The sequence below is a fragment of the Glycine max genome, chromosome 7 (genome assembly GCF_000004515.6).
Source record: "Glycine max cultivar Williams 82 chromosome 7, Glycine_max_v4.0, whole genome shotgun sequence".
In the NCBI taxonomy this organism is placed as follows: Eukaryota; Viridiplantae; Streptophyta; class Magnoliopsida; order Fabales; family Fabaceae; genus Glycine; species Glycine max.
The window spans coordinates 8,692,596-8,822,470 of record NC_038243.2 but is presented as its reverse complement, the minus strand read 5'-3'; the positions used below and the strand labels follow the sequence as shown (position 1 = coordinate 8,822,470).

The window sequence follows — 129,875 nt, the reverse complement described above, 5'->3', positions numbered from 1 at the left end:
CGCGTGGGTTGTTGGTTACATATACTTTTCAGACCCAATAAGGTCTAAATATACTTTTTAACGTTTGAATGATCAAATTGAAAGGAAGCAGAATTTTCTCTCCAGCTGTAAACATGCCAAAGTGTGGGACCACACTCTAGCTATTTTCCAGGAAAGGTCAAGTCAACATAATTGACCCTGAAATCTCTAATCGAGTTGTTGAGTAAATTTTGGTTAGAAATATTTTTGTTAGTAATATGAATTATTTTAATTATCATATTTAATATTTTATTATATATGCCAACATTAACAAAGTTGTCTCGTGCAGATTGAAAATATATATCTTCTTAACAGACCAAATTATCTTTCTCTAATGCTCTATGTCAGTAAGTGTGAGTAAAATTTTCTTTTTTCCTTCATTGTATTATCTACACCTTTCTCCTGTTAGAAGCAATATTTTGATTGAAATTCATGGCTCCTTGACAAATCTTTTATTAATCATGCATGGAACCAAAATTATCAGGGTTGGACATGGTTCATCTCTAGACTCTAGGCTGCAACAAGGTGAGAGAAAGACACGTGACCTAGACTCCATGCCTTTCTCTTTCCTTGTTATTACACCGTGCAAATGGAGATTAGGGGTTCAATTAGTTTATTTTAGAGAATAAGTATCTTTTTCTTTTCCTAACTTTCTGATATTTGTATATACAATTTTATGATATATCTATACAAAATGAGAAAAGGCTTTGTAAATCCTAAATTAATAAAACTCAAAAATGGAAAAAAAAAAAAGAGACTAAAACTAGATAGTTGGACCACACTACAGAAGTGGTGTTACGACACATCATGTTGTTTCGTGATTGCTGAATTTTATAAAGCAAAGCAACACTGCATAAGTAAAGGCAGATTGTTGTTTCCACATGGGATAAACCTTGTCCCTCTTTCCCACTTAGCAGATAAGCCTAGCATCTTCAGTAATAAGCCCAATTTGATCCATCAATCCGTTATTTATTCGTATATAGTAGTATATACTCTTTTTATTTTATTTTATTGCCAATGTAGTACTTGCTAGAGACATAAATTATTCTCATCCAAAATTATACTTCATACGACTTAATAAATCAAAGCATAATGGTGGTCACTGAAAATGACAGTAAGATTTTAATAGATCAATGCAAAAACTTCATTCTCATTCATGTATATTATAAAATACACACAGGAGAAAGCTATTATGAAAGGAAAGAACAAATGCATAGGGGAAAATCAACATTCATAAGAGGGGAAAAGAGAAGAAATTCAGGAAGGAGATCTTCCAGAGGGAAATAGTTCTCAGCATTTCCCTAGTCTTTTCCTCCTTCTCGCACCATAGATCCTACTATTCGGTTCAGAGCCATCATTCTCAATCTACATGATCGGTATCACTTTTCAGCTATGTCTGCCATTTGTCTTGAGTTAAACTATTTTATCAGAGTCATCCACTAAAATTTAGCTTGTTACAAGAAAGTTATCATACAAAATTGGTCAAAAGCTTTTGAAAGCAATGTATTAATTGACAATTTAACACACATATGAGGTCCATTTGCTTTTCAGAACGATTGAGAAGTACTGAAGAAATATGTTGAGAGATCCGTTTCACAATATAAGTTGAAAGATATTACCAAAATGCAATGAAAATAATTTCAAGAGGAAGATTCTGTTTCTGATCTAGTAGGAGAAGAAAGCAAAGGTTTTGGTGGCATTTCCAAGGAATCCATGTTGCCTTCCAACATATCTACCACTCTACTCATAGTTGGTCTATCATTTGGAAATGTTTGAATGCACCATAAACCCACTATGGTCATTCTCTTTGCAATCTCATTTTCTTCTGCGGTCATTAGCTCATCTGGCCTTACATCATTGTCCAACTCAAGTCTCCCGTATACCAAATGCGGGAAGTATATCTCACTTGTATGACTAGCTTCAGCATTAATATTCTTCCTCCCTCCTACCATTTCTAGCAGCAGCATCCCATAGCTATAAACATCAGATTTGTGCGAAACACCACCAAAATGTCTATTGCACATTTCTGGAGCTACATACCCCAGTGTCCCTCTAGTATCTGACATAGATATAATGCTGTCTTTTCTGGGACAGAGCTTTGCTAGCCCAAAATCTGATATCTTGGGGCAAAAATTCTCATCCAAAAGAATATTATGTGGTTTTATGTCAAAATGTAGAATTCGAGTGTTGCATCCCCTATGCAAGTACTCCAATCCTCGCGCTATCCCTATTGAGATTTGATACAAATTCTGCCATCTCAAAGATGCAATGGTTTCTGGCCCTCTGTTGTAGATAAACTTGTCCAACGAACCATTGGCCATAAACTCATAGATGAGAGCTTTCTTGCGGCCTTTCAAACAAAATCCCAGAAGTGTGACAATATTAATGTGAGACGTTTTACTAATGCTAGAAACCTCATTGATAAAATCTTCACCATTTCCTTTGGATGCATTCAATAATTTTACAGCCACAGGGCAACCAGTGTGTAGCTTTCCTTGGTATACTGCACCAAAACCACCTTGACCAAGTTTAACTTTGAAGGAATTGGTCATCTTCTTGACTTCTGAAAATTTGTATCTTTGCAATGATACAACATGAATTTTTAAGAATGCTTCAATATCTAGTTTGCTCTTTGTGGTCAAACAAAATTTGAATAGTCCGGTTAATGACCTATATCTAAAACAATATACTATGATGCATATCATGAATCCTCCCACTACTGCACTTGCAACACCTGTTAACAAATATATTACGATGCTTAAGAGTTAAGAAACTGTTAAATAAATGACCTGTAAAACTTTCTAAAATGCTTCTTTGCTGTTGTAATAGGTTTGCTTATTCGGTGGTGATGTTATGTTAAGTAGGTATGGGTTTGGTTTGATTTTGGGAAAATTTGTATGGCTAATGAAAGTGGGTACATGTCCTTTTACTGAAAATGTATGGATATGATGATTGATATTCATTTGGCATGTATTTCACATAATATGAATGGAAATTATTTAGAACTGTATGGTTATGCAACAAAAAAAATTACTTTGTTTCTATTCTCCATTCTTCCTTTTCATGTTTTTCTTATCTATGGTTCTGTGTTATGGTTTATAGTATAGGATTTCTTCTTTTAACAGTGATATCAGTACAGTGTTCAGGGAGTAATGTTGTCTATGTTGTTCCACAATTTTCTAGGAAAAATTATCATATATGGATTGTCAAAATGAGACATGTTTAAAGTCTTTTAAAGTCTGTTTCTATTTTGCTCTCAATACAAACCCATTTTTTTTTTCATTCCTTTTAAATAAGATTAGCATATAATTGATTCGTCTTCGAGAAGTATGACCTAGGTTCATAAATGTAATTCAAAAAATAGTGAAATAGGAAATATAAGAGAATAATTGATTACCTATAATGACATTCCTTTTTCGAAATTTGTGGTTACCTGCATAAAGAAGTAGCAAGTGCAAAGAGGGAGTCGATCATTAAACTATCATGACTAAAGTCTTCTAGGAACGTCATTTAAGTTAGAGGAAAATATCCTATTTGATATATATAAATCATTTGACATTTAGAGGGGAATATGGGAAATAATGCATACATGATCGCATTTCGATTGTCATAGCTTATTCCACATTTTGGTCTTCCATATCATAAAACTTTATTTGAAAATAGCTAAAGAACTAGATCAAAGGGAGTCATTTAAGTTAATTTTAACCAAATAGCATTATGCATGTACCGGTTAATCAAACGTAGTTGCTCTTTTACCTATCAAAGTGAATGCAAGTTATTTGGCTTCTGAAAGAATATCCAATGTATGTTATCAATTTTAGAAAAAAATAATAAATACTTAAAGCATGATAAAACTGACCTGATACAGGTATCGTTGATGGTATTGATGGTGGCAAAGAATGACTTGGCGATTGTCCTGGTGGTTGTAATGAAACTGGATTACAAAGAATCGATATCACTGCTGATGTATTTTTTTTCCTACTAACAATTTTTGAAGATATACAGATAAATATATTTACAAAATATCATTTTTGTACCGGCAAATCAAACACGTCTAGGAAATGTAGTTGCTCTTTTACCTACCATATTGAATGTAAGTTATTTGGCTTTTGAAAGTATTTTAGAAAGTTGGTTTATGGCCTTACCAATGGCCCGCCAATGCTCATTCCTTCCAGGAGTGTGGCAAATGCATACGGTTCACCAAATAGATTTAAAATATAAGCTCTAATCATATCAGAAAATAAGTTTATAAACCTAATTCAATCTTACAAAATCAACTTATAAAAGAAGGATTATCCCTCTATATCCAATTTAGTCATATTACTAATAAATATAGAATCTCAATCACACCTACCCATGGCTACTTGCCACAACTTAAGGTTGGCTAGGGCTGGCCCTTCCTTTCACCCATGGCTACCGCCACAACTTAAGAGTGTTCATGAGTCGGATTGAGTAGAGTTTGACTAAATCCATTATTCAACCCGATCAAAATTTGTATAGATTGAGTTGGATTGGATTTTTGCAATCTTTTTTACATACGCAACTCAAACCAACCTCATCATGTTGGAATATTTAAAAAATGTTTTTTAGAATTTGGTTTTGTTAATATGATTAAATTCACTAAAAAAAACAAATTGTCGTAATATTTGACTAATATAATTAATGATTTCAATGTTAATATGATATTTTTATTTTAGATAGAAATAAAGTATAATATTAGCATGCGAAAACATAAACAAAATCAAGACAAAGATAAAAACAACTTGAAAAAGAAAAATCATAGGTGATTTAATTTAATAGTCCGTGTGAGCTAAAAATTAATAATGTATTTTGTATTTAATAATTAATTTATGTAATAATAAATTTAACTATATGGTATAGATTGGATCGGGTTCAAAAAACATAACCCGTTACCCAAGTAATTTATGATTGAATCTTAATTGGATTATATCAGATTCAATTCAAATACTTCAGGAACTCAATCCAATATAATTAAGTAAGAGATTGACTCATGAGTAGACTTGGACCCGTGAACACTCCTTCCACGGTTTAAAGTGGGCAAGGAGTGACCGCAAGATAGCTTTCCAACCAAAGTATATCAAATGTTATCACTATTAGAACTTAACCTAGATTTGAAGAAAGAAAAATAGGTAGTTGAAGCATGATAAAACTCACCTGGTGGTACTGGTTTTGGTGGTATTGATGATGGTGGTAATGATGATGGTACTTCTACTGGTGTTGGTGCCGATTCTAACAATAGATTATGATGATTTAAATTGTATAGTTTTAAGTAAAAATATATATGTACAAATATTTCTTCTACCAAGATATACAAATATATATATATATATATATATATATATATATATATATATATATATATAATAAATTTAATTATATGGTATAGATTGAATTGGGTTCCAAAAACATAACTAATTACTCAAGTCATTTATGATCAAATCTTAATTTGATTAGATCGGATTCAACTCAAATACTTTTGGAAGTCAACCCAATATAATTGAGTCAGAGATTGAATCATAAGTAGACTTGGACCTGTAAACCCTCCTTCTGCAACTTAAAGTAGGCAAGGAGTGACTACAAGATAACTTTCCAACCAAAGTATATCAAATGTTATCACTACTAAAACTTAATCTAGATTTGAAGAAAGAATAATATGCAGTCGAAGCATGATAAAACTGACCTGGTATTGATGATGGTACTTCTACTGATGGTGATGGTGGCGGTTCTGACAATGGATTACAATGATTTAAATAATATAGTTTTACATTTAAAATTATGATAAATGCTAATTCAGTATTTTAAGTACATTAATTAAAAAATTATAAGTAAAAATATATATGTATGAATATTTCTTCTTCCAAGATATAGAAATATATATATATATATATATATATATATATATATATTTAATTATATGGTATAGATTAGATTAGGTTAAAAAAACATAACTTGGATTAAATTAAATTCAACTCAAATATTTTATACTTTAGGAAGTCAACCCAATATAATTGAGTCAAAGATTGAATCATGAGTAGACTTGAACCCCTAAAACTTCAAATGTCATTTTCAAGTTTAAAATTTCTTCTACCAAGATATATATATATATATATATATATCTTATTAATTAAGTACAGACAAATCAAACACCGTCTGGGAAATGTAGTTGCTCTTTTATCTAGCTACCACATTGAATGCTATATTTGGCTTCTGAAAGTATATCTAATGCCATCAAAATTAGAACTTAATCTAAATTAGAAGAAAGAATAATAGATACTTGAAGCATGATAAAACTCACCTGATACTGGTTCTGGTGTTGGTATTGATGATGACAAAAAAGGACCAGGCGATGAAGTTGTCGGTACTTGTGCTAGTGGTTGTGGTCCATTGGTTGGTGGTGGTAGTATTGATAATTCTAACAATGAATTACATTGATGTAAATTATAATTTTTAAGTCATGTTTACTTTTTTAATTATTTTTTTTCATTCACAAGGATTCATGATTCAAGAAAACTTACCCAAATTTAGAAGGATACATGGCCAATTTAGTCATATAGTTTATACTTGTTGACAATTTCATCCTAGTACTATAAGAATTACCTAGTTAATCTACAAATGTCAAATGCCACGATAATTTTTTCCAACCATTAAAATCTTTCTGTCTCCATTAATGGTCATAGCCTACGTGATTCAAATTGGTCTATGTAGAAGTAAGTGTATAATACGCATAGACTAAATTGTCATTAAAATTAAAAAGTTTAAAACACTACAAAAGTCCTTTCTTGGAAGTTTTCTTTTCTAAAAGCCAACCACATCCACCAAACCATACTCCACTCCTTTCTCCTTGTTGTCGTGACGCATACCATTAATTCCCAGCATCGGTTGCTCTTCCTCCGGTAGCCACTTGTGAGAACGTGGAGGTATGTCATGTGATCAAAAGGTGATGTCATCCCCACTACCCAAGACCCAGAACACGAATGTGACGCACATCCTTCTCAGTTGATTGAGCTTTTGTCTAGTGGTCACTTGCGAGAATGCGGCCAGAAGCAACACAACTAAAGCAACGTGGCAAGAACAATAGTTTATGTTATGTGACATTGGGAACTTGGGTATGTTATGTGTAATGAAGAACAATTTTATGTTCTATGAATGCTTGTTTTAACTTTGTGGAGTACGTGCATTTTATCTTATTTTATAGATGATTATGCTAGTGAGTGCATGTTATCACTTATTTTAGGACTAGTTTGCAGTTAGTAATATTTGTTAGAGATTGATTTGTCCATAAATATATATGTTTTGGTGAAAATTGTTTAGAAGAAAAGTTCATTTGTGTATAGCCATTATATTTATTGCTTTAAAAATCAATACATTAAAAAAAAGTAACAATTTAGTCTACAATGACGAGAAAAGCTATTCTGTACACTTGCTTTGTCATGTGGATGAGTGTGAGTCGTGTAGGCTATGTGTGTTAAGGGAGATGGAAAGATCTTAACAGCTGTATTAAATTGTCATGATATTTGATTTGATATTTGTAGGTTAAATAAATAATTTTTATAATACAGAGATAAAATTGTCAATAAATGTAAACTACATGAACCAAATTGACCATTTATTCTTAGAAGAAAGAAAAATCCACACCTGTTGCATTAGTTTCCTCCAGTGATCGTAGCACGTTAGGAGAATCACCGCTATTACTTGCCGTTAAGCGTGTGTCATAGCTACTATTGCAATCTGTTTACAATTTTTTTGGGTTAACAATCAATTTTTATATATATTGAATTTAAGAATAAATAATATATGATGATAGTAGTGTAAATATATTTATATTATTATCTAATTACTAATTGTTTTGTATGATAATTTGTTGAATTTTAAAATAATTACATTAAAAGTATTTAAAAAATAATGTATAATTATTTAATAGTGTAAAATATGTTACATGGACACTACATGCTTTTTTAAACTTTAATTCTAAATATTTTTATGAGAGTGAAAATTTTAAGATTTATTCTTGTTTTATATTAAACATCTCATTTTTTTATTTCTTTCAACATTATTATTTAAATAGTAAAGTATATTTCTTCTCCTAAAGTATATTACACTTAAACATGCTTAATTTTTATTTATTATCATTGTAATAAAAATAAATTATATGGATATCTAATAAAAAATTATGATTGATATAATAAGATATTTATTAAAAAAAATTAACAACTTATTACAAACACAGATTAAATAACAAATTCATATAATATTTTCTCAAACAATAAACATTAAATGTGGGTATTTAGAATCAAGCAAATTAAAATCCTACAAAATAACGTACTTTTCCTATCATTGTTCGCCATGAAGACATAATCGAGTTTAGTGGGGCGCCCCTTACTCTCTTTGTCGACAATTTTTTCTCTTGTCTTGCTCCAGTTTGAGTGTTACGAGGGCCTTAGGGCCCATATATATATAAAGCTTAACTATGAGAAAACCAAATGTTAAAAAAGAAAAACTCAACTCAGCGAATGTACAATTCCTGCTGATATGTGGTTGCATGCATGTATATGTTAAGTTAGATAAACTTTTCTATAAACACTGAGAGAAGAGAAAAAATATATTTTTCTCATAAATTAGCATTAACTTATGTATAAGTTAATATGCAGAAGCTTGCTCTCATATTAACTATGATTTATATGCAAGAATTTCATTTCATTTGTTTATTTCTTATTTTCTTCTCGAGAAGTTTATTTAAAGAAGTTAAATTATATGTTATTACAAAGGAATACATACCCTTAAACACAGATGAAATGTTTAAATTGACATCACTGCTACTTGCAAGAAGAAGTGTGGCCGTTGGGCAGAAGAGGAAGAGAAGGAGAGTGCGGAACATGTGGAAAGACGACGAGTTTCAACGCATACAAAATGATAAAGTTGAGCTAAGTGTCGCAGGAAATCATATATATATATATATATAAATTGTAAAAAGAAATAAATAAAAAAATCATATAAAAATTATAATTATTTTTTCATTATAGTGCTTACTTATTTTGTTTTTATTTTAGGTTATAATGATAAGTCTAACTTAAACTTTGTCGTCCTCTGATGGTCCGTATAAGTCTCGGGTGTTGACTTGCGTACAGACTGTATCATCAGTTTTTTCTTTCTTTTTTGTTGCAGTCAATTCATTGTTACTACTCATTCACATTGGTTTATTGCTTGCAGAGTAATTAATGGCACAATAACCGATCCATTAATTGCTTCCTCCCCTCTTTTATCTGATTGAGCAAATTCCACATAATCGTGTCTTTATGGTAATTAGCTTCATCTCTACTACATTAGAGTATTGATTGGTGCCATGCATTGTTGCCTCCTTGAATTTCGGCCTCATCATCCTCAGTTGTCTGCTCTAAAGCTCAATTCCACCATTTGCGGATGCCATCATCCTCCTCCCTCTCAAAATGTTGTGGACTAAATTTATCTGAATCTCCCAAGTTTTTCCTACTTAAAATTTATCAAACCTGTTGCTTGATAAATATGAATTAATAAAAAATTGAGTCATAGTTACGTTTGTTGACCTGACTTGGAACATCTTCAACATTCTTTATCAAGTTGTTTATTTTTAGACATCCATTTTTTTTTTTTTACCATCAGAGGTAATCTATGTGTTATATTGAATTCCTTAAAATTAAGCACTGTTTGCTTATATAAGCAACAATTGCTTATGAATAAAAAATATTTTCTTATTATTTAAGAAAATAATTTAAGAGTACGTTTTACTTAAAACTATATCATTAAAACAAAATATATATGAACGTTTTAACTATGATGTGACATTAAAGGGATCAATTAAATAAGATAAAAGTATTAAAAAAAATTACTTAAATTACATCTATTGAAGATGCTCTAAGAGAAAAACTTGAGTTATTAGTCATTGACTACACATTTTTTCAACTCTTAATCAGGTGGTTTCTTCTTGATAGCTCATATCCAAGGTCTATCTTTGGTGGTGTCAATAAGCAAATTAATTAATAGGTTCTTTATAACATTTTATTTTTCGTAAAATAAATTAAAAATAATTTTTATTTTAAAATAAATAGAATTTTAGAAAAATGATTATGTTGTTCTAATTAAATAAATAGGAAGAATTAAATTTATTAATTAAAATAATAGTTTAAAAGAAAATATAAAAAAAAATTATTTATTCATTTGATAGAAAATAAAATATAATTCTTTTTTATAAAATAAATAGAGTAAATATAAAATAAGCTGAGAGTACTCTAGCTATAAATAAAGAGGTCATGTTTCAGATTGACGATACATTTATATGCTTTCTCTTCCTCACAAATTTCGTTTTTCTTTCTTTCTCTCTCAAAATCCTCTCTTTTTCCCGCATACACTTAAATATGTCTAAGTAAAATGACGATCTAAGACTCGTTAACTGTTAGACTGTCGTGAAATTTGAACACGAGGTTCAAAACTTATTTTCGCACACATCCATTGTTGGAATTTTCAAGATAATGTTTATGGTGGAAGAAATTTCCCTCACACTGAGTTTTCTCTTTTCCCGCATACACTCAAATTTGTACTAATAAAACTATGATCCCAAACTCCTTAATTGTTGGATCATTGTGAATTTTGAACATCACATTTGCAACTCATTTTCGCACAGTTTCACCGTTGAGATTTGTGAAATAATGTTTCTGCAGAGATAAATTAGTTTCGCACGTTGACAGCGAAATGGAGGCTAGGAAAAAGCTTGAGGAATCTTAGGGAACTATTAGAGACACTACTATCACTGTCGAATTGCACACATGAGTTGTTTTACAGGTAAGGGATGAATTCATTGCAATTGGGGTTAGGATGAACATGAATAGGGATCCTTAGAGGATTAAATTGAGGTTTATTTTAGGATGTTTATTGAATTATAATTTTCTTTTACAATTATAAATACAATATTTTTTTGTTTGACGGACCAATTGATGTCCTGATGCGAATCGGTTCATAAAATTGAATGTTCTTGTTGTTTCATATTTTTGACCTATGATTTTGATTCATTTATTTTAATATGATAGTGAGAAATTATTTGAGGGGTTTTACTCTCCATGTTGTGAAAAACGTTTTTGTATAACTTTTTATATTAAGATTATGGAATGATGATTCAAATTGTGAGTAAGTGACAAATTGAACTTGTGATGAATGGTGATATACATGTGTATTGAGATGTTATATGTATTGAGTTATGAGTTATGAACTCTATAACACAATTGTAAGACCCTTTAAGGGCAATGAGTTTTTGCGCGATGAGTATTGTGATGGAATCCACTATAGAAACCCGACGAGTTGAATTACTTTGAGGCTTGACGAGGTAAAATGATTTTAAAAATAATTGAGTAGTTGTGTGTATTACATAGTTCATAAGTGAAGTGTATATGATTCATGAGGTGTGATAACATGCTACTTTGGGATTATAACATTGTGATTGAGGCTGAGGTAAATTGAGTATGTATTAACTTGTAATATATGTATGCATTGAGTTGTGAGCTACAAATCATATAATCACACGAGTATAAGACCCTTTAAGGGCGACAAGTTAATATGCAATGAGTATTGTAATAGGAATCATTGTGGGGACCGGACGAGTTTAATCACAAGCGCGGTAAGATAAAATTATTTTGAAAACAATTGAAGAGTCGCGTGTTTTGTACAATTCATAGATAGAGTTTATGTGCTAAAATATTTTCTGGGTTGGACTTGAATTAAGAGGGAGAGGCCCTGACGGACTCTTCGGAGTTTAGGTCTTCGGGGTAAATACACCCGGTTTGAGTGCTCCTTTAAGTATGTGCCGATCTCACATGGTTGGAACATTCTCGCAAACCAGCATGAACCTGATTGGTCTCCCTATGATTTTACCTAGTAAAAGTGACCTGACTTACTAGTGTGTGTTTTGTCTTATCATGTACTCCTAGGTGTCTGATAACGGCTAAATATGAGCTATTTTTTATTATAAAAATATATTGAAATATCTTTAAAAATATTTATTTAACAATTATTTTTGGCTTAAATGATAGGAATTGATATTTTTATTATTTATGGCTTGCAAATATGAAAAGGATAGATTAAAACAGAAAAAAATCGAGAAAATATCAAAAAGTAAGATTTTTAGCATCAAGCCCAAGTCCATTACAACAAATATAAAAAGGGAGTCAAGCCAAGCAGAAACACAACAACCACAACACAGAACCCCCTCTGGTAGGGATTTCATTTACTTCCTTTCTTTTTTTCACCCCGCCATGAGTGGCTAAACCCCTAGTTAGGGACTAGCAGGCCTAAAAGCCAAAACGATGTATGATGTACTCTTCACTATTTATCAATGCAATACCAGGTGTTTTCTATTCTATTATATTTTTTGCTCTTATCTTGCATTATTCATCTTTATATTCTTTTAGGGGTTAGACGCTCGGGAGATGGTAACTTCTAAATAAGATTTAAAAATATGTATGCATTAGTTTTATGGATTAGACACTCGGAAGATGATAACTTCTAATAAAACAAAAAGAAATGATTTCATAAGAAAGTCATTACTAGACATAAAATGATTATTTTATGCTCATGCATTCTTGCAAACATCTAGAATTTGTACTTCATGCATTTTATTTGTTGAGTCTTTGCAAAGGAATTTGGGAGATAGATAAATAAAATATGTTTGTCATCGTGAGGAATCAGGGACAAGTAAATGAACATATGTGGGTAGAATAAAATCACCTAAATTGATAAAGAAAAATCATAAATTCATACATCTTAGGCAAACAAGGCAGGCCAGGTCCCAACATGATCATATCTTGAATTTATCTTTTTTTATCTTTATCTTAATCTTTTATCTTTCTTATCTTATCTTTTTTCTTTATCTTCTATTTTTATCTTTAAACCTTTTATCTTTTATTTTAAACCTTTACCTTATCTTCTATCTTTATTTTAAATTTATTATTTGTTCTAAAGTTATCTATTTTAAAGCTCAAAAACTTTGAACAGTAAACTAAATCAAAACTTTGAACAATAAACTAAGTTATCTATTCTAAAGCTCAAAAACTAAGAAAATAAAAACAAAGTTGAGAAAAATTACTTGGATTGTTGAGGTTGAAAGCAAATGGAAGCAGAGATGCAAACAAAGAAAATGGAAGTGCAATGTAGAGTGAAATGAGAGAAGGTGCAGGAATATGAAGGAATGCAGAAAAAGTAATTGCCCAAGGGAAGTAAAGCCTTTTGTTTTTTTGGCAGTTTCGAATGCCTCGCTTAGCGCATGGACTTGCTAAGTGAGCACTCGATGACGGTTGAGTTTTCAGATTCATGCGCTTACTGGGCATACTCGCTTAGCCCAATGCAAAAATTGAAATTTCTAGAGAAAGATTAGGGCTTAGCGCGAAGAGTTGCATTTAGCAAGTTCTACAGCTCTAATTGGTCTGCAACTCACGCTTAGCGGGCCATGGGCCGGCTTAGTGAATTAACTTGCTTCCAGATGCAGTAGATGGGCTCACTTAGCGAGAGTGTCTCGCTTAGCGCAATTCCAAACCAGAGAAATATTTGGGCTTAGCGGGCTGACCCGTTGGGCCAAATTCTCATATATGTTCAAACAAAGAGAGAATTGTGCTTAACGCATGTGAGCACTTAGCAAGATGAAGTTGTGCGCTTGGCGAGATGACTCGCTTAACTCGAGTCCAAAACATGAAATTCCAAAGAAATGTTTGGGCTTAGCGCACATGGCTCGCTTAGCAAGGGCCTTTCAGCCAATGAACACGGGTTGGTGCGCTTAGCATAAGCAATGGCTCGCTTAGCGCATGAAGAAAGATTCACTTAGCACGTAGGATGCGCTTAGCGAGTGGATGACTAAAAAAAATTTCTAAGTTATTTTTCATCCACAACTTCATAGAAGCTTAATCAACCCCTTATGTTAATGCAAAACATGCTGATAAATGGCTCATACAATCACAAACAAGCAAACTCTGACTAGATGCAATGAAAGAGAATTAAAAAAGGTTGGGTTGCCTCCCAGTAAGTGCTCATTTAACGTCATTGGCTTGACACATAGTTCTTCATGGGTCAGGGTCAAACTTGGTTCCAACCTCCAGAACCTCTTCCTCAAACTCCTTCACCTGCAAACAAACATTCTGGTCCAGCAATTGTTTTTCTTCATCAAATAGATCAAAGCTAATCTTCTGATCAGCAATTCCCATCTCAAGCTTTCTCTTCCTCATGTCTACCATGCAACTGGTGGTCAGCATGAAGGGACGTCCCAAGATTAAAGGAATCTCAGAGTCCTCTTCGATGTCCATAACAGTAAAATTAGCTGGGAAGGTGAAATGTTTTACTCGGACCAATACATCTTCTATCACTCCATAAGGCCTGGTGATGGAGCGGGCCACTAACTGCAGCGTCATTCTTGTTGGCATTATCTCCAGCTTTCCTATTCTCCGACACATGGAGAGTGGCATCAAATTAATGTTGGCTCCTAAGTCAATAAGAGCCTTCCCAACAGACACAACACCAATAGAGCATGGTATAGTGACACTTCTTGGATCTTTGTGCTTAGGTGGAAGGATGCGTTGAATCACTGCACTACAATTTCCCTCCACAACAATGGTGTCACTATGAATATACTTGTTTTTTCGCGCTAGCATGTCTTTCAAGAATTTAGAGTAGAGTGACATTTGTTGCAAGGCCTCTCCGAAGGGCAGTGTAATCTCCAATTTCTTGAAGATATCAAGGAACCGAGCTAGATGTCGTTCCTTGTCCTTCTTTGAGGGTACCAATGGGTATGACACCTCTTTCCCTTCAGTTAGAGCTGCCTTCTTTTTCTTCTCACGGGCACACTCACTCTTACTCTCCTTCTTCTCTTCATCCTCTTTCTCTTTTTCATTTTCTTCTTTTTGTTTTTGTTTTTGTTTTTCTTTCTTCTTCTCTTCACTTATTTCTTTCCTTTCATCAATTATTGGTCCCTCCTTCAGTTGGTCATCTTCCTCTTCCTTTTTTTCTTCTTTCTCTTATTTAGCAACTAATTTTGGGTTCTCATCAACTTATCTCCCCTCATCTTCATCAAGAATGACTCTCCTATCGCTGGTCATGATAGCCTTACACTCCTCCTTCAAATTCTTTTCTGTATTAGCTCCAAAACTGCTTGAATGATTGTCTGCCAGTTTCTTGGCCAACTATTCCACCTGGATCTAGGGATTTTTTATGACCGACTCTGTGTTCTTATGATTTGACATAGAAACCTACAAAAACTGAGCAAGAGTCTCTTCCAGCCTTGTGGTTCTCTCATATAGGTTAGGCCATTGTTGTTGTGGCCTATTGGAAGGTCCACCCTGGTCATTGTTGAACAGGTTACCAGGATGAGATCTCCACTGTCCTTGCTGCTGGTTGTAGTTTTGACCATGTTGAAATCCTGAGTATCTACCTACATTAAAATTTGGTCTTGGCTGATTCCCCATGTAATTTACTTCATGTGCAGTCTCATCAGTAGGAATACAACAACCAAACTCGTGAGCTCCACCACAAATAGTGAAACCTGCAACTTGCAAAACAACAGAGGGTGAAAGTTGACTAGCATTTAATTGAGTTGGCAACTTACTTAATGTCTCCATTAAGGTCTCAAGTTGCTTGGATAGAAACTTGTTCTGTGCCAACAAAGCATCCTGTGAGGAAAGCTTTAATAAACTTCTCTTGGTGGGATGATGTGTCCTGTCACGCAAGATAGCGTGATCACTAGTAGTCATGTTCTCAATTAATTCCATTGCCTCTTTTGGGGTCTTCAATTTAATTTTGCCCCCTATAGAAGTGTCAAGTAACTGCTTTGACTGTGGCCTTAACCCATCAATGAAGATATTAAGCTGGATAGGCTCGGAGAATCCGTGAGTGGGAGTTTTCCGTAGCAAGCTATAGAATCGTTCTAATGCTTCACTCAATGACTCATCGGGAAACTGATGAAATGAAGAAATTGCAGCCTTTCCCTCTGTAGTTTTTGACTTAGGAAAATACTTTTTCAGAAATTTCTCAACAACCTCATCCCAAGTCTTCAAACTGTTGCCCTTGAATGACTACAACCATCTCTTGGCTTTTCCAAATAATGAAAATGAGAACAAGCTCAACCTAATTGCATCTTCTGGCACACCGACAATCTTGATAGTGTTGTATATCTCAATATATGTTGCCAAATATGCATATGGGTCCTCATTGGGTAGATCATAAAATAAATTTCCTTGTATCAACTGAATTAAAGAATGAGGGTACGTGATGTTGTGTGCCTAAACTTCTAGTCATGTAATGCTTGTAAAGAATTATGGCATAGTAGAACTAGAATAGTCCTCAAGGGTGACTCTGCGAGGTTGATCTTCAGCCATCCTGTGAGCTTCAGATGCACCTGTATGAGATTCCCTCGTTTGTGGGAAAGTAGAAGATGACTCTGATGAACAAGGCTCCTCTAGAACTGGTACTGCCTTTTTCTGCAAAAAATTTCTTCACCTTTCTACATTGTTTCTTCTGCAAGCAGCTTCAATCTCCCAATCTAAATCAACCAAACCACCTATAGAAGATCTACGACGCATATAAAGCACTAACAAGAATAGTGGTTAACCAATTCAAGAGAAAAATAAATTATGTACTAACTAAATATTCACAAAAACAATGAATTAAAGAATAAAGAATTAATGCCTACAAACTGAACTAAACTTCCCAAATGGAAAGAAGTTCCCCGGCAATGGCGCCAAAATACTTGTTCACTCCCCTATACTACTTGTTATTATGGATGAAAAATCTAACTGGCAAGTGTACCGAACGCGTGTGATGTCTCACTGGGCGAGCTGATGACGTGCCGAGCACATGCTTGCATGGAAAATTCCCTTCAAGATTCCTCTTACTTGCTAAGCAGGCTAATGTCTCGCTTAGCGGACGATACTCGCTAAGCGCATGTCCTAGGCTTAGCGAGACACCAGCTGCAACACTTTCCAAATTTACACCTTTTTGCCTGAAAATGAAGTGAAATTTGCATTAATCCCATGTGGAGAGCATCTATTGAGCAAAGATTAAACTAAACAAGAAAATATTTACAATCCTACAAAAAGAACCATAAATTGGAAAAAATATATACATTTTGTAAAAATTTTCTATACAAAAGTTAGTCATAGATGACGACTAACAAGCGTCACAATCCAATCATGTGTCTTACCCAATCGCTTGGACACGACAGTGACACACGCATGGACGTAGTCACACGAGTGAGACATGAGGTTCAAGATCTCCCTAATGTACTTGTCACTGGCAGGGTTGTCGTCGTGGCTCATCGCCTTCAAAATCGTGACCTCCATCTTTCGCGCCATGTTGCTCGCGACCTTGGCTATTCCTATGTTGGTCTGGTCCTTCACTACCCTAATTGCCATCCGAATCATCGTCAGAGCCATCACAAACCCCAACCTTATTCACTTCGTGGAGGGTTACTTGAGGTCCTAGATCCGAGCGAAAACGGGTTGGATTGGTGGTAGATTATAGGTTCGGGTGTTCGGGGGAACGTCCAATGGAGAATAAAAGCGTTAATCCTATGATATCTATTTTAGATCTATGGTGGCCTTTTCCTCTTCCAATCCACCCCATTCGCTTTGGAGGAGGCATAGATTTTGGCTCTAAACTCAAATGACCAAGCTTAGTAAACATTGTTTGCTTTATTGGGCTTTATTAGGGAACAAATATGAAGATGGTTCTTTCATGAAACCCATCTTCGTTTAAGTTTTCAATAATTACAGAAATGTCACCATGTTACATTCTAAGACGATTTCCGTATAACCATCTTAGAATGTGCATCATAAAAAATAAGTTTTTTTAGTAGTGTGTGTTTAAAAACTTTTAATTAATTTTTAATTTCTTGTTCTTTTATTATTAGTACATATATGTGTGGGGTAAAAGATGTCATAGTATGCATAGCACATAGTTTGGTCTAGCATTTGAATTCAATTTGTTTGCTCATGTATGACATCCACTTTGTTTCAAAATTAATTAAAAGTACAACATAATCATGTTGAGTGATCTGTTTTACAAAATAATTTGAGAGATCTACCCAGATTGCAATGAACTAGTGGTAATTCGGGAACCGATCTAGCTGGAGAAAAAAGAACAGGTTTTGGGGGCATTTCTAGGGAATTCATGTTGCCTTCTAGCATATCTATTGCTTTGCTCATTGTAGGTCTATCTTGCGGAATTGGTTGAACACACCATAACCCCACTATAGTCATTTTCCTTGCTATCTCTTTTTTTTGTAAAATGCAATTGTTTATTACTTAAAATTCATGTGATTTTTTTATGATTCTATCATTTAATAAAAAAGACGAAACTCATGTTTAGTGACATTAACATATTGCCAAATAATTAATAAAGTATGATAAAAAAAAGTTCAGTGAATTTTATTTTATTGTTTAGATAGTCTTTAGGGAAATATGTACATATATGCTATGCTCGCTAAAATATTTTAATTAATTTTATTAGTTAAAAAACTTGTTTGATTACTTACTAAACAAACATTTTTATTAGGTTTTAGTATTTTTTTAAAATATTACTTGAAATAGTATTTTTAAAAATATTAGATTCTAGTTTTTTTTATTTTTTATTTTTAATATATTTATTTATTTATTCTTTTTAAATAAATTATAATTTATTATTTTCGATCATTTTATACTTTTCAATTACTCTAATAATTACTTTTATTGAATATTAATGCTAGGTTTTTGGTTTTCAACTTGTTTTGGTAAACCAACAATGGCTCAAAGCTATATATAAACTTAATTAAAGATGAAGTAAATTTTAAGAAGATTTTTAAATTAATTAACATAATTTATTGAAATTATTGTGTTCTTATTTACAATATATTTTTTACACTTTTAATGCATAAAATTACTTAATAAGTTAATGTAATAAATTTATTTAATATTCATTTTTAATTAATGAAAAATTCAATTTAATAGTCCAATTAGATGGGTTCAAAATTTAATAATGTGATAGCTGACCTGAATCAATTTGAGTTTGGAGGTTTGTCATTGAACTAATATGGGATTGGGTTAATTAGGCTTGTGGGTTAGTGAATTAATCATAATAATTATACTCAAACGTCAACCTTTTCCATCTCTTTCCACCCTTTTACTAAACTAGATCTATTAGCTACATTGATTTTTCTTTTTTTTCGTTACTCAATTTATTTATCAATTTAACTCTTATTTTTCATATTTATTTAATATTCATTTTTAATTAATGAAAAATTCAATTTAATAGTCAAACTGGATGGTTTCAAAATTTAATAATGTGATAGCTGACCTGAATCAATTTGAGTTTGGAGGTTTGTCATTGAACTAATATGGGATTGGGTTAATTAGGCTTGTGGGTTAGTGAATTAATCATAATAATTATACTCAAACGTCAACCTTTTCCATCTCTTTCCACCCTTTTACTAAACTAGATCTATTAGCTACATTGATTTTTCTTTTTTTTCCGTTACTCAATTTATTTATCAATTTAACTCTTATTTTTCATATTTATTTAATATTCATTTTTAATTAATGAAAAATTCAATTTAATAGTCAAACTGGATGGTTTCAAAATTTAATAATGTGATAGCTGACCTGAATCAATTTGAGTTTGGAGGTTTGTCATTGAACTACTATGGGATTGGGTTAATTAGGCTTGTGGGCTAGTGAATTAATAATAATAATTATACTCAAACGTCCACCTTTTCCATCTTTTTCTACCCTTTTACTAAACTAGATCTATTACCTACACTGACTTTTTTTTTTTCCATTACTCAATTTATTTATCAATTTAACTCTTATTTTTCATATTTATTTAATATTCATTTTTAATTAATGAAAAATTCGATTTAATAGTCAAACTGGATGGTTTCAAAATTTAATAATGTGATAGCTGACCTGAATCAATTTGACTTTGGAGGTTTGTCATTGAACTAATATGGGATTGGGTTAATTAGGCTTGTGGGTTAGTGAATTAATCATAATAATTATACTCAAACGTCAACCTTTTCCATCTCTTTCCACCCTTTTACTAAACTAGATCTATTAGCTACATTGATTTTTCTTTTTTTCCGTTACTCAATTTATTTATCAATTTAACTCTTATTTTTCATATTTATTTAATATTCATTTTTAATTAATGAAAAATTCAATTTAATAGTCAAACTGGATGGTTTCAAAATTTAATAATGTGATAGCTGACCTGAATCAATTTGAGTTTGGAGGTTTGTCATTGAACTACTATGGGATTGGGTTAATTAGGCTTGTGGGCTAGTGAATTAATAATAATAATTATACTCAAACGTCCACCTTTTCCATCTTTTTCTACCCTTTTACTAAACTAGATCTATTACCTACACTGACTTTTTTTTTTTCCATTACTCAATTTATTTGTCAATTTAACTCTTATTTTTCATATTTAAAATAGTTATTTTTTTATATATTTATTTAACTTCATCTATTAATTATTTTTTATATTATCTATTAATTGGACCAATAAATTGTAAATATGTATTTTTACATATCATAAAATCATTTAAAAAAAATTAGAAAAAAAATAGCAAAAGGGGAGAGAACCGAGAAAGACTAGAAAAAAAAAAAAACTGATCATGAATATAGCCGCCAGGGAAATTTCAGGAAAATTCAGAGACGTCTATTAATCACTAATGACTGATGTTCAAAGTGAAGCTATGAAGAAGGAACCTCTCATTACTCGCTGGGACAAGTAGAATAATACTCACAAATATTTTGAAGTTTGAAAAATACGCATTCAACAACGTACTTTAGCTTGCCTTCGTCAAAGCTGAGGTCAACAGTCATGTAATTGTCACTTAAACAGTTAAACCTCGAAGAGTTGTGTAAATTTGGGTTAGAAAATATGATTTTTATATCCGTTATTTATCACTTTCTACATCGGTTTGTTAATTGAAAAAATCGATGTTGAAATGACTAATATTAAAAATATAATGATTAACATAACATAAAATTGACAATTTTAATTATTTAAATAATCAATGTTATATAATAAGAATTACAAAAAAATATATATATGAATATTAATCGTTCACATCGATTTTTATACAAAATCGATGTTAACTTATATGTTAATATCAGTTTAAGTCAAAAACGGATGTTAACTTATACGTTAACATGGGTTTTCTTATCTAGGCAAACTGCAAGATGGGGGTTCTGTTGTAGTGAAGAGGTTGTATGAGAAAAACTTTAAGAGAGTTGCACAGTTCATGAATGAAATTAAAATCCTAGCAAATTTAGATCATCCAAATCTTGTGACATTATTTGGATGCACCTTTGGCCACACCCGTGAACTTCTGCTTGTATACGAGTACATTCCTAATGGAACCATTGCCGATCATCTTCATGGTCAACGATCCAAACCTGGAAAACTCCCTTGGCATATTAGAATGAATATTGTTGTGGAGACGGCAAGTGCATTGAAATTTCTTCATCAAAAAGACATCATCCACCGAGATGTGAAAACCAACAATATTCTTGACAATAACTTTTGTGTAAAAGTGGCCGATTTTGGAATCTCACTTCTTTTCCCAGATCATGTCACTCATGTTTCAACAGCTCCACAAGGGACTCCAGGTTATGTGGATCTCGAGTACCACCAGTGCTATCAGCTTACCAAACAAAGCGATGTCTATAGCTTTGGAGTGGTGCTGGTTGAGCTGATATCGTCCTTGCCTGCTGTAGATATTACAAGGCATAGACAAGAAATCAAATTGTCCGACATTGTCATCAACAAGATTCATAGTGAGGCACCTTCTTTCTCACTTCTTGATAACTGCTAAATAATTGTATTTTGATAATAGAAAATAAGACAAAATTGTCTTTAAAAATAATTATTTAGCAGTTATTTGCGCTTAAATATTAAAGAATTGATGTTTTGTTGAATTTTGGCTGCAGATATAAAAACTGGAGGTGTAACAAGCAAAAAGGCCAGAAAAATTGAAGAAAAGAAGAAAATCTGAAGCAAGCCCAGCTCAATACGCGCGCTGAGCGCGCGTCATATGCTAAGCGGGCCAGGAAGCACAGGCACTAAGCCTGCAACACACGCCATAAGCCCGCGATCCAACAGAAGCACGCGTTATGCCTGCAACACGCGCGCTAAGCCCGCGATCTAACAGAAGCACGCGCTAAGCCTGCAACATGCGCGCTAAGCACGCGATCTACATGCGCTTAGTGCGCCTACGAAGGCCCAAAGCTCACTTCACCAACTATAAATAGAGAGCCAGTTCAAGGGAGAATACAACAGAACACCACGACAGAACTCCCTCTCCTAGGGGTTTCATTTACTCCCTTTTTTTCTTTCACCCCCTTCTCATTGTAAAGCCCTCAATGGCTATGAGTGGCTAAACCCTTAGTTAGGGTTTGGCAGGCCTAGAAGCCAACGCGATGTATGATGTACTCTTCACTATTTATCAATGCAATATTAGGTTTTCTTTCCTATTTTCTTTTCTGTTTTTATCTTGCATATTCATCTTTATATCCTGTTAGGGGTTAGATGCTCGGGAGAGGATAACTTCTAAATATGCATGCATCAGTTTTAGGGGTTAGACGCTCGGAAGAGGATAACTTCTAATAGAAGAAGAAAAGATATCATAATAAAATCATTGCTAGGCATAGAGTGATTGCATTATGCCCATGCGTCAAAGCAAACATCTAGAATTAGAACTTCATGCATTTTATCTATTGAGTCTTTGCAAAGGCATTTGGGAGATAGATAGGTAAAATTGGCTTGTCATCGTGAGACATCAGGGGCAAGTAAATGAATAGATGTGGGTAGGATAGAATAACCTGAATTGGTAAAGAAATAATCATAAACTCATACATCCTAGGCAGACAAGGCAAGTCAGTTTCTAACACTATCTTATCTTGAATTTTTTTTATTATCTAAATCTTTTCTGATCTTTTATCTCTTTCTTTATCTTTTAATTTTATCTTTAATTCTTTTATCTTTTCTCTTATCTTCTAATTTTATCTTTAAATCTTTTATCTTTTCTTTACCTTATCTTCTATCTTTTTCTATTTGTTATTTTAAATGTCTTGCTTGTAAATTGGGTTTACATTAGTCTAAGTACAAAAAAGTCCATGTGGATTCGACACTCAGACTTTCGAGTACTTTACTACTTGTGACAATTTGGTGCACTTGCCAACGAGTTAACAAGTTTTTGGCGCCGCTGCCGGAGATTTATTTTTTCGTACTTGATTAATCGCATATTCCAATTTGTAAGCAATTAGTTTTCACTTTCTATTTTTTATTTTTATTTTAGTTTTTGTTTTTGTTTTTTTATCTATTATTTATTTTAGTTGCTTTATTTTATTTTTCAATTTTTTTCTCTTTACTCATTCTTACTTTATTTTTTTCTTTTTTTAAAAAAAAATTAAAAAAAATTATTTATTCTGTGTAACGTGCACGGTAGTTATTTCTTTTGTGAACAGTGCACACTCTTTCTTCAAAGAACGCATCATGGCAGAAAATCGTCCATAGAGGATGACGCTAGAGGATTACTCTAGTCCTATTATACCTCAGTACTTCACCAACTTAGCTAGACCAGAGATGCAGGCGACCAATTTCTCATATCCATATTCCTTGATCCAACTGATTCAAGGGAATCTATTTTACGGCCTACCAAGTGAAAATCCATACGCACACCTGGCCACATACATTGACATTTGCAACACGGTGAAGATAGTAGGAGTGCCTGAAGACACCATCCGCCGCGACTTATTTTGTTTCTCTTTGGCAGGTAAAGCAAAAATATGGCTTCGCTCATTTAAGGAGAATAGCCTACGGACATGGGACGAGGTGGTGGAGGAGTTCTTGAAGAAATATTTCCCAAAGTCAAAGACCGTTGAAGGGAAGATGAAAATTTCTTCATTCCATCAATTTCCAGATGAATCCCTCAGCGAGGCACTCGACCGTTTTCATGGGTTACTTTGGAAGACTCCTACACATGGGTTTAGCAAGCCAATCCAGCTCAACATCTTCATTGATGGCTTGCAACCCCATTCCAAGCAGCTCCTCGACGCCTCAGCCGGTGGGAAGATCAAGTTAAAGACTCCAGAAGAAGCTATGGAGCTAATAGAGAATATGGGGGAAATGATCATGTCATTCTACGTGACCAAGAGCCCAGCCCACAGGAAGAAACCACTAGGCTAGAAGAATTGCTGGTACCGTTCATGCAGGAAACAAGGTCACATCAGAAGAGCACTGATGCAGCAATCAGAAATCTGGAAGTACAACTAGCTAAGCTAGTTGCTGAAAGGCCTACCGAAACCTTTGCGGTCAATACTGAGATGAAGCCCAAAAAGGAGTGCAAGGTAATTTTAATTGAGGAAGATGTGGAAGAAGAAAAGAAGGAGGAGATAGAAAGAAATGAGGAGAAAACACAACAATGGGAGAAGTACTCACAAGTAGAAATTCAACAAGAAAGTATTCTCCAAATCAACAACCCTCCTCATCAACTGATCGTCAAGGAAGAAAGACATGAAAAACATGAGAAAGCCTTAAGTATCATTCCTTCCTTGATCACCAGCACTTCCCTTGCAACAATATGGAAGGTGTTTCCGACATACATGAGTTTCATGGTATCTCTAGCTAAGAGGCGAAAATGCAAGGAAGATGTGTGCTACGTGACCTTCATGCCACCTTGAAGACATTTGACTCGTCAAGCTAATGACATTAAAGAAGCGCTTACTGGGAGGCAACCCAAGATTTCTTACTTTATCTATCTTTTAGTTAATTGCAATTTGTTTTTTTAGGATAGTTGCGTTATTTCTTTTCTTTATTTTTATTTTGTGCATTTTAATTTCAGCAATTTAATTCCAGTAGTTTAAATTCAGTTATTGAATAAAAATTGCATGATATTTGTGAAGTCACTATTTAGGATTTTTCTGAAGGATTCAACACTTGAAATGCTGCATGAAAATTGTGAAAATACTGGTTTCCTAGAAGCAAGAGTCAGTCAAATAGTGGGACATGAATCACAAAGAGAGAAAAGGTTAGCTTGATGGAAAGAGATCGTGTTCCGATAAGCCGATAACTTTATCTTGTCCCGGTGAACTGTGGTAACTTAATTATGAGAGAACGTCTGTTTTTAAATTCCTAATTTTGCATCATTCTCATACTGTTAGATTATTTACATAAGGTGGATATGATCTAGGCCATGTTTCTTTTTTATTTTAGCCACTTAGCCAAAAAGCCAACCTGTGATGAAATTTATCCCTTGCACCCTTGTTGAGCCAAAATTAGTAATTATTTTTCTAAATAAAACCCCTGAGCCTAGTTGTGATATCTCTAACCATATTTTAGGGTTCTAAGAGAGCATAAAGGTTTTAGTCATAATAAACCCCTAATTTGGGGGATAGGTAGAATGAAGATGGTCTTGGGAATGTAAAAGTAGCACACAATAAGGCACCCAAAAAAAAAAGGAAGTTTGTAAGCCCAAAGTCTCTTTCCTAATAAAAAAATAAAAGAAAATAAGGGAAGAAAAAAAAAGAAAAAAAAAAGAGGTGCCATAAGTGCTAAGGTTGGAAATAAGAAAAATAGATTACATATGTGTTAAGGCTGAAAAACAAATAAAGCCTAGGCTAAGTATAAGTTTTTCTAGGATGAATGCTCTCTTATAATCCTAAGTTTTTGAAATCCCAGAAAAACCATGATTTCTTGTTTAGCCAGACCCTATTACAAGCCAATAAAAGTCTTTAGTGATCCACCAAATGTAAGTAATTAACTTTCATTGAGATGAAGTGCAAAATTTGGAAATCTTAATTGCAGGTCATATAAATTTTAAACACTCACCCCAGACACTTGTGCGCAGAGATAAACACTAACCATGTGAGGAAAGTGAGGCAAACCAATTTGATTGATTTCCGATACTAACCAATTTCATCTTAATGTAATTTATGCTTCCATTGTGAGATTATGACAAATGCGGAAAGGACCAATTGGAGGAATTTGAGAAATTGCAGCCATTGAAAGTGTTGAAGCATTTGGAGCCTGCTTTTTAATTTGATTTGCTTGGGGACAAACAAAGTTTTAATTTGGGGGATTTTGATAACTGTTAAATAATTGTATTTTGATAATAGAAAATAAGGCAAAATTGTCTTTAAAAATAATTATTTAGCAGTTATTTGTGCTTAAATATTAAAGAATTGATGTTTTGTTGAATTTTGGCTGTAGATATAAAAACTGGAGGTGTAACAAGCAAAAAGGCCAGAAAAATTGAAGAAAAAAAGAAAATCTGAAGCAGGCCCAGCCCAATACGCGCTAAGCGGGCCAGGAAGCACAGGCGCTAAGCCCGCGATCCAACAGAAGCACGCGCTAAGCCTGCAACACGTGCGCTAAGCCCGCGATCCAACAGAATCACGCGCTAAGCTTGCAACATGCGCGCTAAGCACGCGATCTACATGCGCTGAGCGAGGCGGTGTCGCGCTGAGCGCGCCTACGAAGGCCCAAAGCCCACTTCCGCAGCTATAAATAGAGAGCCAGTCCAAGGAAGAATACAACAGAACACCACGACAGAACTTCCTCTCCTAGGGGTTTCATTTACACCCTTTGTTTCTTTCACCCCCTTCTCATTACAAAGCCCTCAATGGCTATGAGTGGCTAAACCCTTAGTTAGGGCCTGGCAGGCCTAGAAGCCAACACGATGTATGATGTACTCTTCACTATTTATCAATGCAATACCAGGTTTTCTTTCCTATTTTCTTTTCTGTTTTTATCTTGCATATTCATCTATCTTTATATCCTGTTAGGAGTTAGATGCTCGGGAGAGGATAACTTCTAAATAAGATTTAAAGAAGGTATGCATGCATCAGTTTTAGGGGTTAGACGCTTGGGAGAAGATAACTTCTAATAAAACAAGAAGAAAAGATATCATAATAAAATCATTGCTAGGCATAGAGTGATTGCATTATGCCCATGCGTCAAAGCAAACATCTAGAATTAGAACTTCATGCATTTTATCTATTGAGTCTTTGCAAAGGCATTTGGGAGATAGATAGGTAAAATAAGCTTGTCATCGTGAGGCATCAGGGGCAAGTAAATGAATAGATGTGGGTAGGATAGAATAACCTGAATTGGTAAAGAAAAAATCATAAAGTCATACATCCTAGGCAGACAAGGCAAGTCAGTTCCTAACACTATCTTATCTTGAATTTATCTTTTTTTTATTATCTAAATCTTTTCTAATCTTTTATCTCTTTCTTTATCTTTTAATTTTATCTTGAATTCTTTTATCTTTTCCCTTATCTTCTAATTCTATCTTTAAATCTCTTATCTTTTCTTTATCTTATCTTCTATCTTTTTCTATTTGTTATTTTAAATCTCTTGCTTGTAAATTGAGTTTACATTAGTCTAGGTACAAACAAAGTCCCTGTGAATTCGACACTCGGATTTCCGAGTACTTTAGTACTTGTGACAATTTGGTGCACTTGTCAACTAGTCAACACTTCCATCAAATTAACCTTATCCAAATTTATGTAAGCAGAGCTAGTTAGCATCACACTGGTACCAGTATCCACCCAGTTACTGCCCGCATATCCTCATCTTCTTATGAGGATAAATTTTAAGATTGAGATGTATAGATAGATGATAAAGCTGTTTTGGTTATGAAATTCATCTTTAATATTTATATTTATAAATTATTTTATTTTTTTGGTTAAATTCAAAATTTATTCCCTACACCCAACAACATTTTTCACTTGAGTCTTTGTATGAAAACCTTACATTTTGGTCCCTACATGAAAAAAACGTTTACAACTTGATCTTTGTCGTTTGCCATAGTTATAACCAAGGTTGGTAATGAACCAAACCAAATAAATATTAGTTGAACAAGTCACATTTGAAGTGAGACGTCAAAAATTAAGCTATGTCACGAGCACCGTTGATTATAGGATATTTTACAGACAAGGCATGACATGTGAGGTTGCTGGATACTGCAAAACTGATTATGCTTATGGTCATAACATATGTCGTTCAACTAATATTAAGTAAAGGAAGTATATTAAAACTGAAGACCAGGTAACATATATATTTAGTAAAGGACTTAGTAGTCCGAAATTTGAAGAATTTAGAAAATAACTTAACGATGACCAGAAAATAATAATTTGAGTAGGAGTATTGAAATAATAACGAGAAAAAAGTTTAGACTGCAGAATCCTCTAGTTCTAATTGTTATTTTTGAATATTGGAGGAAAATACTTGATATCCTAATAAGACTATAATGTAAATCTATTTTCAGTATTATCTACTTTGGTTTGGCTTGTTACAAGAAATTGGTCTGATTTTTGCAATCAATGTAGTGGCAATTTATCACGTATGTGAGATCCATTTGATTTTCAGGACGATTAAAAAGTACAAAAAAAAAAAAAAAAGGTACAGTGATCCGTTTTACAATATAACTTGACAGACTTGCTCAAAATGCAATTCAACTAATTTCAAGAGGAGTTGCCGATCTAGTAGGAGAAGAAAACATAGGTTTTGGTGGCATTTCCAAAGAATTCATGCTGCCTTCCAACATTTCTATCACTCTACTCATTGTAGGTCGATTATTTGGAAATGTTTGAATGCACCATAAACCCACTATGGTTATTCTCTTTGCAATCTCATTTTCTTCCGTGGTCATAACCTCATCTGTTCTTAAATCATTGTCCAACTCAAGCCTCTTGTATGCCAAATGCGGGAAGTATATCTCACTTGTGTGACTGGCTTCAGCATCAATGTTCTTCCTCCCTCCTACCATTTCTAGCAACATCATCCCATAGCTATAAACATCAGACTTATGTGAAACTCCACCGAAACGTCTATTCCACATTTCTGGTGCTAAATACCCCATTGTCCCTCTAGTATCTGACATGGAAATAATACTCTCTTTTCTGGGACAGAGCTTTGCTAGCCCAAAATCTGATATCTTGGGGCAAAAATTCTCATCCAAAAGAATATTATGTGGTTTTATGTCAAAATGTAGAATTCGAGTGTTGCATCCCCTATGCAAGTACTCCAACCCTCGAGCAATCCCTATTGAGATTTGACACAAATTCTCCCAACTCAAAGATACAATGGTTTGTGACCCTTTTTTGTAAATAAACTTTTCAAGGGAACCATTGTCCATAAACTCATAGATGAGAGCTTTTTTGCGGCCTTCCAAACAAAATCCAAGAAGGGTCACAATGTTAACATGAGAGGTTCTACTGATGGTAGCAACCTCATTGATAAATTCTTCACCATTTCCTTTGGATGAGTTCAATAATTTTACAGCCACAGGACAACCACTGACTAGCTGTCCTTTGTATACGGCACCAAAACCCCCTTGACCCAGTTTAACTTTGAAGGAATTGGTCATTTTCTTGACTTCTGAAAATTTGTATCTTTTTTGTGCTACAGCTCCTTTATTTTTTAAGAATGCTTCAATGTCTTGATCACTCTTTGTGGTCGAACAAAGTTTGATTGGTTGGGTTAATAACTTGTATCTAAAGCAACAAATTATGATGCATATCATGAATCCTCCCATTACAGCACTTGCAACCCCTGTTAGCAGATATAATAGGAGAGTTAAGAGTTAAGAAACAATATATATCCTTTCATTTTGGAAAATTATTTTCATTAGTTTAATGTGTCCGGAAATCTAAACCTAAATATATAAGAGGTATAGCAAAACTTGAAAGTTATTGTTATGATAAAATCCCTTCTAAACCTCCACCAAATGCTCAGTTATGAATGCTTGGAAAAGTTGAATAACAAAACTGTTAGACATAAGTCATTTTAAGTACTGTCATTCAACAACTTAAATTTTTAAGATAGTTTAGGACATGCATATTGCATGGTAAATGCCAAGATATGTAAGCATGCAAGGCATTTATCAGTGTCTAACCGCTGGTCTAAATTTCAATCCTTGTAGCCCCTTCCTTCTAAATAAAAGTGAAAATTTATAAGGTAGGCTGAGTTTGTGCATTATGTGTCCATTTACACTATAAATCATCCATATGCTTTAGCCAGTTGCGTAAGCTTTCGGAATGGTTGGTTCAAAAAACAGACTTAATTTCATTGAAATTTCACTAATGATAATTTTAAAGGTTAGAATAAGCATCCAGTTCAGTGCATATTGTGCAACTCGGGAGAGTACAACAGGACTAAACCTGATACCAAGAAAAAATTTGAGACCTAACTCAACCTTAAAAGTTAACTCATAAGGTGAGGGTTATCCTCACCTTATATGCTCTTGACACTATCTTTAGTCAATGTGAGACTTGGGATTTTTTTTTTCCAATTATTTACATATATGTAAGTTTTTATTTTGGATTCATCAACAAAAGCAGATCAAGACATGGTTTAAGATGGCCTCTAATTGTTCTTTCATTGGAGACGGATTACAGATTTGTCATATATAAATGTAAAGCACAAAATTGTGAAACAGGAAATATAGAAAGGATGATAGATCTTTAATTTACCTATAACGACTTTCCTTTTCCAAAATTGGTGGTTACCTGCGACGACAGTAAGTAGTGAGAGCAAAGAGGAGTTGATAAAGTAAAGTGACTTAATTCTTTAAGGAAAGATAGGTAGAAAAAATCTTAATCGTAGCAATTGCTTGACATTGAAAGGGGAATGACAAATATTTCCTATATAATATCATTTCACTTATCATATCTCTTGCAACCTTCCAGCCTCTTGTATCATAAAATTTTAGTTGCGACTAAAGAAGTAGATGAAAGGGATTCATTTAACCACATAGAATTTTAATTTGTACAGGTCAAATACCATGTCTAGACAGTACTCTAGGAAATGGTGTTGCTCTTTTACCTACTAGTGTGGATGTAAATTATTTGGCTTTTCAAAAGTATATCCGATATTATCATTATGAGAACTTAATCAAAATTAGAGAAATAATAATAAATATTTGAAGAATGATAAAACTGACCTGATGCTCGTATTAGTATTGATTGTGTTGATGGTGATGAAAATGTTGGTACCCGTGCCGGTGATAGAGTTGGCGATAAAGAAGTTGATGGTGGTGGTGATAAAAATGTTGATGGTGTTGGTTGTATTGATATAGATGGCGGCGATGTTGATTGTCGTGGTCTTGATTGTGATGATGGTGAGACAACTGTTACATTTGCAGTTGCCGTTGCCGTTGCTGTTCCTGGTCCTGTTGTTGTTACTGTTGCTCTTGCTCTTGCTGTTGCTGGTGGTTGTATTAAAAAATTAGTAATACATGGGTAAATTTTCTTCTACAACGAATATTTTTTTAGTAAAATTATATTTTTGGTCTTTCAATTTTTCTCCAATTTCGATTTTGATCCCCCTTTAAAATTATTGTCGAATTTTGTTTTACTATTTTATCCAATCACACAATTTTAGTCCCCAATCCAGAATTGGATATTAACTGTCACAAAGAAATGTTGACTGTCACGTGTCATGTTCTTATTGGATGATAATTGTCACATGTCATGTTCTGATTGACCAATGACAACAACAATACATTTCATCTTCCATGGATTCGACATCCAATAAGAACATGACACATGATAGTCAACATTCTTTTGTAATAGTTAATATTCAATTCTAGATTGGGGGTTCAAGATTGTATGATTGGATAAAATAAGAGGATAAAATTTGTAAATAATTTTAAAGAGGGACCAAAATTAAAATTAGAGATAAATTGAGGATTAAAAATATAATTTAACTTTTTTTTTTATAACCCGGAGATGTAATCTCCCTCCTCCGGATCGGCCCATTTCTTGGAATAAAGTGAGACCTCCGGTTGTCACTCTACCCCAAATTGAAGATTGAATCCCAAACCTTGATTAAAGGGATAGCAAATTACCTGTGTTAATAACTTTTGATTTTACCACTAATTTTTAAAGATATACATATAAAATTATATTTACAAAATAATTAGAATTAAGTGAAATGTAGGATTTAATTTTAATGATATTAGATACTAGGGAATCACGAGTTTAATAAATTATTTAAATTTCAATTGTTCAATTAAAAATAATAAAATTTTATGCTAAATGCTAATCAGTTAATTAGAAATTTAGAATCTTACATGCATTAATTTACTGTGAAAAATTTAATCCCCATGACAATTTAATATGAAAGACTCAAAAACTTGAATGAATAATTTTTTATATTGTTTTTTTAATGGAAAAGGGACATTTTAAGGATTCAGATATCCAATCCATTACTTTGAATTACACTAAGCTTTCTACAATCAACTATATACTAATTTAGATTATAAAATTTGAACATATTATGTTGTTATATATGTAGATTTTAAATCAGATAGAATTAGTATAACCAAAGAGCTGTTTTGCTCAAGCAAGCCAAACAATTATATGCCTAGGAAAATGGGTTTGTTCTTTCACACCAGTGAACTTAAGAGAAATTTTTGGGTTGGCACTTTCTTTTTGCAAGTATCCTCATTAAAACTAAGCTAGAGTGGCAAGCGGGAAATGGGATAATTATTGAGTTTTGGCATGATAAATTGGTGTGTGAGAATTGGATTAATGTCTCCAAGACGTGGCTAATATATAAATTCCTTCCGTACTTGATCCTTAATAAAATTCATGTGTTGACTCATTTGTGTATAGCGGTTATGTTTATTGTTTTGAAAATTAATACATTAAAAAAAAGTAACAATTTAATTTAAAATGACGTGAAAACTACTTTACACACTTGTCTTATCACATGGATGAGTGTGAATAGTGTAGGCTATATTTGTTAACCGAGATGGAAAGATTTTAACCATTGTATCAAATTATCAAGGATATTTAATTTGATATTTGTAGATTAAATAAATAATTTTCATATTACAAAAGATGAAATTGCCAATAGACTACTACATGTACTAAAATGACCATTTATTCTTACAAGAAAGAAAAATCCATACCTGTTACATTTTCCTCAAGTGATCGTAGCACGTTGGGAGAATCATCGCTATTACTTGCTGTTAAGCGTGTGTCACAGCTACTATTGCAATCTGTTTACAATATTTTTTTGGTTAACAATCAATTTTTATATATACTGAATTTAAGAATAAATAATATATGATGATAGTAGTGTAAATATATTTATATTATTATCCAATTACTACTGTGTATGATAATTTATTCATTTTTAAAATAATTATGTTAAAAGTATTTAAAAAATAATGTATAATTATTTAATAGTGCAAAATATGTTACATGGACACTACATGCTCTTTTAAACTTTAAATCTAAATATTTTTTTTGAGAGTCAAAATTATAAGATTTATTCTTGTTTTATATTAAACATCTCCTTTTTATTTATTTTAACATTATTATTTAAATCGTAATGTATATTTCTTCTCCTAAAGTATAGTACATCTAAACATGCTTAATTTTTATTTATTATCATTGTAATAAAAAGAAATTATGTCGACATCTAATACAAAATAATGATTGATATAATAAGATATTTATTAAAAAAATTAACAATTTATTACAAACACAGATTGAATAACAAATTCATATAATATTTTCTCAAACAATAAACATTAAATGTGGGTAGTTAGAATCAAGCAAATTAAAATCAAACAAAATAGCATACTTTTCCTATCATTGTACGCCATGAAGACATAATCGAGTTTAGTGGGACGCCCCTTACTGTCTTTGTCGACAATTTTTTCTCTTGTCTTGCTCTAGTTTGAGTGTTACGAGGGCCTTAATATATATATATATATATATATATATATATATATATATATATATATATATATATAAAGCTTAACTATGAGAAAACCAAATATAAAAATAAAAACTTAACTGCATGTATATGTTAAGTTAGATAAACATTTCTATAAACACTTGAGAGAGAAGAAAATAATTTTTTTTTTTCATAAATTAGCATTAGTTAATATGCAGAAGCTTGCTCTCATATTAACTATGATTTATATGCAAGAAATTCATTTCATTTGTTTATTTATTATTTTCATCTCGAGAAGTTTATTTAAAAAAGTTAAATTATATGTTATTACAAAGGAATACGTACCCTTAAACACAGATGAAATGTTTAAATTGACATCACTGCTACTTGCAAGAAGAAGTGTGGCCGTTGGGCAGAAGAGGAAGAGAAGGAGAGTGCGGAACATGTGGAAAGACGACGAGTTTCAACGCATACAAAATGATAAAGTTGAGCTAAGTGTCGCAGGAAATATATATATATATATATATATATATATATATATATATATATATATATATATATATATATATATATATATATATATATATAAATTATAAAAAGAAATAAATAAAAAAATCATATAAAAATTATAATTATTTTTTCATTATAGTGCTTACTTATTTTGTTTTTATTTTAGGTTATAAAGATAAGTCTAACTTAAACTTTGTCCTCCTCTGATGGTCCGTATAAGTCTCGGGTGTTGACTTGCGTACATACTGTATCATCAGTTTTTTCTTTCTTTTTTGTTGCATTCAATTCATTGTTACTACTCATTCACATTGGATTATTGCTTGCAGGGTAATTAATGGCACAATAACCGATCCATTAATTGCTTCCTCCCCTCTTTTATCTGATTGAGCAAATTCCACATAATCGTGTCTTTATGGTAATTAGCTTCATCTCTACTACATTAGAGTATTGATTGGTGCCATGCATTGTTGCCTCCTTGAATTTCGGCCTCATCATTCTCAGTTGTCAGCTCTAAAGCTCAATTAATCCACCATTTGCGGATGCCATCATCCTCCTTCCTCTCAAAATGCTGTGGACTAAATTTATCTGAATCTCCCAAGTTTCTCTCCTATTTAAAATTTATCAAACCTGTTGCTTCATAAATATGAATTAATAAAAAATTGAGTCATAGTTACGTTTGTTAACCTGACTTGGAACATCTTCAACATTCTTTATCAAGTTGTTTATTTTTAGACACCCATGTTTGATTTTTTTTTTTTTTTTACCATCAGAAGTAATCTATGTGTTATATTGAATTCCTTAAAATTAAGCACTGTTTGCTTATATAAGTAGCTATTGCTTATGAATAAAAAATATTTTCTTATCATTTAAGAGAATAATTTAAGAGTTTTACTTAAAATTATACCATGCATTAAAACAAAATATATATGAAGTGACATTAAATTACTTAAATTACAGAAGATGCTCTAAGAGAAAAACTTGAGTCATTAGTCGTTGATTGCACATTTCAACTCTTAATTAGGTGGTTTCTTCTTGACAGCTCATACACAAGGTCTACATTTGGTGGTGTCAATAAGAAAATTAATTAAATATAAGCAAAAATTAATTTTATTAATTCAAATAATAGTTTGAAAGAAACTAAAAAAATATTTTATTTATTTATTTAATAGAAAATAAAATAGAATTCTTTTTTATAAAATAAATAAATAAATAGAGTAAATAATAGGCTTAGAATACCCTAATTATAAATAGAGAGCTCATGTTTCAGACGATACATCTCTATGCTTTCTCTTCCTCTCAAATTTTATTTTCCCTTCTTTCTCTCTCAAAACCCTCTCTTTTTTCCGCATACACTTAAATATGTCTCAGTGAAATGACGATCTAAGACTTGTTAACTGTTGGACTGACGTGAAATTTGAACACGAGGTTCAAAATTTATTTCCACACACATCCATTGTTGGCATTTTAAAGATAATGTCTACGGTGAAAGAAATTTCTCTCGCACTGAGTTTTCTCTTTTCTCGCATACACTCAAATTTGTACCAGTAAAACTACGATCCCAAACTTCTTAATCGTTGTGAATTTTGAACATCACCTTTGCAACTCATTTTTGCATAGTCTCACCATTGGGACTTGTGAAATAATGTTTCTGCAAAGATAAATTAGTCTCACAAATTGATAGTGAAATAGAGGCTACAATCTCTTCCCCTTCTTTCTAACACCTGAAACCCTAATAAAGCAAACTAGGGAAAAGCTTGAGGAATTTTAGGAAACTATTAGAGACACTGCTATCACTGTAGAACTACACACATAAACCCTCTTAGAGGTAATGGATGAATTCATCGCAATTGGGGATAGAATGAACATAAATAAGGATCCTTAGAAGATTAAATTAAGGCTTATTTTAGGATGTTTATTGAATTATAATTTTCCTTTACAATTATAAATACAATATTGTTTTGTTTGGCGGACTAATTGATGTCCTGATGCAAATTGGTTGATAAAATTGAGTGTTCTTGTTGTTTTCGTATTTTTGAACTATGATTTTGATTCATTTATTTTAATATGATAGTGAAAAATTGTTTGAGGGATTTTAGTCTCCATGTTGTGAAAAACATTTTTGTATAAATTTTTATATTGAGATTATGAAATGGTGATTCAAATTGTGAGTAAGTGACAAATTGAACTTGTGATGAATGGTGAGATACATGTGTATTGAAATTTTGTATGTATTGAGTTATGATTTATGAACTGTACAATCACACAATTATAAGACCCTCTAAGGGCGACGAGTTTTTGCGCGATGACTATTGTGATGGAATCCACTATAGGAATCTGATGAGTTGAATCACTTTGAGGCTCAACAAGTTAAAATGATTTTTGAAAACAATTGAGCAGTTGCGTGTATTGCATAATTCATACGTGAAGTGTATATCATTCATGAGGTGTGATAACATGCTACTTTGGGATTATACCATTGTGATTGAGGCTAAGGTAAATTGAGTATGTATTGACTTGTAATATATGTGTGCATTGAGTTGTGAGCTATGAATCATATAATCACACGAGTATAAGACCCTTTAAGGGCGACGAGTTAATGTGCAATGAATATTGTAATGGAAACTACTATGGGGACCCGACAAGTTTAATCACAAGCGCGACAAGATAAAATTATTTTGAAAACAATTGAGGAGTTGTGTATTTTGTACAATTCATAGATAGAGTTTATGTGCTAAAATATTTTCTGGGTTGGACCTGAATTAGGAGGGAGAGGCCTTGAAGGACTTTTCGGAGTTTATGTCTTCGGGGTAAATACACCCGGTTTGAGTGCTCCTTTAAGCATGTGTCGATCCCACATGATTGGAACATTCTCGTAAAACAGCGTGATCCTAATTGGTCTCCCTATGATTTTACCTAGTAAGAGTGACCTGCCTTACTAGTGTGTGCTTTGTCTTGTCATATACTTCTAGGTGCCCAACGAGGTTTTTCACTGACATGGTACCACATTGCATATAGGATTGAATCTTAGTGTATCTTTTGCATAACGCTTGTGCATTGATCGATATTGATTGATTTAGTGATATTGTGTTTTGATCCTTGAGTATGTGAATATCGTGAAAATGAATGAGACGTGTTGTGTTATGATGTGATGTTATGCGACAAAGTGGTGGAATGACGTGAACTATGTTTAAGTAAGTTGTATTTCGTTTATATGATATGTATTTCATTTATGTTTACATGTCTTATTTCTCTCTATTAATTAGGAATGTGATAACTCATTTCCTGTGTGTTGTTTGTGTTTGGATCCTGTGATGATCTCAAACTTTGTATTCGTGACAGATGACTAGGTGAATTACTTTAAGGAACCTTGTGTTAAAGGACGTCGGGATACAATGTTCTAATATGATATGACATTGGGGTATGAGTTTTGTTTAATTACATGATGTTTTGAGCAAAAATAATATTTCTGATAAATTTTATTTGGTAATAGTGAAATGAATGTGAGTCTTTTATCCTTTTGAAATGCTTTTATTTAAATGTGTTCTAAAATTTTATAATTAATCCTAATTTCTTGTTCCTTTTATTATTAGTACATATATGTGGGGGGTAAAAGGTATCACATTCTCTGAATTTTTTCTCCAGTTATTCATGATTTGGTGTTTCTGTTCTCAGGTGTCCCTATATATAAGGATGATTCATACCTCTGAATTCATACAACTGGCTAAAAAAATTTGAACATTGACTTTAGTTTTAGCAACGTTTCCTGAAATCTTCCTTTATAATCCTTTATATATTACTAAACATGTTCTATGAATTAATGTTGTTGTGCTTTGATGTGTCATTATTTTCTCCTATTTCTTAACTATTTTTGTCACCTTTTTAATTACTGATTAGCCTTAATTGTCAAATTAATAATGCAATTTTATCATTTGGGCCTAATTGACTAATTTTGTGTTTTTAATTTAATTTCAGGAGAATTATAAGAAATTGGGCTTGAATCCGGAATTGAGTTTGGACTTGAAGAGAGCAGACAATTTTATTTTTATCAAATCTTATCTTATCCAGATTTTATTTCATCTAGATTTTATTTCATCCAATCTTATCTTATCTTGTCCAGATTTTATTTTATGGGCTTGGACTTAAAACAAATTTGTAAGCTTTGGGGCTGAGGACCTATATAGCAGCACCATGGTTTTAGTTTAGAGAGTTTTTGAAGAGGAGAATAATTCTAGGATTTTAGAATTCTAGTTTTTACTGTTCATGCGCACTGTTCACGTAGAATAAAATTCATTTTTTGCAATTTCGTTTCTGCTTCAATCTACAATTTCATTTTCACTGATTAATGGAAGGCTAAGTCTCCAACATTGTTTTCTCTTGAGGATCAAGCACAACTCTCTTTGAGGTTTTGTTATTACTATTGAATTCTGATCAGTTTTTCCTCTTCACCAATTACTCTATATTTGTTGCTATTAATCCATGCATACTTAGTGTTTGATTAATTGTCTCTGCGCTTAATTTACGTTCATGCTTAATGATCAGTTTCGTTCATGATTAATTGGTGTATGTGTTGCTTAATCAGATAATGGCAACCTTATCTTAATTTTCGCTTAGTAATTTAATTTAGGGTTGGATTAAGTGGTTGAACTGGTTAGGGATAAATCCTCGTAATCTAGGATAAGAGACTTGCTTGTGAATCAAGAGGGAACAACATGTTTAAATTCTGTTATTTTCTAATTAAATTTTGCTTGTTGTTTAATTTACAAAAACAAACAACCCCCCCCCCCAATTCGTTACTTTTTTATCACTATCTGTTATGAACGTTTGGTTGATCATTGCTCGTTGGGAGACGACCTAGGATGACTTCCTAGATACTGCATTTTTAATGTTTATTTGATTCGGGTACGGCCTCGATCATGCTTCACTATAAATTATTTCTAAATTTGATATTAAGCAATGGATTTTGAACCAACAATTGAAGATGAATCATCTCTTTGTATCGGGACTTAACCAATCAACATTCTTCTTTGGTAAATTCAAAATGAGCACTAACTGAAAATGAAATAAGAGTGTGAGAGAATAGAACCAATGCTAAAGTCATTTGTGTCGTTCTGATCCAAACAATCAACCAATGAGACTCACAAGCCAATTTATGTCTAATCTTTTATTAGGAAAGACACAAATGCTTCCTCTGTCATAAATTTTAACAATTGCACGGATGAAACGATGTAGAAAAAGATATGATAACTGAAATATGATGGTGTCATATTTGTAATTCCTCTTCCAAAGTTAAGTTATTGAAAAAATTAGAATGTTTTCTTGTAAAGAGTGATTCATTTTACAGTATAATTTGGAAAGTTTACCAAAAACACAACAGATTGGAATTAATTTCAAGGAATGGAAGATTCTGGTACTGAGCTAGTGGGAGAAGAAATCAAAGGTTTTGGAAGAATTTCTAGGGAACTCATGTTCCCTTCCAACATATCTATCACTACTTATTGTAGGTCTACCATTTGGAAACATTTGAGTGAACAAAAAACCCACTATTTCCAATCTCTTTGCAATCTCATTTCTTCTATGGTCATCACCATGCCTGGTCTCAAATCATTGTCCAAGTCAAGTTTGTTGTATGCCCAGTGTGGGAAGTATATCTCACTTGTATGACTAGTTTCAAAATTAATGTTCTTCCTCCCTCAACCATTTCTAACAACATCATTTCATAGCTATAAACATCATATATATGTGAAACTCCTCCAATATGTCTACTCTATATTTTTGGAGCTACGTACCTCTTTGTTCCTCTAGCATTTGACATGGCTATAATGCTTTCATTCCTAGGACAGAGTTTAGCTAACTCAAAATCAAATATCTTGAGAAAGGAATTTTCATCCAAATGAATGTTGTGTGGTTTTATATCAAAGTGTAAAATTCAAGTGTTGGCCTATACAAGTATTCTAATCCTCGAACTATGCTCTTTGCAATTTGATATCACTACTAAAAAAAATCATTTTTTAAGACGCATATTCTAGAACTATCTTAGAATGTGACTCGATAACATTTTTGTAATTAACGCCAATACAACTATGACGGTCCATGACACCCGACTTTATAGGTAGGACGCGATGGCATTTTCATAATTTGAAGACTTCATTCTACGACGGGTGTCAGCAGAAAACCGTCTTTGTTAATTTAGAAAAAAAAGTTGTATGTATAATAAATGTTTTTTGTTTTTGACAAAAAATATTTTGTGTTTGTTAGCATTTGAACATAGCCTACGCGTTTTGAACCCAAAGACGAAGCTGACAACCTCAAAGCTGAGATTGTGTGTTGTGTCATCCCACCATGTGTCGTCAATGACATCCTGGCCATGCCACCCCGCTGAAGTCAGACCTAAACCCTAAACAAGCATCCCGTGCCACGTATGCCCCGTCGTGCCCTACCCCGCTGTTGAAGGTGTGTGCTCTTTTTAATTTTTGGCTTTAACCTTGTACCTTGATGAAGTGTGCACATGTTTGTTACTATTAGTATTGTTTGTTTGCTATAAGCAGTGAACTTAGTTAATGGTTGCTTGTATTTTCATACCCAACACCTATATAGTTAGATCGTTGGTAGGTTTTTCAAAGAAATTGATTTCTGACCAAGACTAATGGTGACATGTAGTTTAATCTCACCTAGTGAGATTAAATTATTTTTTTATAAAATGAAATGTAGAAAATAACAAGTATATAGCATGAAGAGTTCTTAACCAAATGGCAAACTTGTATAAAGGTAGGATACAAATACATTGATAAGAAATTGATTAGGTGAGAACCATGTCAGTAAGATAACAACACAGACTGCAAGGCTTTGATACAAGATATTGTGGTTTATCTCTTAGTCCATTCATGGATATGTTTTTTGCTTTTGGATGCATAAGAGATATTAGAGTTGATGGTTGTTGCATAGGTTTGTCCAAAAACTACATTCTAAGTGAAAGATACTCAGATTCATTCCCTTAAATTGAGTTTCAATATAGTGTCAGGCCTATCACATTTGCTTTTGGATATTCCATTTCCAATTACACAAAGACCACAACCATTTAGCAAGAACCTAAGAACTTTAGTTGAATAAACGATAAATAGTTCAACAAATATGTGATGGAGTTAAAATGATGGACCTCTAGGGCCTCGTTTTCATTGATAGTCTCCAGACACTCCTCAGCAAGCCTCCGGAGCCTCTGTTTGAGGTTGCAATCTTTTTAATAAGACTTTTATGTTTTTCACGTAGCTCTTTAATTTCTTTTTGCCAATAAATAAAAGATGAAAATGTCAGTTGTTTTTGGATAGAAGCCAAACCAAATTTACAAGAGATGTAATAAAATTCAGTAAGAAGCACGAGTAAAAATTGACAACTTGAGTATGAAATATATCATTTGGCTTTTAGGCAAGCCATATTTGTGTGTTACAAAACAAGGTATAGGTTGGTTTGAGAATATATTATAAGTTTATGACAATGAATTTATTAGCTTAGAAAAATTAGACCCTGCATTTTTGTTTACAAATTTTCATTGCTACAGTTAGAAGTAATAGCTTATCCTATGAGACAAATTATTAGGCAAACAAGTAGTAATGTGTCTTGCTATTTTAGGAAAAATAGTAATAATATTAAAATGACATGGGTTCCAAAGACCCAAGAAAGTTTGGGTACCTAAGTCATAAATATGATTATATAGGATTCTTTGAAGAAAAGTTGGTACATTGATAGCAGATGCTCTAAACACATGATGAGAGATGCATAAAAATTCACTCATATTTCTTCCAAGAATAGTGGACATGTGACTTATGGCGACAACAAAAAAGGTAGAATTTTTGGAGTAAGAAAAATAGGTATGAATTCATCTACTTCCATTGAAAATGTTTTACTTGTTGATGGTCTAAAACATAGTCCACTAAGTGTTAGTCAATTATGTGATAAAGACTTTCTAGTATCATTTGACTCTCATAATTGTGTTATTGAAAATAAACATGATAAAAATATAAAACATATAGGTTATAGAACTAATAATGTATACATGATAAATTTAGATAAAATATCAAATCATGCTCAATATTTTCTTAGTAAAAATGATGATTCTTGGTTATGGCATAGAACAATTGCTCATATAAACATGGAACATTTAAATAAAATATTTTCTAAGGATTTAGTTATTGGTTTACCAAAACTCAAATTTTTAAAAAATAGATTATGTGATGCATGTCAAAAAGGAAAACAACTAAGGGTTTCCTTCAAATCAAAGAATATTATTTCTACAACTCAACCCCTACAACTTTTACATATGGATCTTTTTGGTCCCTCTAGAACTATGAGTTTTGGAGGAAATTACTACACTCTGGTTATAGTTTATGATTATTAAAGATTCACATGGACATTATTTCTCACTCATAATAGAGATACTTTTCATGCTTTTAAGAAACTTGCTAAAATCATTCAAAATAAGAAAAGTCTCAAAATTGCAACTATTAGGAGTGATCATGGAGTAGAATTTGAAAATAAGGATTTTGAATCATTTTGTGATGAAAATGACATTGAACACAATTTTTCTACACCTAGAACCCCTCAACAAAATGGAGTAGTTGAGAGGAAAAATAGATCTTTAGAAGAAATAGTCAAAACTTTTCTTAATGATACAAACCTTCCTAAATACTTTTGGGCTAAAGTTGTAAATACTGCATGCTATATAATGAATAGAGCTTTAATAAGATAAATCTTGAAGAAAACTCCATGTGAATTGTATAACACAAGAAAATTGAACATTTCTCATCTTCTTGTGTTTGGATGTAAGTGTTTTGTGCTAAACAACGGGAAAGACAACTTAGGTAAGTTTGATGCAAAATTTGATGAAGGTATATTCCTTGGCTATTCCTTGAACAGTAAAGCTTTTAGAATTTATTACAAAATAACTATGATTATTTAAGAATCTATCCATGTTGTCTTTGATGAGACTAACCCTATAAGACCAAGAAAGGAAACTCTTGATGATATTACAGATTATTTAGATGACATGCATATCCATAAGGAAAAACATAAAGGTAAAGGAAATGAAAATGATGAAGACTTTCAATTTGATGAAACTAAAACAAGTACAAATCTTCCAAGAGAGTGGAGAAATTCAAGATACCATCCTCTTGATAATATCATCGGTTACATATCAAAAGGGGTAACAACTAGATACTCTCTCAACGATGCATGCAATAGTATGACTTCTGTTTCTTTAATTGAACCTAGAAATTTAAAAGAAGCCATAATTGATGAACACTGGATTATTGTTATGCAAGAAGAGTTAAATCAATTTGAAAGAAATAAAGTTTGGGAATTAGTTGACAAACCAGATAATCATCCAGTTATAGGAACTAAATGGGTATTCAAAAACAAATTGGATGAACATGGAATAGTAATTAGAAATAAGGCTAGGCTAGTGGCCAAAGGATATAATCAAGAAGAAGTAATAGATTATGAGGAAACCTATGCTCCAATAGCCAAATTAGAAGTCATTAGAATGTTATTAGCTTTTGCATCCATAATGGATTTTAAACTTTATCAAATGGATGTTAAAAGTGCTTTTTTAAATGGTTTCATCTAAGAAGAATATATGTGGATCAACCTCCTGGTTTTGAAAACTCAGAAAAGCCTAATTATGTCTTTAAATTGAAAAAGGCTCCATATGATTTAAAACAAGCCCCTAAGGCTTGATATGAACGTCTAAGAAAATTTCTTTTAGAAAATGGCTTTTCAAGAGGAAAGGTTGATACCACCCTTTTTATCAAAAGAAAATTGAATGATATTCTCTTGGTACAAATATATGTTGATGATATAATCTTTGGGTCAACTAATGATTCTCTTTGCAAAGAATTCTCTCAAGATATGCAAAATGAATTTGAAATGTCAATGATGGGTGAGTTAAATTTCTTCCTTGGACTGCAAATAAGTCAAAATATTGCAAAGAATTAATTAACAGGTTTGAGACCGAAAATGCTAAACACATGGCCACTCCTATGAGCACTGCTTGCTATCTGGATAAAGATGAAATTGGTCAGTCAAGAGACATAAGGAAATATAGAGGCATAATCGGACCTCTTCTTTATTTATTTGCAAGTAGACCTGATATAATATTCAGTATTTGTATGTGTGCAAGATATCAAGAAAATCCCAAAGAATCCCACCTTAGTGTAGTTTAAAGAATAATGAGATACTTATTAAGCACTATAAATCTAGGATTAATGTATCCTAAGAATTCCTCGAATAACCTAATAGGATACTCTAATTTTGATTTTGCCGGATGCAAAACTGATAGAAAGAGCACTAGTGGAACATGTCATTTTATTGGTTCTGCTCTAGTATCATGGCATAATAAAAAACAAAATAGTGTTGCCTTATCCACTAGTGAGGTAGAATATATTTCTGCTGGAAGTTGTTGTGCACAAATACTTTGGATAAAACAACAAATTTCTGACTATGGATTAATACTTGATCATATTCCCATTCGGTGTGATAACACAAGTGCAATCAATCAATCTATCTAAAAATCCTATTCTGCACTCTAAAACAAAGCATATTGAAATAAGGCATCATTTATTGAGATATCATGTTCAAAAAGGGGATTGTGTGCTAGAATTTATTGACACAAAGAATCAGTTAGCTGACATTTTTACAAAACCTCTCCCCAAAGAAAATTTCTTTTCTATTAGAAGAGAATTAGGAATCATAGACCTAAATAACTTGTCTTTTATGGCTGTTAAGCATTCTTACTTATGATGATTGTTACCTTGATTAAGAAAAATGATTATGTTTGATAGCTATCTTTAATGATTAATTATGATTGTTACCTTGATTAAGCATCCACTTGAGATGTTTCACTATCTCTGTAAATCCTCTACAGACTTTGAACACACCTTGGGATCCTTCACCCTTGTGTTCAAGATTCTTCAAGAGACAACTCACCTCTTGATTAAAATTCTGACAATCCAAGAGACAACCAGTCTCTTGATTACAACTGACCTTCTGAGATAAACAGAAAGATTTCCCTTCTTTAGAATAGATGATACAAATTGAAAATCTTATAGGAGTTTCTCTCTTTTAGAGATGATAATACAACTTGAAATTCCTAGATGAATTCTCAATACATTTGCAAGTGTTTATCCAAGAGTTATTGAGAGAACATTCATGACAATTAAATTCTCTTTTAATATTTCTAAATACACCTCCTTAAATCCCATACTACGTACTAACTACTACCCAACAACTAACCAAATTAATATTCCCCTAAAATACCAAATGAAACTAATGTATATACAAAATGAAATAAAATCACAAAAAAATATAGTACTTATTATTTATATTGTTTAAATTAGATAAAATGTAGTAAATATTAATGAAAAATGTAATAAGTCTAGCTTTGTACTTCTTAGTTATCTATGTTTAGCAATAACTTTTAGTAGCATGTGGTTCCTGGCTTATAACTAGACTTGCATTAGATCCAATTTAATGTCCACAGCTGTGTTTGTTTTTCCCTCTGAAACATCCTTTAATGCCAATTTTCAATCTTTTGACCCAGTCAAATTTAACCTATGACTTACAATGTAAAAAAACTAAAACACTGCGTTTCAATGTCATATAAAATGGTATTTTTTTTTGAGCTAGATGGAGTAGGTTATTAATTTCAAGAAACTAAATGTATATATAAAATAAAAAATATAATACTCTCTTCTTGATGTCAAAATAATGACTGAAGAAGAAAAATTAAGTCTTAAAATAATTATTATTTTAATTTTTCAATTGTAACATTATTTTTTTTCCAATTAAATCTCATAAAATTAATGATGGATAAAAAAATTATAAAAATGAATTAATAACAATAATATTAATATTATAAAATTTGCATTCTCTTCTTTCATTTATTTATTAGTCTTTTTTAATTGTCTAAAAAAACCTAAAACGACCAATATTGTGAGACAAGGGAGTAATTATTATTTATATTTCTTAAATAAGATAAATGTAGTAATAAAGCTTAATGAATAATATTTCATTATATACAATATGTATCATCTTTGCTTTTTTTATTTTACCTTATAACAATATGTCTAGCTTTGTCCTCCTCAATTTTTGAACTAGACTTCCATTAGACCCAATGTCCACGGCTGTGAGAATGTAAAATCAAACACATTAATGTGGTGATGATCAAATAATTGAATGAAGGTACCAGGAATTTCTCTCCAGCTGTAATGAAGCCAAAAGAAGGTACCCCACTCTAGTTTTATTTTCTAGCTGGCCAGTTCAAATTAACAAATAGTAATATATATATATATATATATATATATATATATATATATATATATATATATATATATATATATATATATATATATATAAACCTGATGCAATTGAAATAGGGGTAATATCACATCAATATACAATAATAATATTTACAAATCTAGCACAGTATGGGTCTCCCTACCTTTAGATTTAACTAGTCCTTTGCTGTCTTATTATATATTATATATACTGAAAAAAACCAGTTTTTTTTTAAGGAATAAAACTAACTTCTGTTACAGTGAAACTAATATTCATGATTACCCAATTGCATTGTGTGGTAATACTTCAGAAGAAATTTGGTCGGTTAAGTCCCAATACAAAGAGATGCTTCATCTTCAATTCTTGGCTCAAAGTCTCTATATTGCATAAAAACGAATTTAGGCGTAACTTATATAGTGAGACGACAGTAACACCAATTCATAGAACATATATACTTGATAGTATTAAAATGGTTATAAAGGAAGATTTTAGGAAATGTTACTAAAATTCAAGGCTCATTAATTTTTACAGTTGTATGAATTCAGACGTATATGGTATCATAAATTTGTAGCCAGCAGTATATGGTATCATAAATTTGCATGAATTCAGACGTATATGGTATCATAAATTTGTAGCCAGCGGTACGAACCCAGACTTTCTGTTTAGTACAGTGCAGAGAAAGTGAAAGAGAAGAAAAAAGTTTGTAATTTAAATCGAAGGACAAGTAAATTATTTTTTTCAATTTTTATTTGTAAAAGTCAATCTGATAAAAGTTGTCAGTGTTTTTTCCTCTGTTTTTCTTTCCTCCCATGAAAATATACCAATAGAGAAAAGAAGAAAACTGAGAATCAAAAAAGCAAATCAATAATATACCTGAAGAGAAAATTAATTCAGTGATCGAGCGTGTTAATTTGCTTATTGTTATGGTCAGAGGGGTCTAACCGATCGAAGTGAAGCTCTAGAGAAGAAACCTCCTAAAATACTTGTAGGGGCCAATAAACGTAACTATCACTGAAACCTCCGAGATATTATTGAGTAAATTTCCGTTAGAAATATGAATTACTAGGACTTTTAATTTTTTTTATTATATTCTTTTGTTATCAAGCTCTGTTCTTGAAAGTATAATGAAATTTTAGGAGCTGAGTTGAATTCAATTATGGTGATTATGAAGACACTTTTGCTTGGAGGTCTCGTAATCACTGTCACAATAACAGGGCTGATTTCATCCCTAAATGTATAATTGACGTCTTTGATTTCATCATCATTGTATGAATGGCTGTACATGAAGTATACAAAATCCTTTTGACATTGGGGCATTGTGGCAAAATGATAATTTGTTGAATTATCTAATTTTTCTTAATATTTTAAAGATATCTTATGTCAATTTAAATTTTAACTCGTTTTGTCCTAAAAAAAATAAATGTTAGAACATTAGAAGGTGAGATATTTATTCATTTTCTTATATTTTTGGGCTCTTTTAGACAATAAAAAAAGAAAAGTTATAGCTCTTAGATAAAAAAAAATATCAAAAGAGCAGCCCAAAATAAAATATTAGATGTCTTGGGTTGTATTGTACTAGCTCCATGCACTTATATTAGGTAACACATGAATGAATTGACATGAATTTTTTTAACTAGTGATCTTGAATTCAAATTTTAAATATATAATTATTTTAAATATTCAAAGTAATTTTTTTTACCTATAATGATCATACTCAGCTTGAGCGCGGTTGCCTCGGTGGGGAAAAAAGCCGTTGTCTCTCCAAAAAAAAAATACTGCACATACACTTATCTGTACACAGATTAATTTCTTTACTCTATAAATTTTCTGCGAGTCTTTATCTAGTTTTCAATAAATTTTGAAACGAAAATTATCAGGGTCCTATCCTATGCTTTACTGACGTATTCATGTTCAATCACAAATCCAACTTATTGGTCATGTACCAATATAAAGGCTTGTACAATTCCAATACTGCTTGAAACTGAAAATTGGAATTAGGGTCTCTCCACAGAATATGTAGAACTCAAAATGTTAGAAATGGTTTGAACAGAGTTAGCCATTTTGATTTGATCCACTGCAAAAGATTTATCTAACTTAATTGTTTACTCAGTGGTTATTGGTCATTGGCACACATGGCATAGAGTTTACTCGATCAGTTGGCGGCCTTTTTCATCCTGTCCTCAGAGCCATGTATGAGATTGTACTTGCTTCCCAAATGATTGGAAAGTGCAAACAATTATGACTTTGATCCATCCATTTTACAGTATAACGTGGAAGATTTACAAAAAAAAATGAAGTGGAATTAAATTCAAGAAATAGAAGATTCTGGTAGGGATGTGGTAGGAGAAGAAAGCAAAGGTTTTGGTGGGATTTCAAGGGAATTGATGTTGACTTCCAACATATCTATCACTCTACTCATTGTAGGTCTATCATTTGGAAAGGTTTGGATGCACCATAGACCTACTATGGCCAATCTCTTTGCTATCTCATTTTCTTCTGGCGCAATCTCTTCTTCTAGTCTCAAATCACTACCCAACTTCAGCCTCTTAAATATCCAATGCGGGAAGTATATCTCACTCATGTTACTGGCTTCAGCATTAGTGTTCTTCCTCCCTCCTACCATTTCTAGAAGCATCATTCCGTAGCTATAAACATCAGACTTAAGTGAAACTCCTGCAAAATGTCTATTCAACACTTCTGGAGCAACATACCCCATTGTTCCTCTAGCATCTGACAAAGAAATAATGCTTTCATTTCTAGGACAGAGCTTGGCTAGCCCAAAATCTGATATCTTGGGGCAGAACTTCTCATCCAAAAGAATGTTATGTGGTTTTATGTCAAAATGCAAAATTCGAGTGTTGCATCCTATATGCAAGTATTCTAAGCCTCTAGCTATACCAATTGCAATTTCATATATAATGTCCCAACTCAAGGGTGCAATGGTTTCAGGTCCTTTTCTATAAATGAGCTTGTCAAGGGAACCATTGGGCATAAATTCATAGATGAGAACTCTCTTGCGGCCTTCCAAACTGAACCCAAGAAGAGTGACAACATTAATATGAGAAGTTCTACTAATGCTAGCAACCTCGTTCATAAATTCTTCACCATCTTTTTTTGATGCATTCAATATTTTTACAGCCACAGGAGCGCCATTGGGTAGCTTTCCTTTATAGACAGAGCCAAAACCACCTTGCCCCAGTTTTACTTTGAAGTTATTTGTCATTTTCTTGACATTTGACAATTTATATCTTTTTAGAGTTATAGCACCATGAACTTTCAGCAAAGCTTCAATATTTTTGTTACTATTTGTGTTCAACCCAAAATGTCCTTTCCAGGTTGGTAACTTGTACAAACAGAGAATCGTAATACATATCAAAAATCCTGCAATTGCTCCACCTGTAACGCCTGTTAGCAGATACAGTAGGAACATCAGTGAGCATTTGATATATTTTATTTCTATAAAATGACATGCAAGCTGGACAAAAATAATTATGGTATTTCCAAAGAAATTTATTTATTTCCTGACTAAAAATGAGAATCATGTTATGCATTTCTTAAGGTTAAGCTTGTATTTCGAAGTAGGTGATATATAGACGTTATTTTAAAATTATATTGTCTTAAATGGGGGCAAAAAAAAAAAAAAAACGAAAAAAAACTAGCACCAGGCTTCATCAAAGCTTGCTTATATATAGAATTGAGGACAATGTTTATTCCTTAAGATCAGAAGTATTGAAGATATGTTATAAATGTTAAAAGAGCCCGGTGGATGGGAAATATAAAGGGAAATTAGATTTTACCTATAACGAGTCTCCTCCGACTTTTTTTCCATTTATTGCCTGCAAGTGAGACCAAAGAAGGAGTCCGTTAGAAAATTGGTGAAAATGTTGTTGGAATGTTAAAACTTAGAACATTCGACTTTTTACAATCACTTAACTTTTGAAAGAGTTTACAAATATGGCATGATCATATTTCAGTCATCATATATTTTTCTACATTATTTTAACAGTGCAGTGGTAAAATTTAGGACAGGGAGAACGAATTTATGTTTTCAAACCTTGTGTCATTTCCTCAGTTTAATCAAGAGATACATACTTAGCATTTGTGTCATTTCCAGCTTCCTTATTTAATAGTTCACCCCTTATGTATTTTGTGTAATTTTTTTCTCCAAAAGTACCCTCATCCGAGGAAATTAGCTTTCAAAAGTGTCAAAATTATAACTCATTTCAGATATTAATTTCCGGACGAGTTAAAATTTTAACACTTCAGAAACTAATCTATGGATGACCAATCTCAAAATATTCCTTCAAAATGCATGCAAGGGTTTATCTGTCGGTTTGTAGATTCCACCATTACTGATGAACAGGAATTACATGGCACCTGAACTCTTAGCCCAATAAATCATTGACCTAAAGTGAAGATTGACATTTTATGTCGTGTCTTAACAACAATATCTAACTGAATCAATCTTTGTTCTTTGGTTTATCCTTCGTCTTCCACATGGGTCACCTTCTCTTTTCTCATTTTTCTTAGCCTTGTTGCATTATCTTTACTCTTAGGTTCACAAACCACAAATAAGACAACTCGCAAAATTGAAATCAAAAGAAAATCCTCGATTTGTAGCATACAACTTCATCCTTATTTAACACTCTTATGTGGTCACTGAACTTGTAGAGGTACAATTAGCATTGTTCAAGATTGAGAACGCCTCAGATTCACACTCTTGTGCCACCTCGTTACTACTTCCCACCTTCGCTTTCACCCTCAAGAGTGGCAAATCTGTTCCTCAAGAGTGGCAAATCTGTTGAAATTACTATAAATTTCTAGAATATTCTTAAATATAATATGTATGAAAATGGTAGAATATCCTAGAACTATAGTGTGTATGAATATGGTAGAACAATCTAGAACTATAATGTGTATGAATATGGTACAACAATCTAGAACTATAAGTGTATGTATAAGATAGAATAATCTAGAACTATCATGATACTAATCTATCATGAAAACTCTAGAAAGACCTAAAGTAGTGTAGAAACATTCACCACCATTGAGAGGTTGGTGACTTGAGCTTATAAATAGACAATTGGTATGTTGTAATTGATCATCCAAGAAATCAATGACATAACCTTCTTTCTAAAATAATTCTCTAAAACTATCAACTATCAACAGTGGTATCAGAGCTACGTTCGATCATACATTGGACATAGTTATATTGCCTACCTACCATTCCAAAATCCTCCCAACTACTTCAAAAGTTTCCTTTGTACTATTAATCCACTCCAATAATATTTTTTCTAAGCTATGGATAACACTACTCAATCGTCAACTATTTCTGTCCCTATCTTCAATGGTGAAAATTATGATTTCTGGCATGTTAAAATGAAAACATATTTTTCATCTCAAGATTTATGGGACATAGTAGAAGAAGGCTTCACCGTTCCCGCGGATACATCAGCTCTTAATTCATCTCAAGAAAAAGAGTTGAAGAAAAATAAACAGAAAAATTCAAAGGCGTTGTTTTCCTTGCAACAAGTGGTGACTGATCTAATTTTCCCAAGAATTATGGGAGCTAAGACTGCCAAAGAAGCGTGGAACACATTGCAGGAGGAGTTTCAAGGAAGTGTTAAGGTACGTGCCGTTAAACTTCAATCTCTAAGAAGAGATTTTGAACTATTGAAGAAGAAGGAGTCTGAGACAGTTAAAGATTACTATTCTAAAGTTAAAGAAATAGTTAATCAAATGTGAGCTTTTGGGGAAGATATTCTTGACAAGAAAATTATTCAGAAAATTCTAATTACTATGCCCCAAAAGTTTGACCCAATCGTGACAACGATTGAGGAAACCAAAGATCTGCCCACTCTATCAGAGACAGAACTTGTGAACTCTCTTGAAGCATATGAGCAAAGACTGTATAGGCATAAAGAAGATACACTTGAAAATGCCTTCTAGTCAAAGTTTAAATTTCAACCCCAAAACAAAGAAAATGGAGGAAAGAAAAATTATGGAGAAACTTCCAGAAGAAGAGAAGGTTCTAGGAATTTCCTTAAGAACAAAACAGATAAAAATCCTCCATGCAATATATGCAAAGGCAAGGCCACAGAAAGAAAAATTGTTGGTTCCGTAATATGCCACAATGCAACCATTGCTAGAAGTTCGGGCACGTAGAGAAAAATTGTTGCAACAAAAATAGGCATCAAGCTAATATCGCAGAGGAGCATGATCAAGAACAATGTATGTTCTATGCCACTCAAGACTCAATAAAAGAAAAGGGAGGAAGCTGGTACTTGGATAGTGGATGTAGCAATCACATGGCCAAGGATGAGACTATTTTCAAAAGCATTGACGAGTCTGTCAAAGTCAAAGTTCGACTGGGATATGGAAGTATGGTTGAATCAAAAGGCAAAGGCACTGTCATGGTGGAGACAGATAAAGGTACACGACTCATCCATGATGTCTTACTAGTTCCCAGCCTAAAAGAAAATCTTCTAAGCATTGGCCAAATGATGGAGAGAGACTACACACTTCACTTTGAAGGAGGTGTATGCAAAATCTTAGACAACAAAAATAAAAGGTCTGAGATAGCCCAAGTAAAGATGAATAAGAGAAATATAAGCTTCTCTCTAAATTTAAAATATGTAACAAACATTGCCATGAAGGTACAAGTTGATGATTCATGGCTATGGCATCGAAGAGTTGGCCACTTCAACACACATGCCTCGAAATTGTTACATGAGAAGAACATGATTAGAGATCTTCCAAGCATAAAGGAGAACAATGAAGTGTGTGAAGGATGTCTCCTTGGTAAGCAACATTGATTTCCTTTCTCAACAAGCAGAGCATGGAGAGTGAAAGATCTATTGGAGTTGATACATACGGATGTTTGTGGACCAATGAGGACGCCATCACATGAGAATAACAGGTACTTCATACTCTTCATTGATGACTTCTCTAGAATGACATGAGTATATTTTCTAAAAGAAAAATCAGAAGTCTTTGGAGTATTCAAAAAGTTCAAGGCCCTTGCTGAAAATCAAAGTGGAAAACAGATAAAAGTACTAAGAAGTGATCGCGACAAAGAGTACACCCTCGCGAGTTTGAAAGATTTTGCGAGGATGAAGGCATTGAGCGATAACTTACAGTCGCATAATCTTCTCAACAAAATAGAGTGTTTGAGAGAAAGAATCGCACAGTTATGGAAATGGCTAGATCGATGCTCAAGGAGAAGGGACTACCTAACACATTCTGGGCTGAAGTAGTCTACACTGCTGTTTACATACTCAACAGATGTCCAACTAAGTCTGTAAAAGACAAGACTCCAATTGAAGCTTGGAACTGGAAGAAGCCATCAGCAAAGCACCTAAGGGTCTTTGGATCTATATGCTACATTCATATTCCAGACGTGAAGAGGCACAAGCTTGAAGACAAGACTATATGAGGTATCTTCCTTGGGTATAGCATAATCTTTAAGGGCTACCGTGTCTACAACTTGCAAACTAAGAAACTCATCATCAGTCGAGATGTTGAAGTTGATGAGTACGCTTCTTGGAATTGGGATGAAGAAAAAGTGGAGAAGAACATTCTTATACCCGCTCAACTTCCTCAAGAAGAAGCTGAGGAAGAAGACCCAGGTGAACCACCTTCACCTCCACCACAACAAGATCAAGAAATATCATCACCAGAGTCTACTCCAAGACGAGTAAGATCTTTGGTGGACATATATGAAACCTGTAACTTGGCCATACTTGAACCTGGAAGCTTTGAAGAAGCGTCAAAGCAGGAAGTATAGGTCAAGGCAATGGAAGAAGAGATATAGATGATCGAGAAAAACAACACATGGGAGTTAGTAAATCGTTCCCATGGAAAAGATATCATTGGGGTTAAGTGGTTCTATAAGACAAAGCTCAACCCTGATGGCACCATACAGAAACACAAGGCAAGGCTAGTAGCTAAGGGTTACTCACAACAACCCGGAATTGACTACAATGAGACATTTACACCAGTAGCTCGTCTTGATACCATAAGAGCTCTAATAGCTCTTGCGTCACAAAAAGGATGGAGTATCCATCAACTAGATGTCAAATCCGCCTTCCTTAACGACGTACTTGAAGAAGAGATCTATGTGGAGCAGCCACAAGGATTCGTGTCTGAAGGCAAAGAAAGCAAAGTGTTAAGACTAAGAAAAGAACTCTACGATTTGAAGCAAGCACCTTGAGCATGGTATAGCAGAATCGATCAATATTTCATGGATCAAGGATTCAGGAGGAGCAAGAGTGAGCCTACACTTTACATCAAGTCTCAAGCTACACGGCCTGACATAATGTATGCTACAAGTCTTCTATCAAGATTCATGCAAAGCCCAAGTCAAATACACTTTGGAGCAGGAAAAAGAATTTTGAGGTATCTACAAGAAACAAAAGAGTTCGGTATATGGTATACTACCGAAACCAACTCAAAATTACTTGGCTACACCGATAGTGATTGGGCAAGTTCGGCAGATGACATGAAGAGTACCTCTGGCTATGCTTTCTCACTAGGATCGGGAATGTTCCCTTGGGCGTCAAAGAAGCAAGCTACAATAGCACAATCAACAGCAGAAGCAGAGTACGTGGCAGCTGCTGAAGCAATGAGTCAAGCTATATGGCTTCGTAGGATACTTGAAGACATGGAAGAAAAACAAGATGAGCCTACTAAAATCAACTGCGACAACAAATCAGCAATTGCAATGGCGAAGAATCCAGTTCATCACAGCAGAACAAAACACATAGCAATTAAGTATCACTTTATCAGAGAAGCTGAAGCAACTAAAGAGATCAAACTTGACTACTGCAGAACAGAAGATCAAATTGTAGACATATTCACCAAGGCGTTGCCGAGACCAATATTTGAAGAATTATGAGCTATGCTCTGAGTCACAAAAATTTGCATCAAGGAGGAGTGTTGAAATTGCTACAAATTTCTAGAATATTCTTAAATATAATATGTATGAAAATGGTAGAATATCCTAGAACTATAGTGTGTATAAATATGGTAGAATAATCTAGAACTATAATGTGTGTGAATATGATAGAACAATCTAGAACTATAAGTGTATGTATAAGATAGAAGAATCTAGAACTATCATGATACTAATCTATCATGAAAACTCTAGAAAGACCTAAAGTAATATAGAAACATTCACCACCATTGAGAGGTTGGTGACTTGAGCCTATAAATAGGCAATCGGTATGTTGTAATTGATCATCCAAGAAATCAATGACATAGCCTTCTTACTAAAACAATTCTCTAAAACTATCAACTATCAACTATCATCTAATCAACTATTAACAAAATCAAAGACCATAAAGCATAAGTCCCGAAATTGACCTCAGCAACAAAAAAATGAGTCCCAATTCAATAATCTCTTGGCACAGAATTCTCATAAGGAGAGGCCACAACACAAACATCAACATAATGCTCATTTTATGTAAATGAGCAAAGGCCACATCACAACAGAATTTTCATAATGCTCATTCAGTGCCATATGGCATAGCTAGATTAGACAACATTGTATGGATTTGCTTTGCCATGAACCAGATTCGCACCATGGTCAACAACAATCCTCAAATGTTGTTGTTGAGGTCCTTGTTTTTTTTGCTGCTGCGGTGAAGGATATGCTCTGCTGGGCTTCATTGGTAGCATTCCCTGTCCTCATGTAGCATCATGACGATAAGAGCTGTGAACGCCTTCTTAGAGCAGAGGATCTGGCCATGACCAACGGGGGCTGTTCAAGTGTGGCAACGACAATATTGGCAAGGTGTTGGAGGTTCTTGGCAATGACGAGCTCGAGGGTGATGGCATTACAAATGTCAAGGGATTTGATGAAGTGATTGACGAGTTATGGGAGGAGTTTGTCAAGGAGCTTGTGAAGCCACGCGATGGAAAGAACGTGCCAGCGAAGTGGTCCTCTGTCGTGGAGGAGAGGAGGTTGGAGAATTGGTCACTGATGTACTTGTTAAAGAGCTCCAGGCCTCCCATAGTTCTAGGTCACGACTTCCATCCATGGACATCACTTGGTTTCATATTAGGCTTATTTGGCCCAAGAATGAACTCTGGAAAAGCAGGAAAAATGAATCTGCTGGCCAGTAAGGTCGGACCCATAATTAGGGTTAGGTTGGATTCAAAGAAATACAGTTTAAATAGAAATGAGTATTTTTGACCTTGTTCATATAGTCTGATGGACCAAATGGACTCAGGTCAAACTGGTCCGATGGATCATGGGCTGACCCGCTTAATAATATACATTAAACATACATATTAAATAAAATATAGTAAATATTAATTAGTATTATAATTTACATTATTGTTATCACTCTTTTTTTCCCCTCAGTTTCAAAAATCAAAAGTGAAACCTAGGTCATGCCATGCGCAGCACCACACCCTCATGTGGATGTCTCAACCAGATGCTTATATGCTTCCCTTTATAAAGATAATAGGGAATGAAGAAGACAAAACACAATTTTGGACTGAATACAACTAGGGTTTGAACCCCTCTCATCAGCGGTTAGCAAGAACATTTATAATATGATGAAACTAGTTCTTCTAGGACAATTTTTTGCTACACAAGGTTCAAATTAAGAGAACACAGGCATATGTACTGCCTAAACGGAGTATCTGTTAATTAGTTTATATTAAGCGACACATACCCCAGAATTAAGTCAGCCGTATGTGTGTATGAGAGTGTTTCTGGTATTCTCTACACTCATTTTTACCTTATTTTCCATCTCTTCTTTATTTTTTGTCTCTATCTTTCTCTTCTTTTCACTCGTACACTCCAAACATGGGGTGTACTGTAAATCAATTTTCTAACAATTAATACCAATTAATTTTCAAGGCCCATATGTCTTATAGGAGTTGCTGGGATCGAAAACACCCGGAGAGGACTAGCTAGGGTGGGAACTAGGAAGGTACAATTCAGACACTAATTGTATATTTGGTAAATCATTTAGCAATAAGTTAGCACATATGTAATTAATTAATTTGCATGCTGTGCCTGTGTTATTTATTTTTTGCTGTTATCGGAGGGTTCCTAATGGCAACCCTCCAAAAGATGCAAAGAGCAAAGAGATATGCTTCAGCTTCATTTCTTGCATCGATATCAATTGCTTGAATGATAGATATAAGAACACGCATGACTAGTTAGTAAGAAGAGGACTTTTCAACAATAGTATTAGCTATGTTTGGGAACGCGTTCAAATCGTGTTGAAAGGGCAAACTAAACTTTCTACTGCAAAATTTCCAAAGCAACTTCCATTGCATTGAAGCCAACGGAGACACAAACACACACTAACAAGTTTGGATCGAGGTGATGAGACGAGAGAAATTGAAGAAAGAGGAGAGAGAATAGAAGACGTACTGTTAGTGCTGGCCATGGTTTTGGGAGGACGAGGAGAACAGTGTAGGGCATGAGTTCCATTTGGGCAATAGTAGCATGAAAGTACATGTTTTTCAATACCATATCTCCAGCAATGTCCTTCACTTCCCAGGCATCTTTGACAATGTTGAGAAACATTATAGTTGACCTCAAACCCTTCATTGAGACTCTTTTTCAAAGCAAAATCTCCACCACCCTTAAAATCCAATTGAGCAACAGCCGACACATTTAAACTTCTCTTGCACTTCTGAAGCTGTGGATAATCGGTGAACAGCCGATCATATGCGCGCGCAAAATAAGAGATTGCATTCCCACACCTGAAGTATCCATAAGGAAAATATTGGATGCGGGAACAGTTGTAGAATATGGTAACGTTGTACACTGAAGGGGAATAACGGAACAGAATGCGGCTCTCATAGGTCTCCTCATACTGTGGAAAACAAACATTGACAACTATGTTTGTTGGCACCAGTCTCATGGTTTGAGCTGTGATGTTGATCTCCTTCACTGTGTAATTTAGTGAGCCAATTCGAATTGAAGTGGTATTATCATCACCATTGCAGCTGAGTTCAAAAGGGTCGCCACTGCCACATTGAGGAGATCGGTTCTGTCCCCAGAAAGGATAGGATATGTTGGACAGATTTCCGCAGTTGTATGATTGCTTCTTACAAATTGAATAATCAAAAGCGGTTGGTTGACACTGAGAGTGTGGCAAAGTGGTTAACAATAAGCAACACACGGTGAGTAAGGACATAAGGAGCATAGAAATATGCATATGGATATGATTATGGTAATCCATTCTTACTCTTTTGCCCAACACCCTCAAAAGCCTCATGTATATGTATCATGTCCTTATAGGAGCTGTTCTTGGAAAAGATGACCACCATTTTCACGATCATATAGGAATAAATTAAGCTATAGTCCACCCACATGTGAACGCTGAGAATCCATTTCCAGCATGGAACGGGATTCGCTGCAGTAGAAAAAATTCCTACATTCCTGCATTTGGCTAATTGCAACTATTGAGTGAAGATCAGATGACTCATTTTATTTCGATAGATCTAACTTCAAATATTTACTCAAGATGTGAATCATTTGATCATCATTTAATGGTTCTGATTCATGAATGCGTGAAGATGTGAACACACAGAATCCATTTCCCTTGGCATAGATGATACATACCCACACAAAATTAAACAAAATGGAATTGAAAATTTAGAAAAGACCACCAAGTTTCCTCACTCTTACATCCCATCAGCTTAGATTATTTCTCGTAATAAATGTTTTATCAACTGCACCAAATTATAAATTTGACTTTTATTAAATAAAATATATTACTTCAAATATTCTCCGTCTTTTTAAGTTCAAACAAAGCACACACCACATCTTAAAGAAAATGATATAATATCAATTGTCACGATAATATAATTTTATTTAACCAAAATAATCTTCTTCTAATGAATATATAGATAGTAAAACAATATTGTATTGTAAGTTGAAATATTAAAAATAAAGAAATTATTAGAAAAAAATAATATATTCCTGATGATATAAATTAAGAAATGATAATATGAGACAAAAAATTATAAAATTAAGAAATAATATTAAGGTACATGCTATATAAATTTGTCTAGCCACAGAATCAATTAATTATCATATCAAAGACTAGATACTTTTTTATGGTAGGAGACAAGGTCTTTCTTACTTTTATTTTTCAATTTGTGGGTCAATGGTTTAGTACAACATATAATAATTTATAATCAATTTCTATTATTAGATTTCTTTATAAATTTTGTACATACGTATAGTATTAATTTTTTTCAATTCCAAAGAAAATAAACTACTTATATTTTAGTTAGAACTTAATAACCTAAAGAAATATTTGCATAGTAGTTACTTTAGTTCAAAGCACATAATTAGAATCTCAGTAAATATATTCAAGCTCTGGAAATCTCCGCAACAACACTATCTGCTATTTCCATATAGAAACCAAATCGAGTCCTATCATTCTAAGGAAAACCCAGTGGGACAACCCTTAGAATACAGCGATATGTTGTGCATCGTTTTCAAAGATGGTGGGGCTCAAAGTCATGTACGTTGGTCAAGTCTGAGCAACATTTACTAATTTTTAGCAATATTTTTTTATCTAATACTTAATAAAAATATTGTTAAATTTTTTTGATAATATTTAAAAATATCATTAAATATGAATAAATATTACTAATATATTTTAACGTTTAAAAATACTTTTATTAAGTTTTAAACAAAAAAATATTATTAAAGAATATGTGTGATAGTGATTCAGTGTAGACAATATCTTTCAAAACATCCTCGTGGTTTTGACGTATCCATTCTCAGCACCAGTAGCAAATCCACATTACAATTAGGGCATGCATTCGTACTCTTTCATTTGTTAAAAATTACACATAAATATAATAAATATGTAAATTTCATCGCCTCTAATTAATTATTATTTTTTTATTTTTTAAATTGAATATGTCCCTGACTTGGAATCTTGGATCCAGCACTGCTCAACACTGAAATTTCGTGAGTTGAATTGAAATGAGATGTCTTGATTTCACAATTCAGCTTTAACTGCTCGCTGCTGTCAGCCTGTCACAGTAACTGGATCGGTTCTGTCCTCGGAAAGTGAAAGGGAATGAAATGTTGGACACTTCTTTGCAGCAGTATTCTGCACAGTGAGATTTTTGTTTTCTTCTATTCCTTCATGGTTAACAAGTAAAAAGGGATAGTAAGGAGTAAGGAGATACAATCATTTATTCTTACGTGCATTATCATGATCAAGGAGATGATGTTACATTATCTTATATGATTTGCTTTCCTTAATGGAGTATTATGCGGTACTATTGTTAAAACAGAAGAGGACCCACACGCAAAAGAAATTAATCCCCATTTAGTTTCCTGTTTGTAAAGGAAGTGGAACTAAGAAAATGGAAATCAAAATTGGAGGATTGCATTCCTAGATAGCAAAGAAATTAAATTATTATAACTGGGCCCTTTTAAAATTAATATACTAATAATGCAGTCAACTTTTGTAATAACTACATGCAATATGCTGTCTTCTATGGGTTTATTTGAATATAAAAAAAATATGATTTAATTAATTATGTAAATTTATACGAAGAAGTATTTTTTTCTGTTTTTCTTTTGTAGCAACTAGCGTAATTATATAATTCGGTTTTTTGATAAACACTGTAAAATTCTTTGCCTTTAGTATTTATGTCTACGTCTAATTATTAAAATATTTTCATTATAACGATAGAATTTTTCTTCCACACCGCCTTTTAATAGTAAGAATCATTTGTTAAATTCATGTATATAATAAATTACTTTACCTACAACTTTGTTGATAACTTTTAAAATGTTAATATTTATGTACCGCTTCTTTTAGACAGCTCTTAATTACTAATGTCTTTGAATGGCCTAGTAAGGCTTCAAATAAATTTATGGCTGTTAATTAAAACTATAATAACATATTAATATATGCCCCAGTTTTTTGTTTTATCAGTTAACATATGCCCTACAAGTAAAAGTATGTTGGTTTTTTCCAGAAATATAAAGGAGGAGCCAGACTAATTAGACAAATTTGATTTCTCCGCATAAAAATCAGAACTCCTTGCGTTCTTAGAGATCTCAAACAATTCCTGACGAATCTAACCCTTTTGTTTAACAAAAATTAACTTTTCATATGATATTAAGTAGAGTGCAAATGTGCAATGCTATTGTTAGCTATCAATATTGGCACTGAGCTAGATTTAAATGCATTAATACAGTTACAAAAGTCAGAAAATTGACACTAGAAAAAACTACATGTTGTTTATGTTGAACCAATAGACCAAATAGGGATAAATAAAAGTCAATCATCTACTGTGAAAGAAATGAACTCAGAAACATACCAAAATTTAATACAATTAATTAGATCATCTCCATTCAATCATCACTTTTTTACTTTTTATAAATTTAAACGGGTCCCTCTATTATACACAACTATTGTTTTCTTTTACAATTTAAGCAATTCCTCTCCAACACGAAAACTTTAAAATTTTAATAAATGAGTCCCTATACAAAACATATTAATGAGAGTGCCATGCTATTGTCAATTAGCTGGCAATATATCGCATTGAGATTTAGATGGACTAATATATGCAGAGAACTTGGTCACAACACAAAAGTAAGAAAATTCACATTAGCTAGAAAATACTGAAGAGGAAAAGTCTGTTGAACGGATAGACAGAATAAATTAAAGACAAAAAAAGTAAATAATCATAGGTATTAGAAATGAACTCAGAAACATGCCAAAAGTATAATTATTAGAGGGGAAAGAAAATAAGTTCAAGAAGACATATTTACAGCTTATCCATCCTTGTAACTGATTTGATCATAGTCATCCACTTTGATCACACCTAGGCCTATATGAGATCCACTTGTTTTAAAATGATTTAAAAGTGCAGAATCATTATGCTGAGTTATACTGAGTGATCTGTCTTACAAAATAACTTGGAAGATATATCAAAATCGCAAAGAAAATTACTTGATCAATTAATGAACAGGTTTTGGGGGACTTTCCAGTGAATTAATGTTGCCTTCTAGCATATTTATTACTCTACTCATTGTAGGTCTAGCCGTTGGAAACGTTTGAGCGCACGATAGATGTTAGGGTCACGCGATCTGGTTTTTGAGGAACCAGGGCCTCCAGCAAGAAGAATAAAGAAGGGGAAGAAGACAACTAGAGAAGGAAGGTAACTCTGCTATTTTCATTCATGATCCTTGCTTTTCTTTACATCACTATATATAATACTCTAATAACAGAATAATTGATTCTAAGAGGATATTGCAATAACAGAATTGATCAAGTTGTCCCCTGCTAGCAGACCACGATCAAGCCAAGGATCTTCTAGAAGCTAATCAGTGTTGGCATCACCCATCTTCCTAAAACTCGTTGTGACTTTGCTAGTGGACTTCCCTACTACCCGCACCTCCTGTTTTGCTGTTGTGCCTCCTGCTTCTGCACTTGTTTGTATGCTTGCACATTCGTATCAATAGACCCACTACCGTCATTCTCCTTGCTATATATCTCATTTTCTTCTACGGCTATCACCTCATCAGGTCTTAAATCTCTACCATGCTCTAGCCTGCCGTATATCCAATGTGCAAAGTATATTTCACTTGCCTTACTAGCTTCAATATTAATATTCTTCCTTCCTCCCACCATTTCTAACAACATTATTTCACAGCTGTAAATATCAGATTTGTGTGAAATTCTGCCAAAATTTCTGAAGCTACATACCCTGATGTTCCTCTGGCATCTGACCTGGAAGTAATACTTTCATTTATAGGACAAAGCTTTGCTAGCCCAAAACCAGATATCTTGGGGCAGAACTTCTCATCCTTTATGCAAGTACTCTAGTCCTCGGCTATCCCTAAGGCAATTTGCTACCAATTATCCCAACTCAATGATAAAGTTGCCTAAAGCTCCTTAAGGAAGAAGTTTACATCAATGAGTCATGAACAACCACATAAGGTTGTTTGATACCACACTTTAACCCCAAACCTTAAGGCTCAAGTTTATGAATCTTCTTGCCACTTATATGGTGCTCAACTTTTCCACTTCTACCCGATGTGAGATTTTACCTCACACTTGTACTCTAATAATTTCCCTTTCAAGTGTGAGTCTCTTCCATATGATAGCCTCTCCTCGAGCAGCAGTCATTATCAATCATGAGTATAGTCATTAGAGCCTACATGCTCTAGTTACTTTCGATACTTGCACTGTCGTTCCATCTGAGAGACATGCTGCTTGGACCCACCACCAAGGGATCCCAATACCAATATCCATTGTCGCTATCTTACTCGTCTGAGCCGGTCACCAAGTCGAATCATCGGCTCTAATACCACTCTAATGAGGAAATAGGTCAACACAATAACAAACTCTATAACAGAGACACAATTTGTTTAACTTGGAAAATCCCTCAATGCAAGGGTAAAAATCACAGGTCGTCCAGACCAAAAAAATAACTTTACTATAATAAATGATGATACAAGAGAACCTCCAAACAGTCAAATCAAAATAAATTTTCATTGGTACAATACAGACAAGAAGATAAAATTCTAAAATATAGAACAGATAATGCGAAATACTTATATCTCTCCATATATCTTTTTCCCAATCCAATCGTATAATTCGAAGTATCACGCACGTAAAACCTTCTGTCCAAAAATAAATCTGATCCAACGATGAACGAATTCACAGTTGCAATCTGAAAAAAGCTCTCTAGTGGGAATGCGAAAATCACATTGATTTTTTCTTTTCTTCTTTCTCTCTCAATGATTTGTAACTATTTTTTCCTCTTAAATGAGTCTCTCTCACTGTATCTCCCTCTATGTGTCTATCTCTCTCCAATCTAACCTTTTTTTCACTTAAATAAGTGAGAGAAATGGACCTTCTCATTTGTGTCTTTACTCCACATAGGAAGGGAGCTAAAAAAATCTAACAAATCACCTTCACCTAATTTAACTTTGAAGGAGTAGGTCATTTTCTTGACTTCAAAAAATTTATCTCTTTTGTGCTAGAGCTCCATGATATCACTAATTAGTTTTGTAGACAATTTAATGACAAATTAATCCTAAAAAATACAATTTATTGTTTAATTAGTTTTTATACATTATAATTTAATGACAAAATGGTCTCACAAATTTAACTATATATATGACTAATTTGTCACACTTTTATGAATATTCAAAAATTTAATTTATATTTTTCATCTTTCAGAAATCAATTTGTCACCCCATTATACTTTTTGGGAATGAAAATTTGTTTAATTATAATAAGTACTCATGCATCACGCATCAACCTCAAGTAAAAATAGCATATACAATTATTCTCACAAATTGGAATGAAAATGCTATGGATATTATCTATGAAGAATGTGGGACATGAACAAACCAAAATCAACAACCCATTCTTCAAACTAGTGTGGTTTTCTACGTGAGCAATAAAATAAATGCTATGGAGACTATATGAACACATGAGCAACAACAGTCAACACTACCATATAAAACCAATTTGAGAGCAAATTTTAAAGTTGAAGTAAGAGTAACCAATGCTGGTATACATATACAAATGGTCTCTTTAGAAATTAATTAGAAGAGAAAAATAGAAACATTGATTAAAAGAAAATGGAAACGATGATTTGCCAAAGAACATATTCACATTAAACCCCCAAAGTTTTGCATTTCCATCTAGCATACAAGCAACGCTGTTATTTTCAATTATTATTTTTACTCTGTTGTCGATCAAAGCTAAAAATTGTCAGATTATGTAAAAAAAAAAGGCTTTTGGGTTAAATATAAAGACTCTGAAATCACTTGAAGGATGAGCACGAATAGTCAATTATTTAGATGCTTCGATCATTTGGACAATATGTTTTATGCATGTTGAACTCAACAATTTAGACAGAACAGGCAAAAGTGAAGGAAGCCATCTCAATAAAATGAAGTTTTACAGTGTGTGTGGCAATTGGCAATATGGAGTTCCAATAACCAATGACATAACAATTTAGAAACACCCTGTAAAAATTATTATTTTCTTGATTAATTTCAATATCAAAACAGACCAGAACCTTACAAAAATTGAGATAAAAGCAAAGCTAGATGTCGGAATCTGTTTACTATAGATGGAACAACCTCTTCTACATGTAAACTAAATCAAAAGATGGCACAACCTGTTCTGTCACACACCCCTGAAATTGATAAAAAAAAAAAAACTAGCATTAGAAATAATGCAATAGAATCTAGTTTTTGCTGTTTAAAATCAAAGATAACCTTTATAGTGTATATGGATGACGGAATTTAAAATTCTGAGAAATTTTAAATTCTAAAAATTTCAAATACTTCAATTGAAATTCTTTTATTTTCAAAATTTTATGTTTGGATAAAAAAATATTAAAATTGTGAGGGTGAAAGAAAATGAATGTAAAGAGAAGAGAAGATATGGTTGATATACTTCTAAAAAGAAGGATATTGATGTGGCATGGGAGTCGCAAGTGAATCGAGACACAACGACGTATAAAACCATACCCGACCACAACATTAAGTCAGCAGCGCAAGACATGGCTCAGGCTCTCCACGCCGGTGAGCACCTCTACCGCGTGATAGGTAGCGACGACTGCTCCCTTGACTGGCGGGTGCGATTCTACGTGTCCCCTTACAACCGCACCTGATCGTCACTCCGCAAACTCAGACGATGTTTCTTGAAAAAGAGAATCATCGGCGTAAGGAAAGAGTTGCGAGTTCGAGAATGAGAGGAAGGAGGTTATGAAAAAAATACACGAAACTATTTTGGAAGGTTTTTCTATCAAGAAGAGAATTTCAATTTCTCACCTTTTAGAAGAAAATTAAAATTTCACATTTTTAGTTGTTTAAAATTCAGTTTTAAAATTTCAAAATTTTAAATTCTTCATATAAAACATCTAAACAATAAATTTTAGATTAAAGAAATTTAAATTCTCTGATAAATTACTTTAAGATATTAAAGGAATTATAATATATACAAAAGCAAGAGAATGTCAGGGTGGACCATTACACTAAACATGTGGAAAGCATCAAAGAAGGACCCAATTTTGTATAGAAATTTTGGTCTGCCCATCTTGCAGATCATGTGGAAGAGGCAACCACCCTTATGACAGTTTTTTCACTTACTTCAACCACTTCTGTTTCTCACATGAAAATGAAATGGTAGAAGGAAATAGACAAACAAATAGACATGGGATATATACAAAGAGATGCATAAAGAGATGAAATAGGGTAATGATGTGACATGGTATTGATTTGTACCTCAGGATTTATATATTACAAATAGATAAATAGATTATAGCATAATTATGTCTGAGTGATCTATTTTACAAAATAACTTGCAAGATCTACCCGAAAGATAGCAAAGAACTAGTGGTAAATTCTGGCATCGATCTAGTGGGAAAAGAAAGAACAGGTTTTGCCACTTCTCAAGATCTACCGGGAAGATAGCTAAGAACTTGTAAATTCTGGAAGTCACAGTATATTGTTACCCGGAAGACAGCTAATAACTCTAAAAGGTACTAAAAATACAATTATTATAAGAAAAAGAAAAGAACTTCAAGACGAGAGACTATCAAGAAAGAGGAAGACACATTTGCTGCCACTTGTCCATCCTTTGTAACAGATTTCATCAGAGTCAACAACTTTGATCTCACCTACAGCAACAATAATATTTGGCCCTGACTCTTACATAGCACTAAGCATAGCACACAGTTTGGTCTAGCATTTGAATTCAATTTGTTTGCGCTTGCTTGACATCCACTTTGTTTCAAAATGAATGAAAAGTACAACATAATCATGTTGAGTGATCTGTTTTACAAAATAATTTGAAAGATCTACCCAGATTGCAATGAACTAGTGGTAAATTCTGGAACCGATCTAGCTGGAGAAGAAAGAACAGATTTTGGGGGCATTTCAAGGGAATTCATGTTGCCTTCCAGCATCTCTATTACTTTGCTCATTGTTGGTCTCTCTTGTGGAATTGTTTGAACACACCATAAACCCACTATAGTCATTTTCCTTGCTATCTCTGTTTCTTGTGTGGCTATCACCCCATCAGTTGTCAAATCTCTGCCCTGCTCTAGCCTTTTGTATATCCAATCTGGGAAGTACTCACTTGTTTGACTGGTTTCTGCATTAATATTCTTCTTCACTCCCACCATTTCTAGCAGCATCATTCCATAGCTGTAGACATCAGATTTGTGTGAAATTCCACCGAAGTGTTTGTTGCACACTTCTGGAGCTACATATCCTATTGTTCCCCTAGCATATGACAGGGAAACAATGCTATCTTTCCTGGGAAAAAGCTTTGCAAGCCCGAAATCTGATATCTTGGGACATAGATTCTCATCCAAAAGAATGTTATGTGGTTTTATGTCAAAATGTAAAATTCGAGTGTTGCAACCACTATGCAAGTACTCTAGTCCTCGGGCTATACCTATTGCAATTTGCCACAAATTATCCCAACTCAAGGATGCAGTGGTTTCCAGACCCTTATTGTAAATAAACTTGTCAAGGGAACCATTGGGCATAAACTCATAAATGAGAGCTTTTTTGCGTCCTTCCAAACTGAATCCAAGAAGTGTGACAATATTAACATGAGATGTTCTACTGATGCTAGCAACCTCATTGATGAAGTCTTCGCCATTTCCTTTGGATGCATTCAATATCTTTACAGCCACAGGGCAACCACTGAGTAGCTCTCCTTTGTATACAGCACCAAAACCACCTTCACCCAGTTTAACTTTGAAGGAGTTGGTCATTTTCTTAACTTCGGAAAATTTATATCTCTTCTGTGCTAGTGCTCCATGATGTTTTAAGAACGATTCTATACGTTGGTCATTCTTTAACGTAAACCAAAGTTTTACTTTTGTTGATGACATACATTTAGTACAGCAAATTATGATGCATATCATGAATCCTCCCATTACTCCAGTTGTGATAGCTGTGTTAAAAGATATATAGGAGAATTAGGGGACAAGAAATACTTGAATTCCTTTTATTTCTGGAAGTTAATATTTATCAGTTTAAAATGTATACAACAAACAAGACCCAAATAAATAAGAATATATAAAAACACGACGGTGAATTACCAGTGCTTGTAATTAAATTGAACCATAGATATGGTAAGAATAAGAAGACGGCAGTTAATTATGAGTTTTTTTTTTTTGTTATTTTAAAGACAATTTTAGTTTTTCAATGGATATGAGGTTATTTCCAAACAAGTGTTCCTGACCGAATGCATCATGATATGCAAAGTAAAAGATGATGGTAGTTTGGTGACTTTTTTTTTCGAAAATTGAAAATATATTTTTGAAAAGATTTTTTAAATATTTTCATTATTAAAAAATTTTGAAAAAATAAAATAAACCAATTAATCCAAAACATGTAGATTTTTAAGATTGCCTTTGTATCTCTCCGTTCTTTCTGTCAATTTTTTTTTTATCTCACTGTTCTTTCACTGTGGATAAATAAAAGATTTGTCAATTGTTTTTCATCTCATTTCTATTTTTTTTTCTTTGTATTTTTGTGTTTCTTTCTTGTTAGTCCCATATTTAATGAGTCGCTCTCTTAAATTTATAACTTTTATTGAGTTTTAATAATTGAGTGTTTGAAAGTACTCCTCCTTACGAGAAATAAAGACGCATAAAATAGCGAAAAAAGTTCAAGGAAGACTCTATCTATTACCTATAAGGAGTTTCACCTTCCAATTAATTTTTCCTGCAACAGTCAGCAGGGAAAGCAAAGATGGGTTAGCATTGTGCCAATTCAATGAAGATATTGTAGTTGAATATAACAAACATAAACATGTATATTTATGTACTTTCACCGAAGGCCTCATGAAGAAAGTACACGCTAATGGCTATGGCATGGTATCTGAAGAGAGGCACAATGGGAATTACCAATAACTGTATACTGCACTAACATCATACAATTTAAAAGTTAACCATAAAATATTTTGTTTTCTTTCAAATTAATGATATGACTAGGTTCTAACTGATGAAAAAATCATGACAATGAGACAATGAAATATACAAAATATCAAAGAATTACACAGTTGATTTTGTTACTGAGTCTACAAAAATACAAAATAGTTCATGGCTACATATTATGTAATCCAAATACACTTTGAAACAGTGAAACCATAATCATCTGACATGCAGAATTATAGATAGTTTAAGGCGAGTGTCGGACAGGTCAAAAGGAAAGGCAAAGATCTGGTATACTTTGGTTAGCATATTCTAAAATGGCATATTAGAATAGAAACTGAATTTGTACCTGAAAGAGGGAAATTGAAAATTAAACAACAAAAAAAAGAGGAAATAGAATTTGCACACAGAGAAGGGGGCCTGTGTGTTACGTGCGGCGGCTTGGTTGCTGAACTTCAAGGGTGAGCACCTCCAGAAGAAAAAGAAAGCTAAGGGGAGCAATCTGCTATTTCATTCATTCATTCATTCATGCCTCCAACAAGTGCCATTACACGGATATATATAGCTATGAAGGGGACAAGGCCCGACAAGCACTAACAGAAAAGATAAAGCAAATCACAATATCCTAATAGCAAATATTTTATTATTACACTACACATCTTCTAGAAGATGCGGTGCTAGCCTAAGGTTTGTTGGTTTGCGCTTTCCACGTACTGATGAATGCATGGGTCACAACTAACCATATTGGGCTGAGGTTGTTGCCTTCTGTTTGGGCCTTATACTTCATGCAAACCCTTAGCTTCATGCAATACTATCCCTATCATTCCCGCCCTCATCGAAAACACCTTGTCCTCAAGGTGTTGGGGGATCAGCGCATTGGTTCCAAACGTGATACTGGGATCCCAAGGTTTATTTCGGGGAATTGCACCTGGTTTAGCAGTTGTGCAGAATGCAACGGTCATGTTGGAAGCGTGTATGCGGCCATGGCAGTCCCACAAGGAGGAACAATGCTGAAGAGCTTGGTGAAGGGAATGGTGGTGCGAACGAGATCGGACAAATGAAGAACAGGCCTAGGGCGCGGGCCCAGCCAAGTTGTAGGCCACGACTGTATGGGTACCAAAGGCGGAAGTGGTGGCAGAGGTGGCGGCGGAGGCGTTGTGACTAGCAGAGGTGGCGGCGGAGGCGTTGTGGCTGGCGAAGGTGGCCTGGTCGTTAATGCAGTGAGCGTGGATGATGGAGTTGGCTTGAGCAGTAGAGGCGACGATGGAGTCTGCAGCGGAGTCGGCATGATGGTGGCTGGCGTCAGTGCCTGCGTCGGAAAGGAAGATGAAAAATGTGGAGTGGGATTGCGAGATAGTCGCTGAAGAAGGTTGCCGATGGTGGTGGCCAAGGTGTCAATGGAAGTGGAGAGGTTGTGTTGGCTGAGGGTAAGTTTGGCTAAGGCAGCCTCAAGGCGGTCCTCAGCGGCAAACAAAAATTCAAGGTGATGTGGTGGTTATGGAGGGGGGTAGTGGAGGGTTTCGTATGACGAGTAGGGTGGGTGGTGGTAGGCAGCCATGGAAGCTTCGTATGGTGAGTGGAAGCCATGGAAGGTGGTCATGGGAGCTCCGTACGGCGAGTGACAGCCATGGAAGGCAGCAATAGGAGCTCCGTACGGCAAGTGGCAGCCATGGAAGGCGGCCATGGGAGGTCAATGAAAGCACCAATGTTACGTGCGACGGCTTGGTTGCTGAACTTCGAGGGTCAACACCTCCAGAAGAAGAAGAAAGCTAAGGGGAGCAATCTGCTATTTCATTCATTCATTCATGCCTCCAGCAAGTGCCATTACACGGATATATATAGCTACGAAGGGGACAAGGCCCGACAAGCACTAACAGAAAAGATAAAGCGAATCACAATATCGTAATAGCAAATATTCTGTTATTACACTACACATCTTCCAGAAGATGCGGTGCTAGCCTAAGGTTTGTTGGTTTGCGCTTTCCACGTACTGATGAATGCATGGGTCATAACTAACCATATTGGGCTAAGGTTGTTTCCTTCTGTTTGGGCCTTATACTTCTTGCAGACCCTTAGCTTCCTACAATACTATCCCTATTAGCCTGCTAAACAAACAACAAAAGTATGATCACAATATTTCCAAATGTATTATTACCACTACCACAACTTTTTAAGTATGACTTATCCTTGCAGTTGCAGAGGAACTGATTGCCATCAGATCCACAACGTCCACCACTTTTCTCACGGTCCTGGCAATCAGGTGCAATCCAATTCAAAAGAGACCCCATCTTCAAAATCTCAGGGTAATTCATTCTCAATAAGCTTGTGAAATTAATAGCAGCATTCATGTTCAATGGCACATTAACCATAAACTGGCACTCATTCAAGGAATAGGTTTTGTGCTCCAGTGCCTCCTTATGAAAAACCGCCAAAGAATAATGTGTAGCATTTTTAGCACAATCTACTTCGAAAGTGGGGTAATTTTTAGGTTCTATGGAACAGTTGTAGAAGAAGGAGAGATTCCAATTTTCTGAACGGTAGGTAAATGGAGTTTGATAAAAGGTGTAATTATCTAAGGGAACAGGACACTTGTCCTCATAGACATCTATGTTGGCCACAGTAAATGAGAAGTTAGAGTAGCCACAAAATGATTCTTGTTCATAAGGAATCCAGAAAGGATACTTAATGGGTGGACCATTTCCACAATTTCTTGGTGTACAGGGCTCAAATTTTGGATTGGAAGATAGAACTCTGGTAGCTAAGAAGAAGATAGTAGTAATAATGCAAAGACAACATTGTTGAGGTGTATTGTAATGGAAGAAGATTTGAAGAGTCATTTGGTTGTGGAGATTTGAAAAGGATGAAGATAAGACAAGACAAAAAGAGAAATTGTGTGGAGCCTAAGGTAGGCATTTAGAGGAATATTTTTTTTGATTAAACGTTTAGAGAAAATTTCAAAGTGGTTGGCAGGTATTGTGGAAAATTTTCCATGAAAAAATGCTACTATTTTATAATTGTACGCGGTTTCACAGTATGACAAAGTGGTTAACAACAACCAACAGACGGTGAGTACCATCGTACAGAGCATGGGGATATGCTCTTTGCAATCCATTCTTACTCTTGCCCGCAACACCATTCACACATAAATCATGCCGTTTCCACACATAAATGCATGTTCTTTGAAAATGATGGCCACGATTCTCACCACCATATGAATCAATAAAAGCAAAACTCCTCCTACGAAACCACCACTCTCTTTCCTCTTTCTCCATGACCCTGTGCCTTCTTCTTACTTCCCCACACCAAACAAAAATACTATTCACGCAGAAAACACGTTGTATAGTATTTTCTAGTTCTTGCAAATAGAAATGAGTTAAGGAAGGTAGTAATTTCCAATGAATTAATGTTGAATAAGAAACAAAATTTAAAAGTCAAATTATTGGCGTGCCACAACAACCACAAAATGGCTAAAAGTGAAGCCACATGCCAAAATCATATGAAGATGGAAGTGATAGATGAGTCACCCTTTTGGGAATTTGAAATTCCTAAGTTCCACCCCAATCAGAGGAAAGTACCATTGTGATTTTCCAAACATACAATACAAAAAGATAGTTAAATAGAAAGGTGCTATGTTTGCCATGTTTTGTGCTTTATGGACAATTGAAATTCATTGTTATAAGACATTTTTGGATCGTCCAAATGTTAATTAATTGTTTTTATAATTATTGAATATAATTGTAGGCGATTTGTGTGTATCATTGATTTTATTTATGTACCCAAAGATAATAGGTACTACTAATTGGTGCATATTTAATTACCAAATAATGTTAAGAGTTTTATTAGTATTATCATGTTTGTATGATGTGTGTTGTTGTATCACCCGAAGGAGAGCATCAACATATATTTATCGTTATCTGAATGAATCATATATCGTTATCTCTGTGTGTGTGTGTGTGTGTGTGTGTGCTGGAACATTAATGAGTACATTGACCACCATGAAGTTTAATGGTTCACGTACTATGCATGAAAATATCATTGAAATGACCAACATGAAAGCAAGACTTAAGACCTTGGGAATGAATGTAAATGAGAATTTCCTTGTTCAGTTTATTTTGATTTCATTACCATCTGAATATGACCTGTTCCAAATGAGCTATAATACCATGGAAGATAAATGGAATGTGCATGAATTGCACAATATGTTAGTTCAGGAAGAAATGGGGCTTAAGAATCAAGGAAGTCACTCAGTCCATTATGTAAGTCACCAAGGGAATCAAGGAGCTGAAAATAAATTTATCAAGAAGCATAATAAAGGCAAATGGCCATTAAAGATCAATGACGACTCTTTGCAAATCCAGAAGAAGGTATCAAAGGGCAATAATTACCAATTTTTGTAGGAAACCTAGACACTTCCAGAAGGATTGCCTAAAGCGTAAGTCTTGGTTCGAAAAGAAATGTGAGCTTAATGATCATGTATGTTTTGAATCAAACTTAACCGAAGTTCCTATAATACATGATGGATTGATTTTGGATGTATGACTCATGATTCTAATACTATGTAGGGATTACTTACAATCAAAATCATAAATCCAAATTAGAAGCTCGTCTTCATGGGTAATAGAGTGAAAGCTCTAATAGAAGCAGTCGAGACTTATCATTTAAAACTCGACACTAGACATCATTTAGATTTACTAGAAAATCTTTATGTACCTAGTTTATCTAGGGATTTTGTTTCATTATCTAAACTTGATGCTACTGGATACTATTTTAATTTTGGTAATGGATGTTTCAGTTTATTTAAGCATAATCATCTCATTGGTACTAGTGTTCTTTAAGATGATTTATATAAATTGAAATTAGATGATTTGTATGCTGGAACTGTTTTAACTCTGCATCATAATGTTGACACTAAACACAATTTAATGAATAAACGATCTGCTTTCTTATGGCATACAGATTTAGGTCACATTTCCAGAGAAAGGATGGAAAGATTAATAAAGAATGGAATTCTTCCTGATCTAGATTTTATTGATCTGAATATTTGTGTGGATAAGGAAAAAAAAAACAAAATATACAATGAAAGGAGATACAAGAAGCACTCAGTTTCTTGAAATTGTGCATACTGATATTTGTGGACCTTTTGATGTTGATTCTTTCAGAAAGGAAAAATACTTTATTACCTTTATTAATGATTATTCACGTTACAGTTATGTCTACTTACTGCATGAGAAATCTTAAACAATGGATGCCTTAGAAATTTACTTGAATGAAATAGAAAGACAATTAGATAGAAAGGTGAAAGTTATTAAATCTGAAAGAGGTGGTGAGTATTACCGAAGATACAATGAAATTGAACAACACCTAGGCCCATTTGCTAAACCTCTTCAGAAATATGGCATTTGTGCACAATACACAATGCTTGGTACACCACAATAAAATGGTGTACCAAAAAGTCGTAATAGAACTTTAATGGATATGGTTAGGAGTATGTTAAGCAATTCAACTTTATTCATATCTTTGTGATGTATGCCTTGAAAACTGCCATGTATTTGTCGAATAGGATTCCTAGCAAGGCAGTTCAAAAGACACCTTTTGAACTGTGGATGAATAGGACACCTAGTATAAGGCACTAGCATGTTTGGGGTTGCTAGACAGAAATAAGGATTTATAATTCACAAGAAAGAAAATTGGATGCAAGAACAATCAATTAATATTTCATTAGTTATCCAAAAAATTCAAAGGAGTATATGTTTTATAGTCCTAATCATAGTATGAGAATTGCCGAAACTGGAAATGTAAGGTTCATTGAAAATGGTGAAATCAGTGGGAGTCCAATTTCACGAGATATGGAAATTAAAGAAGTTAGAGTGTAAGTCCATTTAGCTTGTGCTGATAGCAATAAAGTGATTGCTCCTTTAGTTGTTGTTCAAAACAATAATGAAGAAGAGCAACACAATAATGAGTCCATGATACATACTAAACCTATTGTGGAAGAACCACAAGAAGTAGCATTAAAGAGGTCTCACAGAGAAAGGAGATCAACTATTTTGAATGACTATGTGGTATACCTACATGAAACAGAAACAGTTTTAAACATTAATAATAATGATTCAGTTTTGTTTCTACAAACTGTAAGTTATGATAATTCTGAAAAGTGGTTAAATGCCATGAATGAAGAGATAAATGTCATGTAAGTTTTGTTTAGGACCTTAAAGAATTGTCAAAGGATTGTAAGTGGGTCTTCAAAATTAAACGTGATTTTCATGGCAACCTTGAACATTATAAGACTAGACTTGTTGCCAAGGGATTTATTCAGAAAGATAACATTGAGAAACGTTTTCATCAGTATCATGAAAGGATCTTTTTAGGATTATCATGACATTAGTAGCCCATTATGACTTGGAGCTACATTAGATGAATGTGAAAACTGCATTTCTTAATGGAAATTTAGAGGAGATCGAATGTTTATATGGACCAACCAATGGGGTTTTCAGTTGAAAGAAAGGAACACATGGTGTGCAAATTAAATAAATCAATATACAGTCTTAAGTAAGTTTCCTGCCAATGGTATTTGAGGTTTAATGATACCATTGCTTTCTTGAGATTTAAGGAAAATATTGTTGATCAGTGTATATATCTGAATGTCAGTGGGAGTAAGGTTATTTTTCTAATTTTGTATGTTGATGATATCTTGCTTGTAATTAATGATCTCTCTAGCAACTTTGAAGTGAAAGATATGGGTGAGGTAAGCTATGTTATGGGAATAGAAATCTTCTGTAATAGACCACAAGCATTGTTAGGCTTATCTCAGAAAGCATATATCAATAAAGTACAAGAGACATCCAAGATGGAAAGGTGTTCAACATTACATATTCCAATTTAGAAAGAGGACAAATTTAGTTTTGCGCATTGTCCTAGAAATGACATGGAATGAAAAGAAATGAAAGCAATTGCGTATGCATCAGATGTTGTTGCATCTACCATGGAAGCTGAATTTGTAGCATGTTTTGAGACTACAATTCAGATTAATTGGCTGCAGAATTCTATTTTAGGGCTTGGAATTGTTGACAGTGTTGCCAAGCCGTTGAAAATATATTGTGATAACTCCACAACAATATTTTTTCTAGAAACAAAAAGTATTTTAAGGGTGCTAAGCATATGGAATTGAAGTACTTTGACATGAAAGAAGAAGTTTAGAAACAAAGAATGTCAGTAGAACATATTAGCACAAACCTGATAATAACTGATCCTTTGACAAATAATAAATGTTCAGTCCATGTTGAGGTAGAAAAAAGAGAAAAAAAAAAGAAAGTTATAGATATTGTCAATAGTGGCCTGGTCCAAGTCTTTTAGCATAGGAGAGTTAGTTTGTCTTTTTAAGTTTTAGCTAGAGAGTTGCTCATTTGTTCAAGAAACCTAAGGCTCAATGGGTTAGTGGGCTCGAAACTCCCCAAGAAATTAATACTAAGAGAGAAAAAGACGCATACACCATGTGGAACTGTTAGAACAAAGGATGAAAGTTTGAAAAAAAAAGAAAAAAAAAGGCTTCAAGTCCCACATCGCTCAGGTTAAACACTTGAATAGTGTTTCACTCCCTATATATAGAGAGCTCATTTCTTCATTTTTCCTTGTCCCAGTTGAGAAGCATTTCCCCAACTTTTCTTTCTCCCTCCCATTTTTCAGCCGATGCATTTTCGACAAACTTCTCCCTCTTTCTTTCTGTCGCTCTATAATTTCGGTTGGCTATAATAGTGACTTTTTAAGTCATAATTTCGGTTGGCTATAAGAGTGACTTTTTAAGTCATATTTTCGGTTTATAAGAGTGACTTTTTAAGTCATATTTTCGGTTGGCTATAATAGTGACTTTTCAAGTCATATTTTCGGGTGGCTTTAGAGTGACTTTTCAAGTCATACAAAAGGGTGTAATTCTAGAAAGGTTCCCTCAGTACAGTGGGAATCTTATACAGTGATCTGGGCTGTTTTATCCTGGGGACTTCGTGATTGATAATCTGCTTGCACAATTTTTGGCAGTGCCACGAAACGTCTTAAAAAGTGACATTGTCCGCGACTCAACCAGTAATTTTTTCGGTTTGCCATAAACTATTGTTACAACAGGAATTCATATACACATTCAACTATTTACATTAAGTAAAGTTGAAATAGATCCGAGAAAAGCAATTCACAAAAGTTTCTCAAATGACTCTAGAATATAACATAAAACAATATTTTAATATGAAACTTTTTGTGCATGGACCCACGAAAAAGGGAAGAGAAATGAGTTCTCTGCATAACACTTCAAAGCCATCAGAGCTAATCCAATGTTTTCCTCCAACGGGTTAAAAATGCTTTTTTCGGTTTCTTAACTATGTGCTGCCAGTGAGCAATGCATCGTTGGAGTTGGAGTTGCCCTTACTTATTTTATGTACGTGGGAGAAAGATAGGAAAAAATGGAATAAAATAAAATGGTCTAATTTGAAGTCCTATTGAGTATTCTATTTTTAAAGAAAAATCAAATGTCTAAGAAATAGATTTCCTAGTTTAATTACCTACCAAAGTGAATAAGGCAATAGATTAGCAGCACTATACTATATGGTCTAACCATGAACCAAACAGTTAGATAGGTTGTTATGGTTTAGTCTCATAATCAAATTTTACAGTCAAATCAATTAGTAATAGTTAACTTTGCAAAAGATTTTTCTTCTTTTCAAGTGACGTATATAAATACTTCTCAACTAATTTGCTGTGCAATTAATAACTATATATCGAGAAGGAATTGAGTTTTGACAAGGTCAATGACATGAATTGGAAGATTCCGAATGGCAAGTGGAATTTAAAGAGATGCATCATTAATCATCTTCAACTCTTGGCATTAGGAAACCTCCAAGTTGATTTTTTTTTAATGATAGAAAAAGGACAGAACATTGATTTGTATATATATATTTACAATCACTTGGGTACCTTTGTATTGTGCAATAATGAGAGTAAACACTAAAAAATATAAGTAAAATGAAATGAAAAAGAAAATTGATATATATATATATATATATATATATATATATATATATATATATAATATGCCTAAAATTAATTTATTAAAAAATACACATTAAGATCAAAAGAGATTTTTAATGTTCACGTATGTGACAAATTTTATATTTACACAATCTGTGGTCGACATGAATTACAATGGGATGAAACGGCCAGAAACCAACGAATACAATAATAAAATATCTTAAAAAGACATGGTAGAATTAAATTGGGATACTCTAAACTACACTTATTAACACAACGAAAAATCAGTCAATTAAAGCATCCAAAATGAACCAACACATCTAATCAAGCCATAGGAGTCAATCTAATCTACCTGTTGCAAGTATAATTAAATTCTAAATCTTAATAAAAGCAATGAATTGAGTAGAGTTGTGAATATGAGCAAAGATTTCAATAATATAAAAATCTACAATATTTTTTCAAAAGAGATTAAATGAGTTATCTTGTACCTTTTTTGCAACTTTTGGCTTCAGTTCTGCCTTCTGAGCATAAACACCTCGATTGCTTAGTGGCTTGGTCGAATCTGCAATAGCCATTAGACTCCTCGCACACTGCACAATCCTGAGCTCTCATCCAATCAAGCACGAATCCTTTCTGCATAGCATCACCAAAACCAGTGATCAAACCACTAATTTCAATCTCATCCTTCTTCACAGTCACCACAACATGCTCCTCACAGCGCCTAAGCCAATCATAGCCATTACTTTCAGCTCCATCCCCGGTCTTAAACACGTAAGACTGATACTTATCATGTTTCATGCACCCTATGGGCTGAATAGATGAAGGGTAAGAACTGCAGTTGAAATAGAAACTGAGGTTAAAATCTAATGAGCTGAAAGATAAAGGGAGATTGTGTAGGGAAACATTGTGTCGAGCCCTTGGACATGGTTGTCCCAACACATCTATGTCAATCAGTGTGATTGAATGATTATCATAGTTTATATCCGTGACTTGGTATCTGTTAGTTGGCAAAATCAAGATGGCTTGGTCATCCAAACATTCAAGGCCAAATTCAGGGTAACCGCAAAATTCTTGAACGTTGGTGTTGGATTTCTTCCAAAAAGGGTAGCTGATGTTGAGGTTACCACATTTAGAAGGTTCACATGTTGTTGATGTATTGAGGGTTTGAGCATGACATGTCACAAGGATGATGGACAGTGCAAAGAGGGTGCAAAAGGGTTTTGACATGGCTTAGTTACTCAGATACGCAAAGCTAATAGTACCAAGGGTGTTGATTATGAGTGAGGTGATGAAATTGATACTTGAATATATAGTTGTAAATTTTCTTCAATGTGATTAGGCAGTCAAAGAAAATTTTCTTAGGGGTCTAATTCATTAATTAGAAATAGAAATTAAGGGGCGGTCCATGTGTAAGTGGGAAAAGAATATGCCATGCATGCCCAAGTGGCCCGGCAGCAAGGTGACGTATTATAACTCTTGGTACTTTATGAAGTTATTTTATAAAAAAAATTATTTGTGTACATACTATTTGATATTTTGGGAGTTAAGAAAATTAATATAAAAAATTGTTGGTACAATGAACGATATGAAGGGATAAGAAAAAAGAATTAGAGATAAATTATATGAATTGATAATATTATTCAAGGGTTATAAAGGAAAATATCAGGAAACGTTACTAGAAGTCAAAGTTGAATTCACACTTATAAGAAAAGGAGGAAAAACTGAGAACGGAAAAACCAAATCGTGAAGCTGTAAAGAAGGAACCACCTAATACTTGTATTGTAGGGGACCATCTGAGATGGACACAGCAATACTAGGAAAAATGTGCAGTCAATTATCTAGTTTTTCTCAACGTCGAGTCAACAAACGTAACTGTAACTGAAACTTCCCAGAGATTATTGAGTAAATTTGTGTTAGAAATATGAATTTTTAATAATTATTTTTATTATAATTATAAGTACCACTTTTTTACTACTATTTATTTATTGAGGAGAGATACACTTCAACATAATATAATATTAGAAATTAATCTTATTCCACTCTGTTCTTGTTTTTGGGTGATGTAGTGTATGTATGTCTGTCCCGAAGATAGAACAATTAATACCCAAGCTTATACCTATAATTTATACGACATGCTGAGGAGAGCAAAAAATAAGTGAGAGAACTATTAAGTGGGGACTAGGAAGGCAGCTGGATAGGGAACTTCAGACACTGATTGCATTATTGTAAAAAAAAAATGATAATTTGGTTTAAAAAAAGTAATTATTGACTGATTTTGTTGAATTGGAGGATTCCTACTTCCTAATGGGAACCAGATGCAAATTTAAGAGCAAAGAGATGGCTTGGCAAAGTATGAAGACGATTTTGCTACAACAATAAGTTGGTTGGAGAAAAGAGGAGCGAGGATAGGATAGAAGACATACTTTTAGAAGAGTGCAGGGCGTGAGATCCATCAGGGGGATAATGGCATGAATTTTGGTCAATGCGAACACCATGTCTCGAGCAATTTCCTTCACTTCCCAGGCATATGAGCTCGAATAGGTCACCGCCACCACATTCAGGGTCTCGGTGGTCGTGTCCCCATAAAGGATACGAGATGTTGGTCAGATTTCCGCATTTGTATGATTGCTCTTTGCATTCCGAATAATTGTATGCGGCTTCAAACTATGGCAGAGTGGTTAACAACAACCAAGAGACGGTGAGTACCATCGTACGGAGCATGGGGATATGCTCTTTGCAATCCATTGTTACTCTTGCGCGCAACACCCTTCACACATAAATCATGCCGTTTCCACACATAAATGCATGTTCTTTGAAAATGATGGCCGCGATTCTCACCACCATATGAATCAATAAAAGCAAAACTCCTCCTACGAAACTACCACCCTCTTTCCTCTTTCTCCATGACCTTGTGCCTTCTTCTGACTTCCCCACACCAAACCAAAATACTATTCACGCAGAAAACACGTTGTATAGTATTCTCTAGTTCTTGCAAAGAGAACTAAGTTAAGGAAGGCAGTAATTTCCAATGAATTAATGTTGAGTAAGAAACAAGATTTATCATTGAAGTCAAATTATTGGCGCGCCACAGCAACCACAAAATAGCTAAAACTGAAACCACATACCAAAATCATATGAAGATGGAAGTGACAGATGAGTCACCCTTTTGGTAAATGAAAATTCCTAAGTTCCACCCCAAACAGAGGAAAGTACCATTATGATTTTCCAAACATACAATACAAAAGATAGTTGAATAGAGAGGTGCTATGTTTTCTGCTTTCTTCTTAGAAACATGCAAAGCATCCTTCATAGCCTCTCTTAGAACAGAACATTGATTCTATTCTTGCACCCCCAGACCCTTCAAATTGTAGAGTTTCAAGTCAAAGATAAGATGCATTTAATGCATAATGAAAATTAAATTTTTACCATTAAGGTTTAGGTGGTTTAAATTTAAAGTGGAAGATTACATCAGATTTGTGTGAAATTCTGCCAAATTTTCTGGAGCTACATACCCTAATGTTCCTCTGGCATCAGACCTGGAAATAATACTTTCATTTCTAGGACAAGGCTTTGCTAGCCCAAAATCAGATATCTTGAGGCAGAACTTCTCATCCAAAAGAATGTTGTGGCTTTATGTCAAAATGTAAAATTCGAGTGTTGCATCCCTTATGCAAGTACTCTAGTCCTCGGGCTATCCCTTAGGCAATTTGCCACAAATTATCTCAACTCAACAACAAAGATGCCTAAAGCTCCTTACTGTAAATAAGCTTGTCAAGGGAACAATTATGCATGAATTCATAGATGAGAGCTTTCTTGTGTCCTTCCAAACAGAATCAAAGAAGTATGACTACATTAACATGAGAAGTTCTACTGATACTAGCAACCTCATTGACAAAGTGTTTGCCATTTCCTTTGGATGCATTCTATCATTACAGCCACAGGGCAACCGCTGTGTAGCTCTCCTTAGTATACAACCCCAAAACCACCTTCACCCAATTTTACTTAGAAGGAGTTGGTCATTTTCTTGACTTCGAAAAATTTGTCTCTTTTGTGCTAGAGCTCCATGATAACTAATTAGTTTTGTAAGCAATTTAATGATAAATTAATCTTAAAAAATATAATTTATTGTCAAATTGATTCTTGTACATTACAATTTAATGACAAAATGGTCTCACAAATTTAATAGCAACACTAACTTGTCATACTATTTTCACATTTAAAAATAAAATTTATATTTTTCATCTCTCAAAAATTAATTTATCATCACATTATACATTTCGGGACAAAAATTTGTTTAATTATAATAAGTACACATGCATCACACATCAACCTCGATCAAGTAAAAATGCTATATACAATTATTCTCAGACAAATTGGAATGAAAATGCTATGGATATTATCTATGAAGAATGGGAGACATGAACAAACCAAAATCAATAAACCATTCTTCAAAACTAGTGTGGTTTTCTACGTGACCAATAAAATTAATGATATGGAGACTATATGAACACATGAGCAACAACAGTCAACACTACCATATAAAACCAATCTGAGAGAAATAGAAACATTGATTAAAAGAAAATGGAAACGTTGATTTGCCAAAGAACATATTCACATTAAACCCCCAAAGTTTAGCATTCCCATCTAGCATACAAGCAACACTGTTATTTTCAATTATTATCTTTTTTACTCTGGTCTTGAGCAAAGCTAAAAATTGTCAGATTATGTAGAAAAAAAAAGGCTTTTGGGTTAAATATAAAGACTCTTGAAATCACTTGAAGGATGAGCACTAACCGTAGAATAGTCAATTATTTAGATGCTTCGATGATTTGGACAATATGTTTTATGCATGTCGAACTCGACAATTTAGACAGAGCAGGCAAAAGTGAAGGAAGCCATCTCAATGAAATGAAGTTTTACAGTGTGTGTGGCAATTGGCAATATATGGAGTTCCAATAACCAATGACATAACAATTTAGAAACACCCTGTAAAAATTCTTATTTTCTTGATTAATTTCAATATCAGAACAGGCCAGAACCTTAAAAAAAATGAGATAAAAGCAAAGCTAGATGTTGGAATCTGTTTACTATAGACGGAACAACCTCTTTTACATGTAAACTAAATCAATAGATGGCACAACCTGTTCTTTGTCACACACCCCTCAAACTGATAAAAAAAAAAAAACACTAGCATTAGATATAATGCAATAGAATATAGTTTTTTTTTATGTTTGACATCAAAGATAACCTTTAGAGTTTAAAATGGAGGAAAATAAAAATTTCGCGAAAAGATATTAAAGGAATTATAATATATACAAAAATTGACAGAAAATAAGGAAAGGAGGCAAAAAAGTATTGGTATGAAATTCTATATATTAATAATAGCAATGATTACATTATTTATAGTTTGTACAGTGGGAAAGAAGGACCTAAAACCTAGGAGGATAAGATAGAATCAAAGCATATTCTTGTATTATTTATGGACAACTCATAAATGTAATATATATACAAGAAAAATAAGAGAAGGGAAATAATGCTCTGTTGTCATATATTGTTGCTAGACATGGCAAGAAAACCCGTACTTGTGGGTACCCATCTGAATCCGTCCCGACTTTGACGGGTAATACTCGAGTTAACCGGATATGGATTCGGGTTCGGGTTTTTTCCGATAACCAAAAGTCAGGTACGGGTATGGGATTACTACATCCGCCCCAACCCCAAACCTGAACCCGTCCCGCCACTTAAAATTTTTAAAATTTTTGCATAATTTAATCAAAAGATCTAAAATTTTTATTACTAGTTAATTTTATTTTAAATTTTTACATAATTTAATATTCTTTTCTTAACAATTTTTGTAGACACATGCACTATAATAAATTTATTGATATATAAGTAGTTAAACAAATGTTTAACAATCAATTTATTTTTCTAAAATCAAATTTTTAATATTTTCTTTACAAAAAAAATGTTTTTTTTAATTTGAATCGGATACGAGACGGGATCAGGGATACCCGATACCCAATGGGTACGGGGATGAGATAATAAATTTTAACTTATTCTTGAAATTTTCATTTTGTTCTCTTTTTTATTTTATTTTAGTAGTTTATGATTACTGCTTCTTTATACAATTTTTTGTGGTTGTTGCTTACCTTACTTGCAATCAACATCACCCAATACACTCCCCCAAATTTGTCTTGAATCAAAATGCTCTCTTATAACCTAAGGAAAGGTAAATGGAGATTATAATTTCAATCAAGCTCAAGGTTCAACTCATTCAATCAAATTCAAGCTCAACATGGGTGCAAGGGTTTCATCATTCATGAACAGGGTAAGGCTATTTGGCTAAGTGGTTAAATCAATCAATCATGGCCTTCATCATTTCCAAATCATGCATCCATTTAGTATTCAGAGATTCATGCAAAAATCGATACTTGATGCTAGTCGTTCTCTCACAATTTAAGTTCAGACAACTCACCAGGTTATAGCCAATGATTACCTTCACTATTTACCTATCAAACAAACTAACATTTTAACTCACACCCCTAATTCATGTTCTTTCTCTTCTAACTACTACATACTCATTCAAAGCATGTGATCTACTATCACAATTCACTCAGTTCACGCAATCAATCACATTCAAACCAATCAACAAACACCAAAGGTTTAAACCAAAACATGTTTAAAAAAAGAAAATCAACCACTGTGCATAGTTTAAAAACTGTAAACTATTCCAAAAACTATAAAATTATGCTTTGTAAGTAAATAAAACTAAACTAAAACTAAAATTAAAAAACTGTATCTAAATAGCAGAAAAATAAATGAGTCCAGTCTTCAATCATCCTATGCCAGTGCTAGATCATCCTGAGGTGTGGATGGGGCATCCTGGGCTGGTGTAGGAATGGAATCCTGTGCTGATGTGGGCCAGGGGTCCCAGGTAATCTGTGTTGTTGTCATGTCTGCAACATAATCAACATCTACAGTGGTATCTCCCTCGTTAGTGGCCTCCAAAGGCGTGGCGACAAGCGTGTCCTCTGGTGTCACCTCTGGCCCTGGCTGCGGTAGGAGCCTCACCTCCCCCTGCAAGATAAGGCTGGACTCCTGGCCAGGCCACCTAGGCCATGAAATCCTCCATGTTGATGATGGGTCGATGCTGAGCCAAATCATGAATGCTCTACATCACCAGGCATAAGTTGTGGTGAAGGCTCTATAGCATCGGCACCAAAACGTCTGTGCTTTGAGCAGAGGGGCCGGAGGGTGCTGTGACTATTGGAGGGGTAGGAGCAGGAGCTAGTGGTGGTATTGGTGTTGAGGTAGAAGCTAGAGCAGAAGTGGTGGCATCAGAAGGTCCCCGAGCCTTAGTCTTGCAGGTCCCCAGAAAGGTGATCGTGGGATCATCCGGGTTCCAGTAGTTCATTCAGATATATGCCAAATTAATGGCAAGGCTCAGAGATTCAAAAGTCAATGAATTAGGAACAGCTCCCTGGGCGATGCATAGAGCAATGATGAGTGCCTGAAATTTGAACCTGGAAGAGTTGGATTGGGCCATCTGCGAGATCTGACTACAGATGATCGAGCCCACATCCATGTCCATCTTCATGACAAGTCCGTATACCAACCTCGCCCTATCCATGTTCAGATCAAAAGTATGAGAGGTGGGGGCGAGGTTGGAGTATGATAAAACACTCTAGGTCTGGGCAAGAGTGGTGAGGTCCTTCCTTAGAAGCTTCCAAGGCACTCTCTCAGCGTTCAGAACAAATCCTTACCCTGGAATGCAGAGCTTGGATGCAAGCTCCTGTGGGTTCGTATGTGAATGGCAGAACCTGGAATATATGGAGTACCTCTCCCCTGGCTCCAAAACCACAAGGGTCTCCAGGAATGTGTTGAGGGTCTCATCATCAAACTTAATCAATTTGCCCCTCACTCTGACCTGCCTCAGGGACTTATCTTCTGGATCGAACAAATAAGCATAGAATTCCTTGACCAGGGCCACATCAATGCAACCATCAAGCTGCCTGGTCAAGGCCTTGTGCCACCTCCTCATCTCGAGCTCCTTTCGGAACTCGTTGTACTGGGTCATGTATAAATCAACATTCCTTTCTAGGAGGATATTTTTGGCATGTACATTTTGCTCATAACGTTCCCAGGCGACCTCGAAAACGAATCTTGTAGTATCGTAAGGTTCTTGAGGTAAGGAGGTGGATGATTTTCTCTTCCTAGAGGCCATCTGCATCAAAAGAATCATAGGAAAGAAAATTAGACAAATTTTATTGAAGACTACAAATAGAAAAATAAAACAGAAAAAAGGACTGGGCGCTTAGCAAGATAGACTCTCTTAGTGCCCCTTTAGAAAATAACATGATACGCTTAGTGCGAAGGGCACGCTTAGCACGACTACTAAAAAATAAAAACTCTAGCTAAGCGAGACACCCTCGCTTAGCTAAAAAAACACAATGGCTAAGCGAGCATGGCTCGCTAAGCCTTATTCTCGAACAGAGAGCTAATTGCACTTAGCAAGCATGGCTTGCTAAGCGCGACACATTAAATAGGCTTAGCGCCAGTGGCCACTTAGCCTGACTTGACCACTGGAACATAAATGGCTTAGTGAGCAGGCACACTAAGCCTTATTCTAAAATAGAGAAGAAATTGCGCTTAGCGAGCACGACTCACTTAGCGCATGAACAAAATTATGCAAAACTAAATTGTCGTAGGCTTAGCGAGACAGACTCACTTAGCCTAGGCTTAGCCAGACTTCAAAGGCATGGTGGCTTAGCGAGCGTGGCTCGCTTAGCCACAACCAGAATACCAACAACCTCTATGAATCAGACTTAACTAAACTGACTCGCTAAGCGCGGCATGTCGGCTTAGCGAGTTCATACGAACTCAGAAATTAAAACTTAAAATTTAAATGCTCGCTTAGCCATAGTGCAGTGGCTTAGCGAGTTCAGACATATATGCATAAATTTAAACAAAACTGATGAATGTGCTTAGCGGGATAGGGCCCACTAAGCGTGTTCATCTGAAAACCCAGAAATTCATCCAAAACGGATGAACTCACTTAGCAAGTACATTGAAATTTCTTGAAAAAAATTGGGGCTTTGAAGCCTTAACTCCCTAGACACTTTCAGGCATAGGAAATATAAGCAAAAGCCTTCAAATGAACCTACATTATACGCTAAACTAAAGCCCTAACAACATATAATCAAACAACTAACTACTCAACAGCAACAGCAACACAGAATCAAATTCACAGAGAAAGTAAAGTTGTCTTCTACCCTAGGGTTCAAAATTGAAATTCAAAATGACAAGGGACTGAAGTACTTACTTGGATTGCAGAGATTAGTGAGAAAAATGAAGGCAAGATGCAAAAAGGAAGTGTGAGTATAATGCAGGAATTGCCAATGATTACCAGAAGTGAGAGGAAGGAGGTTATATGATTGTGCAAAAGTAGCTGCCTAAGGAAGTTATGTATTATTTTTTACAGTTTCGATCTGCTCGTTAAGTGCGAGTGACTCACTAAGCGAGCACTCAGTGACGTTTGAATTTTCAGGATTTGAACTCATGCACTTAGCGAGACAGGCTCGCTTAGCCCAATTCAAAAATTAGAAAACCCGAGAAGGCTTTGGGCTTAGTGCATAGATGTGCGCTTAACGAGTTATGCAGCTCTTATTGGTCTGCAACTTTCGCTAAGCAGGACATGGTCGGCTTAGCGGATTAAATGCCTCAAGATGCAGTAGTGGGGTCGCGCTTAGCGAGATGGTCTCACTTAGTGCCATGCCATTCTAGAGAGTGTTTTGGGCTTAGCGAGTATGACCCGCTTAGCCCAATTGACATGAGGGTCCAAGCAAAGGGCCTTTTGCACTTAGCACACAGACGCGCTTAGTAAGAGACTATGTTGCGCTCAGAGAGCTGACTCGCTTAGCCCTATTCCATTAAATGCAAATCCAGATAGGTTTTTGGGCTTAGCGCAACTGTCTCACTTAGCGAGACCCCTTCAGCCAATGGGTGGGGGTTGGCATGCTTAGCGAGAGACACTACTCGCTCAGCGCATGGGATATGTCTCACTTAGCACACAGGACGCATTGAGCGAGTGGATGACTGAAAATTTTTCTAAGTTCTTTCCTCATCAAATGCTTCAGAGAAGCTTTTGCCAACCCCTCTATCATACAAAATAGACTAAATTCTGACTCTAGCAATCTCAAATAAGCTAAAACTTAGCTACATGCAATGATAAACAGAAAATAATGATTGAGAAAATAAAGAAAAAGCTAGGTTGCCTCCTAGTAAGCGCTTCTTTAACGTCACTAACTTGACATATGCTACCTCTAAGGGTCCTATGAAATCTTAGCTCTGGCAATCTGAGCTATCTTATTCTCAATCTTATCCCTTTTGGAATAGACACTACGGTCAATTGAATGTTTTGTTGTATCAAACAAATCAAATGTGACCTTTTGGTCATCCACACTCATTTCCAGATTACCTTTCCCCATACATAGTTGGCTGTTAACATGAAGGGACGACCTAAAATCAGCAGAATTTTAGCATCCTCCTCAATGTCCATTATCACGAAATCTACAGGGAAAGTAAATTGACACAGTTTGACCAACACGTCTTCCACTACGCCATATGGCCTTGTAATTGAGTGATCTGCCAACTGCAATGTCGTTCTTGTTGGCATGATGTCCAGCTCTCCAATCCTTCTGCACATGGATAGAGGCATCAAATTAATGCTAGCCCCTAAGTCAATAAGGGCTTTTCCAACTGACACAGCACCAATTGAGCAAGGGATTGTGACACTCCCTGGATCCTTGCATTTTGGTGGAAGGATCCTCTGAATAACAACACTACAATTTCCCTCCACCACAATATTATCACTGTGGATATATTTGCCCTTCTTAGTCAGCAAATCTTTGAGAAATTTGGAGTAGAGTGGCATCTGTTGCAAAGCTTCTCCAGATGAGATAGTTATCTCCAATTTCTTGAAGATATCAAGGAAACAAGCAAAGTGTCGTTCCTTGTCCTTCTTAGACGACACCAAAGGATATGGTGTTTCCTTCCTTATACATGGAACAACATGCTTCTTCTTTTCTCTGGTCAACTCACTCTTTGTCCTTTCTCTCTTTTTCTCAATTTTTTCATTTTTTTCTTCCTCCTCTTCACATATTTTTTCTCCCTCATCTAACCTTCCTCATTTTCTTTTTCTCCCTCAGCTTCTAACTTCTTAGCATCACTAGTCCTACTTTCATCCTCCACCATGGTCTCCCTCTTGCTTCTCGTTATGACAGCCTTGTATTCTTCTTTGGGATTTTTCTCTGTATTAGCTCCAAAACCTCCAGAAGAATTCTTAGCTATTTGCTTAGCTAGCTGTCCCACTTGGATCTCCAGGTTCTTGATGGCTGACTCAGTGCTCTTATGGTTGGACATTGAAACTTGCATGAACTGAGCCAAAGTCTCTTCCAGCCTAGTGGTCCTCTCGTACAAGCTAGGCCCCTGATTCTGAGGTCTGTTGGATGGTCCTCATTGGTCTTTATTGAACTAATTCCCTGGATGTGACCTCCATCATTGCCCCTGATTTTGATTGAAATTTCCTCCTTGCTGGTAACCTGAAAAATTGCCTGCATGGAATCCTTGTCTATTTTGATTCCCCATATAATTCACTTTCTTTGCAGCATCATCTAGGGGTAGGCAACAACCAGATTCATGCGCTCCTCCACATATACTGCAACCTCCAACCTACATAACTACTAAATGGGAAGGTTGAGTCGCTTGTAACTATGTTGGCAGCTTGCTAAGTGTCTCTGTAAGTGTTTCCAACTACTTAGCTAGTAGCTTGTTTTATGCCAACAGTGCATCTTGTGAAGAAAGCTCTAGCAGGCTTCTTTTGGTGGGAACATGAGTTTTATCACGCAAAATAGCATGATCACTAGCAGCCATATTCTCAATAAGTTCCATTGCTTCTTCAGGGGTCTTTAACTTAATCTTTCCCCTAGCAGAAGCATCCAACAATTCTTTGGACTGCGGTCTCAAACCATCAATGAAAATGTTTAGCTGAATAGGCTCGGAGAATCCGTGAGTAGGTGTTTTTCACAACAAGCCACGAAATCTTTCAAGCGCTTCACTCAAGGACTCATATGGAAACTGATGAAATGAGGAAATAGTTGCCTTGCTTTCAGCTGTCTTTGATTCAGGGAAGTATTTCTTCAGAAATTTCTCTACTACTTCTTCCCATGTCTTTGAGTTGTTCCCTTTGAAAGAATGCAGCCACCTCTTTGCTTCTCCAACCAAAGAGAATGAAAACAAACTGAGCCTCACTGCATCTTTTGGCACCCCTGCAATTTTCATTGTATTGCAGATTTCTATATATGTTGCAAGGTGTGCGTAAGGGTCTTCGTTAGGCAAACCATGAAACAAATTTCCTTGAATCAGCTGGATCAAGGAATAAGGATATGTGATGTTATGAGCTTGAACTTCTGGCCGCGTAATGCTTGTGAAAAATTATGGCACGATAGAGCTAGAATAGTCCTCAAGAGTAACCCTCTATGGTTGATCTTCCGCCATAATGTGTGCTTCAGACGCACCAACTTCGGATTCCCTCAAGTTTGCTAGAAATGTTGAAGATGATTCGGATGAATGAGCTCCCTCAGAACTTGGCTGTGTTGTCCTCTCTTGCAAAGCTTTTCTCCTCCTTTCTGCATTGTTTCTCCTACAAGTAGCTTCAATCTCCAAATCTAGTGGAGCTAAATCCCCTGCTGAAGAATTACCTCGCATACAAGAAGCACTAAACAGAGTAGTAGTTAACCAAGTCAAGAGAAAAAAATTGAGGATGTCTCCTACAACCTCTAAACCCTAAACTTCACTCCTTCTAATCTAAGCTCTCTTTCTGTCTTCTCTTCTTCAAAAAATGTGCTCCTTTGAAATTTTGCCAACCTCAGTGTTATAAAGGCTCTTGGACCTTTTAGCTTTTGAAGGCTCGTTTAGCGAGATTGGCTAGCTAAGCGAGAGTAAGTGAATTTTTGCTTAGCGAGACTGGGCACACTGAGCACGAGAAGAGACAACGTCCTCGCTGGGCGGGCTGGCTGGGCATTGGGCGAGTGTTTCGCCCCCGTACTACTTGTTAAAATTGGTGATGCGAAATCTAACTGGCAAGTGTACCGAGTCATGCAAGTAATAATAAAATAGTAAGAACCGAGTATCGAACTCAAGGAACTTGTTTTATTTGACAAAGCATCTTTCAATAGGCAGACATTTGTGCAAAGAATTGATTATCATGAATTAAAAAAAACAAAAGTGATTTTTATTCTAATTGAAAACAATAAATATGAGCAAGTGGATGTGAAAATAGATATGTAAAAGTGTTGGGTCCTCCTATTAAGATACTTGATGCAATTAAAAGTATTTCTCTATTTAAGGTTATTTCTGTGTTCTATGCTGAGGGCTAAAATACAAAACACTGATGTCTCGTGAGTTTGGACTAATTCAAATCAAGCTTCATTCTCAAATGAATCTTGCTGAACTTAGCCTAACCAAACAGCGTTACGACTACAGCATAATAAAAACCAAATTACCGCACTTCATGTCCAGACATATGATAACTTAGCCTTGTGCTATCCAGTTCTAAGGATGCAATACATTTTCCAATGCTAAAACTCTTAACAACACATACAAATGGGTGATCAAGCCACAAGCATGCGATAATAAAGTACAAATAGAAACAATGAACACATAAAACAACTTTAAATACATAGGATAAGAGTTTACATCAAGTACTCAGCAGAAATCCCCAACAATGGGTTTAGCCTTCCATCACAAGGAAGCACCTTTTACAAGCAGGAGAAAGGGTTTGAGAGCAACTCACAGATACACAGTGGGGAGGATGTCTCCTCCACCTCTAAGGACCAAAAAATCACTCAAAAACCTAGAATCTACCTAAAAGCTAAGGTTTTTGCTCCCTTGCTCTATTCTGCACCTCTATTCTCTATTTTTCACTATTCTCCACCAAGCTTTCTCTTTTCTCTTCATTTCAGGATTAAAAAGGGCTTTCTGACCTCAAAGGCGTGCTTAGCGTGAGTAAGTGAACATCCGTTGGGCGAACTGGGTGCACTTAACGTAGGAAGAGACAAACGTCTCGTTGAGCGACCTGATGATGCACTAAGCACACGGATGCTTCTCAGATTCTCCCAACTCGCTAATCGGGCTGAGTGCCTTGCTTAGCGCATGATTCTCACTAAGCGCACAAGCCTCGCTTAGCGAGACACCAGCTGCTAGCCTTCACAAATTTCATCCTTTTTACCTGAAATTGAAGTTGAAACACATTAAATTCACAATGTTGGGCATTTCTACTTAACAAAACTAAACTAAACCTAAAAATATGTACAAACCTATAAAAAGAACCATAAATTGGGGGAAAAGACAAACATTTTAAAACACTTTTCTATACAAAAGTTAATCGTGAATGACGACTAACAGCGAGCACATCTCTGGCTTATCCTCTTCTAGGGTTTCCCCATCCGCTAAGCGAGCTGTGTGCCTCGCTAAGCGGATGTCACTTGTTTAGCAGATTTGCCTCGTTGAGCGAGTCATCAACTATTGGAACCTTCTCTTCTTTGGCCTGAAACTAAGTCGGATTCAACATTAATTCACAGAATGGGAGTATCTACTCTATAAAATCACACTAAACATAAAAATATGTACAATTCCTACAAAAAGAACCATAAATTGGAGGTAAGGTGTTATTTCCTTGCAAATATTCAACATAAAACTAACTCATGAATAACAACTATAACAATAGGACGCACCTTTGCCAGCCCAGGATGCCCCCACATCACCTCAGGACGACCCAGCACCGACTCAAGAGGAGTGAAGACAGGATTTTATTTATTTTTTGCTATTTAGATACAATTTTTAATTTCAGTTTTTAGTTTAGTTTTATTTATTTACTTAGCATAAATTTTCAGCTTTTTGAACAGTTTATGTTTTTTTTAAACTATGCACAATGGTTTTTGAAACATGTTTTGGTTTTAAATCTTTGGTGTTTGTTGATTGGTTGAATTGGATTGATATCTTGAACTGAGTGATTTGCGATACTAGATCACATGCCTTGAATAAGTATGTGGTAGTTAGAAGAGAAAGAACATGAAATCACGGGTGTGAGTGAAAATGTTAGTTTTTTTTACAGGTAAATAGCGAAGGTAATCATTGTGAGAGAACGACTAGCATCAAGTATCGATTTTTGCATGAATCTCTGAATACTGAATGAATGCATGATTTGGAAATGATGAAGACCATGATTGATTGATTTAGCCACTTAGCCAAATAGCCTTACCTTGTTCATGAATGATTAAACCCTTGCACCCATTTTGAGCTTGCATATGATTGAATGAGTCTTTGAACCCTAAGCCTGATTGAAATTATAATCTCCGTTGACCTTTCCTTAGGTTATAGGAGAGCATTATGGTTTAAGACAAATTTGTTCCAAATTTGGGGGAGTGTGTTTGGGTAATTTTGATTGCAGGAAGGAAAACAACAGCCACAGAAAATCATATAAAGAAGCAGTAAGCATAAACTACTAAAATAAATAAAAAAGATGAAAATTTCTAAAATAAGTGAAGTTGTGTGTTGTTGCTTGAGCTGAATGTCTTTTATGCTTGTGGCATATCAATAAAAGCTGGGAATTAAAGAAGAAGGTGATCTAAGGATGAATGCTCTCCTAGAACCTAAGTTTTGCATCCTAGAAAAACCATGAATTGTTTGTAGCCCGGCCTCATTACAAGCCAAGAAAGTCCTTCAAATTCATTTTGTGTGTTTGTGATTGTATGGAATGAGATGAAATGCAAAATTTGAGACTTGTGCTGGTTGTTGATTTGAAGAATTACCTTAAACACTTGTGCTTATGAGAGAAATAGTGACCGTGAGGATTAAGCTTAGTTAACCTTCCTTGATACCTGTCATGCTTGCTAGCTTATTTCATTTGTGTTGCTTTAATGGACATGTTCATATCTTTGAAATACTGCATATCTTTGTGAAAGGTTGTTGGTTGAAATATTGCTAGTTATCTCTATTCATGTGATTGAAACTTTTGAAACAAACACGATTTTGGCTAACCACTGTTGATTTCTATCACTTGAGGACAAGTAAATTATTATTTCTTTGCTTGAGGACAAGTAAAACTGTAAATTTGGGAGAGTTTGTTAGTTGATATTCATAAGTTAGTTTGGCATTGAAAAATTGCAAGGAATTAGCACTGTACATCCAATTTATGGTTCTTTTGTAGGAATTGTACATAATTTTCTTTATTGTGTGATTTTATAGAGTAGAAACTCCATTTTTGTGACTTAATGCTGAATCCAACTCAATTTCAGGCCAAAGAAGAGAAGGTTAAAGAAGCTGATGACTCGCTTAGCGAGGTAGATTCGCTCAGCGAGATGCATCCGCTTAGCAAGGCATCCAGCTCGCTTAGCGGATGGGAAACTCTAGAAGAGGACAAGTCAAAGATCTGCACGCCCAGCGCACAGCCAGCCAGTCCAGCGAGGATGCTGTCTCTTCACGCGCTCAACATGCCCACTCTCGCTAAGTGGAAATTCACTAACTCTCGCTGAGCGAGCCTTTGGAAGCTGAAGAGTCCAAGAGCCTTTAAAACACTGAAGTTGGCAGAGTTTAAAAAGAGAGACAAGTTTTGAGCAACAAGGAGAACTTAGTTCAGGAAAACAGAAAGATTTAGGGTTTAAAGGCTAGAGGAGACATCCTTCATCATCTTCTTCCAATTTCTTTCACCAAAAATAGTTTCTTTCTTGTATTTTTGAAGCTTTGCTTGTAATGGAAGGCTAAGCCTCTTTGTTGGGGAGTTACTACTGAACATCTTGATGTAATATTCTCACTATCTATTTAATGTTATTTTTCTATGTTCATTGTTTCTATCTATGCTTATTTTACATGCTTGTGGCTTGATCACCCATTTGTATGTGTTGCTAGGCTGTTTAGTATTGGAAAATGCTTTAAAACCTTAGAACTTGATAGAGCAAGCTAGAAATTTGTATGTCTAGAAATGGAGTGCAGTGATCTAGCCCATTTTATATTGTAGGCTTAGTGCAACTCTTTTAGAACAAGTTTGTTGAGGGATCAAGGACAAAGTCTAAAGAGAGTTAGGCTCATTCATGTGAGGAATCATGGCTTTATTCGTTTCTCGGCATAAGAACACTAGGATAACGTTAAATAGAGAAAAACACATTTTATACATCAAGAGAAATTCAGTAAGACACTCCCCAACGTTTTTAACTTGATAGTTTTCACCTTTTATAACCTTAGATACTTTGTTTATGCTCAAATAGACTTTGTAGTACATAATTCACATTTGCCTTGTTTTTAATCCTTATAAGTGTTTACATACTGAATGTACATGGTGTAGGTGAAACAAATTCCTTGAGGATACGATACTCGGTCTTACCATTTTATACTACTTGTGCGAATCGGTACACTTGCCGACACGTGAACAGGAGGCCCGACAAGTTTCATGACAAACGCAACCAGATAAAATTATTTTGAGAACAATTAAGGAGTTGTGTTTTGTAGAGTTCATAGATAGAGTTTGTGTGCTAAAATGTTTTTTGGGTTGGACTTAAATCAAGAGGGAGAAGCCCTAACGGACTCTTTGGAGTCTAGGCCTTCGGGGTAAATACACCCGATTTGAGTGCTCCTTTAAGCTTGTGCCATCCCACATGGTTGGAGAATTCTCGCAAAATAGCGTGACCCTGACTGGTCTCCCTATGATTTTACCTAGTGAGAGTGACCTGACTTTCTAATGTATGGTTTGTCTTGTCATGTACTCCTAGGCGCCTGACGAGGTTTTTCACTGACATGGTACCACATTGCATATAGGATTGAGTCTTAGTGTATCTGTTGCATAATGCATGTGTATTGATCGATATTGATTGACTTAGTGATATTGTGTTTTGATCCTCAAGTACGTGAATGATGTGAAAATGAATGAGACGTGTTGTATTGTGATGTGATGTTACACGACAAAGTGGTATAATGACGTGAAATATGTTTAAGTAAGTTGTATTTCATTTATTGTTAATTTTTATTCATGAGCTTTAAATTAATGCATTAAAAATAGAAGAAAAAGTAGCAATGTACCTCTAGTTTATGGTTTCTTTTGCAAGATTCGTAAATAGTTTATTCTTGTGTGGATGTATACAGTGGAAACTCCATTTTTGTGTTGACTAATGTTGAATTTAATTAGGTTTTTAGGCTAAAAAAGGGAAGATTTTGAAATACTGCTAAAGGGCTCGCTCAGCGAACTAGATTGGCTAAGCGAGGCTTATCTGCTTAGCGAGGAAGCTAGACTCACTAAGCGAGAACAAAACCCTAGAGAATGTTGAGCCAGAGAGCATCACGCTTAGCACGTAACGAGCCCGCCCAGTGAGGACATTTTCTCTTCTTGCGCTTAGCACGTCCAAGCCTACTTAGCGCACAACCACTTACTCTTTCTCAGCGAGACATGCTCGCTGAGCGCGCCTTCGTAAGCTGAGAAGCCCAAAAGTCTTTAAAACACTAAGAAGAAAGGGAAGTGAAGAGAAAACAGCATGAGAAGGAAGGAAGAAGGCAACAAGGCTGAAGAGAAGACATTTTCTTCCAACATCATTTCACCTTTTTTATTAAGCCTTCCTTGCTAATAGAGGGCTCAACGCTTCATTGTTGGGGAGTTTTTCTATTGAGCACTCTTGATGTAAAACTTCTAACTATCTATTTAATGTTATTGCTAGTGTTCTCTACTTCTATCTGTGTTCATTTTACATATTTGTGACTTGATCACCCATTTATATGCTTTGTTAGGTTTTGAGTATTGGAAAATGCTTGAAGTCCTTAGTACTTGGTAGAGCAGCTAGAAGTTTGCATTTCTAGGAATAATGTGCAGTTATCTAGTAAATGTTGTCTTTTGTGCATAGTGCAGCTCACTTAGAATGAGTTTGGTTAGGAATCAAGAATAAAACTAGGAGGGTTAGGCTCTTTCATGTGAGGAATTACGGTTAGAGTAATTTGATGGTGCAAGTGTAAATCATGAAGATTTTGATAATGTCAAGAAGAATTTGCTTAAGAAAGGGGGAGAATGTAAATCATGCAAGCTTTGATGGTGTTGAGAAGAAATCACATGAATCACATGTTTGTCATCGTCAAAAAGGGGGAGAATGTGAATGTATGTATACATGATTTTGATGATGTCAAAGAAGAATCAAACAACGCTGCTTCAAATGATAAGCATTTGCTTCAAGAATAATTCAAGATTACTTCAACAAACAAAGCCTTGTTTCAAGATTCACTAAAGACCAAGCCTTGCCTTAAAACAAAGTGCTTTCAAGACATGCAAGGCTCTGGTAATCAATTACCAGGAAGTGTAATCGATTACCAGAAGACAGGGTTGAGAAATAGCTGTTGAAAAAGGTTTTGAATTTGAATTTTTAACATGTAATCGATTACCATATGTCTATAATCAATTACCAGCAACGAAACTCCTAAAATTCAAATTCAAAAGTCATGATCCTTCAAATTATAATTGTGTAATCGATTACACAAACATTGAAATCGATTACTAGTGGAGAATTTTCAGAAAATCTGCCAACAGTCACATCTTTTCATTGGATTTATGAATGGCCATCAAAGGCCTATAAATAGGTGACTTGGGCACAAATTTTGAAGAGAGAGTTTTGCTGATCCAAAATTTCTTATCCTCTTAAAATAAAATGAGAGAGATTCCAAGAGAACTTTATTGTCAAATGCTCTCTCAAGAACTCTTGGGCAAACACTTGCAAATCCATTAAGAGTTCATCCATGGATCTTCATTGTAATATTCTTCTCTTGAAGAGAGAATTCTTCTTCCATTCTTCTTATTCAATGAAATTGGCTAAGAGACTGTGAGTCTCTTGTTGTAAAGTTTTTGAACACAAGGGATGGGTTGTCCCTGTGTGGTTCAAACTTTGTAAAGGATTTTACAAAGATAGTGGAAATCTCAAGTGGGTTACTTGAGTACTGGATGTAGGCACGGGAAGTGGTCGAACCAGTATAAAACCGTGTTTGCATTCTCTCTTCCCTTATCTCATTTATGTTATTGCAATCAATTTTGCCTTGCATGTTTAAAGAACATTATTAAATTGATTGTTGTTGCTTCTTCTGCATTCTAAGCCTATCACTCTTAAGATTATTGAGGCCACAAGGTCCAACAACAAGAACATTAGAGTAATATTAAATAGAGAAAAACCTATTTAGTTACGTCATCAGAAAGTTCAGTAGAATACTCCCCAACATTTATATCTTGATATTTGTTCTGTTATACAGTTTTGCGTTTGTTTTGTTATGCGCTTTTAAGTCCAGAAAAATTAATTAAAGAATTTGAAACATGAATGAGTTCCTCTACTTTATTTTGTTGCAATTGAAAATGTTTACAAACTGAATATGCGGCACCTAAGTATAACAAATTCCCTATGGACATGATACTTGGACTTACCATTTTAATTACTACTTGTGCGAATTGGTACACTTGCCAATCGGTTAACAAGATTTTGGCACCGTTGCCGGGAAATTTCTTTTTACTTAGATTGTATATTATAGTTTGGAAACATTTATTCTTTATTCATTGATTATTTTTATATTGTCAACTCTTTTCAATTTGATTTAATCTCTTGTCTTAGTTATCTGCTCTGTAGTAGCTTGCTTCTTGTATGTAAGGTAAAACTCCAGCAGGGGACTTAGCTCCATTGGGCTTGGAGATTGAAGCTACTTGTAGAAGAAACAACGCAGCAAAGAAAAGAAGAGAGCTACAAGATAGGACAGCTAACCTCAATAGCGAGAGAATTTTTTCATCTGAATCTTCTTCATCATTCCCTACTAAGTTGAGAGAAATCGACGTTCATGCATCTAAGGCAAACATAATGGCAGAGGATCAACAACAAAGGGTGACTCTTGAAGATTACTCAAGCTCTACTATGCCATAGTTTTTCACTAGTATAGCACGGCCAGAAGTTCAGGCAACAAATATTTCATATCCGCATTCCTTGATTCAGCTCATTCAATTAAATCTCTTTCATGGTTTGTCAAATGAAGACCCTTATGCTCACTTAGCCACATACATTGAGATATGCAACACCGTCAAGATAGTGGGAGTTCCAGAAGATGCTATCAAACTTAATCTATTTTCATTTTCTCTAGTTGGTGAAGCCAAAAGGTGGCTGCAGTCATTTAAAGGAAACAATTTGAAGACTTGGGAAGAGGTGGTTTAGAAATTCTTGAAGAAGTCTTTTCCTGAATCAAAGACAGTTGAAGAAAAGGTAGCGATTTCCTCATTTCATCAGTTCCTTGATAAATCCTTGAGTGAAGCCTTGGAGCGTTTCCGTGGTTTGCTTCGAAAGACTCCAACTCATGGATTCACTGAGCCTATTCAGCTTAACATATTCATTGATGGTCTGCGGCCCCAATCTAAGCAATTGTTTGATGCTTCTGCTGGAAGGAAGACAAAATTGAAGATTCCTGAGGAAGCAATGGAACTGATTGAGAACATGGCAGTCATTGACCATGCTATCTTGCATGATAGAACACACATTCCCACAAAGAGAAGTTTATTGGAGCTCACATCATAGGATGCTTTGCTGGCGTAGAATAAGCTATTAGCTAAACAACTTGAATCATTCACAGAGATTTTAAGCAAATTGCCAACACAGTTGCCAGCAACTCAACCTATTCATTCAGCAGTTATGCAAATTAGAGTTTGCAGTATATGTGGAGGGACTCATGAATCTGGTGGCTGTATGACTCAAGATTATGCATCCAAAGAAGTTAACTATATGGAAAATCAGAATAGGCAAGGATTTCATCTAGGTGGTTTTGCAGGATATCAGTAGGGAGGAAACTTTTCTCATAATCAAGGTCAAGGTTGGCGGTCACATCCTGGAAATCAGTTTAACAAAGACCAAGGAAGACCTTCTAATCGGCCTCCCAATCAAGGGCCTAATTTGTATGAGTGGACCACCAAATTAGAAGATACACTGACTCAATTTATGCAGGTTTCAATGTCCAAACATAAGAGCCCAAAGTCAGCAATCAAAAATCTGGAAATTCAAGTGGGACAATTGGCTAAGCAGTTAGTAGAAAATTCCTTAGGAAGTTTTGGAGCAAATACTGAGAAAAATCCAAAGGAGGACTGTAAGGTTGTGATCATTAGAAGTCAAGGAAGAGTGCTAGTGGGTGATGAGCGTAAAAGCAGTGAAGGAGGGCTAGGAGCAGAGGAAAAACAAGAGGGAAAAGGAGAGCAAATGAGAGAAAAAGAAATAAGTGAGAATGAGGAAACAAAAAATGAAGAAAAAATAAAAAAAAAGATTGAAGGAGTGGAGAAAAAAGAGATTGGAGAAAGGAAGGCTAAAAGTGAGTTGGTCAGGGAAAGAAAGAGAGAGTTAGTCCCCAACTCAGGTAAGGAGGCCCCATACCCTTTAGTGCCATCTAAGAAGGACAAAGAGCGATACTTTGCTCGCTTCCTTGATATTTTCAAGAAGTTGGAGATTACAATTCCTTTTGGAGAAGCCTTGCAGAAAATGTCACTTTATACTAAATTCTTGAAGGATCTCTTGACAAAAAAAAAGAGGCAAATATATAAACAATGAAAGTATAGTGGTGAAAGGGAATTGCAGTGTTGTTATTCAAAGAATCCTACCACCAAAGTTCAAGGATCCAGGCAGTGTAACTATTCCATGTTCAATAAGGGTTGTGTTAGTGGGAAAAACACTTATTGATTTGGGAGCTAGCATCAATTTGATGTCACATTCTATGTGCAGAAGAATTGGGAATTTGGAAATTGCACCCACAAGAATGACACTTTAGCTTGCAAACCGCTCAATTACCCGACTGTATGGTGTGGTGGAGGATGTGTTAGTCAAAGTCCGCCAATTCACATTTTGTGTAGATTTTGTCATAATGGACATTGAAGAGGATGCAAACATTCCATTGATTTTAGGTCGTCCTTTCATGTTGACAGCCAAGTGTGTAGTTGATATGGGCAATGGTAACTTGGAAATGAGTGTTGACGATCAGAAGGTTACCTTTAACCTATTCTATGCAATCAAGCATCCTAATGACCACAGGGCATGTTTCAAAGTGGAAGCAGTTGAGCATGAAGTTGCCATGGTAGTTCAAGGTATGACATCTCAATCCCTATTGGAGAAATCACTAATAAATGTCATTGACTGTCTCACAAAAAAGGAAGAGAAAGATCTAAGAAAGTGTCTAGAAGAGTTGGATGGTTTAAAAGTAAGCCCATCACAGGATTGTCCATTTGAAGAGCTGAAGAAAGACCCTCCTGCAGAGAAAGCTAAGGTGGATTTGAAGGTCCTTCCAGAGCATTTGAAATATGTCTTTTTGGAGGGCAATGAGGCAAAACCAGTAGTGATCAGCATCTCACTGTCTCCTAAGGAGGAATCTAGATTGGTGGAACTCCTGAAGAAACATAGGGCTGCTATTAGATGACATATATCAGACCTCAAGGGAATCAACCCCTCATATTCTATGCACAAGATCATGATGGAAATTGAGTACAAGCCAGTAAGATAACCACAACGAAGACTCAATCCTTCGATGAAGGAATAGGTACGAAAGGAAGTTCTCAAGTTATTGGAGGCATGACTCATTTTTGTTATGCGTTTTTAAGTCTAGAAAAATTAATTAAAGAATTTGAAACATGAATGAGTTCCTCTACTTTATTTTATTGCAGTTGTAAATGTTTACAAATTGAATATGCGGCATCTACGTATAACAAATTCCCTGTGGACACAAAACTCAGACTTACTGTTTTAATTACTACTTGTGCGAATTGGTACACTTGCCAATCGGTTAACATTTATATGATATGTATATCTACATGTTGCATTGTTTCTCTCTATTAGTTAAGAATGTAATATTTCACTCTTCGTGTGTTGTTTGTATTTCGATCATGTGATGATCTCAAACTTTGTGTTCGTGAGAACATATGACTAGGTAAATTGTTTTAAGAAACCTTGTGCTGAAGGCTAGGATGTCAAGACACAATGTTTTGATAGGAGGTGACATTGGGGTATGAGTTTGTTTAATTACATGATGTTTTGAGCAAAAAAATGTTTATAACAAGTTTTATTTGGTAATACTGAAGTGAATGTGAGTCTTTTACCCTTTTGAAATGCTTTTATTTAAATTTATTTAAAAACTTTTAATTAATCTAATTTCTTATTCCTTTTATTATTAGTACATATATGTGTGGGATAGAGGGTATCACAGTACACATAGCACACAGTTTGGTCTAGCATTTGAATTCATGTTTGCACATGTATGACATCCACTTTGTTTCAAAATGAATTAAAAGTACAACATAATCATGTTGAGTGATCTGTTTTACAAAAGAATTTGAAAGATCTACCCAGATTGCAATGAACTAGTGGTAAATTCTGGAACCAATCTAGCTGGAGAAGAAAGAATAGGTTTTGGGGGCATTTCTAGGGAATTCATGTTGCCTTCTAGCATATCTATTACTTTGCTCATTGTTGGTCTATCTTGTGGAATTGTTTGAACACACCATAAACCCACTATAGTCATTTTCCTTGCTATCTCTGTTTCTTGTGTGGCTATCACCCCATCAGTTGTCAAATCTCTGCCCTGCTCTAGCCTTTTGTATATCCAATCTGGGAAGTACTCACTTGTTTGACTGGTTTCTGCATTAATATTCTTCTTCACTCCCACCATTTCTAGCAGCATCATTCCATAGCTGTAGACATCAGATTTGTGTGAAATTCCACCAAAGTGTTTGTTGCACACTTCTGGAGCTACATATCCTATTGTTCCCCTAGCATATGACAGGGAAACAATGCTATCTTTCCTGGGAAAAAGCTTTGCAAGCCCGAAATCTGATATCTTGGGACATAGATTCTCATCCAAAAGAATGTTTTGTGGTTTTATGTCAAGATGTAAAATTCGAGTATTGCAACCACTATGCAAGTACTCTAATCCTCGGGCTATACCTATTGCAATTTGCCACAAATTATCCCAACTCAAGGATGCAGTGGTTTCAAGACCCTTATTGTAAATAAACTTGTCTAGGGAACCATTGGGCATAAACTCATAAATGAGAGCTTTTTTGCGTCCTTCCAAACTGAATCCAAGAAGTGTGACAACATTAACATGAGAAGTTCTACTGATGCTAGCAACCTCATTGATGAAGTCTTCGCCATTTCCTTTGGATGCATTCAATATCTTTACAGCCACAGGGCAACCACTGTGTATCTCTCCTTTGTATACGGCACCAAAACCGCCTTCACCCAGTTTAACTTTGAAGGAGTTGGTCATTTTCTTAACTTCGGAAAATTTATACCTCTTCTGTGCCAGTGCTCCATGATGTTTTAAGAATGATTCTATAACTTTTTCATTCTTTATCGTAAACCAATGTTTTACTTTTGTTGATGACTTACGTTTAGTAGAGCAAATTATGATGCATATCATGAATCCTCCCATTACTCCAGCTGTGATACCTGTGTTAAAATACATATAGGAGAATTAGAGGTTAACAAATATTTGAATTCCTTTTATTTCTGGAGGTTAATATTTATCAGTTTAAATTGTACGCAACAGACAAGACCCAAATAAATAAGAATATATAAGAACACGACGGTGAATTACCAATGCTAGTAAATTAAACCATAGATATGGTAAGAATAAGAAGACGGTAGTTAATTATGTGTTTTTCTGTTATTTTAAAGACCATTTTTAGTTTTTCAATGGATTAGAGGTTATTACCAAACAAGTGTTCCTGACCGAATGCTTCATCTAAGTCATGATTCAAAGTAAAAGATGGTATATGTTTGGTGACTTTTCTTTTTCGAAAATTGAAAATATATTTTTCCAATGATTTCTTAAATATTTTCATTATTAAAAGCTTTTGTGTACATAAAATAAATCAAATAATCCAAAGCATGTACATTTTTAAGATTACCTATCTATCTCACCGTTATTTCTGTCAATTTCTTTTATATCACTGTTCTTTCATTGTGGACAAATAAAATATTTGTCAACTTTTTTCGTCTCATTTCTTTTTTTTTTTCCTTTCTATTTTTGTGTTTCTTTTTTTTTTCCATCACTTCTTATATCTATTGCTTTCTCTCTTTAGCTTTTTTTTTTCTTCTTATCTCTCTCTTCCCTTCACCCTAACATGGAATGGGCATTGATATTTTTCCTATTTCCAAACTATAATAGGTGAAAGTAATGTAAGTAAGCATCTGGGTAAAATAAAAAAAGAGAAAAAAAAAAGAAGCAATATCTATACAGTGAAGGGCAATGATTCTTACTTAATATCAGATTTATTAAAAATGTTATAAATATTAATTAAAGGAGGCGGTGTGGATGGAACGAAGAAATTAGATTAATTACCTATAATGAGTTTCCTCCTTTTGTTATTGCCTGCAACAGCACACATGGTGAGAGCAAAGACGAATCCGTTAGACTGTTGCAGTATTGGTGCATATATCTTGTTGGCATGATGATATTTCATTCATCAGATCATTTTCCACATAATTTCAACAGTGCTGTCGTAAAATTTATGAAAGAGGAATTGTGTAATCTAAAAGAAATTTCAACATTAGTGTTTAATTTACTCGTTGTTATATTATATTTTATAACTTGCGTATTTTAAAATACAAAACAATTATATTGAGAGTATTGATATTTGGATATCCCAACCATATGAAAACACCCCGTAGACAATCTTCATTGCTTTGTCTTCTTCTCTTTTTTTTTTCACATTACATAGGTTCATTTGTTTAAAATTATTTGTCAAAAAAAAAATTATCTATTTTTTATTATATTTATTTAAACTGTTTTTATTTTTAAAAAATAATTTTTTTACTTCAATAGAAAAAAATTCTATTTACTTCTTAAAGAAATACTTATTTTAAAAAGCATCTATTTCACAATTACTTTTTATAAATTTACACAAATTGAACAATAATCAATTACATTAATTATTTATGGTATCTCTCTCAAGGTGTATTCTTCCAGAGTGGTCAAATATATATTTTCCTTCCTTCTATGAATGTGTACTATTTTTTCACTTGGTACAAAAAAATCAGACGTGTTAGTACTAAAGCCGGTGGATTTGTCACTCAACTAATAATTATCAAGGAATTGAGCTTTGACTGGGTCAATGAGGCGCTGAGTAATGGCAAGTGATAAATTAAGGGATACCAATTAACCTTCAATTCATGCCCTTTGGATCCCTCAAAATAGTTTTTTTATAGTAAATTACACTAATATTGCTTGAAGTTTTGTAAAATTAAACAAACATTCTCTTCTCTTAGTTATTTAAAAAAATATACATTAACCTCCTACACTAGTCCTCCTTTGTTATTAAAAAACATACATTAATACTCTCTTACATATTATTACATTAACCTCCCTTAGTTAAAAAGAAATCTCTTAGTTATTTAAAAATATACAAACACCTTAAATTTTTTAAAAACATTACACCGAGTTCCTCTGAAAGGAGGTTAGTGTAAATATTAAAACAAAAAACAAAAAATATTTGTATAATCATGGATATCTATATAATTTAATTTACTCACTTTTTATAACGATAGAGAAAGTACATAACATTGGTATGCGCGTACAATAACTTGAGGTGCATATATATCTCGTTAATTAAATATAAAATATTCTACAACCACGCCATCTAATTTGATTTTTTCCCGAAGGAAAGTCGATGCAAAGTAGGACAAAAGGAAGAAAAGTCGAAAGCACCTCTGTTTGATTCACAATGAAAGAGAGGGTCAGGAACACTAACATTTTTTTTTTTGTAAAATGCAATTGTTTATTACTTAAAATTCATGTGATTTTTTTTTATGATACTATCATTTAATAATAAAGATGAAACTCATATGTTTAGTGAGAATCACATTTGCCTAATAATTCATAAAGTAAGATAAAAAAGTTCAGTGAATTTTTTTTTTTTTTTTACACACACTATATGAAAATATATATGTATATATATATATATATATATATATATATATATATATATATATATATATATATATATATATATATATATATATATATATATATATACTCGATAAAATATTTTAATTAATTTTTAATTTTTTTATTAGTTAAAAACCTTATTTGATTAGTTACTAAATAAATTTTTTTATTAGGTTCTAGTATTTTTTTTTTGAAATATTATTTTGAAGTAGTATTTTTAAAATACTAGATTTTATTTTTTTCTATTTTTTATTTTTGATATATTTATCTATTTTTTAATTTTTTTAAAAAATAAATTATGATTTATTATTTTTCTGTCATTTTAATTTATACTTTTCAATTACTCTAATAATTAATTTTATTGAATATTTATAATTTAATGTTAGTTTTTGAGTTTTAAGCTAGCTTTTCAACTTGTTTTGGTAAACCAACAATAACTCAAAGCTATATATAAAATTAATTAAACATGAAGTAAATTTTAAGATGATTTTTAAATTAATTAACATAATTTATTGAAATTATTGTGTTCTTATTTACAATATACTTTTTACACTTTTAATGTAATAAATTTATTTAATATTCATTTTTAATCAATGAAAAATTCAATTTAATATAGTCAAACTGGATGAGTTCAAAATTTAATAATGTGATAGCTGATCTGAATCAATTTGAGTTTGGAGGTTTGTCATTGAACTAATATGGGATTGGGTTAATTAGGCTTGTGGGCTAGTGAATTAATAATAATAATTATACTTAAACGTCAACCTTTTCCATCTCTCTCCACCCTTTTACTAAACTAGATCTATTACCTACACTGACTTTTCTTTTTCCGTCACTCAATTTATTTGTCAATTTAACTCTTATTTTTCATATTTAAAATAATTAATTTTTTATAAATTTATTTAACTTCATCTATTAATTATTATTTTTATTATCTATTAATTGGACCAATAAATTGTAAATATGTGTTTTTACATATCATAAAATGATTTTAAAAAATTAGAAAAAAATAGCAAAAGGGGAGAGAACCGAGAAAGACCAAAAAAAAAAAAACTAATCATGAATATAGCCGCCAGAGAAATTTCAGGGAAATTCAGAGACGTCTATTAGTCACTAATGACTAATGTTCAAAGTGAAACTATGAAGAAGGAACCTCTCATTACTCGCTGGGACAAGTAGAATAATACTCACAAATATTTTGAAGTTTGAAAAACACGCATTATTCAACAACGTACTCTAGCTTGCTCTCGTCAAAGCTGAGGTCAACAGTCATGTAATTGTCACTTAAACAGTTAAACCTCGAAGAGTTGTGTAAAATTTGCGTTAGAAAAAGTAGTGCCTTAAATTTGTATTATTGTTGTTGTTTTAACTTTGAAATTTAATTTAATTTAGTTTATTATTCATTATTATTAGTAAAACAAATACTAATAACTAATGCTCTTAAAGAAAAAAAGTAAATAAAAATATTATTCAATAGAAAACATAAAATATATAATATTTACTTTGCTGAATATTTTTTGTTCTTTGAATGAAAAGACTTACAAAAAAAAGGTTATGAGATTAACCTGATCGAAGTGCATTAGAAAGTTACAAGGAGAGGTTGAATTATGATTCTTAATAATTTCTTGGCCAAATCTGCACAGTTGAAATTCTTCTGATATTTTTGCTTAAGATTTTTTTCACAGCTATCAAATAATTCTATAGAAGCAAGGAAATAATATTCAATCACCGAAATATGCTTCTATGCATGATATAAAAAGACCTTGCACTAATGTTCATGGTAGAGAGGAGATAAATATAATGGAAAAATATAAAAATGAAAAGTTAAAATAGACGATAATAAGGGGTAAATTAAAGGTGTTTGGTTGAGAAATACAGACAAGAGAAATGAGAGAAATAAGTGAGAAATAGTACTGGGATCTCATTGTAGCCCTATCACCATAAAACTATGGTCAATCTCTTAGCTATCTCATTTTCTTCTGGTGTCATCACCTCATCCAGTCTCAAATCATTGCCCAACTGAAGTCTTTTATATACCCAATGCAGAAAGTATATTTCACTTCTGTGACTTGCTTCATCTATAGTGTTCTTTCTCCTTCCCACCATTTCCAGCAACATCATTCCAAATCTATAAACATCAGACTTGAGTGAAACCCCTGAAAAATGTCACCTATTGTTCCTCTAGCATCTGACATAGAAATTATGCTTTCATTTCTAGCAGAGAGTTTAGCTAGCCCAAAATCTGATATCTTGGGCAGAACTTCAAATCCAAAAGAATGTTATGTGGTTTTATGTCAAAATGCAAAATTCGAGTGTTGCATCCTATATGCAAGTATTCTTAGCCTCTAGCTATACCCATTGCAGTTTCATACATAATGTCCCAACTCAAGGGTGTAATGGTTTCAGGTCCTTTTCTATAAATGAGCTTGTCAAGGGAACCATTGGGCATAAATTCATATATGAGAGCTCTCATGCGGCCTTCCAAACATATGCAAACTGGCTTCTCCGCAGCCGCTGTGTCTGCCATGTCAGTCACGCACCCACCGAGTGACTAAAAAATGGAAGGGATGAAGCTTTGCAATGGATGATGTTGCTAAAACGTGTTTTGATCAATGAAAATGAAGAGTGAGGAATTTTTAAAATCCCACCTATTTTGGTGGAATTCTAAATTCCTAATTTTAATGAAGGATAAAAATTCCAGATTAAACGTCCAACTGGAACAATTTACTGAATAGCAATTAAAATACCTTGAATAGGAATTTACGGATTATTCTGAATTTCAATGAAAATATTTGTAAAATTTTATAATTCAAACAAGTTATTTTATAATTGACTGTAAAATTTAATTAAGAGCTAGAAAGGCTTTCAAGAAAGAGAGGGAGTCACATATTATGTTGTCACATGTATGAAATCCACTTGGTTTCAGAAGTACAGAATAATTATGTTGAACAATTCATTTTACAAAGTATATAACATGGAATATCTACCCAAATTGCAAAGAAATTAACTTCATATAGTGGGAGATTCTGGTACTGATCTAGTGGGAGAAGAAAGAATAGGTTTTGGGGGAATTTGTGAATTCACGCTGCCTTCTAGCATATCTACTACTCTACTCATAGTAGGTCTATCTATCCTTTGGAAAGGTTTGAACACACCATTACCCACTACAGTCATTCTCTTTACTATCTCATTTTTTTTTCATGGTTATCAACCCGTCAGGTCTCAAATCTCCTCCCTTCTCTAGCCTGTTATAGACCCAATATGGGAAGTATATCTCACTTGTGTGAATAGCTTCCGCATCAATATTCTTTCTCCCTCCCACCATTTCTAGTAGCATCATTCCATAGCTATAAATATGGTTATCAAATTTTTGAGTAAATTCATTAATTCTTACGAGTTTACGAGTTCACTTGTCCTCTGCGAGTTGACTCTTGAGTAAATTCTTCTTGTAATAGACTGTGGACAAACTTTAAATAAACTCGGTAGACTCAAGTTTACCACCGAATCAATGAATTAAGAAGTTAAAAAAATTAGACCAAAACATAAGTCATTTTTTATTGTTTTTTTGTCTGTTTAGCATTCGACATACTTTCATTTAGTGTGTTATTCTCAAATACAAAATTTCCACCTTTAATAATATTAAATCCTTGTTTTCTAATAGCATCAAACTCTTGATGAGAGTACCACTACTATAATGTTTGCAAGTTATTATCTAATAGTGATATATTATTACTAGACTTGATTATTTAAATATTCTGAACTATATGATTTATTATTTTGCTATATTATATTGTTGAAATGTTTAATTAGTATGTTATTTATAAATATTTTATTATTATTTTTATATAAAATAGATTTTTACGAGTTAACAAGTTGAGTCTATGAAACTCTCACGAGTAAACATTAGATTTGTGTGAAATTTCGCCAAAATTTCTATTCCATACTTGGAGCTACATACCTATTGTCCCTCTAGCATCTAACATGGAAATAATGCTCTCTTTCATAGGACAAAGCTTTGCAAGCCCGAAATCTGGTATCTTGGGGCAAAATTTCTCATCCAAAAGAATGTTATGTGGCTTTATGTCAAAATGTAAAATTCGAGTGTTGCAACCCCTATGTAAGTACTCTTGCGCGCAACACCCTTCACACATAAATCATGCCGTTTCCACACATAAATGCATGTTCTTTGAAAATGATGGCCACGATTCTCACCACCATATGAATCAATAAAAGCAAAACTCCTCCTACGAAACCACCACCCTCTTTCCTCTTTCTCCATGACCCTGTGCCTTCTTACTTCCCCGCACCAAACAAAAATACTAATCATGCAGAAAACACGTTGTATAGTATTCTCTAGTTCTTGCAAATAGAACTGAGTTAAGGAAGGTAGTAATTTCCAATGAATTAATGTTGAGTAAGAAACAAAATTTATCATTGAAGTCAAATTATTGGCGCGCCACAGCAACCACAAAATGGCTAAAACTGAAACCACATGCCAAAATCATATGTAGATGGAAGTGATAGATGAGTCACCCTTTTGGGAATTGGAAATTCCTAAGTTACACCCGAAACAGAGGAAAGTACCATTATGATTTGCCAAACATACAATACAAAAAATAGTTGAATAGAAAGGTGCTATGTTTTCTGCTTTCTTCTTAGAAACATGCAAAGCATCCTTCATAGCCTCTCTTGGAACAGAAACATTGATTCTATTCTTGCACCCCAGACCTTTCAAATTGTAGAATTCTAAGTTAAAAGATAAGATGTATTTAATGCATAATGAAATTGATTTTTTACCATTAACGTTTAGGTGGTTTAAATTTAAAGTGAAAGATTACATCATATTTGTGTAAAATTCTGCCAAAATTTCTGGAGCTACATACCCTAATGTTCCTCTGGCATCAGACCTGGAAATAATACTTTCATTTCTAGGACAAAGCTTTGCTAGCCCAAAATCAGATATCTTGGGACAGAACTTCTCATCCAAAAGAATGTTGTCGCTTTATGTCAAAATGTAACATTCGAATGTTGCATCGGTTATGCAAGTATTCTAGTCCTCTGGCTATCCCTAAGGCAGTTTGCCACAAATTATCCCAACTCAACGATGAAGTTGCCTAAAGCTCCTTACTGAAAATAAACTTGTCAAGGGAACCATTATACATGAATTCATAGATGAGAGCTTTCTTGCGTCCTTCCAAACAGAATCAAAGAAGTATGGCAACATTAACATCAGAAGTTATACTCATACTAGCAACCTCATTGACAAAGTGTTTGTCATTTCCTTTGGATGCATTCAATATCTTTACAGCCACTGGGCAACCACTGTGTAGCTCTCCTTAGTATACAACACCAAAACCACCTTCACCCAATTTAACTTTGAAGGGGTTGGTCATTTTCTTGACTTCAAAAAATTTATCTCTTTTGTGCTAGAGCTCCATGATATCACTAATCAGTTTTGTAGACAATTTAATGATAAATTAGTCTTCAAAAAATATGATTTATTGTCAAATTGATTCTTCTATATTACAATTTAATGATAAAATGGTCTCACAAATTTAACAGTAAGATTAATTTGTTGCACTTTTTACGCATTTAGAAATTAAACTTATATTTTTCATCTTTCAGACATCAATGTTACTGCATCATACTTTTGGGGACAAAAATTTGTTTAATTATAATAAATACACATGCATCACACATCAATCTCAAGTAAAAATAGTATATACAGTTATTCTCACACAAATTGGAATGAAAATGCTATGGATATCATCTATGAAGAATGTGAGACATGAACAAACCAAAATCAATAAACCATTCTTCAAACTAGTGTGGTTTTCTACGAGACCGATAAAATAAATGCTATGGAGACTATATGAATTACATGAGCAACAACAGTCAACACTACCATATAAAACCAATCTGAGAGCAAATTTTAAAGTTGAAGTAAGAGTAACCAATGCCCATATACATATACAAATGGTCTCTTTAGAAATTAATCAACATGAAGAGAAAAATGAAAACATTGATTAAAAGAAAATGGAAACGATGATTTGCCAAAGAACATATTCACATTAAACCCCCAAAGTTTAGCATTTCCATCTAGCATACAAGCAACGTTGTTATTTTCAATTATTATTATTTTTACTCTGTTCTCGAGCAAAGCTAAAAATTGTCAGATTATGTTTTAAAAAAAGGCTTTTGGGTTAAATATAAAGACTCTTGAAATCACTTGAAGGATGAGCACTAACCGTAGAATAGTCAATTATTTAGATGCTTCGATGCTTTGGGCAATATGTTTTATGCATGTTGAACTCGACAATTTAGACAGAGCAGGCAAAAGTGAAGGAAGCCATCTCAATGAAATGAAGTTTTACAGTGTGTGTGGCAATTGGCAATATATGGAGTTCCAATAATAACAATTTAGAAACACCCTGTAAAAATTATTATTTCTTGATTAATTTCAATATCAAAACAGACCAGAACCTTAAAAATATTGAGATAAAAGCAAAGCTAGATGTCGGAATCTGTTTACTATAGATGGAACAACCTCTTCTACATTTAAACTAAATCAATAGATGGCACAACCTGTTCTTTGTCACACATCCCTGAAACTGATAAAAAAAACTAGCATTAGAAATAATGCAATAGTATCAAGTTTTTGATGTTTGAAATCAAAGATAACCTTAGAGTTTAAAATGGAGGAAAATGAAAATTTAGAGAAAAGATATTAAAGGAATTATAATATATACAAAATCAAGAGAATGACAGGGCGGGGCATTACACGATACATGTGGAAAGCATCAAAGAAGGACCCAATTTTGCATAGAAATTTTGGTCTGCCCATCTTGCAGATCATGTGGAAGAGGCAACCATCCTTATGGCAGTTTTTTCACCTACTTCAGCACTTCTCTTTCTCACATGAAAATGAAATGGTAGAAGGAAATAGACAAACAAATAGACATCGGATATATAAAAAGAGATGCACAAAGAGATGAAATGGGGTAATGATGTGGCATGGTATTGATTTGTACCTCAGGATTTATATATTACAAATAGATAAGTAGATTACAGCATAATTATGTTTGAGTGATCTATTTTACAAAATAACTTGCAAGATCTACCCGGAAGATAGCAAAGAACTAGTGGTAAATTCTGGAATCGATCCAGTGAGAGAAGAAAGAACAGGTTTTGCCACTACTCAAGATCTACCCGGATGATAGCAAATAACTGGTAAATATTGGAAGTTACAATATATTATTGTTACCCGGAAGATAGTGATGAACTGTAAGAGATACTAAAAATACAATTACTATAAGAAAAAGAAAAGAACGACGAGAGGCTATCAAGAAAGAGGAAGACACATTTGTTGCCACTTGTCCATCCTTTGTAACTGATTTCATCAGAGTCAACAACTTTGATCTCACCTACAGCAACAATAATATTTGGCCCTGACTCTTACATAGAGCTAAGCACAGCACACAGTTTGGTCTAGCATTTGAATTCAACTTGTTTGCACATGTATGGCATCCACTTTGTTTCAAAATGAATTAAAAGTACAACATAATCATGTTGAGTGATCTGTTTTACAAAATAATTTGAAAGATCTACCCAGATTGCAATGAACTAGTGGTAAATTCTGGAAGCGATCTAGCTGGAGAAGAAAGAACAGGTTTTGGGGGCATTTCTAGGGAATCCATGTTGCCTTCTAGCATATCTATTACTTTGCTCATTGTTGGTCTATCTTGTGGAATTGTTTGAACACACCATAAACCCACTATAGTCATTCTCCTTGCTATCTCTTTTTCTTGTGTGGCTATCACCCCATCAGTTGTCAAATCTATGCCCTGCTCTAGCCTGTTGTATATCCAATCTGGGAAGTACTCACTTGTCTGACTGGCTTTTCCATTAATATTCTTCTTCACTCCCACCATTTCTAGTAGCATCATTCCATAGCTGTAAACATCAGATTTCTGCGAAATTCCGCCAAAATTTCTATTCCATACTTCTGGAGCTACATACCCTATTGTTCCTCTAGCATCTGACATGGAAATAATGCTCTCTTTCATAGGGCAAAGCTTTGCAAGCCCGAAATCTGATATCTTGGGGCAAAAATTCTCATCCAAAAGAATGTTATGTGGCTTTATGTCAAAATGTAAAATTCGAGTGTTGCAACCCCTATGCAAGTACTCTAGTCCTCGGGCTGTACCTATGGCAATTTGCCAGAAATTATCCCAACACAAGGATGCAGTTGTTTCCAGACCCTTATTGTAAATAAACTTGTCAAGAGAACCATTGGGCAAAAACTCATAAATGAGAGCTTTTTTGCGTCCTTCCGAACTGAATCCAAGAAGTGTGACAACATTAACATGAGAAGTTCTACTGATGCTAGCAACCTCATTGATGAAGTCTTCGCCATTTCCTTTGGATGCATTCAATATCTTTACAGCCACAGGGCAGCCACTGAGTAGCTCTCCTTTGTATACAGCACCAAAGCCACCTTCACCCAGTTTAACTTTGAAGGAGTTGGTCATTTTCTTAACTTCGGAAAATTTATATCTCTTCTGAGCTAGTGCTCCATGATGTTTTAAGAATGATTCTATACCTTGGTCATTCTTTAACGTAAACCATAGTTTTACTTTTGTTGATGACATACATTTAGTAGAGCAAATTATGATGCATATCATGAATCCTCCCATTACTCCAGCTGTAATACCTGTGTGTTAAAAGATATATAGGAGAATCAGGGGTTAAGAAATACTTGAATTCCTCTTGTATCTGGAAGTTAATATTTATCAGTTTAAAATGTACACAACAAACAAGACCCAAATAAATAAGAATATACAAGAACACGACGGTGAATTACCAATGCTTGTAAATTCAACCATAGATATGGTAAGAATAAGAAGACGGTAGTTAATTATGTGTTTTTTTTGTTATTTTAAAGATCATTCTTAGATTTTCAATGGATATGAGGTTATTTCCAAACAAGTGTTCCTGACCGAATGCATCATGTAAGTCAATGATTCAAAAGATTTTCTAAATATTTTCATTATTAAAATCTTTTGTGAACATAAAATAAATTAATTAATCCAAAAATGTACATTTTTAAGATTGCCTATGTATCTCTCCGCTCTTTCTGTCAGTTTTTTTTATCTCACTGTTCATTCATTGTGTATAAATAAAAAAATTTGTCAATTTTTTTCATCTCATTTTAAATTTTTTTCTTTGTATTTTTGTGTTTCTTTTTGTTAGTCTCATATTTAATGAGCCGCTCTCTTAAATTTATAATTTATAATGAATTTTAATAATAGAGAGTGTTAATTTGAGAGTACTCCTCGTTAAGAGAAATAAATATGCATAATAGGAAAAAAAGTTGAAGGAAAACCCGATCTATTACCTAAAATGAGTTTCATCGTCCAATGAATTTTTCCTGCAACAGTCAGCAGTGATAGCAGAGATGGGTTAGCATTGTGCCAATTCAAGGAAGATATTGTAGTTGACTATAACAAACATAAACATGTATATTTATGTACTTTCACCGAAGGCCTCATGTAGAAAGTACACGCTAATGGCTATGGCATGATATCCGAAGAGAGACACAATGGGAATTACCAATAACTGTATACAGCACCGACATCACACCCAATGTTAGGAATATGAATTTTTAATAATTATTTTCATTATAAATATAAGTACCACTTTTCGACTTTTTACTACTATTTATTTATTGAGAGATACACTTAATGAATTGATAAAAGTAAATGAAGGAAAAGTGGAAAAAGGATGGATCACAACTTTTCCGTCGTGTACCACCATTTTTATCTAAAAGGACATTTTTATAACTTTAGACCATCTAACATTCTATTTTTTCGTGAAATAAATTAAAAAGATTTTTTTATTTAAAATAAATAAAGTTTTAGAAAAAAATAATAAGATTTTTGTAATTAAATAAATAAGGAGAAATAACTTTATTAAAATATACTAGAACAAGAACGGAACTCAAACACACACGGATTACAGTAACAGAGGATAGAAAAGTGAGAGAAAAAATATTCTTATTTTTTCTATTATATTACACTCTAGCACAAGGTTGATATTTATAGCATATCAAAAAACTAAAATCAATGTGATAGCTAGGATTGGAAATCTGTCAAATTGACTTTATTTAACTAATCTTATCTATTGGTTAGAATCACTTCTAACACCTCCCCTTGATTCAAACCAATTACAAACTAACAACATTCAAAAACTCTCTCAACTCCTTAAATCTTTCACTCTTCAAGGACTTAGTCATAATGTCACCAAGCTGTTTCTCAATTCTACAGTGTTGAAGTCTGATCTTCCCCTTGCTCACTTGATCTCTGAGGAAATGAAATTTGGTGTCTATATGCTTGCTTCTGCCGTGTGACACAGGGTTCTTAGCCAAATCAATTGCTGATTTATTGTCTACCAACAAATCCACTGCCTCACCAGTAAACACCTTCAATTCTTCAAGTAGAGAGGATAGCCACAAAGCTTGACAGGCAGCTGCACAGGTTGCAATCTATTCATCTTCACAAGTGGACAATGCTACTACTGTCTGCTTCTTAGAACTCCAGGATATGGGAGACCCTGACAGCAGGAAAACTTGTCCCATGGTGCTCCTTTTGTCAACCAAATCACCACACTAGCCATAATCAAAGTAGGCTACAAGGTGTAGGCTATCATCTCCCTTAGTGTGATGAGGAAACAAAATGCCATATCCGAGTGTTCCTTTTAGATACCTCATGATTCTTTTAGCTGCAATCAAGTGTGGTTGTCTAGGATCACTCATAAACTTGCTGACCAAACCAACACTAAAAGCCACTTCTAGCTTGCTGTGACAAATAAACCTCAGGCTACCAACAATCTACTTGAACATAGCTCCATCAACAGAGCCCTCATCTTCACTCTTCACAAGCTTCACATTCAATTCAACTGGAGTCTCTGCTGGTTTACAGCCCATCATTTTAAATATCTTCAGGACTTCATAGATATATTTCCTTTGATCCAAGAAAATGCCTAGATCAGTCATCTCAAATTCACTTTTCAATCCTTGCTTGAGTGATTTAATAACAGTCAAACTACTACCAGTGATGAGTAAATCATCAACATGCAAGCACATCACCAATATCTCAGTTTCAGTTACTGTTTTGATATACACACCATGCTCAACTAAGCATTTCTGAAAGGCAAAACCAGTTAGAAAGGAGTCAATCCTTTTGTTCCATGCCCTAGGTGATTGTTTCAAGCCATACAAGGCCTTCTTAGTCTCAAAACCTTTTGTTCTTTACCTTTACATATGAAGCCAGGATCGAGGTTGTACCACAAAAACTTCTTCATCAAGTGGCCCATTTAGAAAGACTGACTTGACATCTAGTTGCCACAGTTTCCAATTTCTCCAGCTAGTTAGGGAAACAATCAATCTTACAATCACCAATCTTGATATTGGAACAAATACTTCAGTATAGTCTAAACCTTCATGTTGCATGAATCCTTTAGCCACCAGCCTAGCTATATGTTTTGCAATCGACCCATCAGGCTTGAGTTTAGTTTGAAAACCCATTTAACAGCAATAGGCTTTTTGTTCTGAGGTAAATTTACCATTTCCCAGGTATCATTCTTCCCAATGCTCTTCAATTCTTCCTCCGTTGTTGATCTCCATACTTCCTTAGAGATAGCTTCCTCAAAAGTAATAGGTTGCATGTCTGCCATAAGTGCCATATGCTGAACCAAATCACCATCCTCAGTAATTGCATTACCAGGGTAAACCTGATAATCTCTGAGTCTTAAGGGAAAACTTCTGGCTCTTGTAGGTCTATCAACCACCATCTGAGGTTCATTATTGACTACTTCTTGATGTATCTCTTGTACCGGATCATCATCTTTCAATTCTAGTTGAATCTTCGGTATTGTCTCAGAAGTAGGCTGAAACTCTTCCCATAAGCTTACTTCATCAAAGTAAACATCTCTACTAAATAGAACTTGTTGATTCTTTGGATTGTATAGTTTGTATGAACCAGTAGAGTTGTATCCAAAAAAAATCATTGGCTCACCATTGTCATCCAACTTCTTTCTCCTTTGATCAGGAACGTGCCTATAGCAAAAGGATCCAAAAATCCTGAAATGCTTAACTAAAGGTTTGCTTCTTGACCAAGCTTCTTCTGGAACCATGGAGTCAAGCCTCTTGGTTGGACACCTATTCAGAACATGCACAACTGTCATGGCTACTTCACCCCAAAAAATGTGAGGAAGATTCTTCTCTTTAAGCATGCTTCTGACCATGTTCAAGATTGTCATATTCCATCTTTCTGCAATGCCATTATGTTGGGGAGTGTAAGGAGAAGTTACTTCATGAACTATACCATGCTCCTTACAGAAACCTTTAAGTTCTCCAGATGTGAATTCACCTCCACCATCTATTCTTAGAATTTTAATGCACTTTCCAAATTGCTTCTCCATAAGAGCTTTGAAATCTTTAAAGATGTTGAACACATCACTCTTGACTTTGATTGGGTAAAGCCACACCTTCCTGCTCAGATCATCAACAAAAGAGACAAAATATCTATTTCCTCCTAATGATGGAGTGTCAAGAGATCCACAAATATCTAAGTAAACATGCAATATTTCACTAGCCTTAGAAGTAGTAAAATTGCTGAAGGAATTCCTGGGTTGTTTGTTGATTAAGAAATTGTCACATATCTTCTTAGGAATTTTAATTGGAGGGAGACCAGTTAACATTTCTTTGGATCTCAAGAGGATCATATCTCTAAAATTTAAGTGGCCTAGTCTAAGGTGCCATAACTATGAATCATCTGACAAAGTTGCAGTGGAAAGACCCTGAGATTCAATGGTGTTTAGGCTTACCTTGAAGGTTCTGTTCTTGGCCAATGGGGCTTTCATCACCAGTCTCTTTGCTTTGTCATGGATTTCTAGAGAACCTTTAACTGAATTCACTAAACATCCTTTCTCCAAGAGCTGACCCAAACTAATCAAATTAGAGGTCATTCAAGGAACATACAATACTTTTGTAATCACTGCTTGTTTTCCATCTTCTCTTTTGACTAGTACATTTCCAGAACCTTCAGCCTGAGTGGTTCTATTGTCTTCAAATTTCATAGTACTCTTCTTCTTTGGATTGAAATTGACAATCCAATCTCGATGCCCTGTCATATGATCAGAACACCCAGAATCTATGTACCACACTTCATTGTTGTAAGATTTTTGATTGGTGATCATCATTAGCATCAAAGGTTGCTCCTCGGAGCTTGCTTCATTCTCTTCTTTAGCCATGTGTGCATGATGATCTCCGTGTGACTGACTCCCTTGATGATTTGTGTGACTTGTTAGGGTTGTACATTCTGTAGAAATTAAAGGTGCCCAATTCGATTACAATTGGAGCATTTCAGCCTCTTGCTATCAACCTTTTTCTTTCCTCCTCGCTAATTATTGAAGTTCCCTCTTTTATTGCAGCTTTCTGGTTGATCTTGATCAATCTTTCCTTGATCTTGGTTTTGACTATTTCTTCCAAATCCACCTTTGATATCTTTTCCACAACCTCAACCTCTGAAATGTCCTTTGAAGTTGTGGCCTCCTCTTTTTGAGGTATAAGCCTCCAATGCTTGATGATCACCAGACCTCTTTGAACCTCTTTCAATAAGTCTTAGCTCATGCGCCTCAATAGAACCTTGAATTTCTTCTACCTTCAAATCTTCAAGCTACTTGGATTCTTCAATGGCTCAACAATGTGGTCGAATTTGGGATTGAGAGTTCTCAAAATCTTTTCAACAATTGTTTGATTTGATATTTTCTCACCACAATTTTTCATCACATTCATGTGGGAGATGATTATGTTGAGGAACTCAGCTATCTTCTCGTTGTTCTCCATTTGCATTAATTCATATGGTCATCGCATCGTCTGGAGTCTCACCTTCTTCAGTTGCTCTGCACCTTTGTTGCATTTTTCCAGAATCTGCCACACTTCTCGCGAAGTTGCAGCACCTGTAATCTTCTCAAAGTGTGCCACATCAACACATTGTTGCAGTAAAATGGTCGCTTTATAATCTTTCTTCTCATATTCTTTGCAAAGTGCCTTCTGCACATCTGTGGCATCGGTTGTGTGCACCGAGAACCCTTCTTCTACAATTTTTGCGACTTCTTGATAACCAAGAATCGCCTTCATCTACACATGCCATTGATAATCTGATAGCTAGGAATGGTAATCTTTATTTGACTAATCCTATCTATAGGTTAGAATTACTTCTAACAAAATAATGGTTTGAAGGAAAATAAAAAGGATATTTGATTTATTCATTTGATAGGAAATAAAATAGAGTATTTGTTTATAAAATAAAAAAATAAAGAAAAATAGAGTAAATAATAAGCTGAGAGTACCTAGCTATAAATAGAGATATGTTAGGTCAATTTTTAAACTGACGATAGTGTATGCGCTTTCTCTTCCTCTTAATTTCGTTTTCCCTTCTCCTCCCCCCAAAACCCTTTCTTTTTCCCGCACACACTTAAACTTGTTTGTAAAATGACAATCTCTGACTTGTTAACCGTTGGATCATCGTGAAACTTGAGCATTAGGTTCGGAACTCATTTCTGAATATTCTCACCGTTGGAAATTCGAGAAAATGTTGGAGGTGATAGAAATTCCCTTTGCGTAACCTTCTCTTTTCTCGTAGAGACCCAAAACCTGTCTCAGTCAACCTACGATCCCAGACTTGTTAACCGTTGGATCATTGTGAAATTTGGAAAATAGGTTTGAAATTCATTTTTTCACATTTTCACCGTTGGGATTTGTAAAGTAATGTTTGGGGAGGGAGAAATACTCATTGCCCGCATACAGTGAAATGAAGGCTTCAATCTCTTCTCATTCTCTCTAACGTTTGGAAACCTTATTCGAGCAACCAAAGGAAAAGCTTGAGGAATGTCAGGGAACCATTAGAGATGTCACTATGATTGCTGGAACACACGTGAGCCCGCTTAGAGGTAAGGGATGAGTTTATCGCAATTGAGGTTAGAATGAACATGTGTAGGAATCCCTAAGAGATCAAATTGAGGTTTATTTTGGGATGTTTATTGTATTAAAATTCTTGTTGTATGATTATGTGAAATTATTTGAGGGGTTTTACTGCCCATGGATTGAGAAACATTTTTGTATATTTTTTGTGTTTTTGATAGGATTAACATGATAAATAGTTATATTGGGATCATGAAATTATGATTGAAATTGTGTATAAGTGATAAATTAAATATGTGATGAATTGCGGGATAACATGTTGCTTTGAAATTATAATATTGTTATTGAGATTGAGTATAAGTGCAAAGTTGAACATGTGTTAATTTGTGAGATACACGTAAACATGTGATGGTGGATTGTGACATTATGAGATGTTAAACTGTGGACATGAGATCTGGTTGTGAATAAGTGTGTGTTTAACACTTAATGTGACAATACTTGTTTGTAAGCTGTGAATTATACAATCACCCGACCAATGTTTATCTTGAGAAAAGTGTTTATGCGCAATGTTAAAGGGAAAATGTAGGTTTCCTTGTTAGGAACCGGTGTTAAATTGTAGCGCAATGTGTTAATCGCGTTTGAAACACGAGTGTGAGGTCATGGATATTTTATAATTCATTAACAGTGTATGTGTGTTAAATAAATTGTTTTAGGGGTTTGACCTAAATCTGGAAGGTGAGGCCCTAACGGATTCTTCGGAATCTAGGCCTTGAGGGTAAAGACACTCGATTTGAGTGCTCCTTTAAGCCTATGTTGATCCCATATGGTTAGAGTATTCTCGCAAAATAGAATGACCCTGACTGGTCACCTTATGATTTTACTTAGTGAGAGTGATCTGACATACTCATTGTGTGGTGTGAATTGTTATGTACTCCTAAGTACCCCAGGGTGATTTTTCATTGACAGGGTACCACATTTCATATAGGCTTGAGTCTTAGTGTATCTGTTGCATAACTCTTGTGTATTTATTGATATTGATTTATTTAGTGATATTGTGTTTCGATCTTTGAGTACGTGAATCATGTGAAAATGAATGAGACGTGTTGTGGTTTAATGTGATGTTACACGACAAAGTGGTGGAATTACGTGAGTTATGTTTAAGTAAATTGTATCTCATTTACATGATATGTATATCTAGTTTTCTCGTTTCTCTCTATTAGTTAGGAATGTGATAACTCACTCCCCATATGCTATTTGTGTTTGGATCCTGTGATGATCTTGAACTTTGTGTTCGTGGGAGCAAATCGTTAGGTGCATGGCTATGGAAAATCTCATGCTAGAGGATGCGGGAACATAATGCTCTAATAGGATGTGACATTGGGGTATAGATTTTTATATTAATTGCATGAATTTTTGGACGACCTTGTTTGAGCCGAGATGATTTTATAATTTTTTTGAATAAATTTTATTATGATGCGAGAAAAGTGAATGCGAATCTTTTACTCTTTTAAAAGAATTTTATTTAAATGTGTGTTTAAGAACTTTTAATTAACTATAATTTTTTTTTCTTTTATTATTAATATATATATGTATCTGATAGAGGGTATCCAAGACCACAACCACATAAAAGAGAATAAAAAAGTGTGACTACAAAATATAGCTTATATCAGACAAGTGATATACAATAAAAATTAATATAAATATTTATCCTCAGACTGTAAATTATATATGAATAATAATTTCAAACCATATATAACAGTTTTCCCTCTTAGAAGAGTTTGCTTGAAATTTTGTCTTGAGCCATGCTCATGTATACTGTTAATAATAATATATGCACTATATGCATGACAGTATAATATGTTGAATTTATTCGGCAAACAATTTTTAAATACAAGAACTATACGAACCATGAAAATAAAAATAATAGGTTAGTAGCAATTAAAAATCCATTAACAGAAGTAAAAAGGAATAATGGTTAAAACAAATTTAGAGATAGCCAATACAGCGAAACAACGGGGACACTAATTCATAGGAAAATACTTGATAATGTTATTCAAGGGTTATAAAGGAAAATATCAGGAAACGTTACTAAAAGTCAAAGTTGAATTCACACTTATAAGAAAAGGAGGAAAAACTGAGAACGGAAAAACCAAATCATGAAGCTGTAAAGAAGGAACCACCTAATAGTTGTATTGAAGGGGACCATCTGAGATGGACACAGCAAGACTAGGAAAAATATGCAGTCAATTATCTAGTTTTTCTCAATGTCAAGTCAACAAACGTAAGTGTAACTGTAACTGAAACTTCCCAGAGATTATTGAGTAAATTTGTGTTAGAAATATGAATTTTTAATAATTATTTTTATTATAATTATAAGTACCACTTTTCGACTTTTTACTACTATTTATTTATCGAGGAGAGATACACTTCAACGTAATATAATATTAGAAATTAATCTCATTCCACTCTGTTCTTGTTTTTGGGTGATGTAGTGAATGCATGTCTGTCCAGAAGTTAGAACAATTAATACCCAAGCTTATACCTATAATTTATACGACTTGCCGAGGGGAGAAAAAAAAAGTGAGAGAACTATTAAGTGGGGACTAGGAAGGCAGCTAGGATAGGGAAATTGAGACACTGATTTCATTATTGTAAGAAAAAAAATGATAATTTGCTTTAAAAAAAAAGTAATTATTGACGTGATGATTTTGTTGAATTGGAGGATTCGTACTTCCTAACGGGAACCAGATGCAGATTTAAGAGCATAGAGATGGCAAAGTATGAAGAGGATTTTGCTACAACAGTAAGTTGGTAGGAGAAAAGAGGAGCGAGGATAGGATAGAAGACATACTTTTAGAACAGTGTAGGGCGTGAGATCCATCAGGGCAATAATGGCATAAATTTTGGTAAAAATGAGCATCATGTCTCGAGCAATTTCCTTCACTTCCCAGGCATGTTGTGCAATCTTGAGAAACAGTATACTTGACCTCAAACCCTTTATCAAGAGCCTTTTCGACAGCAGAATTTTTACCACCACCATAATCAACTTCAGGAACGTCAGTCGGCACGTGCAAACGTCGCTTGCACTGCTCTAAAAGTGGATCCTGAAATCCCTCCCCAATATTAGGGATAGCATACCCGCACGTAATGCTGTGTGGAGGCGGTGGATATGTGATGGGGGGACAATCGTAGAATATGGTGACGTTGTACACTTTAGGGGGATACGAGAACAGAGTAGGGTTCAGATAAGTGTCACCAAATTGCGGAGAGCAAACATCACGGGCAAGGTCTGTTCGGACCAGTCTCATGGTGTAAGTGGTGATGTCGATCTCCTTCACCGTGTAATTTTGAGAGCCAATTAGAAGTGTAGTATCATCATCATAGCATTTGAGCTCGAATAGGTCACCGCCACCACATTCAGAGTCTCGCTGGTGGTTTCCCCAGAAAGGATACGATATGTTGATCAGCTTTCCGCATTTGTATGTTTGCTCTTTGCATTCCGAATAATTGTATGCGGCTTCACAGTATGGCAGAGTGATTAACAACAACCAAGAGACGGTGAGTACCACCGTACGGAGCATGGGGATATGCTCTTTGCAATCCATTGTTTCTCTTGCGCGCATCACCCTTCACACATAAATCATGCCGTTTCCACACATTAATGCATGTTCTTTGAAAATGATGGCCACGATTCACACATAAAGCAAAACTCCTCCTACGAAACTACCACCCACTTTCCTCTTTCTCCATGACCCTGTGCCTTCTTCTGATTTCGCCACACCAAAACAAAATACTATTCAAAATTCGGACCCGGTCTACTACTAGTCCTCTTGTACTATTTCTCATACTAAATGTTTTTTTAATCAACAACACCCGATTAAAACAACATACATCATATCTCACCTCACCCAACTTTACTTTATTAGACGGAATACTATCTATTTTTACTATTTTTAATTCATTTCCGCGTGACAAGGTACAAGCTATACATACAATTTTGTCTAGCCCATAAATCGATTATCATACCCAATACCATGCATACTTTTGTATGGATCAATGCTTTTCTTTTTAATAGTGTAACATATAATATTTTTGTAATCAACTTTTTATTATTATATTTCTCTATTAATTTGTATATTATCATGTTAATTTTTTCTAATCCAAAGAGTATAAACTACCCATTAGCAACGCACCATTTCCATTTTAGTTACTTTAGTTCAAACCTTAGTCATAACCTAAAGGAAAAAGAAACAGTTGAGTTTTTCTTCATTAACTATCAGTACCTTGTTCTAGGCATGCTCTGTTTATTTAGCTGTCCATTTTTTCCCAAACGTGTAGCATTTGAACTTGTGACCTAACCACCCACTATTTGAAATAAACCGGCCATTTTATTTTTTTCTTATTTTTATTATAAATATAAATGTATCCGATGCTGATTTCTAAGCAATTTGAAACATGTGAAAGGATATATTTGTTTTTTTATAATGAAAACTTCAACTTTGTCTTGTCCTAGTAAACAAAATGCAAGCTGTTTTAACAAGTTATTCCTCAACCCATCTTTCAAGCCTCAACTATTATGTGTTCAAGAGAAATCCATGCAAAATGAGAATGCAAAACAGAGCATTTTATCAAATTGAGTCTATCATTGCTGCTTCACTTTGACCCACCATTAGGATTAAGAGAAACACCCCAGAAAATGGGAACATGTACACAAGAAGCCCCACTGTTGAAAACCAGACCTAGAACAGGTTTCCATCAACGTAGAAAACAACCTTACACCTAAAATTGTTAATTGGCCTATGAAAAACCTAGGATCACAGTCATAGAACATGGTGATGTTGTGCACCGTAGATATTGGAAGAGGGTGGAAATCAGAGAATGATGCTGAAATCCGAGGAGCAATCATCATAGTTGGTGATATGGAGAAATTTTGAGAGCCAACTTTAATTATATATGCGTTAATGAAGTAGCTGCATGAGCTGGTGTTCATGCAGAAACACGTGTATAGTATTCTCTAGTTCTTGCAAATAGAACTGAGTTAAGGAAAGCATTAATTTCCAATGAATTGATGTTGAGTAAGAAACAAAATTTATCATTGAAGTCAAACAATTGGCGCGCCACAGCAACCACATAATGGCTAAAACTGAAACCACATACCAAAATCATATGAAGATGGAAGTGACAGAAGAGTCACCCTTTTGGGAAATGGAAATCCCTAAGTTCCACCCCAAACAGAGGAAAGTACCATTCAGATTTGCCAAGCATACAATACAAAAGATAGTTAAATAGAAAGGTGCTATGTTTTCTACTTTCTTCTTAGAAGCTAAGCTTATTGCAATACCTTGCATGTGAGGTATATAGCAAAATTTTATGATTAAATCGTAAGAGAAATTTATTGAATAAGGAATGGAACTCACAAAATTTTATGATTTCTAATAAATTTCAAATAAGAGAAAGAATTGTGTTCAAAATCAAAAGTTTATGTTAGAGGGAATGTTTTTGCATAAATTTTTTTTTGTGTTTTAACAAATTATTAATTTCAGTTTTGATTTGCAATGCTCCACTTCTATTCTGTGTAGGTGCTGTCCCACAAGGGATCATCCAAATTTGTATGCGACAAAGCAACACAGTCAGTTATATGGGATTATGGCAATCAAGTTTCATATATTGAAAATTATAGTAAGAAAAAGTAGTACAGCTTGTTAGATAACTGTTGCTGTCATCTTTCCATGAAAATCCAAATTTTTAACATCTAATCACCATAGTGACACACACCATTACCATATTGTTATATGCAGCATGCTTTTAAAAGCTTAAACTCAATTGTTATTACCAAGTAATAATATTTAAAAGTCAACGAAAGCCAAGCTCACCTTACCAAACCTACACAAGACATTATAAAATTTGACACGTTATCTCACGACGCAATCTTCAATAGTTTCGATCCTATATTATAAATCTTCTCCACAGAATGAAGAAAAAAAAATCAAAGGGAATTATTCTAACCAAAGTGCACTTTCCAACACGCAAAACAAACAATTCTACTCCATGTCTAGAATATGAAGCTCTACCTAATCCAGAGTGGATGTACTAGTGTGTTTATTCTAACCAAAGTGCACTTTCCAACACGCAAAACAAACAATTCTACTCATGTCTAGAATAAGAAGCTCTACCTAATCCAGAGTGGATGTACTAGTGTGTTTGGTTTCCCATCTCACATATAGTTTTTCACATTTATTGAGAAGATGGCAGTTATACCTTTTAGCCTTGTATATCCTACAGGTGATTTCTTACTTCTCAATGGGTTTCTAAACTAGCATGTAAGAGTATGTTTGGTTTGTAGTTGTAAAATTATGTTTTAAGGTAAAAATAATTTTATCAACATATCAGGATCCTTACTTTTGCATTCATTTTACTTTGTCCGTTAAATTTGCAATGGAACATATGCCGTAGCATTTTCAACTACAAACCAAACATGCACTAAGGAATTTGGATCCTCAAATAAAATCGAATGCCACCATTCAAAAGAACAAGATTATTGAGTAGGAGAACTTAATCTAAATCAAGGAAGAATACATACTCGGAGCATGTGGAGACTGTTTTGGAAATATTGGAGAATTAGGGGGTATCAGCGACTTTGCTGTCGTTGGTCTAGGTGTTTGTGCTGCTAATGGAGACCTTGCTAGGCTTTTGCTACAAACCTCATCACTAGATTGCTGATTAAGACAGAGGCACATAAATGCATCCTTAGATTCATTGTGCCCACATCTCCCACCAGATTTTATGCAACCATCACATCGGTCTTCATCCACACCACTCCACCCTACCTCAAATCCTCCTTCCAAAACTTTTTGCACAAGCAAAGCATCTTTCATAGCCTCTCTTAGAACAGAAACATTGATTCTATTCTTGCACCCCAGACCCTTCAAATTACCCACATCTTTACTTAACAGACAAAATGCATTTGGAAAACCACCACCTATGGGACAAGTGAATGGTATTGTTCCTTCAATGTTCACTCTAGACGTGTTTAAAACAGGACGACCACAATCATATAACAAAGTATACTCATCATCATTGGAAGTGTAGTTGAAGAAATCAGAATCCAACTTGACATCGCTATACTCATCAGTACAAGGGTCAATCCATAAATCCAACCTTGCAATCTTCAAAACCTTATATGTTTGATCAATCTCAATAACATGGAATCTCTGTGACACCATGCCAATTGTCACGCTGTCTTGTTGGCAATCAAGCTTGAACTTTGGATGCCCACAATAACTTGGTTGATGATCACTATTCCAAAATGGGTAGCTAATGTTGTCGATCTGACCACAGCTAAAAGGTTCACATGCTGAGTACCCTTCAGAATCACTAGATACATATGTTGGGAAGAAGAGTGAGAAGAAGAAAAGGGTGTTGATGAATGAAGAAAGAGGTTGAAGAAGAGGAAGATTCATGATAGAAATTAATATGAGAAGGGCCTTGAATTGATTGCATGACATGAGTGACTAGTGCTGTGAAATCATAAACCTTGAACAAGATTGCTTTATGTAGAAGAGATAGAGTGTGGAAATTAGGGGCGTGAGTGAAAATGTTAGCTTGCATGACAGGGAAATAGTGAATGTGAAACTAATTGTTGTAACCCGGTGAGTTGTGTGAACCTTAACTGTGAGAGAACGAGTAACATCAAGTACTGATTTTTGCATGAATCTTTGAATACTGAATGGATGCATCATTTGGAAATGATGAAGGCCATGTTGAATTTATTTCAGCCAAAATGTTAAAGAATGATTGAATCCCTTACACCCCTTTTGAAACAGACCAGAACCTTAAAAATATTGAGATAAAAGCAAAGCTAGATGTCGGAATCTGTTTACTATAGATGGAACAACCTCTTCTACATTTAAACTAAATCAATAGATGGCACAACCTGTTCTTTGCCACACATCCTTGAAACTGATAAAAAAAAACTAGCATTAGAAATAATGCAATAGTATCAAGTTTTTGATGTTTGAAATCAAAGATAACCTTTAGAGTATGTTTGGATGAAAAAATTTAAAATTTTGAAAAATTTTAAATTCTAAGAATTTCAAATACTTCAATTGAAATTCTTTTATTTTCAAAATTTTGTGTTTGGATAAAAAAAATTAAAATTATGAGGATAAAAAAATGAATGAAAAAAAAAGAAAATATGATTGGTGTACTAGTTAGGAATTCAGAAGGTGTTTCTTGAAGAAGACGGTAAGAAGACAATTTCAATTTTTCACCGTTTAGAAGGAAATTAAAATTTCAGATTTTTAATTGTTTAAAA

The 129,875-nt window shown here is 34.2% G+C and overlaps 8 protein-coding genes and 1 pseudogene across 11 annotated transcripts; 1 reads left to right on the top strand and 8 right to left on the bottom strand.

Moving 5' to 3' along the window:
- Positions 1-1,239: 1,239 nt before the first annotated feature.
- On the bottom strand, positions 1,240-6,589 carry LOC100799800 (LEAF RUST 10 DISEASE-RESISTANCE LOCUS RECEPTOR-LIKE PROTEIN KINASE-like 2.5). Its single transcript, XM_014777548.3, has 7 exons — positions 6,555-6,589; positions 6,335-6,451; positions 5,720-5,764; positions 5,194-5,268; positions 3,878-3,996; positions 3,416-3,451; positions 1,240-2,752 (listed from the first exon to the last, which is right to left on the bottom strand). The coding sequence occupies exons 1-7, from the start codon at positions 6,587-6,589 to the stop codon at positions 1,659-1,661; spliced, it is 1,521 nt and encodes a 506-aa protein (XP_014633034.2). The 3' UTR covers positions 1,240-1,658.
- Positions 6,590-14,111: 7,522 nt separating this feature from the next.
- LOC102660679 (uncharacterized) lies at positions 14,112-14,696 on the bottom strand. Its single transcript, XM_006584128.1, has one exon. The coding sequence runs from the start codon at positions 14,694-14,696 to the stop codon at positions 14,112-14,114; it is 585 nt and encodes a 194-aa protein (XP_006584191.1).
- Positions 14,697-17,388: 2,692 nt separating this feature from the next.
- On the top strand, positions 17,389-21,892 carry LOC102660534 (LEAF RUST 10 DISEASE-RESISTANCE LOCUS RECEPTOR-LIKE PROTEIN KINASE-like 1.2). The gene is made up of 2 exons (XM_006584127.1): positions 17,389-17,503; positions 21,246-21,892. Exons 1-2 carry the CDS (start codon positions 17,389-17,391, stop codon positions 21,890-21,892), a joined length of 762 nt encoding a protein of 253 aa, XP_006584190.1.
- Positions 21,893-28,318: 6,426 nt separating this feature from the next.
- On the bottom strand, positions 28,319-34,262 carry LOC100799268 (PR5-like receptor kinase). The gene is made up of 5 exons (XM_003529982.4): positions 34,120-34,262; positions 32,999-33,088; positions 31,025-31,288; positions 30,555-30,590; positions 28,319-29,634 (listed from the first exon to the last, which is right to left on the bottom strand). Exons 1-5 carry the CDS (start codon positions 34,217-34,219, stop codon positions 28,535-28,537), a joined length of 1,590 nt encoding a protein of 529 aa, XP_003530030.2. The 5' UTR covers positions 34,220-34,262; the 3' UTR covers positions 28,319-28,534.
- A 5,409-nt stretch (positions 34,263-39,671) lies between these two features.
- LOC113002119 (LEAF RUST 10 DISEASE-RESISTANCE LOCUS RECEPTOR-LIKE PROTEIN KINASE-like 2.5) lies at positions 39,672-40,263 on the bottom strand (annotated as a pseudogene).
- Positions 40,264-48,759: 8,496 nt separating this feature from the next.
- On the bottom strand, positions 48,760-58,857 carry LOC100798745 (LEAF RUST 10 DISEASE-RESISTANCE LOCUS RECEPTOR-LIKE PROTEIN KINASE-like 2.4). The gene is made up of 3 exons (XM_014777883.3): positions 58,031-58,857; positions 53,838-53,855; positions 48,760-50,004 (listed from the first exon to the last, which is right to left on the bottom strand). Exons 1-3 carry the CDS (start codon positions 58,851-58,853, stop codon positions 48,917-48,919), a joined length of 1,929 nt encoding a protein of 642 aa, XP_014633369.1. The 5' UTR covers positions 58,854-58,857; the 3' UTR covers positions 48,760-48,916.
- Positions 58,858-66,864: 8,007 nt separating this feature from the next.
- Positions 66,865-129,209, bottom strand: LOC100796618 (LEAF RUST 10 DISEASE-RESISTANCE LOCUS RECEPTOR-LIKE PROTEIN KINASE-like 2.1). Of its 3 annotated transcripts, none has more exons than XM_014777881.3 (3): positions 128,142-129,209; positions 69,299-69,331; positions 66,865-68,555 (listed from the first exon to the last, which is right to left on the bottom strand). In XM_014777881.3, exons 1-3 carry the CDS (start codon positions 129,064-129,066, stop codon positions 67,447-67,449), a joined length of 2,067 nt encoding a protein of 688 aa, XP_014633367.2. In that variant the 5' UTR covers positions 129,067-129,209; the 3' UTR covers positions 66,865-67,446. The 3 variants fall into 3 exon arrangements, with proteins under 3 accessions (XP_014633367.2, XP_006583418.1, XP_006583419.1); XM_006583355.4 differs by lacking the exon at positions 128,142-129,209 and adding an exon at positions 79,041-79,928; XM_006583356.4 differs by lacking the exons at positions 69,299-69,331; positions 128,142-129,209 and adding an exon at positions 79,041-79,940.
- Positions 102,858-105,441, bottom strand: LOC100797690 (PR5-like receptor kinase). Its single transcript, XM_006583357.4, has 2 exons — positions 104,974-105,441; positions 102,858-104,078 (listed from the first exon to the last, which is right to left on the bottom strand). The coding sequence occupies exons 1-2, from the start codon at positions 105,092-105,094 to the stop codon at positions 102,970-102,972; spliced, it is 1,230 nt and encodes a 409-aa protein (XP_006583420.1). The 5' UTR covers positions 105,095-105,441; the 3' UTR covers positions 102,858-102,969.
- LOC106794113 (LEAF RUST 10 DISEASE-RESISTANCE LOCUS RECEPTOR-LIKE PROTEIN KINASE-like 2.4) lies at positions 114,068-125,366 on the bottom strand. 2 transcript variants are annotated; one of them, XM_006583352.4, is made up of 3 exons: positions 124,413-125,365; positions 115,976-116,008; positions 114,068-115,291 (listed from the first exon to the last, which is right to left on the bottom strand). In XM_006583352.4, the coding sequence occupies exons 1-3, from the start codon at positions 125,182-125,184 to the stop codon at positions 114,183-114,185; spliced, it is 1,914 nt and encodes a 637-aa protein (XP_006583415.1). In that variant the 5' UTR covers positions 125,185-125,365; the 3' UTR covers positions 114,068-114,182. The 2 variants fall into 2 exon arrangements, with proteins under 2 accessions (XP_006583415.1, XP_006583417.1); XM_006583354.4 differs by lacking the exon at positions 115,976-116,008 and having other exon boundaries at positions 124,413-125,366.
- Positions 129,210-129,875: the final 666 nt, after the last annotated feature.

What these genes read in the sequence shown, in the direction of transcription:
- LOC100799800 (XM_014777548.3), bottom strand. Translation starts at nt 6,589, where the DNA reads ATGACTAAATTGGCCATGTATCCTTCTAAATTTGG. An exon ending in AACACCAGAACCAGTATCAG is followed by an intron (nt 5,765 to 6,334) that starts GTGAGTTTTATC and finishes ATCCATTGTCAG; the next exon opens with AACCGCCACCATCACCATCA. An exon ending in AAAAAGGAATGTCATTATAG is followed by an intron (nt 2,753 to 3,415) that starts GTAATCAATTAT and finishes ATTTGTTAACAG; the next exon opens with GTGTTGCAAGTGCAGTAGTG.
- LOC102660679 (XM_006584128.1), bottom strand. Translation starts at nt 14,696, where the DNA reads ATGCTAGCGCGAAAAAACAAGTATATTCATAGTGACACCATTGTTGTG.
- LOC102660534 (XM_006584127.1), top strand. Translation starts at nt 17,389, where the DNA reads ATGTTGCTCGCGACCTTGGCTATTCCTATGTTGGTCTGGTCCTTCACT. An exon ending in CCTTATTCACTTCGTGGAGG is followed by an intron (nt 17,504 to 21,245) that starts GTTACTTGAGGT and finishes TTTCTTATCTAG; the next exon opens with GCAAACTGCAAGATGGGGGT.
- LOC100799268 (XM_003529982.4), bottom strand. Translation starts at nt 34,219, where the DNA reads ATGTTCCGCACTCTCCTTCTCTTCCTCTTCTGCCCAACGGCCACACTT. An exon ending in CATTTCATCTGTGTTTAAGG is followed by an intron (nt 33,089 to 34,119) that starts GTACGTATTCCT and finishes TATTGTAAACAG; the next exon opens with ATTGCAATAGTAGCTGTGAC. An exon ending in ACTTGAGGAAAATGTAACAG is followed by an intron (nt 31,289 to 32,998) that starts GTATGGATTTTT and finishes TACAACCACCAG; the next exon opens with CAACAGCAAGAGCAAGAGCA.
- LOC100798745 (XM_014777883.3), bottom strand. Translation starts at nt 58,853, where the DNA reads ATGAGGCTTTTGAGGGTGTTGGGCAAAAGAGTAAGAATGGATTACCAT.
- LOC100797690 (XM_006583357.4), bottom strand. Translation starts at nt 105,094, where the DNA reads ATGAAATATCATCATGCCAACAAGATATATGCACCAATACTGCAACAG. An exon ending in AAGGAGGAAACTCATTATAG is followed by an intron (nt 104,079 to 104,973) that starts GTAATTAATCTA and finishes ATTTTAACACAG; the next exon opens with GTATCACAGCTGGAGTAATG.
- LOC106794113 (XM_006583352.4), bottom strand. Translation starts at nt 125,184, where the DNA reads ATGCGCGCAAGAGAAACAATGGATTGCAAAGAGCATATCCCCATGCTC. An exon ending in CGCCCTACACTGTTCTAAAA is followed by an intron (nt 116,009 to 124,412) that starts GTATGTCTTCTA and finishes TGACTGTTGCAG; the next exon opens with GAAAAATTCATTGGACGATG. An exon ending in GACGATGAAACTCATTTTAG is followed by an intron (nt 115,292 to 115,975) that starts GTAATAGATCGG and finishes TTTAACACACAG; the next exon opens with GTATTACAGCTGGAGTAATG.
- LOC100796618 (XM_014777881.3), bottom strand. Translation starts at nt 129,066, where the DNA reads ATGTCATGCAATCAATTCAAGGCCCTTCTCATATTAATTTCTATCATG. An exon ending in ACAGTCTCCACATGCTCCGA is followed by an intron (nt 69,332 to 128,141) that starts GTATGTATTCTT and finishes TGACTGTTGCAG; the next exon opens with GAAAAATTAATTGGAAGGTG. An exon ending in GAAGGTGAAACTCCTTATAG is followed by an intron (nt 68,556 to 69,298) that starts GTAATAGATAGA and finishes CTTTTAACACAG; the next exon opens with CTATCACAACTGGAGTAATG.